Raw genomic sequence first — 141,625 nt, 5'->3', positions numbered from 1 at the left:
GAATCTCCTGCCTCTAAAGAGAAGAGTTAGGTATCTCTTTTTTTTCCCAGTTTTCAGCTCATTCAATCACTACCTCAGCTCTCCAGGGACACCTAATAATTCCCCTCATAGTGGACAGTAGATATTTATTACTGTATATGAATATAATATGAATCAGATGTAGGATAGGCAGTTTATTCCTACATACAAAAGAAATGCTAAACATACAAGCATTGACAGAATGACTTCCATGGCAGTAATTTAATTCATTAATGATTCCAATCTGCTTGTTGTTAATCAGTCCTATCAGACTCTTTGTGACCCCATCTGGGGATTTCCTAGCTCGTATAGGTACCATACTTACATAGATACTAGAGTGGTTTGACATTTCCTTCTCTAGGTCATGAGAAAACTGAGGCAAATGTAGTTAAGTGACTTGCCCAGGATCATACAGCTAGTAAGTGTCTGAGGCTGGATTTGAATTCAGGTCTTCCTGACTCCATGCTCAGTGCTCAATCCACTGTTCCACTTAGCTGCTAGTGAACCTTAAACCTTATCAGAAAATAAAGCAGTTTGTGTGCGTATCTTTTGATCTAGCAATACCACTACTCGGTCTGTATCCCAAAGAGACCATAAAAATGGAAAAAGGACCTACATGTACAAGAATATTTATAGCAGCTTTTTTTGTGGTGGCAAAGAATTGGAAACTGAGGGGCTATCCATCAATTGGGGAATGACTGAACAAATTGTGGTTATATTCATATATGTAATGGAATACTATTGTGCTATAAGAAATGAGCAGACAGATTTCAGAAAAGCCTGAAAAGACTTATAAGAACTGATGCTGAATGAAATGAGCAGAACCAGGAGAACATTGTACACAGTAATAGCCACATTACTGGATGATCAACTCTGATAGCTCTTCTTATCAATATAGTGATCTAAGAACATTCTCTAAAAGACTCATGATGGAAAATGCTATCCACATCCAGACAAAGAGCTATGGAGTCTGAATGCAGATCAAAACACACTGTTTTCTCTTTTTCCCTTTTGTTCTGATTCTTATTCCACATGACTCGTGGAAATAGTTGTGTATATATGTGTGTGTGTGCGCGTGTGTGTGTATGTGTGAGTTTGCAGGGCAGCTGATTAGACATTTTGTATTTCACCTTGACTCTGCACTGTCCAAACAATACCAGTACATGTCTTCTGGTCAAGTGATCAGATTTGGACCAATCTTCTTACCAGTTACTGTCCCCTTTAAGAGTGCTAGTCATTGTCATTCAGAGAAGATAATATTGAGCTACTTGTGTGAGTGGGGGAAGGGGCTCCTTGACAATCAGACAATATTAGCTTTTCGTTCCATTTTCAGTGATCTGGGACCAGTACAAACAGGAAGAAGACTGTGGCAATGGCCAGAAGCCAGCAGGTTTTGAAAACCTCATTACCTTGGAAGATGGAAAAGAAAGCACTTTTCTTTCTTCTTTTTTAAATTCTCTCCCAACCCTGTTTCCCCCCTGATTTATCTTGATAAAGTCCAGTCTCAGTGTCATATCTAGAGATACACCCTGTCCCCTTCTCCTTTCTATGACCTGCAGGTCAGGGGAAGTTTCAAATGATGACTGTTGGCTGGATGGTCCAGGTGGGAGCCCTTCATCTATTTCTTTTCTACTTTCCTCTATGTCCAGTAAACTGTGTAGTCACAAGAAACCATAGCACTGGTCTTATGAATGACCTGGGGCGGGGGAGGGGGGGAGGAGGCGTTGTCCAAACGGAGAGAGGAAAAGTCAGATGTGGAATATGATAGATTTTCCTTTAAAAATAGGAAATCTTTCCTCAGTCTTGTCACCCTGGAGCTGGAGTCAGGAAGACCTGAGTTCAAATCTAATCTCAGACGCTTACTAGCTGTATTATGCAACCTCCCTCAGCTTCAATTTCTTCTTTGTAAATTGGAAACCATTTCTAAAATGATCATAATAACACCTACTTCACAGGATCAAACACAATTATATGTGTATGTGCATAAACTGAATATATATGCATATATTTCCACATTGTATATGCTTATACTATTGTGCATATTGTGAGAGCATTGTGTATACACAATAATGTGTGCTGTGCATATATGTATACACAATATGCGTTGCGCCTATATGTATACATTATACATGTATATATTATTGTGCATGAATGTGTGTATATACATGAATAGATAAGAGTTTTGCAAACCTTAAAGCATTAATATTAGCTAATAACCCTTCGCGTGTCATCAGCATAGAGTTTAGTAGCAGATGGTGTGGTCTTACATGTAGAGACCGAGCGCCCCTGGTGGCCTGCGGGAATACTGCGGTTTCGTTTGTTTTTTGTTTTTAAAGGAAGGCTTGTGGTATGGCTGTACTACCACCTGGTGGATATTTCAGATATTGCAATTCCTCTTTGGATAAGTAATACAGTGAGTGCCATACTATAGCCTTTCTATAAATTCTGATACTAGAGAAATTCTAATAACAGCTAACTTCATGTAACACTAATTCTATGCCAGGCACTCTGCTGAGTATTTTACAATTGTTTGATCCTCACAACAATTCTGGGAAGCAGGTGCTGTTATTATCCCCATTTTACAGGTGAGGAAACTGAGGCAGGCTGAGGTAAAGTGACTGGCCTGGGGTCATACTGCCCAGGATAACTGTCTGAGGCAAGATTTGAACTTGGGTTTCCCTGACTCCAGGTCCCCTGCACCTCCTCGTTGCCTCATGGACGTTTTCTGATAAAGGTAACAAAGTATTCCAGGAAAATTTAAAAATGGAGAAAATGTTTTTAGTTGTCTCAGGGAAGGCTTCTTGGAGGAGGTGAACAGCTGAGCTGTGCCTTGAAGGAAGGATTTGGGAGTGTATCGTGTGACTTTTCTGTGACCATGAGAAAGACAGAATGTATATGTCACCTTTGGGGTTCCAGAGCCCTTCTGCACTCAAAAATTCTGAGCAGCAGCAGGACCGAGCTACAACTTCAGAATACTAACAACTCGGCACATTTCTCCCTTCTGGCTGACAGGCAATGGACTAGAGAATGCAACTAGCATATGTAGACCTGGCCAATAGGTGTCACTTGTTCCTGTCTGTTGGTCAGAAGGGAGGGTTTTTATTTTCCATTTCTCAGGGGGAGAGGTGGAGGAAATAGGGAAGGAGAGATAGCAGTACTGACAGAAAGGAAGAAAAGAGTAGCAATGAATAGTTTTTTTTTTTTTAAATACGCAGAAGAGAGCCAAAATAAGTTTAGAAAGGAACATAGACAAGCAGAGTCATGTGGTTATTCCCTTGTTAAATTTGAATTAATTAAAAAAAAACCCCAACAAATAATGAGATATACATAGTGGAAAAAAATCTATGCATAACACTTTATAGTTTTTTCTTTGTATGATGAAATATTATTGTTTGCTGTTTTTTAAGTTTGTAATAAAAGTAAAAACTTCTTTTAAAAAAGCACTATGTAATTTAAAAAACAAAACAAAACATTTGAATGAAGGCCTGGGACCAGTGTCACAATCGCTATAAAAGTGGGACTTGAACTCAACTCCTGGGACTAAAGAGCCAGTGCTTTTCTCTGGCCATGACATCTGTCATACTGTCTCTTTCAGACAGAGGAAATCAAGGAAAGCTTCTTGAGAGAGGTGACATTTCGGTGACATAAAGGATGTCATATGTACAAAAGTATTTATAGCAGCTTTTTTTGTAGTGGCAAAGAAATGGAAACTGAGGGAATGGCTGAACAAGTTGTGGTGTATGATTGTGATGGAATATTACTGTGCTGTAAGAAATGATGAAGAAAACGTCTTCAAGGAAACCTGGGAAGCCTTGTATGAGCTGATGCAAAGTGAAGTGAGAAGAACCTTGTACACGGTAAAAGCAACATTGAAACAATTTGTCTGCGAATGACTTAGCTATTCTGACTAATACAATGATCCCAGACAGTTCCAAAGGACTCATGATGAAGGATGCTAGCCGCTTCCTGGTCAACTCTGAGTGCAGACTGAAGAATATTTTTAAAATTTTATTTTCCTTCCTTCCTTCCTTCCTTCCTTCCTTCCTTCCTTCCTTCCTTCCTTCCTTCCTTCCTTCCTTCCTTCCTTCCTTCCTTCCTATTTTTCTTTCAAAACATGGCTAATGTGAAAGTGGCACTCTAGCCACTGCACCACCCAGCTGCTCCCAATAGGTGAGTACACCTGGTCTTTTGTTTATTTTTTAAAGTTTTGCTTACCACCTATATGATTTTGGACAAATCATTTGCCTTAACCTTAACCCTCCCAGGGCCTCAGTTTCCTCATCTGTAAAATGAGAAGATTGGATAAGATGGGCTCTGAGATATCCTCCAACTAAACACATGTGTATCAAGGATGACTTATATAGGACTGTCTATAGATGTGGCTGGATCAACATCTATATCCACATTTGTAAGATCAGTCCTAGATAAAGATAAGACTTGTGTGAGATGGGAGAAGTAGAAATGTCCCAAAGATGCAGGGACTCCAAAGAGTTTGCCCTGGTTACCCTGGCCGGATAAAGGCTTCACATGATGGCATAACTAAAACTTTCTTGGGTCATTTTAAAGTTTAACAAAGCTTGTCTCTCGCAATTGCCCAATGAGACTCATCACATTGACAAAAAAGACAAAAAGAAAAATGACATTTACTGGAGAGGTTGCAGGAAAACAGGCACCTCAGTGCAGAGTCAGTGGAGCTATGGATTGGTCTAGTCATTCTGGAAAGCATGCCCTCCAAAAAGATCAAACAAAGTAGAGAAAAGACCAGAGCTGAATAGAAAAGTTGACTTTCAAACACAAGAATCAAGAGAAACATGAAAAGGTAAACAAGAAAGAGAAACCATAAGAGACTTATTGAAGTTGAACTGTTTACATTCCTACATGGAAAGATGATATTTGTAACTCATGAGACCTTTTTCAATATTAGGGTAGTTAGAGGGATACATACATATATATATACACACACACACATATATGTATGTATAGACAGAGGGACAGGGTAAGCTGAATATGAAGGGAGAATACCTAAAAAATAAAATTTACTATAGAGTGGTGTTGGGGGTGTAAGCTCAGTTCTATGTGGACAGTCTCGGGCAGGTAAAGGTGAGGACTTCTAAACCTTAGAGTTCTCATGAGGCCCCCCAGGGAACAGCTGAGAATTGAGGTGTGAGACCCGGGCTATCTCGTGCATTTCCGCCTCTTCCCCGTGGGAAACTTGCTGGGGAGAGCAAGATTAATCCATAGTCTGAGCACACCTATTGTTGTCTAAGGGCTGAGAACAGGCACAGTATTCAGGTGCAAACTATGCGGCAGGAGAGCTTAAGTAGGGTCAGGAAAGCCTGAAGGCATTCTTAGCGCTGAGGGGCCCTTAGAGGACAGAAGGCCCCTCTTCCCTCTCCCCTCTTCCCTCTTCCCTCTACCCTCTCCCACTCCCACTTCCATTCTCTTACTGTAAGATCTTTGCCTCCTTGGGAAGAGGATTCCTCTCTCCTAAGGAAGAATTCACCCTGCACATGTAACCAAGACCCTGAATAAAGCCTAACCCTTGTTTGACTCTGGAAAGTCTCTTCTTTCATACGTTTATCCGGTTTGGCCAGCCGAAGACCTGAGACAGGTAAGGAAAGACTCGGGTAGCCCTTAGGCCTCTAGGCCTGACAGAGTGGAATGTACTACGAGTAAGAGAAAGGGAGAGTAGAATGTAGCAATTCATTTCACATAAAAGAGGCAAGAAAGAGCTTTCACAATGGAGGGAAAGAAGGGGGAGATGAAAGGGAATAAGTGAGCCTTAATCTCATGGGAACATGAAACCCATTCTTGACTATGCCCAGAAGTACCTGACACAGCCCACCCTGGTCCCAAAAGTGTTTGTTAGTATCAGTACTCTTAACATAGGTATCCTCTGGCTTCCCTAGCACACAGATGACAGTCAGGGACTCTGGCACCACCTCAAGATCCTTGGAATGTTATCCAGGGAAGAAGACAGAACAAAACTCAATTGGACATGGAAATCTATTTTACCCTGCAGGAAGGTAGGGGGAGAGGGATAGGAGAGGGAAGATAATAGAAGGGACAGCAAATTGGGGAAAGAGATAATCAGAAGCAAACACTATTGTGGGAGGACAGGTCAAGGGAGAGAATGGAATAAATGGAGGGCAGGATAGGACAAAGGGAAGTTAGTTTTTTGCAACATAAAAGTGTTTTGCGCGGTTACACATGTATAACCTATATTGAATTGCTTGTTTTCTCAATGAGGGTGAGTGAGGAGGGAGAAAGGGAGAGAATATGAAACTCAAAGCTTTAATGATGAATGTTCAAAATTGTTTTTGCAAGCAACTGGAAAATAAGATGTACAAGCAATGGGCTATAGAAATCTATTTTGTCCTACAGGAAAATAGAGGGAAGGGTAATGAAAGAAAGGGGGGGTGTGTGATAGAAGGAGGAGGGGAGGAAGGGGTGGATAGAGTGCATGCTGTTCTGGGGTGGGGGGTGGGAAGAGATGGGGAGAAAATTTTCAGTTCAAATTCTTGTGGAAGTGAATGTTGAAAACTGAAAAATAAATTATATGAGAAATTGTATTAAAAAACAAATTAAAAAAAGTAGACCCACATGTACACAAATATCTATAAGCTGCTCTTTTTGCAGTGGCAAAGAATTGGAAGGTAAGGGGTGTCAAACTGCTGGAGAATGACCTATGAATGTAATGGAATATCAGAGTGCTGTAAGAAATGGAAAAACTGACAGTGTATGGATAAAGTGGGCTCACAACCAGATTCTGACATTTGTTAGTTGGTTAACTTCTGGGATGGCACCTAATCTCCCTGGGACTTAGTTCTCTCAGCTTAAAAACAGAGGGTCTGATTTCCCTGATCCTCTACATTCTATGAAAACTAGAAAAGACACTGGAGGTCACATTCTCCTCTCTAGAGGGCCTTGCTTTCCCTCCTGCTCATCCAGAAATTCTGATTTTTACAAGCCAGAGAGAGACTGAGCCCTGGGTGAATTGGGCAGAAGCCGAGAATCTGAATTGGAAGGGGCCTTAAAAAGACCTTTCAGACACACCCTTCCAGCCTACTTGGAGCAGGACGTTTGTGGCTGAAGGACCTTGGGACAGGTTCTTGGCCAGAGGCGTGGGCAGCTGGCACGAATAAAGAGATTCTGGAGATGCTGAGTCTGACCGGGTAAGACTTCCCTCTCCTTCTCCCTTCTGCTCCCATCATTTTGCGGGGAAGGGAGAAGGGATGAGACAGAAACCGAGGGAACCCCGCTGCCTCCTGCGTGATACTGGACGGAATCCGAGGGTTTATATCTGCTAGGAGCTCTGGGAGAATAACTTAGAATCTCAAAACCAGGATGAGCCCGGAGATCACTTTGTTCTACCTCCCTCCATCTCAGAGGAGAATTCCACATTTCCAGGAATGGGAGGAGGAAGGAACTCCAAACACACTCGGCGGTCCCGCCGCGGCAGAGGAGGGAGGCAGAAAGGACAGGCTAGGAAAGGTTTGGCATCACCCGCCCTCCAGGAGCCTACACCAGGCCCGCGTCAGGGCAGGAATGTCACCTCCGGGGGCTTTGTGTGTACCGGGAGGTGGGGGTCTGTTGCGCACTCATGCCAGTGGCCCCTTCCTCCCGGGAGTTGGTCCAGGCCCGGACTAGGGAGCTAAGCCCCCGCCCCGCCCCCCCTTTCCAGGATAGGAGAGATGGCCCCGGGGACTGGGAACCATACAGACAGACGCCCGGTTCTCTGTGACTGTGGCAGAAGCCCCTAGCTCCTGTGGCCGCGACTGCCTCCTGCTTTCTCTGATTCTGCTCCACCTTTTACTTGTGTTCCCGGTCTCAGCCAGCTCCAAACTGGAGGAGGGTTCGGCCCCGACCACTCTCACCACGTCTGGATTCGGCCCTCGGGCCCCACGCCCTGTCTTGGGATTCGGGCGACTGGCCCAAGCCCAAATACCCGCTCGCCGGCTGCTTTTCCTTGACTACTTCTAAAATCCTTCAGAACTGCCTCTGAAGGCCAGAGCTGAAGCCAGAGCACTGGAGGTGATCCCACCTATGCACGGAGCGGGTCGAGGCGCTAGTGACGCAAGCTGAAACAGAAATTGCCCAGGAACCGGGTCTGGGAGCACGATGCGTGCAGTCCTGAGCCAGTGGACAGCGCCAACTCGTCCTCTTGAGTATCGGGGGCCCACCTTCTGTTCTCGGTGGGTCCTCCGCACCTTGTGACGCTGCTCTTGACCCCCAGGCACTGTTTGCTGCTCTGCCCAGGACACCCATATCAAGCTGCTTAGGTTGGCATTACTGGTGGGTACTCTATCCTGACCGCGCGGGTAGTAGCCTGAGGCTGTAGCGGTGTACCTGACGCCTTGAAGGCCGGTTTCAAAAAGCTAGGCTGGGGTGCCCCCACCCTGCGGCCAAGGCCCTAGACGCGTGATCTCCCAGGACCCGATCCTCCATTTCTGGTAACCTCCAAGGCCAACGGCCCGTTTAACTTGGTTAAAACCCCCAGGATCTCAGCTCCACGGTCCTGACATCGCAGACCCTGAGCTTGGACAGAGCAGCAGGCTCTCCACCTTTCTACGAACCAGTTCACTGCTGGTTCTCACATTCCAGGGTCACCTAGCGTGACTGGGATGGGACAAGGTGTTCTTGGCCTGGCCAGTTCTCATGCCCTGGCTCACACCAGAGGAACATAAGAGGATGCTGGGACACATGCCCTTCTTCCTGGCCAGACCTGATCCCAAAGAAGTGAGGTAGTGGGGGCAGGGCAGCCCCTCACCCCGGGAAAGGGCCTTACTTGACACTTATGGCTTCTGTCAACCTTGGGGGTTGGACTCCAGCTCCCATTGTATCCCAATTCTCCCCACTACCCACCCATAAGGGAAGTTCTGTCCCTCCCCCTTTTCTCTCTAGAAGCTCCACCACATGAGCATCCAATAAGGGTCAGGGGTCAGTCCCTGCCCTGGGCAGGCCCGACTGAATGCTCCAGGCATTGTCCCTTAGGGAACTGAAACTTCTGTGGGTGCAAAAGTGGCCTGGCTCTGGAGAAGGGTGAATGGGGGCCACTGACCTCTTGCTGGGCCAGACTTGAGCACCACTAGATTTTCGGTCTCTCCCCAGAACTCACCCTGTCCAGAAACCTTTTCAAATATAATGTACCCCTCCTTCAAACCCCTATCTCAGTGTAATCCTATCCTGCATCACTCTGAGGCTTCTCTCCCTAACCCTAAAGTGGACCTTCACCTGCCTCACCCTTTTACTCTAGGAACTGCTGGCCTCAATATGAAGCCAGAGCTGGGTTCAAATCCTGTCTCAGCTTCTTACCGTGTGACCCTGGCCTAGTCATTCTCTGAGGCTCAGTTTGGACTTGGGAGAGGTTGGGAGGGCTTCACATACCTCAGATGCTAGATCTGGGTGGGCTATTATTATGGGCCTTAATAAACTGGGGGCTCCTCAAACTGTCATGGGAGACCCATATCAGATAGAGGGGCAAACCTGTCCTGCCTTGGTGCCAGGCCTTGGACCACTGGTGAGTGGATGCAGGCAAGGTTTGCTCAGCCCTATGCAAGGCAAGATCACCCTCGCACACACCCACCAGCCAACCAAGTAGCAGCTCCAGCTTTGGGGTGAGAGCACCCCACACACGATGGACTCACACCCTCTCTCTGCTCCCACCATTCACTGGAGCTTTCTTAGCTGTAAAAGGAGGGCCTTGGACTAAAACTCTCTACCTTTAAATCTATGTTCAAGGTCAGAGTAGGGCCCAGGATTGGAACCCTGGTTCTCTGCTTGCTTGCTCCAGCTCCTGAGGAAGGCCTCCTAGAGGCTGTTGCCCTGGCCTAAAGCCCACTGGCAAATAGACCCAGAGCTGGGGAAACAGAAACCAAGAGACAAAGCTGGAAAGGGGAGTGTTCTAGTAATGCCTTCTCTCTGCCCAAGGGAAGGGAGGGGATGAAACTGCTCTGGTCAGGAGAGGTGGATAGGACTACCCACTCCCTCAGGACAGCCTGGGTGCTTAGGGAGGACCTTGTCTCAGCAGGACTCCCCTCCTTTCCCTCCTAGGCCCAGTCCTTTGGAACAGGGATATGGTAAGGGACTGGGGGGGATGTTACTTCCTCTTGGTCTCCCATGACTGGGAAGTCTCAGGACTGCATCTGGGAGGGGAGGGGGACCATGCTCTGTCCCTAAATATATGTGAAAAATCTAGGAGTCTTGCTCCCCAGCCTCTGCTCCCAGAATCTCAGAGTGGGAAGGGGCTTCAGAAGTCATTTAGATCCTCGAGAAATAGTTTCTCCTGGATAAGACACTCCCAAAGTGTGGCCATCTTCTTTTTGGGTGGAAAATGTTCATCTGGGGAGGAGAACTCACTACCACGTGAGTGAGACAGCCCACTCCACTCCATTTTTGAACAGTTCTAATTGTTATCCATGATCCCAGGGGCCCAGCTCAGAGGATATTTTTCAATAGACACAGGAAATAGAAAATGTAAAAGGTCAGATATTCGGTTTTCAGGCACTTGGATTGAGATACAACAGAGGGAAGGCTGGAAGGCCCTGGGCTGGATGGTGCCCTTGCTGCTTCACCTTCCGAAGGGAGGCTCCCCAGTGTCGCTGGGCTTGTCCTTGGCTTCCCAGGATAGCCCCGAGCAGTCTCTCAGAGGATGGCCCCACGCTGCTTTCCAACCTCCACAAAAGCCCTCACGCAGTGGTCAATGTCTTCTTCGCTGTGAACAGCCGAGATCTGAACTCGGATCCTGGCTTTTCCTTGGGGCACCACAGGGTAGCTGAAGCCGATGACGTAGATCCCTGGTAGGAATCCTTGAATATCAAAGCTTTGAACTGCTCTTCTTAAGCACCCCCAATTTACAGACTAGGGACACTGAGGCCCAGAGAGGAAAGGACTTCCTGAAGGTCTCCCAGAGGCCACATCCTGTGCTGAGGCCCCTCCCCAACTTGCACAGGACCAAAGGAAGCAAAGGGAGGCGATACAGGTTATATTGACTGGGCCAGAAAAGCCAGTCCTCTGGTTCTGAAAGGGAGGAGGGGGGAGGGAGGAGGGAGAGGAGGGCAAAGGGAAGAGGGAGAGGGCTTTTGGTTTCCTCTGCAACACTTTTTCCCTGGTCCTAAGACAACAGGCTGCACGGTCTTACTCATATTCTCTCTTTAGATATAATCTCTGTAGCCTAATTTACACACGGGGAAACTGAAGTCTGTGTTGGGTATAGAGGAAGAGAGACCTGGGGTCAACAAGCTCCTGGAGTTACCTCTCTTCAGCATGTCCTCAGCCATGACGGATGCCAGTCGGGCATCTCCCAGCATCACAGGACAGATGGGATGTTCCCTGCCGGAGATGGTGAAGCCAGCAGCCTCCATCTTGCTACGAAATCTGCACAAAGGAGGGAGAAAAGCTGGGCTTGGTCCCTGAACCCAGACCTCAGAAACTCAGGAGGGGAAGGGTTGGGCATAGGGTCAAACCTGCTGGAAAAGTTACTTTGGCTCAGGCTGCAGGAGAGACAACGAAGTAGGAAAAAATTGAGGAAGCACATAAATGGCTCTTGCCAAGTTTAAAGATGGTTTATAACTGGCAGAGATGTCTAATGTGTTGGAAGATAGAGAAAGAAGGATGATAATAATGGAATGAATTTCATCAGATGGAAGGAAGTTAATAAAGGCTAAGGTAAAAGTCTAAAATTGGGTTTGAAAAGCCCAAACTGCAAGGACAAAGAGAGGGGAGCTGGGACCACCCAACAGGTCCTGTAAAAAAGGTCTGGGGGTCTTAGTGGACTGTGTACAATGGGACATGGCATCCAATGAGCTGATGCCATTTTGAGACAACAGATCTCCAGTGCTCTTGACCTTGGTCAAACTACCTTTGAGGTGTGGGATCCGTTTTGGAGGCTACATTTTGGGAAGGACATTGACCAATGTGAGGGATCCAGAGGAGGTGGCCAGGGCAGGTGAAGGGTATGGAGGGTTCAATCCTAGAAATATCACTCAAAGGAGCTGGGTTTATTTGATCTGGTGGACCTGAGTGTGTGCAGGGCTGTCTTGTGCAGGAGGTTTGGGTTTGGTCTCCTCAGTGCAGACAACAGAACCAGTAGCAGTGGTGGGGAGGGAGATGCAGAGAGAAGAGAAGCCAACATTTGGGAGAGCTGACCCAAAGTGGAGCAGGCAGCCTTGGGGGAGAGGGAGCGGGGAGCAATCACTTCTTGTTGAGCCTTCTCCAGAGAGTGGGGGAGAGGGTTTTAGGGTCCCTTCCACTCCAGAACCTGAGTGTGGAGACAAAACAACATGGCAAGAGCAAGAAATGACCAAGGTGTGGAGAGACAACAGGGAAGACCTACACACAGAGAACCAAATGGATCCAGAGAGTGCGGAGCATCCCTCAGAGTTGCCTGGGGAGTATAGGCAGGACAGGATGGAGTCGAGATGCTGGGAGAGGGGACTTGGGCCAGGACTCCCTCCCTGCCCCATGCCGGGCCTCACTGTTGGGTCTTGGCAGCCATGGTTTGGGCGATGGCACTGCTCTCCATGAGAAGGTCCAAGGCCTTGGAGGCACACCCCACTACAGCAGGGGGAAGGCTGTTGGAGAAGAGGTAGGGTCGTGCCCGCTGCCGGAGAAGAGAGATGAGATCTCGAGGCCCTGTTGTGTAGCCCCCTAGGAGAAGATGGCAGATATCATCCCAAGTGTTCCTCAATGCCCACTGTGTCCCCCCAAGCTGAGATCACCCAAGCCATACACCATCGACCTCCCCACCTGAGAGACTTCGGAGGTGAGGTGAACAAGGAGCCAGTTCTACTGGTTCTATTTAGGCTCTGAGGGCAGATTATGACCAATACAGGTGGGACCAACAGGGAGGCCTATTTCAGCTTCACAGAAGAAAGGGAGACTGACTGTATCTGGAAGGAGTGAGTTTCCCATCATGGGCAAGCTTCAAGAAGATGCTGGATGATCACTCATCACTCAATATACTTAAATCCCCAGCCTTGAACACAGTAGGCATTTAATAATGCATGTGTTTTGATTGATGTACAGAGAATTCTGGTTAAAGTATCCTCGGAGCTCCTCCTCAACTCTAGACCATTCATTCTGGGGAGGAGAGAAGCCCCTCTTCTACCCTCAGAGCAAGGATCCTGGGCAGTAGCCAGGGGAGGGGGCAGGGGAAAAGTCGATCCAGACAACCTGAAGCACCCCCCAAGGCTTTTCCCAGGGTGGAGTTGATGATGGTGACTTGATCCATTACTCCCAGCAGCTCATCAGTGCCCCTGCAAGGGAATGGTGCCCACTCATTACCTGCCCTGGGGTATAGGACCCCTCCCTTCACCTCCATAACCTGCTTCTTCCTGAGTAAGCTGGGTTTGATTGGTGGGGGGCAGGGAGGCCTTCTAGATGAATCCTTCCTACCAAACCCCTTCACATGCCACCTTCCCACTCCCCATCCACCAGTCCTCTGTCCCCAGCCCACTTATCTGAGCCTCTGGTGATGGGGATACTCTGACCATTGTATCCTCTCAGCTACCTGAGAAGTACACACATTCCTCCTACTACCATTACTACCACTTCTGCCCCCTGCAGATCCCTCCAGGCCCCCAGGGAACCTCCAGGCAGCCCAAGAAAGATACACCAAAGTAGAGATTGAAGGGGACTCTGGTCTCCAACCTAGATCTGCTACTAATAAGCTGTGTGCTCTCTGGGAAGTCGATTAACCTATCTGGGCCCGAGTTTGCACTAAAGTCCCATAACTTTGGGAATTCTTTGGGTCTGTGCTCTTCTAGCTGCCCCTCTTCCTGGGATGAGTGAGTGCCCCAGAGGCACCAAGCATGCCAGGCTTGGACCTGCAACCAGGGGCTGAGGGAGCCAGGCCAGTGAGCTGAGGGGTGAGGGGAGGAATAACTAAATCCTCTGGAGGTTTCCTCTGTGACAGAAAACCACAGGAAGGTACAGGAAGACCAGGTGATCTGAGGAGAAAGCCTCAAACTGATGGTCCTTAACTTATGCTAGCCTGTCCAGGCCTGCTCTCTGCCTCAGTTTCCCCCTTAGAAGGTTGGACTAAACCTAACACCCCACTGGGGCTGTGAGAAAGAGGAGGTCAGACTTTATGGTCAAAATCCTGGGCCTGGGCTGAGACTGTGGGGGATGGATCATTGCTTCTTACCGGCCGGTTGGTCCAAGGAAGCCGGTGGCATGACATTCATCTATAAAGACCACAGCTTTGTACTTCTGAGCCAGTTGGCAGATCTCCCGAAGAGGAGCAATGTCACCATCCATGGAGAAGGCCCCATCTGTGGCCACTAGCCTCAGCCGATGCTTCTGCAGGGGAACAAGGGCAGGGGCAGGCTTGGGAAGCGCCCACACTTCTGTTCCCAATACCCCTTGGGAACCAGGGCACAAATCTCGAGGGTCAGGGCTGGGGATCACGGAGCAAAGGGAGCTGACATGTATGTGCACAAGAGGAGGGAGGCTGGTGAGGCACCAAGAGCCAGGAGCAACAGGACAACAGACCCAGGCAGCACTGAATCCCAAATAGGTGAAAACCCAGGGAAGGCCTCCAGCAAACTGGGAGGGATTCTCCATGGGGGACACACAGGGTCCCATGAACCAGGAAGGAGAAGAGTGCAAGGTGGGCTGCCACCTGCTTGTGGAGGGATTCTGGGGACCCCCATCCATGGGAGCACCACATCCCTGGCATTTCAGCTACAGGACTAAGTGGTTGGGGGTATACTCTGCCCTGGGAGGTGCAAGTCAGGAAGTCTTGTTTCTGAGAAGCTGTGTGGTAAAAACTGGGCAAAGTTTGGACTGAAGAGTCAGAAGACATCTGGGTTCAAATCCTGGCTTGAGAACTAGCTGTCTGACCGGCCCTCCTTCCTCTCCTTCATGTTTTCCTTCTTTCTCTCCTTTCCTCCCTCTCTGCTCTCCTCTCTTTCTTTTCTTTCTTTCCCTCTCCCTATTCCTTCTTTTCTTCTTTTCATTTGCTTCCTCCCTCTCCCTTTTCATTCCTTCTTTTCCCTTCTTCTATCCTTTTTTTCTCTTCTCTCCATTCCTTCCTTTTTCCCTTCTTTCCTCCTTCCATCTACCCTTTCCTTCCTTCCTTTTCCTTTCTTCTATCCTTTTTCCCTTTCCTTTTTTCCCTCCCTCTCCTTTTTTTCATTCTTTTCTCCTTCGTTTTACCTTCTTCCTTTCCTTTTTTCCTCCCTCCCTCTATAAATTGAGACTAACAAGACATGTGCTACCTTATCTCATGAGGCTGTTGTGAGAGAAGGGCTTTTTGAGTCTGAAGCCCTGACAGTTGAGCTGGGAGGAAATGAGTGTCAGCATCCAGTTACCTGGGCCTCCAGAAGCTTGGCTTCCAGATCCCGCATGTCCATGTGGCGATAGCGGTACTTGTTGGCCTTACAGAGACGGATGCCATCGATGATGGAGGCGTGGTTGAGCTCATCGGACAGCACTGCGTCTTCCGGGGTCAGCAAGGCCTGTGGGGAGCAAAGACCTCCAAAATGGGCTGCTGCCCACCCTGCCTGGCCCCGGGCTGCTCCAACAAGTCTGCATCATCTTAGCCTGGCTGGGGTCCCATCCCCCACCACCTTGCCTGACGGTGTGAGCTGGACCAGGCTGGGGTCCTTGTGGCCCCTTCTCAAAACCCTGGCTTTTGTGAAAGCTATATCCCCAGTGGTTCACTGAATCTTAGAGGAAGCTTGGACTCCTCTTTTTTCTCACCTCCTCCCCTTCCTGGAGGCTAAGGTTTTTTTAGTGATGTCTCCATGGTCACACAACTACCAACTTTCAGAAGCGGATTTGACCCTGAGGCCAGGAGGGGCTCACCATGACCCCAGACTGTCTCTCTCATCATTTTAGAGACTGGCCTAGTTTGTATGTTTACATTTGGACATTTTTCTCTTATTTTTACTGATGTCTTTTGCTTTTTCTCCACTGTCACTGGGGAACCGAGGTCTCTGTCACAGGTCTCCATCTCTGTATAATTTAACATTTTTAATCTCATTTGATTGACAATTTTCATATCACATTTAGGAGTGAAGGAAATTAGCATTTATTAAATACCTTCCAGATACCAGACACTGTACTGAGAGTTTGATCCTCACCACCCTGGGAGTAGGCAGCTGCTATTATGATCCCCATTTTACAGATGAGGAAACTGAGGCTGGCAGGTTAAGTGACTTTTAGAAGATTTCTCTCTCCTTTTCTCCACTCTCATTTTACAGAGGAGGAAACTAAAGCATACAGAGGTTAAATGACTTTGAACACAGGTCTTCATATTCCAGGACCAGTGTTCTCTCTCCTGTACCAATCAGTTTCTTTTCATTCAGCATCCTTACCTCAGTGTCCACAGTCCATTTCTTGGCATTCTAAGATGTTCTAGGTATGTGCCTGGAATCTGACTTTGTTGAGGAACGGACCAAAGGCCTTGGGAGTCTCCAACAAGGCCTGCCCAAGGATTCCAGACTCTCCTCACCTTGTGCCCTTGGTACCAGGCAGGTCTCAGCCACTGAGGGCCCTGGGGCCAGCCAGGTCAAAGTTCACTTACCTCAAACAGTCCAGCGTTGGCATCAAAGCAGCTTGGATATAGGATGGCATCTTCCCTCTGGTGGAAGCGGGCGATCTTCTCCTCTAGGGCTTTGTGGATGGCCTGCATGGGAGAGGCAGAGAGACACCAGATAAGACATGGGGGTCAGGGAGGCTGGGGGAGGAGCCTCAGCCAACTGTCAACCAGTCTCTGCCAAGGCCCAGGCCCCAGTCTGCCCAGGTTCAGCAGAACCAACAGAGGGTCTAGAACATAAGTTCCTTGAGGGTAGGGACTGGTCCATTTTTGTTTCTGCACACTGCAAAACCCAGTACAGTGCTGGCATGCAGGAGGTGCTTTCTAGAGGCTTGTCTTCAGCTCCCTCCCTCCCTCAGGATGCCCTGTGCTCTCCTGTAAGAGAATGACATTTGATCATCTTCACACACAAGGGTCACAGACTTCCTATTCCTAGAGGAGCTGAGGGGGAGGGAAGGAACAGATTTTGAAATTGAGGGTTGGAGTCACAGAGCTAGAGAGTGAAGGCACCTAGAGCTTGCCCAAGAGTTATCTAACCTCTTCCATAAAGTCACAGAATGGTGGAGCTAGTATGGCCTTCTTACACGCAGTGTCAGAGCTGGAAGGGAGCTTAGAACAGGAAATGTCAGAGTGAGGAGGGAGCTTAGAACAAGGAATGTCAGATTTGTAAGGGAACTTAGAACAGGGAATGTTAAAGCTGGGAGGGAGCTTAAAACAGGAAATGTCAGGGTTGGGAGGGAGCTTAGAACAGGGAATGACAGAGTAGGGAGGGAACTTAGAGCAGGGAATGACTGAGCTGGGAAGGATCCGAGAGGGAATGTCCGATCTGCTGTTTGGGTGAGTAGGAAACCTTTGAACATAAAATACCAAAACTAAGAGGAACTTTAAGACTTCAAAGGTTAAAACAGAGAGGAAAACTCATAGTTGAAACCCTTAATTTATTCACTCATTTACTTCTTCAACAAACATTTATTAAAGGCTATTACAGTAACTATACTGATGATATAGTTACTGGGGATACAAAAATGGATATGAGCTGGGCCTGTGCTCAGAGAGGACACTGTCCAACAGGCATCAGAATAAGCTCCCACATAACCAAACATGTGAGAAATTAGGATAAAAGAAAGGCTCACGACAAGAACTGAGAGACATTCAAACATGGGAAGATTCTACGGATAAATAAACTGAGGCTCCCAGATGCAAACTATTTCTCAGGATCACTGAGCAAGCCAGCATCCTTTCCTCCAGAAAGACCAAAGATTGTGCTTGGCTCAAAGTGCCATTGAGAAGCAGTAGGAAGTGGCCCAGGAGGTGGGGGGAGTGAGGGGATGTTTTGGGGGGGTGCCCCCATAGCTGCTCACTAGGGCCTGTGGGGGAGGGGCGCTGGGTCTGAAGTTGATAGAAAATTGTGTATATAATGATAGAAATTGTTAAAACCAAATGTAATAGGGACTATCACTCCCTTAAATGATCCCTGTAATGTTAGAATTTCAGTACTGTTCTTATATTTCTACTTTTCAGATATTACTCTTGATTAGGTTGAGCTGAACCACATCCTAGACACACCTCCATCCAGGGATTTTGCTTTGGTGGGGGAGCCCAGCTGGATCTCACCTTCTCATGTCCTTGCCTCCTTGCCTTGGGATTGATGGCATGAAGGGCAAAGCAGCCAGGCCGAGGTGACTTTCCTTGCCTGGATTATCAAGGGCCACTGGGCTCTCATGACCTGCCCTAGCTACCTCCTCCCCTTGTCTTCCTAAAGGTGTAAGCTTTTTCACAAATCTTGGAGTTGGGAAATCCAGTGGCTAGCCCCTAGGGAGGCAGGTTTGCTACCAGTTTTCTTAGTTAAAGATGCTTTAAACTTATGGCTTTGATTTATTTCAGGACTTGACAGAGGCAAAGGACCTGAATTCGGTTCCTGCCTCTGGGATTTGTTTGATCTTGGTCAAGAACTAGACTAGATCAGGCAAACTCTGTTATTTCTTCCAGGTTAAAAAATCTAGGCTCTTGTACCCTCAAGGCCAGCTTTGGTGGGAAAGAAGATATCGATCCATTGATACAGATATAGAGATTTTTTATTTTTACAATGGTACAGAGGGCGCTTTAGTAAATGTTCCTCACCCTTCTCCTTTGGCAAATAATGGCAGTTTGTATTTCTAGAGTCCTTTCTCCACAAGAATTCCAGGAAACAGGTTACACCCATATTCTTATTTACAGATAAGGAAACTGAGCCCCAGGCTCTGAGATGGATGGGATTGGTCTCAGGTATCTACTCCTCCCAAATTTTACTCCAAGCTTCTCTCAGAGTCCTAGCCACCTCAGAAGTCCATCTAGTCAACATCTTCATTTTACAGGTGAGGAAACTGAGGCCCAGAGGGAGAAAGAGCAACATTGAATTCTTGAATTATAGCCCCTCAGAGAGCATCTTGTCCATCCATCACTCATATTATAGATGGGGAAAACTGAGGCTAAGGTCACATAGGATGTAGGTCACAAAATCAGGACTTGAACTCAACTTCTGGGAATCCCAATCCTGTGTTCCATCCATGTGAGTGCTCTGCCCCTTCCCCCTCTACTGGGAAGTCTAAACTCTGGTCTGGGAATCAGGTTTTAAAAACTGTTCTAATGGGTTTCCTTCATAAACATTTACATGGATGACTTGAGAAGCAAGCTACTGGCACACATCCAAGGGGACCCTGATCCAGAGGCAAGACTGAGGGCCCCTGCCCTGTGCCTTTTAATTCTGTAACTGAGAGAAGAGCCTCCCCAAATCTGCTCACCCCAACGAGGTCATGTGGGTCTGTGGAAAGAGGCCAGACACCTAGGTCCTTGTCTAAAAACGACTCAGTTTCCCTCATCCATGAAATGAGAAGCAAAGAGAGGAAGAAAGGAATATTTATGCTAGGCACTTTACAAATATCGTCTCACTTGGACAACAACCCTGTAAAGGAGGTGCAGCTATGAGCCCCATTATACAGATGGGGAAACTGAGGCAGGCAGAGATTAAGTGACTTGTCCAGGATCATACTGCCCAGAGCAGCTGGCCACCCCCAGGCTTTTGCTTCACAGAATCTCTCTCTTCCTTCAAGACCCAGCTGTTTTCTGCAGGATCCCCCTAATGCTGGTACCTCCCCTTTCCAAGTTGCCTTGCATTCAACTTCTTTGAATTTATTCTGTATCCAGTGGCCGTATCCAGTTTTCTCCCTCATTAGAGTATAAGCTGCTTGTCTGCAGGGATTGTTTGTCTTTATATCCCCAGCACTCAGCATGGCACACAGTAGGTACTTAAGAAAACTAGCTGCTTGATTTCTCATCTATCTGTTATTACCAGCTCAGTAAGGCAAATAGGAGACAAAGAGGGATTTTTATCCTCATTTTACAGATGAGGAAATGGTCTGAAAGGTTAAATGATTTGTCAGATTTGTCTTACTGCCAATCAGCAGCAGAGGCAGAACAAGAAGCCAGGTGTCCAGTCTCCCAGGCCTGGGCCTGCTCCTCTGCTCCACGATGGAGTTGCCCAGAGCCAGCTAGGCAGGCCATTGGGCTGGAGGAGGCAGCAGCTGGGGTTCCAGCTTGGCAGTCTCCCACTAACTTGGTGGCCTCCCCCCGGGGCATAGGTCTTCCTCATACCTGTGTCCCACAGATGAATCGGACAGAGCTGAGGCCTGCTCCAAACTGCTCCAGGGCTTTCAAGCCAGCTTGGATCACTTCTGGGTGGCTAGAAAGACCCAGGTAGTTGTTGGCACAGAAATTAAGGATCCCTGTGGTAAAGGGGGAAGAGAATTATAGGGTTCAGATTTGGGAGGTCCTCAGCAGTTACTCAGAACAACCCTCTTACTTAACAGATGAAGAAACTGAGGCCTAGTGGGGGAAAATGACTTTCCCGAGGTCTACTAGGTTCAAAGTATGAGTTGGATTCATCCTCATATCTCCTGATCTTAAATTAAGGGCTATGGGGCATATAACTACATATAACTATATACCCTAAAGACATCTGTGTAGTGCAGTGGACAGAACATTAGACTTAGAATCTGGAAGACCTGAGTTGAAATCCGACCTCATTCACCTACTAGTTGGGCAAGTCATTAAACTCTTTCAGCCTCAGTTACCTATCTGTAAAGTGGAAATAGTAATAGCACTTACTTCTGAGGATTGTTATGAGACTCAAAGGAGACTTGGCAAACTTGAAAGCTCTGTATAACAGTGTTACTATTATTGGATAACACCCAGAGAATCCTAGCCTCTCATGAAGTCAACAGTAGGGAGGTCAGAGGCCCTTCAGCCTAGGTCTCAGTTTCCTAATCTGCAAAATGAGATCCCTCTTAGCTCTGGTGACATGGTTACAATATGTATATGTGTGTGTGTGTGTGTGTGTGTGTGTGTGTGTGTGTGTGTGTGTGTGTGAGAGAGAGAGAGAGAGAGACAGACAGACAGACAGACAGACAGAAAGAGAAGAGAGGGAGGGACAGAGAGAGAAAGAGAGAGGGAGAGAGGAGAGAAGGGGAAGAGAGAAAAACAGACAGAGAGAAATAAAGAGGGATAGGGAGAAGAAGAGAAGGGAAGGACAGAGAGAGAAAAAGAGAGGGAGAGAGAGAAGGAAAGAGCGGAAACAAAGAAAGAAAGAGAGTGAGAGAAGAGAAGGGGGAGAAAGAGATAGAAAGAAGGGGGTGGGAGAAGAGGGGACAGGGAACTGGCTGGAGCAGCCAGGAAGGGATTAAGAAAAGGGCAGCCAAAGTCAACAGTGGTTTCCGAGGCCCCAGGCCCTGGGGCAAGACCATGCTCGAGGTGCAGATAACCCAGCCCAGGATGGACATGGAGTCACACCTCACTTGCTGGGGCTGCTACTGGTCAGGTGTCCTGGCTCATTTCTTGCTAACCAAGTCTAGCTCAGAAACTGGGGCCACTAACCCAGATGGAAGGATCCCTGTAGGCAGCATGTGACTCAGAAAACCCCACATTTACATAATCTCTGTTCTATTCCCTAACTACATTTTACAATTGTATTCCAAGTTTTTAAATTTATTTGTTTTCAGTTTTCAATATTCATTTCCATAAGTCTCAAATTTTCTCCCCCTCCTTCCCTCCTCCCTCCAATACGACACATTCCTATCAAACACATTTTCACATTAGTCATGTTGCATAGAAGAATTAAGGGAGAAACCACGAGAAAAACCAAACCAAACATAACAAAACAGAAAACAGTCCGCTTCATTCTGCTTCCTTTCTCCAGATGTGGATGGCAATTTGCCTATTCTGGAAATGCCTAACTACATTATAATCTGCTTCAGGAGACTCCGAAGGTGGCTGGTGTTTGGCATCTCCACTCTTGATTTTTTTCATCCACCAACACTTTTCTCTGTTGAGATTTAGGGGTACTGGGATCCCAAAATAACATGCAAGTCCTGTCTTAATGAATTCAACCCAAGCCTTCTTTCAGTCAAAGACAAGGTTTATTAGAACATGGTCCAAGGTGCGTGTGATTCTAAAAATCCGCCATATTGGCCAGACTCTTAAGGAATGGAAACGTTTTTCATGGAGGCAAGATGGATTTTTTATACAGAAACCTGTAGGAACAGAGAAGGGGTCTAGATGGAATTAAGGAAGTGGTGGTCCAGATGGGGCCAGGTGCAGACAATGAAAGGGCAGTTAATTAACTGGGAAGGGTGAGCACCAGGGCCATAGGTCATGTGGGAAAGTCCAGGGGCTTTTTCTTTTTTAGGTTCCAGATCCCATTCCCACCCCCCAATAGACAAATGAGAAGGAACTAGTGATGAGGCTCAGGGTGCACCCAAAAATGTTGGGGCACAAGATTGCCCCCAAAAAATTCTCTTGTCTCCAATCAAGTAAAGGCATTTATTGCAGGTGACATACAATACAACACACCAAGCAGGCATCTTAAGGGAGATGCAGCTCAAAGGGGACCCCAGCTTAAGTTAGGTCCCCCAAGGGAGAAGGGGATGCCCCCAAGGAGGGGGGGAATGCCCCCTAGCCAGGAGAGGCTTACACTCTTGTAGCTTGTAGGGGTTCTTAGGGTAAAATCCTGCTGTGAGCAGGGAGATAGGTAACCAGTGACACGCAGGCAAAGGGGGAAGGGAGACAGGTAGTCAAGGAAAGTAATTTCAGACTTTCAGGCATTATCTATTCCATTGTCCACTGGTTAGTTTCTGTATTTCTTTGACCAGCCTACTAGAATCTCAGCAGCATTAGAGATAATGGGAATCTCATCATCTCCTCCCTCAAGAAGTAGATGCCTAAATTCATTTGGGAAAAAGGGTAAGGATCATGAATTCCTCATCACTAGACTAACCTCCCGGTTTTACAGATAGTGAACCTTAGGCTCACAGAGTGGAAATGGCTTTTCCAAGGTCAAGAAGGGGTTCTGTCAATACTATGAATGGAGTTTGTTCTACCCACCTGAAGGACACCAGTCCTTCACATGACACAGGAAATGTGCCTTCTCTGCTTCTAGACCCCTCCTTCCCCATTCCTAAATGTTCTCTCTCTTCATTCTTCTCTCCCTTTCTTCAGATTGTTTGCATCTTTCATGGCCCAGAGCTGCCTCTTCCAAGAAGCCCTCCTTAAGAACTCCAGCTCACACCATGTCTCTCCCATAGAGAGCTGACACCTGATGTTTAAGGCATATTTAAAGGTTTTCATTTTGGGGGGGGGGCGGAGAAAAGGCATTGCTAAATTCTCTGCATACTTCATTCTGGACACAGCATAAAAACAAGTTGAGGATATAAGGAAAAATCCGAGGCCTCTGTCTGCCCTAGAGGTGCTTCTATTCAAATAAATGTACTCAGTGGATACAAGAACACAAGCCCTGATATTTCTGCTGCTGCACCATGGTGGTGGTGATTCAGCCAAACAGACACTCATTAGGCACCACTTATAAGCAGAGGTAAAATACCAGTGCAGCTTTCAGGAGGCATTGATCTGCACTGGAGAATAGAGGGGATTCTGGTGGATGGCTGGGGAACTAGAGGAGGCTAAGACACTGGGTTCCTGAGATCCTATGATTCTGTGTTGGGGCTCTCTGAGCACTGGCTTTGGAGTTAGGAGCCCTATGGTTGAATCTCAGCTGTTCACTTGCTTCCTATATGATGAGGGGCTGTTTACACAGCAGGGATAAAATGCCAATCACATTTTAATAAGGGAGGGCTCCTGAGACCCCAGGCAACTTCCTTACATCTCTCTGTGGCCTGCTTTTATCAGTTTTTACCACCTAGCAGACGAGACTATTTTTCTCTAGGGGTTACTGAATATATTTTTATTTTTAAAAAATTCCCTGTCTTAGCCTTGAGGTTTTGAGGGGTCCATTGCTCCAGCTTGGGGAAGGCAGGAATGATTATAACAGGAGGAAGCTGTGATAAATGCCCTAAGTCATGGAAATGGAAATAGAGGAGAAATCATGGGAATGAGAGAACTCCTGGAAAGTTAGAGAATGAGGGAAGGTTTCTTGGAAGTGGTATTGGAGGGCAAGATTTCAGATGGTGGCCCTGGGAAGGTAGACAGATGAAGGCAAGGGAATGGAACAGATGTTGTGGGCCAAGATACAAGTGGAACTGGGAAGGCTTGATTTCAACCCAAGTCACTGGTTAACTCCTACATTCCCACATCAGCCTGTACTCTAGGGAGCAACAGAGTTGAGATGCAGGCCTGGGGCAGTTTGGGTTAACTTTGTCCCTGGAGTGATGGATCTGGGGCCCAGCTGGGGGACCCTCAGGGCAAGAGGAATAAAAAAGTGGTTCTCTCAATACTGAACCCCAGAGTGGGGAAATGGAGGCTCCCAAAGGAATCTTCTACCTGACTGCTTTGCACACGCATAAACTTTTTCTGAAATTCTTTTATCTACACTTGCAGGTGCTTCTATCTGGGACTATAGCAATGGAGAAGGAAATAGATTGCTCTTTTGGAAACTAAGATTCTGAATGACCCAAAGCATCAGAAGTAGGTCAGCAAAACAAGGTGGGAAGTAGGAAGGAATGAGATAGAACTGGGAGCTCAGAATAGGCAAATAGGTTCACAGAGTTTAGGGGTGGAAGGGATGTTAAGAGACTGGTCCCAACCCTTGAAAAAAGAGTCTAGCCGGTCTAGCCTGCTTTCTCGAAAAGGCTAGTGGGAAACTGCAGGAACACAGGATCTCAGAGATAGGTCTCCCACGCTCTCATTTTACAGATGAAGATACAGAAGCAGGAGACATGTACCTAAAGTCAGGCAGGCAGAAAGCAGTGGAGGATCTAAGCCCAAATCAATGCTCTGACTTACATACCTCTCAGAAAGAATCTCCTCGTCATCTTACCACCCCCTGTGCCAGCCTTTCACCCAAAACGTGAAGCTCAGAGGTGTGTACTCCATTTGAACGCTATATTCCATTAGCTGGTTTGGGAGTAAGGAACTTCAAAGGAAGAAAGAGAAGGCTGCAGTTTCTGAGGCCTCAGGCTGCTAGATGAAGACTGAGAGCCATCCTAAGATCGAGACTTCCTACTTTAGAGACCCACTCGAAAGTGAAATCCATTGTCTATAGCTATTGTGAAACTGGAAACCACTGTAGGTTCCCAATTAGTCCATTTCTTTCCAAGCTCGTTCTCATCTTTCTAGCCTTGACTCACACAGGGCTTTTGAGAATCTAGTTCAGGCTCTGTGCCATGTTTTGTGATTTGTTACAAACTCATTATCCACTTTCTCCTTCTGGCTGGGTGAGCTGTAAAATGCTCTTACATTACTTCTATTTCTAATAATCCTCACTCCTTCTCCGGTTGGTAAAATGAATGTATTTCTCATTGTACTAGGTGATGTTAATGTCCCTTTTATTTAATCAGTTCCCTTCCAATCAGATGAACCTTTCTGTAGCCAGGTCCTGTCAGGAGGTACCTCTTAGAGGTGTGTGCTTAGGTCTTGCTATCACTTCCAATTTTCTGAACCCTCCCATTCTTTTATCTGACCACGAGCTTTTCTCATTCCAACATTGCCGCTCTCGGTCCAGTGTTCTCCAATTTCCTTAGTTTATCAGCCATTCTTGTATATCTCTGTGTAAGAAGGGAGATAATGGGTTCTCTATTCCTGTCCTGAGAATTTCCAATCATCTACACTAATAACTTTCTTTCCATGTTTCACCTGCTACATTCCATAGTATCTATTTGGCTCTGTGGATAGATGGTGGAGTAAGATTTCAGAAAGCTCGAAATGCTTAACTGGCAGCAGGAGGCCACAGAAGGCTTTGTGAGGAGGAAAGTGATATAATCAGGACAGCGAACTATGAAGCTGACCCGTGTGAGCTTCACGGGTGGAGGGAGAGCCAGGAGGCAGGAAGAAGGCATGGCAGTGGAGGAGGCTTCTCTCACGAGATTCCCGTCTGCCCCCCACCCCCACCTCCTTCTTCCAGCCAGGTATCACAAATTCAGACCTGGCCTTCAATGGGGTTCCTGCACCTGGCCTCTGCGGAAGCTGCCTCCTCGCCTTCAGCGGGGACAGGCTTTCCACTCCGCCCGTGAAATCAGATTAATGCACAGGAGAGGCCTCCCTGAGGGAGAGTGATCACAAAGAGGCAGCTGGGGGCGGTGTGTGGATGGGGACATGCCTATGAGTCTCCTTTCACTCCTAATCCTCTGGTACTTCCAGGAGTCTAGCTTAACTGCCCGCAATTTTCTTGGGAGGAAAGGGGATAGTGTTGGGTCATCCCCAAAAAAGCCTATCCTGGAACATCAGCCTAAGCTAGGCTACCGTGCAAATTCTCCAGTTGGCGGGTCCGAAGTGTTCTCCTTCAGGGCTGGGGTAGGGGCAGGGGCAGGGGCAGGGACAGGAGCATCCCTCCCAGCCTCCCCCTCCCTTTCCCTCTCCGTCCAGCTGGTCCTACCTCCCGGGCTGCCCTCCACATTAATGTGGGGCCCCTGCTTTGAGGTGATGATTCTCTCGCTTTTCCACGTGCCCGCCCCACGGATGGCGTCTAGCTGGCTCTCCAGGATGCGGGTGAGTTGAGCCAGGGCCGAATGTGCCCGGTGGCCTCCCCCTCCCGGAGCCACAGGGCGGGCCCAGACTAGGGACGAGCTCAGCAGGCGGCGGCACCACATCGCTGTTAGTTACACCTGAAATGGACAGAGGCTGGAGCGTGTTCACGCTGGACTGGGGGCTGCCCTCACCAAAGCTGCATCTAAAGGCTCCTGTGTCGCGAGGCAAGGGCCCCCGCGCAGCCAATGGGGAAGCCTAGAGCCATGCTGGGCGGTCTGCAAGCAAGGTTCATTTAAAGGGGCGGAGAAGGGCGGTGGGGATCGGCTCAGCGAGTCCAGCCCATTCCCTCAGGGAGTCCAGCCCATTCCTTTCTTTCCCCCCGACCTCCCCACCTGTGTCCCCTCTCTTCCCGTACCCTGGCACTGCCACCTTTTCCAATGTCGCATGCAGCTGAAAATCTTCCCTCCTTTAAGGCCCATTTTAGAGATGAGGAGCCTGTAACGTGCCCAGATCGCGCAGGTAGCAACAGGAAACATTTATTGAGAACCTACTCAGTGCCAATCAGCCAATCACCGAACTTTTATTGAGAGATTGAGAAAGGAGCCCGAGTTTCGGAGTCAGGAAGGCATGGGTTCAAATCTCACCTCTGACACTTACTGGCGTGTAACTCTAGGCAAAGCACTTAACCCCTTAGTGTCCCAAGCCAACTTTCTAAGGATACAAATCGTTCAGAAGGTGCTTTGATAAAGAGAGTTACCTCACCTGAGAGTTCCATAAAAGAATGAAATCATGGATCCAGGTCCGGTCCCTACCCCTTAGGTTGGGGGCCATGCGCTTAAGAGAGAGAAACCTTTCCGTCAAAGAACTTAGTGGGGAGGAGGGGGTCGGGGGCGCAAACAAGAGATGCAAGTAAATAAATGCGAAGACTAGAAACTGGCCCTCAGATGTCAATCGACAGTCAATAAAAATTTGTTTAGCACCTACTGAGAGGCAGGTGCGGTGGTAGGCGCTGGGGATACAGTGAAAGAAAATAGTCTGCCCCCAAGGAGACCACAGTCTAAGACATACCGGCCTCAGACACCTACTAGCTTTATTACCTAGGCAAGTCACTTAACCTCATTGGCCTCAGTTTCCTCATCTGTAAAATGACAATAGTACCTTCCTTCCATGGTTGTGGTGAGGATCAAAGGAAGTAATATATAGTAAGAGCTATAAAAAGCATTAGATATTGTTTTTAAAATGGAGAGAGAAGCAGGACAAACCAAACAGGCTGCAGGCATGATGATGATGATGGTGATGGTGGTGGTGGTGGTGGTGGTGGTGGTGGTGGTGGTGGTGGTGGTGGTGGTGTGCCTGTGTGTCCCCGCGCGCTCGCTTGGGCAACAGAAGATACTGAGGACTCCCCAGGTTGGAGCTGGGGGTGTAGACAAAAGACTGCCAGATTTGGAGTCTGAAGGCCTGGGCCTCAGCCAAGGCTGGGTTTACTTAGGAGCTATCATCTTGTGCCTCTGTGGGCTTGGTCCCTCACCTGTATGATGCAAAGGTTGGGTCTAGGCTACAGACTCTAGATGGCCTCTTAGGGTCCAGAACTATTCTAAATCTCTGCAGCCGAGGGAATAATTGGGGCCGGCTTGCTTAAGAAGGTGGGATTTGCGTTGGACCTAGGAGGATGGGGAGGGCCTCAATAGAAGGGGGGGAGCGGAGAATTTGTATTCACCTCCCAATCCAGCACATTGTGCCCACTTTACCACCCACTGGAGCAGAAGGGTCCTCACCCCTCACCCCACCTCCAGCCTGCCCCCAGAAGGGGGATGGATCCTCGAAAAGAGGAAGCGGGGGCAGGGACTTTCTCCAGGACCGACGAGGGAAGCCCTTGTGGAGAGAACCGGCATCCAAGGGTAGTTCCCTCGGCCCAAGTCGCATCTGGCTCCTCCCTACCTCGGGATGGCAGCAGGAATGGGCAAGAAGCAACTAGGGCCCTCGCCCCCGCATTCAGGCGGGGCGCCCTTTACTTACAAGACCCCGAGTGCTTGCCCTTCACACTTGGGAGGACTTTTTAGTCCTCACCCCACCCCCAGCCCTCATTCCTATTCCCCTTTACTTACCGGATGCTCAGCCCCTCCCCATCCTGGCCACGCAGCCCCTGCCTGCGAAGCTTCCACACCTTGCCATTCCGCTCCCCCACCGCCTTCTCTCCCAGACCTTTTGGGGCCTTCTCCCCTTTCCTAGACCGTATAGCGTTCTCCCTTCAAGGTTCCCCCCCTCCCATATTTCCCAAACCTACCAAGGATGGCGGCGGAGGTGGGAGAGGAAAAGGCCTCAGACAGCTTCATAAAGGCATTAGTTTGGGGGTGGGTTTTTTTTTGTCCTTTTTCAATTTTATTTCAAACTCTAAAATTACAAAGACAGCAATAATCACACTCAAAATAAAATACAAAGCAAACGAAAGATGGGCGCAGGCATCACTCCTGCCAGCTTTTCCTCGGGTACTTAGAAGCAAACATACATACTAATTGCCCCACAGTGGGGACAGCACCGAGCAAACTTAAGCAACGACTAGCTACATATCCAGCTCTGTAAAAACTACGTGAGCAAATTCAAAATTGACTGCATGATGTCTTTCTCCGCTCCTTTCCCCCCCTCCCCACCCACTCCCTCCCAGTTTCCCACTCCTAATCTACGACTACAGCTACCAAAAAAAAAAAAAAAAAGAGTCCTAAGAGATTGGGCTTTTCTATGGTAGACACGTGGCTCATTAGACAAAAGCCGGGGTTCAGAAAGGCGACCCCAGAGGAGGAGAGCTAGGCCGGAGGACACGGGTTAGAGGGAGAGCCTGTCTGAACCCACTCTTGCAGAAAAATCGCCATTTCTGCGCTATTCAGCAAAGTCAGGGCTCAGGGTGGGCCGCCCCCCACCCCCCACCCCTACTCCTGGGCCAACCAGCCTGCTCTTCAGATCAAGGGAAGAAGAAAAACGCAAGGAAATTAATTTTTTTTTAAATCAACCAACCTCTAGGAATAAACAAAGCTATCAACAATGATGCAGACACACACAAGCACAAATCTTAAAACGATAAAATCAGGCACTTTTGTCAGACTCTTTCCCCCTTGCCTCTTTCAGGCAAGGTTTCCCACCCCGGACTAAGACCCTCCCAGAAGTTAGGAGACAATACGCCCTTTCCCATCCACAAAGGAACACTCTCCCCCAAAAGATGGCTAATAGTTGCACGCAGCTTCTTACTCTCCCTGCCGTTCCATTAAGCTGCTTTCTTGCTCCGATTGGGGAATTAAATGACGACTAACAGCCGAAGCCCCAATCGAGAGCTCGGAGAATCTTTCAGGTTGCCTCTACATCCAGCCGAGTGGTTTGGGAAGGTACTCTATCTAAGAGGAGTGTCCTTTTCTGCCATAAACCTCCATGTCCCTGCGAGCTTTGTCCTCCTTAGAGGGGCCCCAGACCCTGCCTTTTGGAGACCTGTCCAATGGCTGTGACTAGAGAGAAAACATACATAAGTGACGTTCCTTTCTTCTGGGTGGGATGCGCAGTCTCCTTCCCTGTCCCCCCCCAACCCTCCCCCCAAATCCCCACACCCCGCAAAAAGTACTTTATACAAAATATCCCCCCCAACTTAAAATCCATTACATCAGAAAGATCTTAAAAAAACAAGTTAACAAAATAAGACTGAAGGACGGTCTCATGATGACGGAGATTGGCTGTTGGGACTGTTCTCGGTTGATTGGTTAAGAATACATGAATTATTTAACAATTTCCGAGGAATAAAAGTTCTGTCTCTTAGAAAGTTGCAATACAAAGGGGATCAAGGTTAAGGGCTGGGGCTAGGCCGGGGAAAAGGAGAAAACTATTTACAGAGGAAGCGCCAGAAAGTGTCCAGAAGGGTTCGACGTTCATTTCTTCTTGGCGGACTTCTTGGCACTGGACTTGGCTTTGGGCTTCGACGGCTTGGCTTTTTTGGGCTTCGACGCCTTCACCGGCTTCGCCTTGACAGTTTTTGGCTTCTTGGCTTTCTTCGGCGTAGTTGCTGCTTTCTTCTTCACTTTCTTGGCCGCAGATTTGGGCTTCTTGGCCGGAGCCTTGGCGGTTGCAGCCTTCTTGGGCTTGGACGCCCTCCTGGGGGTCGCCGTCGCCTTCTTGACTTCCTTCTTAGCCTTCTTGACCGCCGGCTTCTTGGGCTCGTCACCCTTGGCTAACCGGAAGGAGCCCGAGGCACCCACCCCTTTGGTCTGCTTGAGGACCCCATTGGTGACCAGCCTTTTGATGGACAACTTGATCTGCGAGTCCGCATTCTCTCCCACTTTGTAGTGATTCTTAATGTACTTCTGGATGGACTGGCGGGAGGAACCGGCCCGGTTCTTCTCTGCCTGGATGGCCGCCACGATCATGTCCGAGTACTTTGGGTGGTCCGTGGACTTCTTGGAGGCCTTCGCCTTCTTGGGCTTGGAAGCCGGGGCCGAGTTCTCCGTCATGCTGAGGGCTTGCTTAAGCTCTCCTCCCTCGTTACCCTTGGGGAGACAAGTCCTCCCTTGGATGGAGAAACACGCCCCGCTTGGGGAACACGGCGGGGGGCGCCCAGGAGAGGGGCACCAGGCGTGGCCCCAAAGCGCTGGCTCTGCCGCCTTTTTGGGGGACTCAGCTCTCAGACAGGGTTGGGATGCCAGGCAGGCCTCGGAGCTCTCCGCCTTTCGCTGGCTTCTGAAGGGGAGCTGGATCGGAGGGGCTCTGGCGTCCCCCCCCCGCGCTGGAGCTGCTTCCCCGGAAGGCGCGGGGGTCCCGGGGGCACCGGGCTGCAGCCTGAGCCCGGCCCCCCTGGCTGCGTGCCACGGCGGGTCGGGGCGGCCGGCTCGGCCCGTGGTGCGCCCGACTCGGCTCGGGCTTGGGCGGCCGCTGTCTCCTGGCTCCGCTCGCTGCGCTGTTCTCAGCCGCTCCCCAGCTCGGCGTCTGGCTCTCTCAGGCGGCCGCCGGCGCATCCGGGTATTTAGCGGCAACGGGCGGACCGCGGTGAGGACTGGGCTGCTGGCTGCCTGCTCCCGGCCGGGAATGGCGCCGCGCCGCCGCCATCTGTGTTTCTTCCGCTGCCCAAACCGGCCCTTTCCCCGCGGCCCCGGCCGCCTCGCGCCCCGCCGGCGGCCTGCGCCGCTGCCCGGCTCCCGGGGCTCCCCAGCAGCGCCGCCCTGGGCCCTCGGCGCCGTCCCCCGCGCCCGCGGGCCGCCCCAAACGGCGCCGGGTGCAGCCTCGCCGCCGCCACATTTCTCTTTTGCAGGCCCCGGGGTCGGTGGCGCGGGGGGGCTGGGGCTCGGGGCCGCCCCCCACTCCTAGGGCCGGGCCTGGGCCAGCGGCGGAACCCGGTCCCCGCGCGGGGTTGGCCCCCTCTGCGCGCCCGTGCGCCCGGGAAGCGACCCCAACTAACACACAGAGCCCCGCGTGCTGCGGCACCCGGCGTGGCCCGGCGGGCCGGGGGCGGGGGAGGGGGCTCTGCCCGGGGCGGGGGCCAGGGGCCCGAGACCCTCCGTGACGGCGGGCCCGGGGACCCCAGCGGGTTCCCCTCGCCCAGGCTCGAGGGGGCTCCGGGGCTGCCCCCTTCCCTCCATGTCCATCCACAGACAGCTCCACGTTTCCCCCCCTCATCTGGAAAGCGTCCCCAGAGCTCTGCGTAGGTGGATGGGAGACCCTCACCTCTCAATCTACCTGTCTACCCTCTTCGGGGGTCCCCACCAACCTCCCAAGTTCGGAGTCAAAGGGTCTCTCAGACTGGCCCCTTTCCCCCACACCCAGCCACCAGCAGCCCCAAGTTTTTTCCCTAGTTCTAGAAAGTGCCCCTTGATGACTGCCTAAGGGAATCCCCTCCCTCTTTGGACCCCTTCATCTCATCCCCTTGGAGTCCCCGGTGACTGTTCTTCCCAGAGAACCTCCTAACTCCCCCAGTTCAGTCCAGAAGGGGCTTTGAATTTCCCCTTTCCCCCTCACACTCAATCACCTACAGCACCATGTGTATCCTTCTATGCCCCCACTTGGAAAATGCCTTTCAACTCCTGCGTTGAGGGGATCATCTCCCCTGTAGACCCCAGTATGACCAGTCCCCTGGTGACCCCCACATGATTCCCTGGACACCAGCTAGTTAAGGGGGCTCTCTGGCTGTCCCCTCCCCCACAGATTCATCCAGCAGTATCATTTCGATTTCCTCCCATCACTTCCCAGCTAGACCTGTGAAGTGCCCCTACCACAGCGGGCTGAAGCACCCCCCCCTCCCGCCCCCCGCCCCATCACTAGGTGGCCACGGGTCCCAGAGACTCCTGAGTCGCTAGGACTAGAACCTGACTTTCTTGGCTTTTGAGGGGACTTCACTTTTCCCTTCCTACTCTCACGCTGAAAACAATCCACCATCAATCCCTGTTTCAGACACCTTAAAAGCCCCGCCCCCATCTGAGAAGTGGTCTTGGATCCTTGGCTTAGGGGTTCGGGGGGGGCTGTTCTATATAGATCCGAGTACGTTAGGAGCAGGGACCTCTGAGGGGGAGGAATGTCCAGGGCCCCTACAATCAATCTGCATTCTCTTTTCCCTTAGCATCCTTCAAGTAAAGCCAGACTGCCAGAGACAATTGGGGAGGGGTGTTATAGATTCCCATCGTGTCCGTACCCCGAACCCTCGCAAAGGTAAGTGTCTCAGCCAGGGAGTTTAGTGGGGTAGGATATCTGCCGACACTCATACCCTCCATCATCCTGATCCTAGGGTCAGCGCCTCCCCCCCCCTCCCCCAGCCAACACTCCAAGGGAGAATAAATATAATATTTATCATAGGGAGATGGGGAGGGGGTGCAGGCAGGAATGCTGCATCTTTGTCTCCACTCCCGAAGCAGCCTCTGACCTTGCCCCTGCCCTTAGCATCCTGACCATAAAGTCAGTGTCCAGCCGGAGGGCATGGAGGGCGGTGGACACATCCCCACACCTTGAACCTGGGGCCGGCCAGCCTTTAGGCTTCCAGCCAGTCCTAATAGAATAATCCTGTCTTGTCAGGAAGTTTGTGAGGATTGGGGGAGGGGGACCCTAAGAACGGCTCCCCAAAAAACAACAGCCCTATCCAGATGGTTCGGAGCCAGTACGGATTGAACTAGGTGTCTCCATCAGCTCCCTCCCTATACAAAACCGCCCTTGAGATGTCCAATAGGCGGTTAGTTTCCTTCCTTAAGGATTTTTTTTTTTTTGGCTGGGGGGATTGGACAGTGAAAGTACTCCGTGTCCAGGAGTCCGAGCTTCCCAGGTCTGGAAAAGAGAGGGCTACTGCAGGGGCCTTGGGGGGTGGGGACTCAGGAAAGGAGGGGGTCTCGAATCCGCTCTGAGAAGCTGCGAAACTTTCATTACCCAGACAGTGAGTGCATGCATGGAACGGGAGAGACAGTCCTATCGCCATCTTGCTGGGAGGATTTTCCAAAATGTATATCCTTTTTTGTCCCCCCCCTGCCCGGCCAAGCCGGGAATGGGAAGGAGCCTCTTGGGAAGAGAGCGGGGCAGCTGCTGGGACCCCAGGCTCTACGGGAATGGCCGGAGCACAACCTCTAGTGCGGCTAAACCTTGGGGTTTGCGGATGCCCACCTCCCAGATCCTTGGGTGCCCACGCACCAGAAATGCCCTACCCTCCCTCTCCTCCGGACTTAGCTCCTTCTCGGCTTTTTCTACTTCCTCTCCCTGCACCCCCCACCCCACCCTACTTATCTTTTAACCCCCTTAATCGAGAAGTCAGGAACTTCTCAGAGAGATAAACTGTAAGAGATCTTTTAATAAGAGGCTGTAAATCATTAACGTGTGTCCTTGGGCGCTTGGGGGCTGTTGACCCATACTGCTTCGTCCATCCGGGCCGAGAAGTGGGGGGAAGGGGAACCTTTGGATGGGGGGGAGGGATGGCTTTGAACCCCGAGAGCAAAGTGCTCCCATAGGTCTTTTAACTAGGTTAGGGAATTTTGGGTCCCAGCTGCCCCAGGATTTTCAAAGGAACCACGCCCCAAAACCTCTCCGGTGGAGGAAAGTTACTGGGGTTGTCACCCCCTCTCCCGCCCCTGCCTCGAAGCCAAAGCGATTAATTCATCTCCACCGTGATTGCTAGGGGGGGGGGGGCGGGGCGGGTTTAGGGAGGACGTGAGAAACTCGGGACTCGGAGTTCCAAAACTTTTCGGCTTTATCTGTGAGACACAGAGCTGGGGTGGGGGGGTGCGGTACTAAAGGGGATGGGGGAGGGGCGAGGGGAAGGGCGACTAGCAGAGAAGGGGTAAGGAGGGAAAGGCGAGGAGGTGGGCCCCGCCAAGTGTTGTTTTTATTTTTTTCCTTTGCATATTAGCCTAAAATAAACTGATTTCGCTAAAGTGCAATATGCTTCTGTACTTATTTTCATTTAAATTTCAATTTGATTGGCTGAGCAAGCGTTGTCAGATTCCAGCCACATTAGTAGCTCCAGATCCGATCCAATCTCCCAGCCTTTGTACAGGCTGGTCCCCATCCCTGGGATGCCTTCCCTTCTCAGTTGCTAGCTCTCTTCAGGTGGAACTCAGCCTCTTTTTCAGGCTTAGCTCAGATAGCACCTTAAATATAAGGCCTTTTCTGGGCTCTTCCAATTACAACCTTACCTGATAGAATTTTGTTTTTATTTCTTTTTTATTTTGTTCTTGTTCCAGGGCTCATCTTTTCATCACCTCTCCTAATTGGTTCATTCCCCACCCTTCAATTCTTCCTCCACACAACTGGTAAAATGATTTTTTGCGGTGAGGGGGGGCTCTCAACTCAATAAGCTTCCCTGCGCTATCTAGCTGCCCTAACACCCAGCTGGCACAGGAGAGGTTTACTGATTGATTACTTGATTATTTATATATCTGTCATTTCTCCCCCACAGATGTATTTCTTCATACATACCCTTGAAGGTAAAGACTATTTTTAAATTTTTGTCTTTGAGCTCAGAGCCCAGCACAGTAGGTGCTTAGTAACAAAGTGGATAGGATGCTGGGTCTGTGGTTAGGAAGACCTGAGTTCAAATCCCGATTCAGACATTTACTCCCTGGGTGACCGTGGGCAAATCACTTCACCTTGTTTTGCCTCAGTTTCCTCATCTGTAAAATGAGTTGGAGTAGGAAATGACAAACCTCTCCAGTATCTATGCCAAGAAAACTCCAGATGGGGTCGGAAAGGCAGACTGGACTGAACAATGGGCACTGAATAAGTGTTTATTAAATAAACAAATGAACACTTAACTGTTTGTAGATCACAGTACTGGACCCAGGGAAGAGGAGAGGAGAGGACGGAGGGTGTAGCCATACTGGCTCATTCTTCTGCCAACTAAATTTCAGCTCTTTCCCCTACCCCCAACTCCACCAAAATAAAACAAGTTCTTTGAGTTGGAGTGAACACCTTGGAGTCAAGAGTAATAGAAAAATTGTGTAATTATAAAAACAACAACTAAGAAAAAGAAAGAGAGGAAGAGGAGGACCTTGGGCAAGTCTCTTCTTTTCTGGGTCTCAGTTTCCTCATACAGAGAATGAGAAGACTGGACTAAATTAGGGATTCTTAACTTTTTGTGTCATGGACCCCTTGTGCAGTCTAGTGAAACCTTTGGACCCCACTCAGAATCATATCTTTAAATGCATAAAATGCACAATATTTCAAAGGAAGTCAATTCTATAGAAATAGTTATCAAAATATAAAAAATTCAAAAAGTTTACAGACTCCAGGTTAAGAACTCTCAGACTAAATAAACTAAAAGGTCCTTATCAGCTTTAAAATCCTAAGATCTTATGACCCATATTTGATTCCAAGCTCAGCCACTAATTCAATTGACCCAGAGTCAATTACTTCTGGTCTTTGGGTCTCAGTTTACTTATTTGTAAAATGAAGAGGTTGAGCTGCATGATTTTTCAGGCCCTTTGCAGCCATGTCTTGAAGTGGTTTGGTGATGTTTCTGTTGTCCTTCAGGGAATAATAATCATAGAGTGGTTTAAGGCTGCAAAGTGCTTACAAATACAATCTGCAAAAATGCCCTCCACCTCCCAAGAGAGAACTGATGAACTGAGTGCAAATTGAAGTAGAACTTTCTTTTTTTTTGGATTTTTTCCTCCTTTTTTTCTTTCTTTCCTTTTTTCTTTGGTGATATGGCTAATATGGAAATGTTTTACATGATTTCACATGTATAACCAACATTTTGCTTGCCTTCTCAGTGTGTGGAGGAGTCTGGGGAGGGGGAAGAATTTAGAACTCAAAGAAAACAATAATAAAATTATTAAATTTTGTTGAAAACAAATATTATTTCATTTGATCTAAAAACCATCTCAGGAGGGAGGTGCTATTATGTCCCCCTCCTATGGACAAGAAAACCGATGTTGAGATGTTAGGTGACTTACCCAGGGTGACACAGCTAGCAAGCTATGTGAGGCATATTCAGGTCTTCCTGAATTTAAGTCCAGCACTCTATCCACCGAGCCACATAGCTACTTACTTCTCATAGTGAACAATCAATATTTATTAAGCATCCACTCTGCCAAATGCCATGCAGTTGTTTGGTCGTGTCCAACTCTTTGTGTCCCCATTTGGTTTTCTCTTGGCAAAGATATTAGAGTGGTTTGTCATTTCTTCTCCAGCTCATTTTACAGATGAGAAACTGAGGCAGACAGGGTTAAGTGGCTTACTCAGGGCCACACAGCTCAATAGTGTGAGGCTGGATTTGAACTCATGAAGATGAGTCTTTCTGACTCTGGGCTTGGTATACTCTCTATTGTGCCACCTAGAGGCACTGAGGATATGAAAAGACAAAAGTCCCTACACTCAAGAGGGTCTGATCTTGGGGAAAGAGCAAAGAAACAGCTACATACAAACAAGTTAAGTACAGGATAAATGGGAAGTAATTACCAGAAGGAAGGCAATGAAATGAAGAGGGCCTGGGGAAGGTTTCCTGTAGAAGATGGAATTTTAGTCGGGACTTAGAGGAATCCAGGGAGGTCAGTAGCTGGACTAGACAAGGGAGAACATTCTAGACCTGGGGAGGGCAGAGAGAATGTCCAGAGGTGAGAGCTGGAGGGTCTTGTTGAGGGACTGGCCACAGGATCTTGGTGTCAGGGGTGATTATTTTCATTATTTATTTGGTTGGACAGAGTGGGAGTGAATCCCAAGGACTGGCCTTTCCTAGTTAGTTCCTGCTTACCTTCCCTGCTTCCTACCCCTATCCACCCACAATGAGAGGGCCTGCTCAACTTCACCTGGGATTCCTAACACTTCACATGGAGCCTTGAGGTAGCAAGTTGATCATTCTCAATAATAGAAATGTTCTTCTCCCACTGGCCTGTAGCCCCTCTAAGCCATGGTTCTGAGAAGATTTGTTGTTGCAGACAACACCAAGTCTGAAGACTACAGGAACAAAAGGCCCTTTTTAAAGATTCAGAGTCCTTTAAAATGCTCCAGGATAGACCAGCTACTACTCATACTACTCGTGAGATATGTAGTATTCATGGTACTGAGCCAAAGTCAGGGCTCTGGCCCCCACATATTTCTTCTCAGACTGGGAGGAGCTGGGGGCCACAGGGCAGACTAATTAATACTCCATGTAGAAACTTGGCCATTAAGGATTAATAAGGGTTTCAGGTGTCAAGGAGACTATCCCAGCTCAGAGCTGATGAGGAAAATGCTTTATTAGGGGGCATGCTCCTTAAGAGAGGGAGGAGGAGGTGAATTGTGCCAAGGCTGGCAGGCATAATAGCTGGCACTTCTATAATTCACTTGTTCACTTGATTCTTACAACAAGCTGTGAGGTAGCAACTGTAGACATTATTAGCCTTATGTGACAGGTGAAGAAACTGAGTCCCACAGAAGCTAAGTCATTTGTTCATGGTTGGATAGATAGTAAATGTGAGAGGTGGGATTTGAACCTGGGTCTCTGCAACTCCAAAATTCAGGGTTCTTTCCTCTTGATCTGTCCTAGACTATTACTTCTAGCTCTTTTATCCCCCAAAGAATTAGGTCCTTCCCTATCATTGCCCTAGAGAAATGGGAGACTTCCTGTGTCTTCAAGCTTATCAAGGAAGCAGATGTCAAGTTTTCTTTCTCTCTGACCAGCAATTGAAATAACATAGTACACTTGTAAACCAGAAAACTAGTGGGATGGGATGGGATGTGTGTACCAGATAGGGAGCAGAGGATCTTAGGTAAAATTTGGGCTTTGCTAATTGCTAGCTGACCTTGAACAAATAAATTGCCCATTCTGGGCTTTGAATTAGATTTTTAACTAATGGGGATTTTTAACTCAAAGTCTGTATACTTAAAAAATATATATATATTTTGATAATTCTAATTGGCTTCCTTCAGAATTGTATATATTTTACTTTATATCCTTAAAAACTTTATTCTGAGAAGGGGTCCACAGGCTTCCAAAGACTTCTAGTCACCCATGACACAAAATAGGTTAACAGCTCCTAGGTTAGATGATTCAAAGGTCTTTCCCAGTTCTAAATCCTACAATTTTTACTTTCCACCAGTTCATTCAGATTTTTCCATTCATTATGACTTAACATCAGAATAATGTTCCATTATTTTCAGGTTTTTGTTGTTAGTCATGTCTGACTCATTGTGACCCCACCGGGGATTTTCTTGGCAAAGACACTGAAATGGTTTGCCATTTCCTTCTCCAGCTCATTTTACAGATGAGGAAACAGAGGCAAGCAGGGCTAAATGACTTACTCAGGGTCACACAGCTAGTGAGTGTCTGAGGTCAGATTTGAACCCAGGTCTTCCTGACTATAGGTCTAGTCCTTTATCCACACAGTCACATAGTTGCCCCTTCATTCAGGTAGCCACGTCTCAGTCAATGGACAATACTTTTTTTAAAAAATTAATTTTATTTATTTTCAGTGTTCTACAATCACTATCATATAACTTAGATTTCCTCCTCTCCCTCCTCCCTTCCTTCCCGAGACGGCATACAGTTTTACATAGGTTCTATACATACATTCCTATTAAATACATTTTCACTATAGTCATGCTGTATAGAAGAATTAAAATGAATGGGAGAAATCATATAACAAACCAAAATGTAACGCACACACACAAAAATGATCTGCTACATTCGGCAATTGAATTCCATAGTTCTTTCTCTGGATGTGGAAGGCATTTTGCTTAAAAAATTTTTTTAAGTCCTTGCATTGTAATGAAATTTCAAATCTACCAGAAAAAACTCTCACATACTGTGGTTGTTTTTGTGCACAAAGTTCTCCTGGTTCTGCTCCTTAATGGACAATAATTTTGTTTCTAGTTCTTTACCATAGACTTTTGATTTCCCCTCCCAACCTGAAATGCATTTTTTCTTCTATATCCATCTTTGAATATCATACTCACCCTTCAATGCCTGGCCCAAAGGTCTACACTTCCATGGAGCATTCACTGATTCTCTAAACCAGAAGGGCTCTCTCTTTCTCCTTTGACCCCATCAGAGCCATTTCTTTGGACTCCTCTAAGGCAGGATGCACATTCTTTCATGTAAAGATTACTTAACAGAGATGTGAGATCTGGTTTGGTTTGATTCAATGAAAAAGCATTTATTAAGTACTTCCTGAGTGCCACTGCTATGAGCATCTTCCTTCCTTCCTTCCTTCCTTCCTTCCTTCCTTCCTTCCTTCCTTCCTTCCTTCCTTCCTTCCTTCCTTCCTTCCTCCCTCCCTCCTTCCTTCTTCCTTCCTTCCTTCTTCCTTTCTTCCTTCCTTCCTTCTTCCTTTCTTCCTTCTTTCCTTCCTTTCTTTCTTTCTTCACACCATCTTTGCTGTCACCCTTAACCTTGGGGTTATCCCTGACTCCTCACTTCCACTCTCCCACATACATAGTTTATTACCAAATCTTCCTTCACATCTCTTGTATATATTCTCTTCTTTTTACTGACATGGCCACCAGACATTCACACCCTCTCTCCTGGACTATCGCAATAGCCTTCTTGTTTGTCTCCCTGACTCAAGTCTTCCCTCACTCCCATCCATCCTCTGAACGACTGCCTAAGTGATCTCCCCAAAACATAGGTCTGACTGCATCAAATTATAGTGGCTCCTGGGGCAGCTAAGTGGTGCCATGCACAGAGCACCAGTCCCGGAGCCAGGAAGACTTATCTTGAGTTCCAGTCTGACCTCAGACACCTATTAGCAGTGTGACCCTGGGCAAACCACACAGTTTCCTCATCTGTCAAATGAGCTGGAGAAGGAAATGGTAAACTACTCCAGTATCTTTGAAGAGTTGGATACAACTGAAATGACTGAACAGTGGCTCTCAGTTGCTTTCAGGATCAAATATAAAATCCTCTATCTGGCATTTGAAGTCCTTCAAAACCTGGTCCTTTCCTACCTTTTGTCTTTGTACATGCCATTCTCCTCATAGCACTCTGGTATCCCTCCGACACTGGCTTCATTGCTTTTCCTCTCATGTGGCTCTCCATCCCTACCTTGGGAATTTGCACTGGCTTTTCCCTCCTACTTGAAATATTCTCCCTTCTCATCCTTGACTTGTAGTTTCCCTGACTTCCTTCAAGACTCAGCTCAAATCCTTCCATCTTTCCTGGTCCCCACCCCACTCTAGGGCTTTCCTTCTGGAATTTTCTCCCACATGTCGTATACACGTCTGGTAAATACAATTTGTATGTTGTCTCCTCCATTAGAATAGAAGCTTGCTGAGGGCCCAGCTAGGACCATGTTTTTGCCCTTCTTTGTATCCCTAGCACTTACCACAGTGCCTGGGGCATCGGGAGCCAAGAATCAATGCTTGCTGCCTGTCAGACAGAATAGTAGTAGTAGTAGTAGTAGTAGTAGTAGTAGTAGTAGTAGTAGTAGTAGTAGTAGTAGTAGTAAATACTAGTCATTAATTAGAAAAAGAGACGCCCAAGCAAACTTTGTCCCAGAAAACAGCTAAGGCTCCTTTTGTTTCCTCTCCATCATATCCCATGACAATACTTATATTTCTGTTGCTTCCATCAGCCTTTACATAGCTCCTTTTCTCCTTCAATTTCCTTTCATTTCAAAAGAGCTGAGTTGAATTTGCAATTGTATTATCAACTCCACTCAACATGAGGTCCTTGTTACCAGGGAATGCCACTTAGCTAGATGCATGTGTATGTACAGGTAAGGTAATATTTTACATGCCGATAGCATTTGTCAGCTTTTAAAAAGGGGGCAGAAGAGGATGAGAATAGACCCCATAATGGCTGGAACCAGTCTCTTCAAAACTATCATAAATCTCAGCTTACAAAGTGTTTTCTATGCTATGAATTTGGCAGAGTGATGAATGGGAGGGTGGGAACTAGACTTTTGATTTCATTGGCGTAGGGAACACCCCATTTGGTATTGAGAGCTGCCTGGAGCACTAGATGTTAAATGAGTTGTCCAAGTGTATCAGAGGTGAAACTTGAACCCAGGTCTTACTTACTATGAGTTTCTCTTATTTCATTCACTACCCCAGGCTTATTGTGAGAAGGCCACCATCACTATTATCTCCATTAAAATAGCAATTGTTTCTGTTCTGACGAGAAATTCTGAGAGACTTCTCCACTCAGAGTGGAGTTGGAAGTTAATCTTTTGTCTCAATTCTTACCCAGACTTTAATCACTGAATGGGTGTTGCCTCGGTCTCCCATTGCATCCAGGGCCATTGCCAGTCCAGTGGTCTTGATCTATGTCTTGTCACTGGAATCCAATGACTCTGGAGAAGGGAGTGCGGCTGATGACTACCTCTAAGTCCAATTCATTTGCTGCAAGTCAAGACATCCCCCTCCTGATGTCATAGGTCCTCTTCGAGAAGGAAGGTGAACAACTACTACAAATAATAACAAACAGCAATTTTATAGGTGAAAAGACAGCAACAAATCTGAGATTCCTACCCTAATCTTACAACTGCAAGTCTATCAAAACTTTTGTATTTTTCTCTCCGAGTCATTCCTTCCCCCATTCTAGTAAATGCGTAAAACATAGCTGTCAACATATTTTCAATTCTAATTGACATACATTTATTAGTCTCCTAGTATATGCTGGGTATTGTGTCCAATGTTGTGGAAGAACCAAATCCTGAGAAGATGGAGTTCTTGTCCTTAAGGGTTTGGTATAGGAATAACTCCATTCCATTCCATTCAACACACCTTTTAAAAATATTCAATACATGCAAGGCATTTCACCAAAACAATAACAAATAATTTCTGCCCTCTAGAAGTTTACAATCTTTTGGGATATACTCTGTGTAAACAAGTAAATATAAGGTCATTTGAGGGAGGAAAGGTAGCCCAGTGGATCCTAGAAAGAAGATAAGGATTCCAAGGAGTAGAGATAAGAGATGGAATTCTGAGTTATAGGAAAAACAATAAGGCCAGTTTGGCAGGAATGTACAATTTCTGAAAAGACATAACTTCAAATCAATCTGGAAAGGAGACTTGACTGTGAAAGCCATTAAATACCAAGCTGAGGGGCTTGCATTTTATCCTGGAGGTAATTGGGAGCCATTAAAGATTCTTGAACAAAGGAGATGCATATATAGAAAACTAGAGTACCTAATAATATATGATTGGTGCATTAGAAAGGGGAATTTGTTGTTCAGTCATGTCCAACTCTTTCTTGGTAAAGATTCTGGAGTTGTGTGCTATTTTCTCCTTTAGCTCATTTTACAGATGAGGAAACTGAAGCAAACAGGGTTAACTTAAGTGACTTGTCTGGGGTCACACAGCTAGTAAATGACTAAGGCTGGATTTGAACTCAGGAAGATGAGTCCATTCGCTTTGTTTCCTAACAATGTGTTCATTCGAAGTGGGAAGAGGAAGACTGTCACTCCCTAGGGGAAGGAACCAGAAAAGTCTTCTTGGAAGGACTATTTGAAACTCTATAAAGGATCAGTTTGAATTCAACTTGCAAGGGAGGGAGTATTTTACAGAAAAGGAAGAAGAAAAAGGCAAACATGTCTGAATCTACCAACCTTTATTTCTCAATGTTTCCTTTCTCCCTTCCCTCCGAAAGACACTTCCCTTAGTACAAAGCATATGAAGGAGGTAGAAGTTCAGATTAACCAACACTAGAAAAGGCTGACATTAGCTGTAGGGGTTCATACCTTTACTTTCTCACCTCTGCAAAGAAAAAAAGGGAAATGCCTTCTAATACCTCTTCTTTGGGACTGAGAACAAGCATTTATTAAGTGATTACTGCATGCCAGGTACAATGCAAGATTCCAGGAATACAAAGACATTGACAAAACAGTCCTGGCTCTCAAGAAGCTTATGTTGGGAAAAACAACATGTATACATGCAAGTGTACACAATACAAAATGTATTCAAGGACACCACAAAGTCTTCTCTTGGTGGAGAGACAGACTAGCATCTGGGGGTGGGGAGGTCATGAAAGTCCTCATGTAAGAAGGAGCTTTTGAGCTGAGCTGGGAAAGATTCTAAGAGATGGGGGGTAAGGAGCAAGTGGATTGCAGGTGTGGGGGGTGGACAGCTTAAGGGAAGACACCAAGACAAGAGATGAAGGATTTAGAATGGGAAACAGTAATCAGACCAGTTTGTCTGGATTGTAGAACACACAAAAAGGAGAACCGTGATTAATTTGAAAAGGCTGAGTCCTAGAGGCAATAGGGAAGCCACAGCAGTTTATTGAGGAGGGGAGTGACACAGTTTCTAATCTGCATTTAAGGAAAATTATTTTGATGGCATTGTGGAGGATGGACAGTAGTGGGGAGGGACTCCTCCAGGAAAGGGGGCAGAGGGAGAGCTGAAAGAGCTGGGATTTGAATCCAGGTCCTCTTATAACAAGCACACTTTCTGCTGTTTCACAATAACAAAGAGGGAAGCAGCCAGTAGGGTGTCATTTTGCATAGAGTTCAGGGGAAATGAAACATTCTATGTGCTATATTTTAACATTATGTGGTCAAGATCCCTCTCAGCACAAATATTCCATGTTCTAAGGGTTCTTCTCCCATCTTTGACATCCCATGTGTCCAGATCCCTCCTAGGTTTTATAGTCCATGTTCTTAGGTCCTTCCTAGTTTTGAGATCATATATTCTCAGATTCTTCTGAGCTCTAAACTTCTAGTGCTCAAAGGCTCGTGCAAGCTCTGGCATTCCATTTTTGAAAGTTCTCATTAATTTTTGAATGAACAGGTCTTTGCTTTCTCTCTCTTCCTCCTGCCCCCAATTGGGGAAGAAAAAATGACAACAACCTTATGATAAATATAACCAGTCAAATAAAACAAATCCCCACATTGTCCACGTCCAAAAACTCCTGTTTCATCTGTACCTTGAGTCTATCACCTCTCATCAGTAGCTTGCTTCATCCATCAGTCTGATGGAAATGTGCTTGACAATGGCATTGATCAGAGTTCTGAAGACTTTCAAAGTGGTTTGTCTTTACCTTGTTGTTATTTTTATAAATGGTTTTTCTGTTTCTACCTATTCCATTTTCATGTGAGTATTACCAAGTTTCTTGAAAACTGTCTCTTTCATCATTTCTTAAAACTCAACTGCATTGCATTACATCGATATACCAGAATTTGTCCAGATGATTCCCCAACTCTCTTTGTTTCTACTTCTTTGCTGCTATAAAGAGAGCTGCTACAGGTATTTTTGTCTATTTTATCTTACATGTTCTAAGGTTCCTCCAGTCTCTGATATCCTACGTTCTAAAGTCCTTCCCTGTTCCAGTGGTATAGGTTCTAAGCCCTTCCAACTCTGAGATTCCATATTATTTTAAGAGCCCTCTAATATCTGAGTTTCTATGTTCTTTGCAGTCTTCCTCACTTCCACCTTTAGAATGAAATTCAAGCACCATTTTGCCAGTGAAAGCTTTCCTGTTCCCCCCAAATGCTAGTGCCCTCCTCCTAGACCACCTTGTGCTTAACTATATTTATTATATATGCATATATTGATTTTCTACTTATGCCATATCAATTTTTATGGCCTTGGCATCCGTCCCAACAGAATATGAACTCATTGCAAGTAGGGGCTGTTTCATTCTTTGTATAGGGCCACCATCTTGCATGATGCCTGGCACAGGAAAGAGCCTAATAAAGGCTTGGTGATTGTTGACGACTGTTCTCACATCCCTCCAAGTTTTGGCAGTTTATCTAAAATTTTGTTAGTCTGTCAACAAAAGAAGAAAAAGTGGCTGTACAATTTGTCTTTTTCACTATTGGGGAAGTGGAATGGCAGCTGCTTTGCCTCCTTAATTGCTCATCATCATCATCATCCTCATCATCATCCTTAGGATTCTATAGCCCTATAAAATTTGCAAAGTGCTTTACATATGCTATCAGTTCACTTAATCTTCATAACCTTGGGAGGTAGGTGCTATTATCACCCCCATTTTGCAGATTTACATTTTACAAACTGAAGCAAACAAATTAAGCAACTTGTCCTGAGTCACATAAGATTTAAACTCAGGTCTAGCCCTCCATCCCCTGGGTCAAGTTCTAAGCTTCTCTTCAGGGTCTCTTTTGTGCTTAGTTCAGGGAAGTGTCAGGTAAAACTGAGAGTTAGGGTGTCTGGTTATTTTCCTTTTTTCAGAAGAGCCAGTCTAACCACCCCCCTTCCCAATCTCCCTCCAGCAGCTAGTCTCCTACGTTCAAAACACTAGTTCTTTTTCCAAACAGTCCTCTAGGACATGGGGTCCCCCTGTGTCAGTGCTACCCTATCAGCCAAGGCCATCAGCCCCTGCTGGGTTTGAACAAGGAGATAAGAAGAGGCCCCAGGGTGGTCAGGGGAGAGGAGTCACAATGAGGAGGCATTCCAGGAAAAGACCCCAGAGAACCCACAGTCCTGACCCTTTCAACTTTTAGAAAACAAAACACTTTCACCTTCCAAACAACCCTACCTGCTCCAGGAAGCCTTCTTCTGCTGACCTGACAGGATGTGGAAGATGACTTTCCTTCTTCTACATGGTGGGATCTCCGAGAATACTGGATAGGGAGGATAAGGGAGATGGAAGACTCCAGGTGGCCTCTGAGTTAGAAATCTGCATGTCTACAAGAACAGAGAGAATCTTAGGAAAAAGAAAAGTAACAGAAACTTCCCCAAATGTACTCGAGGCCAAATCTAAGAAAGAAGGAAACAACAAAACCCCATGTCCCATGTGTCTATTTACAAATGGACAAGGCATGGGTAACAAGCAAGATGAACTAGGGATCTGATGCAAGGAAGCCCATTTGATACCATGGGTCTCTTTGAGACTCAGTGAGGTTGGACCCATGTTTAGGTTAGGACTCTCTACAAAAGGAAAAGCACCAGTTAAAGGGGTAGAATAACACTACACACACACACACACACACACACACACACACACACACACATTTGTCTTTCAATACATCTTTCTATCCTCACCTCCATTCACTTATCGATCCATCCATCCACATTTTCATCCATCTGTCATCTGTGCACATATCCATGTACCCATCTATCTATCCATCCTCACATACATCCGCTTATCCATCCACTCACATATTCATCCATCTACCCATCCATCCATCCATCCATCCATCCATCCATCCATCCATCCATCCATCTACCCCCCACACCCATCCATCCATCCATCCATCCATCCATCTACCCCCCACACATCCATCCATCCATCCATCTACCCCCCACACATCCATCCATCCATCCATCTACCCCCCACACATCCATCCATCCATCCATCTACCCCCCACACATCCATCCATCCATCCATCCAACCATCCATCCATCCATCCATCCATCCATCCATCCATCCATCTATTCTCATATCCATCCATTTATCCATCCATCCATGTGTGTATATATTTATATTTTTATTAGCATCTGTTGTTTTTATATTAGCTTCATTTCTAAATATATTCCTTTTCCTTCTCCTTAAAAAGTAAACCTTGTAGCAAAAGAATAAGAAGGAAAGGAAAAAAAAACACCTCAATTCAGCAAAACTAACCAATACAGCAACTGAATCTGGTGGTATACAGACTGTCCCAAAAGTCTTAGTGCAGTTTTAAGCCATTAAAACCGAATAGGTTCCGTACCTCCAATCCTCCACTTCTGCAAGGAACTGGGGAGAGGTACATCTCCTTTTTTTCTTCTTTAGGACTAGGTTTTGTCGTTATAATTATACAACATTTAGTTGTGTGTTGGTTTGGTTCCTTCCATCTATATCATTGAAATCACTGTACAAATTATTTTCCTGGTTGTGCTGACTTTACTTCATGAGTTCATCTTAGTTCTCCTCCCTTTCTAGCATCTGTAATTTGTAATGGCACAGTCATATTCTATCACATTCCTTTCCTATGATTTCTTTAGCTCTGCTTCAATTGGAGGGCACTTATTTTCTTTCCAGTTATTTGAACAGTATTGTATATTAAGAACTTATATGTGGGAATTTTGGGTCCCAAAGTGGGTGGTGTGTAGTAGGCAGGGAGCCTTGTGACGATCAATAAAGGAAAAAGCAAAAGTGATATTGTCCTTGCAGTGTACAATAGGTCAATCTGAACAGAAAGAGTAAGCAGATAAGGAATTCAGGAAAAAAGATCACAAACCTAGAACTTATAGTGGTGATGGAAGACTTCAATTACCTGAATATCTACAAGAATTCTCTCTGCTCAAAGCAGAGAAAAGGATCCTGTGGCTTTTAAAAATGATTTCATCATTTAAAAAAATGGAGGAACACTATAAATGGGATTTATTTTGGTCTTGATTGTCACCCATAATAAGGAGCTGATTTTTTGGGGGGAAATGGTGGGAAAGAGGGGGTACAGTAACACCTGAATCTTAGAACTGATGACTGAGGGAAGAAAGGCCACGCATAGTCCCATACACTTCTTGTATTCGGGAGAAATTGTCTTTCAAAGAAATGTTAGAGAAGCCTTATTTGGCTTCTGTCTTTTTGACTAAGAAGAACAGAACGGTCTTTGAACTGGAAACACAGAATAGAAATTGCTAATAAGGACTTGATATGAGAGCTAGCTTGCGGGTTTCTAGCTACCTTTCAGTTTTCCGTGTCATGGACCCCTTAGCTAGTCAAATGGAGTCTAGGGTGTCCTTAGAATCATGATTTTAAAGGCATCAATTAAAATCCATAAGAGGATTGCCAAGGGAATCAATGACATTGATTAATACAATAATCAAACTATTAAAAAAAAAACTCATCCAGTTTCCAGGTTAAGAAACCCTGGCCTACATGAGCTCTATTTTCAGAAAGCAAAAGGGCTGGCTAATGGAAGTCAATGAAGACTCAGCCAGAAAAGGTACGTCAGCACTGGAGAGCACCAGATGTCAACCTGGTTTCCAAACAAGAGAGTCTTCAAGCCATCAGCCAGTGAATTTGACTTTGACTCTTTGTGCAGAGGAATTGGGCACCCCCTGTGGGAAGGCTGACTTTTGTTGGTGCAGCCTGGTAGAGTAAGTTTTCCTTAATGTTGATTTAACTATCCCCAACTCGGGCCACAAAGAAAGACAAGGAGGGTGAGAGGACAGGTGCCTGGCTGGAATCCTGCCTCCAAGTCCCTCAGCCAAGTTGCTCAGTCTAGTAATTAAAATGAAAAATCATTATTATATAATATTTAATGGATTTATCACAATTAGGGAATATTCTCATTTCCTGTTATGATTCTTATCTCCTTTAATTCCCAATCATCTTACAGCTCAAAAAGAAAATATGCCCGCACTAGAGATGAAAAATCATTTATTGGCGATTCAGTGAAATTAGAATTTAGAAGATATGATATTATAACTTCTGAGTTACCTTCCCACCTCTGGGGAAGTCTAATGCTCCACCTTATTTCATAATTATGCTTTTTTCCCCAAGGAACAATGACTCCCAGAGGCCATTTTCAGAGGAGAGTTGTCATGCTTTCCCATCTCCCTAACTCTGGCAGACATATCTGTCCCTCTTTCAGGGGCCCCTCCTAACTCTGACATTCTATGTTTGAAAGCCCTTCCAGCCCTGACATTCCCTGTTCTAAGGTTCCTTCTAGCTCTGACATTTCATGACCTAAGGCCCCTCCCAGCTCCAACATTCCATGATCTAAGGTCCCTCCCAGCCCTAACATTCCCTGTTCTAAGGGCCTTCTCTGTTCTGAGCTTTTCCTTTTCCTTGTTCTAAAGCAGTGGTCTCCAAAGTGGGGACTGAGACTTGAGGCTGATCAATAATCAGAAGGCTAGAAGAGAGGCCTCATCCCACTCTACCGTTTTGTCCCTAGGAAAACTATATCTAACCTTAATTCCCAGCACTGTACCACAACCTCCCTCCCTCTGTGGCACAAAATCCAACCTCCCATTCCCCTTCTGAGTCCAGTGAAGGCCCCTGAATTAATGGTTACTCATAGCAACCACTAGTGCCACTGGGAAAATTTGGCTCAATCCCCTGCCAATCCAGATCACCTCTTGAGTCAGAGCTCTGTGTCTGCTTTTCCACCCCCTTTGTTTGGGGTGGAACAGAGTGAGTCACTCTGGAGGAGCAAGCTTGGATGGGTTGAGATGTGGATCAGGATATCATTACATTATCTTTTGCCCAAACCCACAGCTTTTCCCAACTTTCCTGCGACTGTTGAGGGAACTTCAACCCCATTCTTCTGGCCTTCCCAGGTTGGCAACATTGGTGTCACCCTTGACTCCCCACTCTCCCTCTTCCTTACCCATAGATCCTTGGTCAGTTATTGACCTCCAAAAGATCTCTCTAATCCTCTCTCCTTCACTAATTGCCAGGTCCTTGTCATCTCTCTCTCACCTGGACGGTGGCATCCTCCTCAGTTACCTTGCCCTCCTGCCACAACAATCCATTCCCCACATTGCTGTAGAGTGACTTTCCTAAAGCATAAGTCTGACGAGATCCCTTCCCGACTTAATAAACTTCCCTGCTCCCTAGTGCTTCAAGGATTACATATTATTTCATCTTTACCTCATTGCCTTTTAATTTCCATTTGTGTAAGTTTTATGATATACAAAATTATCTGAGTGATATTCTAAGGCCCCTCCCAGCTCTGACATTCTCTGTGCTAAGAGTTTTTTCAGCTCTGCCATCCCATGATCTAAGGGCATCCTCACAGCTCACTCTTCCTATGCAGCTTCATTCCAATCCCAAACTCTCCTTTTGGGTCATTGGCATTACAAACCTCAGGCAAGGTCTAAAGGGAGTCTTTTTCTGGATCATATGGGGATTTCCCTACAACCCTGAAATTAAAGTCTATGAATGTAAATTCATCCCTGTTCCTGTTATCCCACGGACTCTGCCCACATGAGGCCTTTGGTCCTCCTAATGCCAATTATTGCTGGCCCTGTGGGTGCTCAGGAAATTCCGGTTCGATGAATAAAGGACCAGGAGGCCAGAGGGGCTGGTTGAGCAGGGGCTGGCTGGTGGTCAGACTGGTTTTTCCAAGCTTCTTTGTAATACCGGAGTTACTGAATCCTAGAACATCAGAGCCAGGAGCCACCTTTGTCAAAACTCGAATTTTACAGATGGGGGCCAGAGAGGGGAAGGGAAGTATCTATAGTGATTGAAGGCCAGGCCTGGGACATGAACCTGTAAGACAGGACTCTTAAGCCTGGGCTCTGGGAAGTGGGTGTGTGCAAAAGAATCCGTGCTAAGGCAACTGGAGGTACAGGATGTACTTGGACATCAGGTGTGGAGCCTCCTTCCTTTCAGACTGCTCAGAAACGTCTTCTGCCGGGGCCTTTCCCTGCCTCTCCCACTACCCCTCCCCTAGCTTCTAGGGTCTTCTCTAGGGTTTTCCATCTCCTGGTAGACATCTCAAACACACGCATTTATTTATTTAAGTGCAATTAAATAAACTGAAGAGAACATCCTCACTAAAATGTAGACTGCTTGAGGACAAGAATTGTTTTTGAATTAAAAAAAAAAATTGAACATAACAGACAAGTGAGCATCTCCATATACAAAGTACAATAAATCTTTGTTATGGATAGCTCATTTTCCCCTTTAAGTACATTTCAAAACTGTCCTACTTGTGTGTGTTTCTAACCTTCCTTCTATTATCTTTTGAGCAATAAAAATGCTTGAATGACACTCTCTTCTTCCTTCCTCTCCCCTCTCTTTTCTCTCTCCCTCCTCTCTCTCTCTCTCTCTCTCTCTCTCTCTTCTCTTTCTCTCTCCCCCCCCCCCCAATCTCTCAACCCTATGGCTAATCCTTCTCTCTCTCTCCATCTACCTCCTCCCATTAGGAAAAAAAAAGGAAAATCTCTTGTAACAAATTAGCATAGTTGAGCCAAACAAAATCTGACTTTGGTTTGGCTGTATCTAGAAATGCGGGTCTGATTTTGCTGCTCTGGTCCATCTTGTCTCTGTCCAGAGGGTGGGCAGCAGGCTTCATCTTTGGAGTAAGGTTGATCATTGCATTGCCCAGGGTTGTTAAATCTTTCAAAGTTATTTGTCTTTATAATATTGTTGTATAAATAGTTCTCCTGGTTCTGTTTATTTTCTTCTGTACCACTTTATACAAATCTTCCCAGTTTTCTCTGAAATCACTTAGAAATACTAAAAATTTATTTTTCAATTATCAAATTTTTTTTTCTCCCTCCTACATCCCTCCACCAACTGGAAAAAAAAGGAAGGAAGGAAAAACTGATGAAGTGAGGGATGGAGGAAGAAACTGAGGAAGAGAGGAAGGGAGGAAAGAAAGAAAAAAGGAAGGAACTGGGGAAGGGAGGGAGGAAAGGAAAGTGAGAGGGAGGAAGGGAGGAAAGTAAGATGGAGCGAGGGAGGGAGGAAGAACCACAAAACTCCATAACTCAAATAAAACATTTCCACATTGATCCTAAACAAAAATTCATTTCTTACTCTGCATGTTATTAGTCCATGATCTCTCTGCTATGAAGTAGTGAGTATTTTTCTTTGTCAGTCCTGTGAAATCATGGTTAATCATTTAGTTAATCAGAGTTCTTAAGTCTTTCAAAATTGCTTATTTTTTATATTGATTTTATGGTATTAATTGCTCTGTTCTGCTCACTTCACTTTTAATCAGTTAGTACAAATCTTCCCAGGTTTCTCAGAAATCATCCTTTTTGTCATTCCTTTATAGTCCAGTAGAATTTAGATACTATCACATTGATATGCCACAATGTGTCCAGTCATTTCCCAATTGCTTTCCAGTTTCCACTCCCTTGTTTTCCAGTTTTTGCTGCCACAAAAAAAGCCACTATAGATAAAGCTGTACATACAGGACCTTTTCTTCTTTCTCTGATCTCTTTGGGGTACAGGTTTAGCACTGATATACCTGGATCAAAGAGTGTGCACTGTTTAGAAACTTTCTGTGCATAATTCAAAATTCCTTTCCAGAATGATTGGACCTATTCAGAACTCCATATACTATGTGTCAGACCATACCTGTTTTCCTTCCTTCTTGCCTCCTTCCCTTAGCTCCTCCAAAACTTGTCATTTTCAATTTTTGTCATCTTTCATGGATGTGAGACAGAACCTCAGAATTCCTTTAATTTACTTTTCTCTTATTAGTGATTCGGAGCACTTTTAAAATATAGCTATAGATAGCCTCGGTTTCTTCCCGTTAGAATTTCCTGTTCCTATCCTTAGATTATTTATGAATTAGGAATGGCTCTTATTTTTTATTATACATTTGAATCAGTTCTTTATGTATCTTGGAAGTGAGATCTTTATCAGAGGAACTTGTTGCAAAGATTTTTTCCCCTAAACAAATTATTTCCCTTCTAAGCATAGTTGAATTGTCGATAAACATTTATGAAGTGCCTAAACTTGTCAGGTACTAGGCTAAACACTACCTTACATACAAAATTAAGCAAAAGGCAGAGTCCCTTCCCTCAAGGGGTTCACTAACAGGGGAGACAATGAGCAAAAAAGTATGTAGAAATAAGGCACATACAGGAAAAATAGGAAATATTGGCAGAGGGAAGACTCTAGAATTAAGAGGGGTTGGGAGACACTTCCTGAAGAAGATGGAATTTAAATTTGAACTTGAACGAAGCCAGAGAAGCCAATAGGTGGAAATGAGAGAAGAGAGTGAGAAGAGAGAGCCTTCCAGGTATGGGGAACAGCTAGAGAAAATGCCTACAGCTGAGAGAGAGAGTGTATTGGATTTGTTTGTGCAAAAGCTTTTTAAATTGTAGTAATCAAAACCCTTCATTTAGGATCTTTTAATCCCTGGTTGGTCCTGAACCTATTTAGAGATCAGAGAGAAGGACTTCTTTCCTTGTTTCTTTAATTTATTTATGATATGACCCTTTTTATTTAGGTCTGCCTTCATTTGGGGCTTATTGTCATCTAAGTTGTGAGTGTTTGGGTTGAAACAATTTCTCCCACATACTGTCCAATTCTCCTAGCAGTTTTAAAAACAATCAAATAGGGATTCTTTATCCCAGTAGCTCTGGGTTCTTTGAATTTATCAAACGCTGGGTTACAAGGTTTGTTTGCTTCTGCTGATTGTATATCTGATCTGTTCCAATGATTGCCAGATCCACTTTTGAAATCAATGCCAAATTCTTTTGAATGCTAATGCTTTGTAGTACAGTTTGAGATTCTGGTACTCAAATCAGCCCTACTTCCACCTCGCTTTTCCCTCTATTTTCCTTGAAATTCTTGACTGTTTGTTCTTCCAGATGAATTTTGTCATTATTTTTTCTAATTTTATAAAGTGATCCTTTGGTAGTTCGATGGATATGGCATGGAATAATACATTGATTTAAGTAGTGTTGTCATTTTTTCTTACACTGACTCAGCCTACCCATGAGCAGTTAATATTTCTCTAATTATTTAGGTCTGTCAACAGTAGCTTGTAGTTGTATTTATATGTTTATTCTATGCATTTTGTAGTTGTTTTAAATGAGATTTCTTTTTATATCTATCCTTGCTGTGTTTTATTGGGATTATATAAAAATGCTGATGATTTGTGTGGTTTTATTTCATATCTTGCAATTTTGCTAAAGTTATCAATTGTTTCAGTTAATTTTTTTGTTGACTCTCTAGGTAAACCACTGAATCATCTCCACAAAGGGATAATTTCGCTTCTTTTGTTGCCAGTGCTCAGTCTTTCAGTCTCTTTTTCTTTTCTTAATGTGTACACCTGGGCATGGATATGTGATGACACAAATTACAGGCAGAGAGGGGGAAACACAGTGCTTAGAACACTGGACTTGAAGCCAAGACCACAGTTCAAATCCAGCCTCTCACACCCTTACAGCTGTGTGACCCTGGGCAAGTCACTTTCTTTGCCTTAGTTTCTTCATGTGTAAAATGGAGGAGTTGGATTATATAGTCTCTGTAGTGTCTTCCAGTTCATCTATGATTCTATAATTCATGCTCCTGATATGGCCACAAGTACATAGTAGTCCACAGAGAGGTCAGTTAAGAAGTATGTATTCAGTCTAGTAGATTTAGTACTTCATTGCAATGCAAGGACTTAAAAAATTCCCAGTGGTCTCTTAAGGCAAAATGCCTTCCACATCCAGAGAAAGAACTATGGAATTTGATCTCAGAATGAAGTAAATCATTTTCTTTTGTATTATGTTTTGGTTTGTTTTGTGATTTCTCCCATTCATTTTAATTCTTCTGTGCATCGTGACCAAGGCGAAAATATATTTAGTAGGAATGTATGTGTAGAACCTCTACAAAAATGTACGCCATCTCAGGGAGAGAGTGGAGGGGTAGGGGGGAGGGAGGGAAAAAAATCTAAGATATATGGAAGTGATTGTAGAACACTGAAAACAAATAAAATAAAAAAATAAAAAAGTATTTATTCAAGTCCCTACTATGTGTCAAACACTGGAGGAAGGAAGACAAAAATAAATAATTCTTGTCTTCACATTCTATCAGACGAATAAAGACACTGCCACACACACACACACAGATACACACACGCAAAAACACAGACACACACGTGCACACACACAGACACGCACACACCGACGCACACATACGCGCACACACACACACATACACACAGACATACACATGCACGCACACACACAGACACACACAGACACACACACGAACACTTCACAAAGCAGACAGGAAGGAGATTTCAGAAGACACGTGTCCTTCCTCTGTGCCCATTGGCTTCCTGGAGTTGGATTACTTTTGCCCAGTGCTGCCATGAGTGGACTCAGGTCTTAGAAGTCCCTGAAAGTGTCTGAGTCTGTGGTTGAACCTGTCTTGGCTTCAGGTCTGGTGTTCTAACCACTATGATTCCCTGTCACGCCTGTGTTCAGTGGGTCCATATTGTTTTCAAAAATCAAACTAGGCATGGTAAGCCCCGAGGCGGCACCTGTAGCAGTTATTAGTCATTGAGAGGTGTTTGTGAAATGCTTGGCTGTCCTAGTCATTATGCTTCCCCTCCCTCTTATTATTCTGCCTCCACCTCCCCAGTACCTGGGATAACACACACACACACACACACACACACACACACACACACACACACACACACACACACACACACACACACACACACACACACACCCTTCCTTCCTCCCTTTGTGTGTCCTATGGGAGGAAACTAGGACCCAGCCCCTCAGCTTTAGGTAGGGTCTGGGTTGAAACTCCAGTAAGCCCCAGAACCATAATCAAGCTCTTTCTTTGTCTCTTTTGAGCTTGAGGACCCTTGGGGCAAGTTACCTGCCCTCTCTGAGCCTGTCCAGCCCTCCCCCCACCCATCCTGGCTGAGAAACTTGAGATTGTTGATTTAAAACAGAAGAAAGATCTGAGATGAGAGGTCTGGTCCTTCATTTTACAGATGAGGAAACTGAGGTCTAGAGAGGAGAGAATTTGCTGGAGAAGAGGACAGATTGGAGACTTGTGGAGATAATGCTAGCAAGTTTTGGCAGCTGATTAAATATGTAAGGAATGGAAAAAAGCAAAAGATGACTCAGAAGTTGTGAGTCTGGGTGACTGGGAGGGTAGAAGAGCTTTCCAAAGTGGACACCCATGGATTGATGCAGAGGGTGACTCCTGCTTGTCTTTGCACTGGACACACCTCCCCACCATGTGGTCCCAGAGTGGAAAGAATATGGTGAGGGTGGGGTTCTGAATTTGCTTGTGTGGAAATCATTTTATTTTATTCGGGGGTGGAAGAAATCTTCATTTTACCCAAGAGAAATCTGCAGAACAGAGAGATGAGTAGTTGGCTCTTAGTAAACATCTGATATAGGGTTTGAACCTAGGTTTGCCTGAATGCCAGGGCGGGGCTCTGTCCATTATACCATGATCAATCAGTCAATAAACGTATGCTTGGCCCTGTATATAAAGACAGTCCCTGTCCTCAAAGAGCAGCACACACAATGGCTAAATGCCCACCCTGAGTTAGGTCCTGGTGTCCTGGCAGATAGTTGGAAGGTATGTAAAATGGGTCTGGATCTGTGCAGACATAGCCGGATGAAGTGGGTTTACTTAGCATTTCTCAGAGCTAAAAGGTCACAGACACATATATAGGATCCTACATTTAGAGTTGAAAGGTATATTCAAAGCTGTAGAGTTCAACTCCCTCATTTTACAGCTGAGGAAACTGAGGCACAGAGAAGTTACAAGACTTTTCTGGAATCATACAGCTGGAATCACAAGTGGAATTTGAACCCAGGTCTTCCTGACTCCAAATCAGAGGCCATTTCATCTATATCATGAGGCTTCCTTTCCTAGTCCAACTTGGAAGTCATCTGAAAATTCCTTGTCTAACAGTCAGCATACCCTCATCAACGTCCTGAAAAGTAGATTCAGACCTCCACCTGAAGACCTCCAGTGAAGGGGTGTCTACCACCTTGTAACTAGGGGCTACAATGTATCTATAGCACAGTGCTTGGAGGAGAGAAGACTTGAGTTTCAATGCTGCCTCAAATGTTTTCTAGCTGCGTTATTCTTGGCAAATCTCTTCACTTGTCCCAGGTTCTGATTTTTTCGGTTGTAAAATGAGGGAGTTAGACTTAATAGTCCTTTCCAGCTCTAGATCCATGATTCTATAATATAAGAAAGCTCCCTGTTCCCCTTGGGTTGAGCTCAGATTGTTAGGAAAGTTTGCTTAAAATGAGACTAAATTATACTCCTGACTCCCCTCCATTGCTCCTACCTTTGTCCTATGGGATCAAATAAAGCAAGTCTAGTCTGTCTTCCCAAATACTTAAAGAATCTATCATTTCCCCTAAGTTTTCTCTTCAGCACTCCAAACACTTTGGTTCCTTCAACATGTTCTTGTATGGACCCTCACCATTCTGGTCCTCAACTTTGGGAAGTGTTCCAGTTTATCCTTCCTAAAAGATGTGCCCTACCAATGCAGACAAAAGCTGAACTATCATATCTTTCATTCCAAACATAGGGTCTTAGAATTCAATTTAATATCTCACCAGATTTTTGACTGCCACATCACACTGTTCACAAACATTGAGCTTATGGTCCACTAAGATACCCAGATCTTTTTCATATGAACTGCTCCCTGGCTACCACCCATCCATCCTGTAATGGAGGATTTAAAAAAAAAACCTATGTACAGAGGACTTTTCATTTACTCCTATCAAGTTTTAATTATTTTGATTGAATCCCTTGTTGGAAACCTGTAGGAAACTTTTTGGATATTGACTATCAACCAAGGTTCACTATTCCCCTTAGCTTGATGTCATCTCCAGATCTGATGTTTATGCCATCTATGCCTTCATAAAAGTGTCTGACAGCAGTTATAGGCCAAGGAAAAACACCAAGAATGCTCTGCTAGACATCACCCTCCATTTTGATATCAACCCATCAATGGCTGCTCTTTTGGGTTCCACTATTTGACCTGTTCTGAATACACTTAATAATATGGAATCCAACAGACATCATTCCAGCTCATCCACAAGGATGACAGAAGAGATGTTGTCAAATGTGCTGCTGAAATCCAGCCATACTACATTTGGCTGATTCTCCTGATCAACCAGTCTCATAACCCTATCAAGAAAGGAGATGAAGTTAGTCTGGCATGACTTTTCCTGGATGATACCCTATGGATCTTAGTGATTGCCACTTCCCTCTTCTGCAGGTCCATAGACCATCCCTTTAATAATGTCTTAGAATTTTGCCTGAAATCAAAGTCAAAGTCACTGGTCTACAAGGTTTGAAAATTCCATCCTCTTCCTGCTTTTTCAAAGATCACAAATAGTGGCTCAGCAATCATATCTGTCCTCCTCTCAGGACAATGAAGTACTGTTTCCACTTAGCTCACTAAACACTGTCATACTTTTATGTTTCCTGTTTCCCTCACTTCATCTATTTCCTCCTAATTTGTTGGTCTGTAGCACACCTCAGCAAGGTGGAGATGACCTGACCATCTCTGGGATTTAACTCCATGTTAAAGATTTTTTGGTATTCTCTTTCCTCATTTGTACACTGTTCTCATCAGCAGAGAAAAGAGAAACAAAGTGAACTCTGAGTAGTTCTACTTTCCCTGTGCCTGGGATGCTGTCCTTAACTTTTTAGATTCCTTAGCTTTTTTCAAGGCTCAGCAAAGATGCCATCTCCTTCCCTGAAACCTTTCCTAATCTCCTTAGCTGTTAATTTCTCGACACTCTTAATTTATTTTTATTGACTTATACATGTATGTATTATTTATCTCAATGTATGCTCCTTGAGGGCAGAGACTGTTTTTTTTTTTCCTGGTTTTGTATTCCCCAGTGCCTTGTACAGAGCCCTCAGCACAAGAACAGGTACTTAATAATTGTTCATCAATCTATGCCCACATTCTCTCTGAGGGTGGGGGCTCCTGACACCATTCTTAAAGGGTCATGACTCTCATATTCATCCTCAATTACCTGCCTTAGCTATCTATCTCTGACATTCTGGGCTTGTCTTTTAGAGATCAGATACCCTAGGTATCCATATTTCTCTTTAGAGACATTCTCCTCATCAGAATCATTTGAATTTGTGTCAATGATTTCATCTTGAGAGTTTTTCACCCTTCTTCTACTGACTCATTCTGCAAAGTCTTTTGCCATGGGAGCCAACCTATTCCTTGTCTGAACTCATTGAAATTTGTTCTCCCTACATATAACTTTTAGGTCAGATTTTGCCTGGCTTTCCTCTCCTTATTTATCACTAGCTTCTAAGATGGACCAGTCATGTCTTATGGAGGTTCTGGTCAATTTTCTTTCAGTGATAACTTCTTTGTTGGCTAGAATCAGATCTAGAATAGTTTTCTTTGGTGTTAACCAATTTTTTAGGATCCTAGATCTATGAGTGGGAGGGCCCTCAGAGGCTACCCTGGTCAACCCCCTCTTTTGACAGAGGAAGAAACTAAGGGTCAGAGAATTCATAGATTCATAACTCTAGAGTTGGCCAACAAATCCAACCTCCTTGTTAGATAAAGAAACTGAGGATGTTAGAGGTTAAATGATACGCCCACACTATTGGTAAGTGCCAAGGGCTAGGTTTGAACCCAGGTCCTCTGCCTCCAGAGTCAAGTCTCTTTCTCCTGTTCCATGAATGAAATGGCCATTGAAGCTCTAATGAGCTGCCAGCATTAAGTGGAGAGGTCCCAGCGGCAGTTCATCTGTCAGTATTCTATGATGTCTTTGTGCCAGGTCTGTGATCTGTTTCTCTCCCTTCATCTATTTCTTCCCTCTGGCCCAGTGGTCTGTAGCACAGGCCAGTGACAATTTTGCTTCTGATTCTTTTTCACTCAATCTTCCTCTCCATGTTTTTCATTCGGTGTCACCCCTTCTCATATTTCCTCCTAAGAGTATATCTCTCCAAGATACATCATTCCACTGCCTTAACTGATCTGTTGCTTCTGAATAAGGTGCACTTCTGCATTGTGCCAAGTCTTAATGATGGTGACGAAGCTAATCACATCAAGAATTTTACATTCGAAAGGCCCTTAGAAGGCCTTTGACAAATGATCCTTAATTCTCATAATACCCATCAGAAGTGAACCTTATTTAACTCACCTGGGAAACAGGCAAGGGACAGAGTGACTTGATCCTTTTTAGCAAAAATACAGCTGGACCTCAACCTAGGACCATCTTGAACCTCAGGAAACTTCTCCGGAGGGTGGATCCCTGGTAGCCCCAAGCAAAAAGAGTAAGCTTCCTCCAGCTTCCAGATGGGGCCCCCTCATTATTGTCATTACAAAACACTAGGACCTTAATTACTCACCTTAAGGAGGATAATCAAGGTGGGGCCCTGATCCAGGGTCTTTTACATGCTTGGCTCAAAACTTTGGACCAACATTCATTAATCTCTGTACCCTCCCTGGGTGGAGGGCCTGGCTTGGCGCTACAAATTTATAGGAAAGATGAGGGGGCAGAGGATGAGTCAGTGGCAGGGTGAGGCAGAGCATCTGGCCCCTGAGAGCCCGAGGCCTGGACAGAGGTCAGAATCAAGTCATTTCACCCTTTTGAGTCTCAGTTTCTCTGTCTATAAAATGGGGTAATAATCTCACCTACTTCAGAATAAACCCTCCAGGGCTGTATATGTGGGAGCTATCATTAAGGCAGTTGTTATCTAATGTGGGAGCTGAGGACTTCAGGGAACAGCTGTTACAGAGAAGCGAACAGGGTCAGAGAGGTGAAATCACTTATCAGAGATCACCTAGGTAATACGGACTCGAATCCAGGATGGCCGACTCCAGGTCTATACAAATGTACCTGAGTTGCCTCATTTGGTTCTCACGACAATCCTTGAAGTAGGTGCTGTTATTACTCCATTTTAGAGATGAGGAAACTGAGGCTGAGAGAGGTTAATGGATATGCCCAAGGTCCCACAGCTAGATTTGTAATCGGGTCTTCCTCTCACAGGCCCAGAGCACTTTAAGGCTCAGGATTGATTCTTTCCAGATAAGTAGCCTCTCTCCCGCAGCCACCAAAGCTCCCTGACTCCTCAGGCCAGGTCCCTAGCCAGGGAAAGGAAGAAAGGAGACAGTTATCTGGAGGATGCACAATTGTTTGTAAACAATTCACTTGTCCAGATTAAAGGAATTGGATGATAGAGACAAGTGGCTTCCCCACCCCTGGCGTCTTCAGGGCAGAACGAATTAGGGCTGAGAAAATGTCTTTGGGGCTTCCTAGCCAGGGGCCCCGGAAGGATCTCTGGGATGCTTGGGGACGTTTGGGGACTTGGATGGGGAAAAAATAAACCAGTGATATCCTTCTTGGCATTAACTTCTGGTTTCTTTTGTTATCCAGTGTATTTTATGTTATGTATCTCGGGCTTCACCAGATGCAAAAAAGATTGAGAACCCCTGACCTGGCCCAATATTCTCACTTTAAAGATGGGAAAACTAAGTTTCATCCCCATTGCCTAACACAGTAGGGGTTTAATAAATATTTAATGAGGTATTGCACGTCTCATCCAATCCTTTCCCATCTTCTGGTTCCCTGTATAACCTTGGTGACCCAGCTCTCTGGGCTTGTTTCTTAGCTATAAATGAAGGGTTGGGATCTGAGGTCCCTTTGAGTTATGTAAATATGGCCTTAGGACTAGATGGTCCCTCATCTACGAACTTGAGACTTTGCTCATATCACCCTTTGTGATCACCCCAACGGGGGAATGGCTCCTCTGACATCTGTCCTGCTCAAAGGGATCTCTCCTTCCTTTGAGTACTTTTCTGATGAATGGATGGTACAATGTGCATCATAGTTCTCCACAGCCCAGCTTATTAGATTGTAAACCGCATTGTGGGCAGTACTGGAGGGTTATTCTTCTTGCTCACCCTCTCAATGTCTTGTACGTAGGAGACACCCAAACATTTATTGGGTCAATTGGTGGAAAACTAGAGTCTTGAGTGGGAATCTGCTGGAGAGGTGGGGAACTACGGGGGCAGAGTCTGGTAGATACTGTTGTCTGAGCCAGCAGACATCAGTTTTGGCTGAACTGCTGCACTCACGGGGGAAGTCTAGACCTGAAATTATGATATAAGAATAAAACAAAACCAAAATCCCTAGATTCATCAAAGAAACTCAAAAAGTAAATTTTCTACAAAGCCGAACGATAGCTTGTGTGATCCATAACCTCCCTGGAGGAAATCCATTACTTAGATCCCATTTCCAACACTAACTAGCTGTATAATTCTGGATCTGTTTTCTCATCTGTCGAATGGGCTTCTAAGGTCCCAAATCTCTGATCCTGTTATCAGAGTGCAGAGGGGCAGAAAGGCCCCTTGCCCCTGTCCCCCAATGTCCACTTCCCTCTCCCAGGGACCAAGGATCCAGAGCTAACTAGGATGTTTTATTAAGTTAAAAGTTTTGCTGTGCAGAGGGAGCCCCCTGCCTTCACTATTTGGCTCCCGTGGTCCGGCTTAGGACTTCAGGGTGGCAGGTGCCACGTTCCTCCCTCCCTCCGTCCATCTGTATATCCATCCATCCACAGGCCATTGGTAGCAGGGGCAGCCAGCCTCAGCTTGGGGGAGGGCCCACAGCCAGCAGCAGTGAAGGACTGGTGGGGGGCAGAATGGGGGAAGGGATGGAAAAGCTGACTTCATTTCCAGACTGAGCCCCATGGGCTACCTGACCCCCAGGACCCCCTGAGGCTGGGGGGTATCAGGGCAGGAGAGTGCCCACTCAGTCCTAGGCATTCTTAAAAAAAAAAAACCAAAAAAGGGCATAAAGTGTGTTTTCTTTGGGGTGGGGGAGGAAAAAAATCTATATAAAAATCTTTCACATATAAAATCCTGAAGAAGGTGCAAGTTAAGACCCAGTGTGAAGGGCGCGCTCAGATCTGCAGAGTGTGTGTGTGTGTGTGTGTGTGTGTGTGTGTGTGTGTGTTCTGTATGTATGTATGAGCGCTGCCCATGAAGGCGTGGGGAGAAAGCTCAGCTTCTGGTCTCCTCAGGAGTGGTGAGTCCATGTGTACCCCCTGCTGGACAAATCCAACTGGGGAACCTAGAAGACAAGAGGTGGGATTTTATTAGAAGGGATATTAATGCCCAAATAGGCACCTTGAGCACCAGGGACACTAGCCTACCCCCTTCATTGAACAAAGGAAGCCAAAGCTCAGAGAGGGTAAGCAGCTTCCCTAAGGCCACACAGCAGACACAGGGCTCAGTCTGGGGTCTTGTTTCTTCTCGTTCTCAATTCTTTCCTCATCTATTAATAAACAGGTATGATAATCACTGCCCTACACTGGTTTGGAGGAATGACAACTTGAACAACCCTTGCGGATCATCCAATCCAGCTCATTTTACATTTTACAGAAAAGGAAACTGAGGTCCAGAAAGGCAGTGACTTGCCCAGGGCCATAAAGCAGCACATTAATCAATTAAATCAGTAAACATTTACTAAGTGCCTACAACGTGCCAGGCACTGTTCTAAGGGCTGGGGATGAGACAAAAGACAGTCCCTGCCCCTAGAGGCAGCTTGTCATCATCAGGATTGCCATTCCTCACACCCAGTAATCTCTGAACCTTTGTCGAGGCTGTCCCTCACACCTAGTTCACTCTCTCTCTCCGGCTCGGCCTCTCAGAATCCCTGAGCCTCCTTCAGGACTCGGCTCCAATCCCATGTTCCGGAGGATTTTCCCAGTTCCTCCAGCTGCTAGACCCTTCTCCACCAAGATTACCTTTCATCTACTCTGTCTTACAGGAGTCATCTTTCTCTCCTGCCAGGCTATAAGCCCACTGAAGGTAGGGAGCTGCTTGTCCTGAAGCAGCCAGGTGGTGAAGTGGGTAGAGCAGCCTGGAACCCATCCGAAGCTCCCTGCCCAGCCCCCCAGCTCACCTCTAGTTGTCCAGATTGTTCCGCATCGACTCCTTTTCCCGAAGGGCGGCCATGGCCAGACGGAGGTGTTCCTTCAGCTGTTCAATCTCCCGCTCTGACCTCGACTTGATGTGGTTCAGCTCTACGTAGACGTCCTGGTACTTCCCTGAGGCAAAGCGCTTATCCTGCCAGAGAGGGGAAGGAGAGTGGAAAGCTCCTGAGGGTTCATTTCTATCTTCCCATAGACCAGGTGTTGAAGCACGAGGGCAGAGGCCAAGCATGGGGTCAATGGGATGGACATGTCTCAAGGATAAGGGCTGTGAGAGTCCTCAGGTTTGTGGGGAGGATGAGGTTGGCAATGATGCCAGACTTGGCGCTGTCCGAGGCAAGTTCTAACTCCTCCACCCGGGATTCAAAGCCTTCTGCACTCTTGACACCAGTCAACCATCTTAGCTCCTCTCTGGGTAGAATACCCCATTCTCACCTTGTTCTTCCTAGTCCCACAGACAGGAAGGGCTCCTCCTCCCACTTCCCTGGCTGAATTGCCATCCATTCTTTAAAGGGCAACTTGAATGCCACCTCCCCCAGGCAGCCTCCCGAATTCCTCTAGTCAGGGGTGACTTTCCCCTTTGGAGTTCATGTTAACACTTTGGTTGTCCCTCTCTAATATACTGAGCATTTAAGATTAAGTAACATAGCTGTTCATGTGTCAGGACAGCAGGTACTATGGTGTCTCAGTGATCTTTAAGAGCATAAAGGAGGCCTGAGAACAAAATGCTGGAAGACTATTGATCTACCACAGGGGAGACTGGTCTAATGTACTGGGCACATGGAGCATCTCCTGCTCAGGATCAGGTGGATCCGGATGACCTCAGGCATGTCTTTCAGCTTTGAGATCCTGGAGCCTTGCAGTCTGTGACTTCCCTGCAGTCCCACTCTGACCCTTGCCCCTGAAGATGTTTTAGGACAGGACAGATGGCTAGGACTCCCTCCACACCTCTGTCGCTAGCTGAGGGCTGCTTTCTTTCCTCCACTACAGGCCTGACCCTTGGGAGATGCTGAAAGTGCCCCTACGGCTGCCAGGCCAGGCTGGAATCTGGCCTGAAGGTGCCAAAGGCAGAGGGTTCCAGCTGCTCTCCCAGACCCTACCGACAGATCCAGAAACTTGATTATCTGCGGTCATTTCCAAAGCACACATTGTAGGGAGGGAGTCAGGGGGATTGGTGGCTCAGTCTGAGAGCAGGTCAACTCCTACACCCTCCAAGGGTGTGGTTAGGGCTCACCTTGCTCTGGCATTCTATGAAACACCCAAATACAACACACTCTTACACTCATAGACACACACAAACACACACATACACACACTCCATACCCAGCAGCACGCTCTACCCCACCCATATCCATACTTAGTGACCTCCCACAACATGAACACAGAGCACCCCACACCCACAACATACAACAAACACCCTCTCACACCCACACAAATGCAGGGTATTCACAGGCGTGTTTGGGAGGAAAGGGTGTCTCACCCAGACATTCCAAGGATGTGTTTGCCAGGGTGTCCTGTGTGCTAGGCAAGGGTGTTGGGGGTGGGGGAGCAAGATGGGGAGGTGGAGCAAAGAATTCAAGGCCTGTCCCCACTGTCCAGCAGTCTCCTCTCTCCAAGGCTGCCCAGCCAGGCAGGCTTGCCCCTGCCCCAGAGCCCACTCAGGTCCCTGCCTCAGAGCCCACTCAGGCCCGTATATCAGAGCCCACTCCAGCTCCTGCCAGTGGCCCCACCTTCTGTATCATCTGCAGCTCATTCCGGAGACACTGAACTTCCTTCTTCAGGTACTGCAGCTCATTCTCCTTTACCCGGAGTAGCATCTGAGGAGAGAGGGCAGCGCTAACCATGTGGGCCTGGGAGCTTGGGTGATGCCCCTCAGTCTAGATTAGAAACCGAGGTTCCAGGGCAAAGGGGTCTGTCAGAGATCACATGTAGAAGTGGGATTCAAACCCAGTGCTCTCCTGTTCCCCATGATGCCTATCTTACACATGTTGACCTCCACCTGAGAGGGTGAGCATTCCCACCTCAGTCTTCCTGAAAGCTTACCCACATCAATGCATGACCCGGAAAAATTCTCTACACCACCACAGGAAAGGTCACTTCCCCACCACCTCCCCTCTCTCTGACTCACAGGACCCTGAGATTTAGAGCTGAGAGGAGGCTCAGAGGCTATCTGGCCCAACCCCCATCCGATTTTATAGATTAGGAAACTGAGGCTCAGAGAGGGGACTCTACCTCCCTCCTCCCCTGTATTTATTTCTCTCTTTACACACATATCCCTTAGCTTGAAGGCTATTTCTTCCAGCAGACTCTGAGCTTCATGTACATCAGTTCAGTATCTCAAGCCCAGCTCCTCTGACCCCAAGCCAGGGCTCAAGGCCAGGGCTATTTCCTATGGCATCCACTCAAGGGTGAGGTCCTGTTCTGTCAGAGTATTCCAAGTGATTGAGGACCTAATCATATTCTCTCTGTCTCTCTCTTTCTCCCCCATTCCCTCCCTTCCCCCTCTTTCTTTCCCTTTCTCTTCTTTCTCTCTCCTCTGTCTCTCCACTATCCTCCCTTCTCCTGCTCTCTCTCTCTCTCTCTCCTTGTTATCTGTTTTACATTTATAAATTGGCAAAGTCAGATACTGCCTCAGATACTAACTAGTGGGTGACCCGGAACGAATGTTTTTGCCTCTACCTGCCTCAGTTTCCTACAGTGAAAATGGAGATAATAAGAATACCTCCCTTCTAGGGCTGTTGTGAGGACCAAATGAGATAATATTTGCAAGTAGTTTGCAAATCTGGAATCAATGCATAAATGCTCTCATTGAGGATGATGATGAGGACTAGCTTGCCCCCAGGGCCCCTTCCAACTCCAGATGGAGGATCCTGTGGCCTCCTCGGGTCTCAGTTTCCTCCTCTGTAACTCTGGAGCTGGGCTCCTAGGGGCTAGATCAATGGAGGTTGGTCTGTTTCCCAAGGTGTCCATGTAAGCCCTTTGGAGGCTGAGGAACAATTCCCCAGCCGTTGAGACAAAGGCCTGTTCCAGGCGATTTTCGGAGTAGGCATGGTTTTATTTTGTGTCTTTGGGCCTCTAGCGTCTAGCTCAGTGCCTCACACGATTAACCTTGCAGCCCCAGAGCTCTCACTCCAGGATTTCCTGCTTCTTTTCCTCCTCCTGTGCCTAGCACAGGACTAGGAACATGGTTGTTCTTGAATCCCCCTTTCCTGACTATGTGTGAGCCTGGGCAAGGCACTTCTGCTAAAAATAGGAGTAATAATAGTACTTAATGCACCTCAGGTCCTCAGTGTTCACAGGTCTAGAGAAGGAAGAGACCTCAGAGGCCAAACCGGGGCCCTGAAAGGTAAAGGTGCCCAGGGCCACAAAGGTAAACTGAGGCAGGATTTCAATCCCATTTAAATGCCAGTGGTTATTATTATCTTAATATTTACTACTAATAATTATGATGAGCACATATTGATTGGATTTCTTAATCAATTTCAGGCAACCCTGATAGGACACTATCCAGATTCACAGAGGAAGAAAGTGAACACATCTGGGAGGTTTCAGTAGGGAAGTATGTGATTAAAGATGGAAGAGTCCTTGGCATTTATCTAGTCAAACCCCATCTTTTACAGATGAGCAAACTGAAGCCTAGGAGGTGAAATTACTTGGCCAAGGTTACACTGATATACAGTAGGTGTTTAATAAATGCTTATTGAACAAAAGTGTTGTGATTGCCTATTCTCTCAGACCAGCCTGGGAGCCTGGGCTCTTTCCCCTCATTGAAGCCACTGGGGGGTAGGGATGGGGGTGGAAGTGAGATCTCTCACCTCCAGTTCACAGGAGCTCCTCTCATTGTTGTGTCCTAGGCCCTCGCTTGAGGCCTGGGAGGCGATGAAACTTCTCAGTCGGCCGATCTCCTCTGACAGGCGTGAGTGAAGCTCCTGGCAAGCAAAGGTCAGAGTGTTTGAGTCTGGAGGGACCAACCCTTCATTTAACAGCAGGAGAAACCAAGGCACAGGGTCATACAGGTAGTAAGTGATAGAGGCAGGTCTGGTCTTTCCTCTGGACTGTGGGGACACAGAGGCTGCAGTGGCCGAGGACAGGAAAGGATGCCCATGACAAGCTTTCATCTTGACCCCAGACACTGGGCAGGGATCTTGCGGGGCTCAGCCCCATCTCCCCATTGTCTGGGGGATTTTCCCACAAGAGGACAGGACTTCTGGAGACCTGGTGTGGGAATGGGTTCTGTGCTGGGACACCCTTCTGCGTGCTGGCTCCCCCCCTGCCCTGGGACTCCTCCTACCTGGTTCTGCCGAAGGAGCCCCCTGCCTTCCTGCTGGCAATGCCGCAAGACATGTTCCCGTTCCTCTGCCTGGCGGGTCAGGTCCCCGATCTCTAAGCACTTTTGGGAGTATTGCTCAGAGAGAACCTGCAACTCTCGCTTCAGAGAATCCACGTCGGACCTGGTGTCCAGTGAGAAAGGGCCAAGAGCAGAGTGCATGAGTCACCTCCCACCTCTGGCCAGCCCAGCCCTCCATCCTCCCCCAGGCAGGGAGAGCTCAGAGACCAAGGAGGAAGGGAAGTGGTTCATGACCCATATGACCCCTCAATGGGGAGGTGGCCAGGCAGGACAACTGAGGGTCACTCCTTCCCCTTGGCCTGGCTTCCATGGAGTCCAAGGCATTCACAGAAGGCCCCTCAGCCTCTGCAGAGCCACAAGCCAAGGGTGAATGTCAAGGAAGAAAAATAAAACAGAACCAGGGACTGAGAAACTGAGGCTCTAACCACATCTAACCCTCATGGGGGGGCAAGTTGTTGCCCTGTCGAGCCTCTGCTTCCTCATTTGTAAAATAAGAGTTACATTAGCCCAGGTCCCTCCGAGCGCTGACATCCCCTTTTCTAAGCTCCCGGCTCTGACATCGCATGTTCTATGGTCCCTCCCAGCTCTGACATTCCCTGTTCTAAGGCCCCTCCCAGCTCTAACATTCTATGAATCTGTGTATCCATGTTGGGTCCTGGCACCTACTGATGAAGTGAGCTATTGCAGCTATTTGCCATTGTAAATACTGAGATGTAAGTAAATTTGGGGACTATGACGATCAGGAGGTTAAAGCCCACAGAATTCTGAGGGTAAGGGAGAAGGCTGGAATGGTGAGTCCATGAAGATAGGGAAGGGGATGACTAGTACCGACTTAGTGTGAGGTTTTCTATTGGTTCAATAAAGCTAATGGCTAAATTTCAGTGTACCTATATTTCAGAAATCAGGAAATCCTACAAATCAAGGCTGAATTTAGTGGTGGATTGTCTAGACTTAAGAAAAGGATGGGGGAAAATTTGAATCACGCAGATTGTACTCAGAAGTGTGTCTTCTGCCTAATTCTTCCCCTCAGAGAGCCGGATGTTAAATATTCACCAACATACCCCTGCTTAGCTGACTCAGAAATGGCAGCCAGTTGGGCTGCTGATGGAAGCCACCACCCAATGGAAGTCAGTTGGGCCGCCTGATGGACCCCACTTGGGTATGCTCATTCTCTTACTGGTGCTGTTTCCGGAGGCTCTCTGGACCTTGCTGAAGACTCCGTGTCTTTCCCAGTTCCTTGTTTAACTCTTCCTTAAAGGCTTTCTTCATGGCTTCTATGGCTGTTGGAGAAGGGTGAGGGGTGGGGTGGGGGTGGGGGGTGGTGGTGGTGGTAAAGGAGCAGCTGTTAAGACCACATAAGCCCCAAGTTCGTCTTCCTTTGAGAATGTGTCAAACAAATGTTAAAAATTGTTATTATGTGTAATTGGGGGAAAATAAAGTACTAAACAAATATTTTTTAAAAAAAATAATTATTAAGAAAAAAGGGCACATCAAACCATTCAGAGAAAGGCTTTTTGGTCACAAACTTTTTGGGTCCTAGTTTCTTCAAATGGAAAAACAAGAAGGTTGGACTGTGTGATCCCTTCCACAGATCTAAATCTGTGATCCTGACCTTCTTTGAGCCTCAGTTTCCTCTACAGTGATATGAAAGGGCTGGACTAGATGGCCTCTGAGATCCTTTCCCCTATAGATGCATGAGCCTGTGATTTCTATAGATCTCAGTTTCCCCCTCTGGAAAATGGGGGAGCTGGTCTCCATGATGGTTCGTGTTCCTTCTAGCTCAATGAGCAGGGGGGCAAGACAGGGGATGTGAAGTACCCTTGGCTTGGCCTCTCATTGCCTCATCTTAAGCAAAGCCACTTAACCTCTCTGCCTCAGTTTCCAGGGTCTTAGACCAGATGATCTCTCTGAGGTCCCCTCCCACTCTGAGAGTCTATGGATAAGAATTCCCTTCAGTCCCCAAGCTTTCACTAGGTTTTCCATCCAGGGCTTGGAAGGCTGAGGAGGAGTCTTACCAGAGGCTGTGGCTGCTGTCTCCTCTGCTAAAAGCCACTCCTTCTCCTGTTGTAGCCGCTCTAATTCCCGTTGGTGATGCCGCTGCAGCTCCTCCATCACCTGTTGGTGGGATGACTCCATCTCTGCTAGGCTCCGCTCACATGCCTCCTGCAGGAGCCAGAACAGAAGAGTCACTGAGGGGCAGGGAGGAGAGAGCTCTTCTTAGCTGGATCTGGTAAATGGCCCTTTGGGTTTACTAGAAACAGGAAGATTAGAATTCTGAGAGGTGGAGGTGAGGAGGGCCTACATTTTTCTATAATACATAACTGCAACAAATGCTGAATTTATATGGTTTATTATTTATATACAGTTTACAATTTATATAAACTGTTATTTTATAAACAATTCTTGTTCACAATTTAGAAATAGATAAAAATTATTCTTAATAAAAACAATGTGAAATCTTGATTTTTACATCTTTCTACATAGTTCACGTTTTATAAAATACTTTTTATATCTGTCATGTCCACTTAGAAACATGTGGAACAGTCTGTGCAAAGGGACAAGATATGAGATGATTATGCTCAAGGTACAACTGGAGGACAGATTGGAAAGGGGTATGAAAGTGGAAGCTGGGAGTTCAATTAGCAGTCTACTGCAATAGTATAGGCAAGAGATGATGAAATCAGAGTGGTTCTGGTGATAGTGTAGAGGGGATGGATATTACAGATGCTATGAAGGCAGAATGAATAAGATTTGAGAATGCATAGAATGGAGTGAGTGTGGGAGAGGAAATGTCTTTCATAGAATGACTCCTGGGTGCCTAGAAAGATGGTGTTCTCAAGAGGAACAAGGAAGTATGGAGGAACAGCAGTTTGTAGTGGTATCAGGGAAGGAGCTCCATCTTGGACACATTAAATTAGAGATGCCTATATTTTAACAATGATCAACTGTGAAAGACTTAGCTCCTTTAATGAATACAATGATCCAAAATAATTCCAAATGACTCAGGATGGAAAATGCTATCTAAATCCAGAGAGAGAACTGATGAACTCTGAGTGCAGATTGAAGCATATTTTTTCACTTTCCCTATTTTTCTTGCTTTCTTTTTTTGAGCAACACAGCTAATACAGAATATTCTGCATGACTTCACACGCATAATTGATATTACATTGCTTGCCTTCTCAGTGGGTGGAGGAAGGATAGAATTTGGAACTCAAGATTTAAAAAAAAATTAATGTTAAAAATAAATAAATAATATTCACTCTCCTTCTCCTAAAAGAATTAGAGATGCCCATAGGACATCCAGGAAGAGATATATAAATTTTGATTACATGAAATTGAGGAGTCTTTTTTTCAAGCACAAAATCAAAGGAGCTAGAATGAGAGGATCTTTGCATCAAATATCACTGACAAAGATTTATTATCCAAGATACATAATAAAATGATACAAGCATATAAGAAGAGTAATTCTCCAATAGGGAAGGGGTCAAAGGACATGAACTAACACTTTCCAAAGAAGCAACAACAACCATATGAAAGAATGTTCCAAATTATGGATCCTGAAAGAAGCACACGTTTAAAGAACCTCTGGTGGTTCAAGGAAATTGGGCGAGTCTGACAACAAAAGAAAATGACAAATATTGGAAGGACTTTGAGAAAACAGGTCCATTGATGAAACTATAAAGGGGGCCCTACCATCTCGGAAAGTGATTTTGAATTACACTAAGAAAGTGACTTATAATCATATTCTTTGAGCCATAGAGTCCATTGCTAGACACTTATCCCAAGGAGGGCAAAGACAGAAACAGAGGTCCCATTTACATCAAAAAATTCATAGCAGCACTTTTTGTGATGGTGGAGTACTAGCAACAGAATAACTGGTGTATGCCGTTTATGGCTCAACTAATTGTGATACATGAATGTCATGGAATATTATTGCACCACAAGAAACAATGAAAAGAGATTTCAGAAAGGCAGAGAAAAATTTCTATGAACTGATACAGAATAAATCAGGAAAATAATGACTACAATAACGTACAACTTACATTACGATAATGTAAATGCAAGGAATGCAAAACCAAACTGAAGGTTGTTTAGCTATTATAATGACCAAACTTGGATCTGCAAAAGAATTGGGAAAACAACAATGAATAGAGCCCTGTGCTGGGAATCAGAAGACTCATCTTCCTGAGTTCAAATTTGGTCTAAGACACTTACTAGCTGTATGACTTTGAGCAAGTCACTTCACCCTGTTTGTCTCAGTTTCCTCATCTGTAAAATAAGCTCGAGAAGGAAATGGCAAACCACTGCAGCATCTCTGCCAAGAAAACCTCAGATGGGTTCACAAAGTTGGACATGACCGAAACAACCAAACAACATGTAGTGGTTGGTCTTACTGAACTTTTTTTTCTTCCTTAAAAAAATTTGTTTCAAGAGATGGGTCACCAGATAGAAGAGGGGAATATACTCAGAAATGAGGTTGATATAAACCAAAAAAATATCAGTTTAAAAATGATCATAAGCAAGCAGTGGTAGCAGAGACTATGTAACCAAGAATGAATATGAAAGGGCCAAGTCCTATCAGGATGGCATCAGGAGCCCAGGCTGACCTACAGCTTCCACAGATGCCAAAAACAGCCCCAAACCAAAAGGGCCTTGGTTAAGTTATGTTGGAGGCAAGAGGCCAACTGAAGACCACCAGCAGTGGAAAACGGACAGAAAATGACCCCCCACCCCCGTCCTACACTCTCAACTTCCTTCTCTAAGGTGAGTGATCCTGAGGCCAGAAAGGACTGAATGAAAAGGGGGTTAATGAGGGAATTCAACCCAAGATAAGCAGGAGGCAGTAAGAGGACACCTGACCGCCTTCCACCAGGGTGAGTCACCTGGTCCCAGTGAACTACATCCCAGGGCATGGAAAGAACAAGCGGATATGACTGCCAAGCTGCTATCCAGAATCTCCGAGAACCAGAGAAAGACTGCGGCATTGGAGGAAGGCAGACACCATCGGGTAAGAAGAAGAGGGTGGATGCTAAAGTGACACATGCTGGAGGCTTGACCTCTCTTTCTGGCAAAATACTCTAGGAAGGATTAACACCGTTCGATATGATTAAGAGTAAAAAGCAACATGGCATAGTCGATGGTGCTGGTCTCTAAGCTGTGGGATCTGGGTTCAACTCCTGGCTGTGTGCCCTGGGTAGCTAAGATTGTGAGCTCCAGAGATGTGCCAACCTGCATCGGTAGAGGGAGCTTCCCAGCAGCAGTTATATCCCAGGTCTAGCCCCCATCCTTCAGTATTATTAATTTTAATTAGACTGATGGCTTGGGATGCAAGGAACACCATAAATCAGAATGAGTTGATTAAGAAAGAGTGATGCCAGACAAACTTAATTTCCATCTTTGTTGTGATCACTATGCCATAGCCTGAAGAGTTTTCTTGATTTTCAATGAAGCTGGTGACAAAATCTCTCTCTTGTGGACAAGATGGAAGGATTACAGTTGGATGATTGTAAAGTTTCATGGGTTTGGGATTGATTTGACTTGCTGAGCTCAGGGTGGTGGTCAACCCAGAGCAGGGATTCTGGGAACTTGTTTCTAAAAATATTCTAGGGGCAGCTAGCACCAGCCCTGGAGTCAGGAGGACCTCAGTTCAAATCTGGCCTCAGACACTTGACACTAGAGTTGTGTGACCCTGGACATGTCACTTAACTTGAATTGCCTCAAAAAAAAAAGAAAAAGAATAAATGTACTTAAATTGATTTTAAAAATCCATAAAAATATTCTGCTATTTCAATATAATTTCATTTTAAATCCTATGTATTTTATTTTCTGAATTTAAAAGCCACTGTTCTGACAAGGGATCCATAGATCTCACCAGACTGCAAAAAAGAGAGAGGTCTTTAATCTTGTGTTGCAGTGAAAGGTGTTCAGTATTTGTACTGAAGATTAAATGGGCATTAACTAAGCACTTGCTGTGTGCAAGATTAGATGGGCATTAATTAAGCCCTTGCTGTGTGCTAAACATCAGAGAAACAAAACTAAAACAGAGTCTGATGACTTGGATGAAGGCACAGGAAGGAATACTGGATAATCTGATAATTATCAAATCTGTGGAAGAGTCAGAGATGAAAAGGATGAATAAAGCTGGACGGTGGAAGGATTCAAAAAGGTTATCTTGGCCAGACCCTTGAGTTAAATCTAATAAGATGACGACGATGATGGATCATTTCATTTGTTCCTCACATCAGCCCTGTGAGGGTGATACTATTATTATCTCCATTTTACAGATGCAGAAACTGAGGCTGAGGGATAAAAGAGATGTCATATGTTTAAGTGAAAAGTCCTACATTTGGGTTAAAATGAGTACATGAGTCATAGGAGTGGGTTATGTGTGTTTCATAAATGCTTATTAAATGATGGATTAGAATATAGCTAGAAATTAGTGCCTGAGAAAAAGACCCATAGGTCTTAGGGGACTGTATCCTCAATGAGTCAACAGCAGGGAAGGGAAGAGGAAATAAATATTTATTAAGCACCTACTATGTGCCTGGTCCACTATGCTAATATCTATAAAAGACATTAGCTCATTTGTCCAGTGGGATGATTGCCAAAGAAACCCCAAGGCCATCTTGTACTGACATGCAAAGGGTCCATGATTTTGTTAGCATGGGGGTCTTCTCCACTGCTCCAACTGTAATCTGTTACCAGGCAGACAGATAGGTCCTGGGATTTGTTGGAGACACAGGGGGCATTCGACTGAAGGGTGATGGTCCTTCCCAGACTCACTAGGGTGCTCTACCCTGGCCAGATCACAGCTGGGTGCCATATTTAGGATGGCCAATGACAAGAGAGTAACTGCCCAAGAAAGGCACCAGGGCTAGTGAGGGGATGGGAGACTAGGTCTCACAAGGAACAGTGGGAGGAGCTGGGCGTATTTAGCCTGGAGGGGAGAAATGATCTATATGTAATAGATTCAGAGTTTCATATACAATCCTCCTGTTCTGTTCTCTGTGCAAGGAAATGTTCAATAAAGAAAATCGGGGAAGGAGAAGAGAAGACTTGGGTGAGGGGAAGCATGATAGCAGTCACAGGAAAGAGGAATGAATTTTGCTGTGCTTGGCCTCAGAGGGCAGAAGAGGAGTTTGGGTAAAAGGTACAAGGAGGTATTTCGGTTCTATGAAAGAAAACACTTTCCGGCAAGATGTGTCCCAGAGCAGAGCCAGCTGCCTCAGAAGAGCAGCAGGGACCCCATCAGTGGACGTCTTCCATTTGAAGTCAGATAAGGTCTCGTCCATGAGGCCTGTTGAGTGCACACCGGGCTGGCCAGCTACTGAAGCCCCTTCCAAAGCTGACATTATGTGGCCAACGCCCCTGAGCACCCATTTCACCATGGCTAGGTTGCACCCCATTGAGTTCAATCACTTGGCAAAAGGCAAGTTCTCAAGCTTTCCCCCAATTCTGCGCCTGCTAATGGTCCCTGCCCCCCCTGCCCATCCCGCAGCCTCTAAACCCTAGCGGTTTCTGATTCTTCTTTTCTTTTACCAAACCTTATCCCTCACCCAGTTGGGCTTTCTAGTCCATCCCTGCTGGTACTGCGCTTGCATAGCATCTGGCCACCCCAAACCTAGGTTGTAGCCACAGCCTCCTAACTGTCCTCCCTGACTCGTCTGTTTTTCCCACTTATTCCAATTCAGTTCAATTCAACTCAACTCAGCAAGCATTTATTATAAGGGCCTGCTCCATGCTAGGCTCCGAGTTATCCCTGAGGATACAGAAGCAGAAACAAACAGCCCTTACCCTCAATGGGGCTTCCATTCTACTGGAGAAAAACAGATACAAAATAGGCAGGCACAATGTATTAAGGGAATACAAAGTAACCAAGCAGGAGGACAGCGCTCTGATAACTGGAGGTGGAGGGATCAAGACACCTCTGAGCTGAGCTTTGAAGGAAGCTAGGGATCCTGGGAGGCAGTAAAGGAGTGAGGGAATTCCAGGCCATTTGTACAAAGGCACTGAGGTGGGATATGGGACTTGGAATACGTAGGAATTGCAAGAAGGCCAATTGGATGAAATGTCTGGAAAAGTAGGTGGGAATCACACTCTAGAAGGTAAAGGTTTCTGAATCACAGCATGACACCAGATCTGTATTTTAGGTAAATCAATTTGGGCATTCAAAAGAGAACCATTTTGTTACTGCCCTTGTGAAATTTAATGAACATTTTACAAAGAAGCTGCAGGTAACAGAAATTCATTGTTTCATATTTTAAAAGCAGAAAATCAATTGAACAGCTGGGTGGAAGATGAAGTAGAGGATTCAGGGAGACCAGTTAAGGAAGGAAGCAATAGTGATAATGGTCCAGGGGAAAAGGAATAAGGGCTCAAACTAGGGTGAAGGAAAAGGGGGGATGGACTGGAGGGAGTGCTAAGGCTTGGTAGCTGTTTGGACATAAAGTGGGGAGGGGAAGTGTGAAGGACTGGGAAGGATCAAGAATGGAAATTTGGGTGACTAGGAAGATGGTGGTGACTCTACAGGAAGAGGAAAATTAGAAGGAGGGCTGCCCATTTAATCTCCCTGCTCTGATAACATCACTCTTCTGTCCTAGGGAGCCATCAAGGCCACTCACTTCACAGGATCAGATTTAGAGATGAGGGAACTCTGAGGTTAGCTAGAAAGTTAGCAGTATCGGGTAATTATAGAGTATCAGACTTGGGAGTCAGGAAGGCCTAAATTCAAATCATCTGAGGTGTTAACCTGTCTTAGCCTGTTTTTTTTCATCTGTAAAATGGGGCAATTGGATTCAGTCTAGCTATCTAAATCTATGATCTTATCATTCTAGTTCAAGTTCCAAACTTCATGTTAGAGATGAGGAAATTGAGGCTCAAACCTCATTTTAAAGAGGCTCAAACCTCATTTTACAGGTGAGGAAACTGAGGCTTAAAGACTGGGACAGTGGGTTAGTATTTGTATTCCCAGTGTAGTGGAGTCAGGAGACTAGGGTTCGAATCCCATGCCTTCCTACATGTGGGGACATGGGTGAATCACTTCATCTCAGTTGTATTCATCTGAAAGACAGAGATGATAAGCCCTGAACTAGCTACCTTACAGAGCTGTTTCGAGGATCAAATGGGCAGCGTTTTAAAAGTACTTTGAGAACCATGGAATGCTATGCTATGATCAGCTTTTGTGGTCATTTTATTTCAGAATCTTGTAGTAAAGGTTGCTTTTTAAATATCTGGTGACTGTCCCATTTGCTGTGAGTTGGGACGCTGTTCAGCCCAAATGCCAGAAGGACCCCGCCCCAGCCCTGTCACTACGTGCATGGGGAAACGCCTACTCTCTCTGGAGCGGGCCAGAAAAAGAGGAGCTTGGGAGAAAGGCGGCCCTCTCTACTCATCCACGCCCTGGCCAAGTCCCGTAGCCCTTTACCTGGGAGATATAGCCCCGGGGGATGTGGCCATCATCGTGAGGTTTGGGTGTGTCCTGGGAACCTTCCCCTCGGAGGCGACAGGACTCCAGCTGAGCCCGCAAGGACTGGACCTGTATGGAGAGCAGGGTGGTCAGGGCTGGGGGTCTTTGAGGAGAGAAGCAAGCTCCCTGGCAGAAGGGCCCTGGTCATTCACCAGCAAGGGCCTCCCAGACTGTCCAGCCGCTCTCGGAAGGCCAGGAGACTCAAGCCTCCCTTGGACCCAAATTGGCAGGCGCCAGAACGCCCCATACCTCCTTCTCCAGGGCCTCTGTCACGTCTCCCGAAGGCCCCTTCTGCTCCCCTTTGCTCTGCATGAGCAGAGCCGTAAGGGGCACCCGCTTGTTCTCTCTCAAAGGCAGCTTCTCTAATTCCAGCCATTTCTTTTCAATCTCGTCACTCAGCCGGCTCTGCTGGTCCTCAGTGAGGGGGCCCCCGAGGACCTTGCGGGGCCCCTCGCCCGCTGAGAGCTCGCCAGCCCGGCTGTCGGTGGCCTCGAACCATTTGCGCCGCTCTTCAGAGCGCTGGGCCAGGTCTCTCTCTAGCTCATCCTGCTTGGCCCCTCGCTCAGAGCCGCGGACGCTGCCCACACGGCGCTGCGGAGAGCCCTGGGTTAGCGGGGAGAGCTCCACATAATCGAAGGACTGGCGCTGCCCGTCCGCCTTCCGGTTGGTTCCCCGGCTGATGACATCCGAAGCCGGACGCTGCTCCTCGGACTTCAAGGAACCCTTCTGGGAACTGTAACCGTGGATGGTGTTCTCCTTGTTGCTGTCTGAGAGTCTGGGAAATAAACACAACCCCGACGTGGTCAGGTGGCACAGAGAGGCTTGGGAAAATTATTATGAAACGGGACTACTTTCGGTTCCCTGAACTTGGCAATCCATTTCCTGCCCCATACCTTTGCACAGGCTGTATCCCTGTGCCTGGAATGCATTCCTTCCCCATCTCTGACTCGTAGCAATTTCAACTTCATTCAAGGCTCAGCTCAGGGGCTGCCTCTTCCAGGAAGCCTTTCCTGATTCCCCTCAGCATCAATGCTGCCTTCTGCTCAGATTCTATTTATTTGTATAAACCCTCTCCCAGGACAATGGCAACTCCCTGAGGGTAGGGGCTGTTTTCCTGTTTTGTCTTTGCATGTCCAGCATTTAACAGAGCCTTCCTGACAGCAGGAACTTAATAAATGTGCCCTGGATTGAATTTTCTCTCAAATTTGTGATATTCTTCACAGGTAGAAATATATAATCTGAGAGGAAGCAAAGAATGGTAGTGGTCAGAGTGCTGGATTTTGAGAGTTGGAATGGCCCCGGTTCGAATCCCACTCTGCAACCTACAGGCTTTGGGACCCCAGGCAAATTCCTTTCTCTCTCTGAGACTCAGTTTCCACCATGTAAAACGAAGGGGAGTATAATATATGATCTCTAAGCTCCCTTATAGCTTTGTATCCTAGGGAAATGTCGAGATAAGTAACAAGGTGAATGCCATAGGTGGAAAGCTGGCTTTGGAGTCAGCAAGTCTGCGGTTCAAACCCTGATTGCTGTGGACTCTGAGCAAATCATTTCATCTGTCAGTTTTCTCATCTGTAAAATGGGGCTTTAGGAACTCAAAACTTTAAAAATTATTTCAACATATAATTGGGGGAAAATAATATTTTTTAAATAAATAAAATATATAAAATAAGAAAATATATTTTAAAATGGGGCTCATAATCAAAACAGCCTCATGAGGTTACAGAGAGACTCAGAGGAGGCAGCGTGGTTAGAACACTTTGCAAACTTTAAGGTATTTTATGCTGTTCTGTTTTTCATGACCCCATTGGGGTTTTTGTTGGGGTTGGAAGCTCAATTCCGTGTGGACAGTCTCGGGCGGGTAAAGGTGGGAACTTCTAAATCTTAGCGCTCTCACGAGACCCCCCCAGGAAACGGCTGGGAATCGAGGTGAACCGAGCTATCTCGTGTATTTCCGCCTCTTCCCGTGAGAAACGTGATGGGAGAGAGATCTCCCCGCCCTCAAGATTGTCCCGGATCTGGGCACACTATTGTTATCTAACAGCACGGTATTTAGATGCAAACTATGCGACTGGAGAGTTAAGTAGGATCAGGGAAGCCTGAAAGCTCTCTTAGCACGTGAAGAGCCAAAGAGGACACAAGGCTCCGCTTTTCCTCTTCTCCTTCTCTCCCCTCCCCCTCTCTCCCCGCTTGTACTTCTACTTCCAATCTCTTATTGTAAGATCTTTGCCTCCTTGGGAGATTCTTCTATCCCTCCTAAGGAAGAATCCCCTGCACTTGTAACTAGACCCTGAAATAAAGCTCAACCCTTGTTCGACTCTGGAACGTCCTTTCTCTCATACGAGCATCCGGTTTGGCCAACCGAAGACCTCGGGAGGTGAGGTAAGAAGACTCGGGTAGCCCACAGGCCTCTAGGCCTGGCAGGTTTTCTTGGCAGAGATACTGGAGTGGTTTGTCATCTCCTTCTCCAGCTCATTTTAGAGATGAGGAAACTGATGCCAACAGGGAGAAGTGAATTGCCTAGGGTCACACAGTTATTAAGTGTCTGGGGTCCGATTTGCACTCAGGTCTTCCTGACTCCAGGCCTGGCACTCTTGGCACTATGGCGCCACCTATCCACCCTTAGGTGCTATATAGATGTCAGTTATTAATTTTTTGGTGATCAGTGAAAGAGGCAGAAAGCAGCATGATGGGATACAACCAGTCCTGCCTCTGATATAGCCTGGCTGGGTGACCCTGGCCGACTCATTTCCCCTGCTGGTTTCCTGTACTGATAACATCACAAGGTCAATCCTTGTCCCACTGAAATGAGGAGAATGAATCCTCCACTCTCCAGCTCCCAGGGAAGCTGTGGGGAAGGACTGCCATTGCCTTGGGAGCCTCCGGGAACAAACAGGGGTTTCTTTGCTTAGACCACAAGCCTGTTTTTGGAAGGTGGAACCCCCCCCCCCAGCCTCCCTGATGCCCGCCCACCTGCTCACATACTTGGTGACATCCGGGGCATTAGCTGGCCGTACAGTCTTCCTTAGAGCCTCAATCCAGTTCCTCCGGATGCCTGAAGTCATGGCCGACAATGTAAAGACAGCGTCCTTTGTCTGTAAGGAGACCCCAAGGAGCAGGTCAGCCCAACCCCGGCTGTACTCCCCCTGCTTGATAGATGACAGCTCCCCAAGATGTCTCCTCAGGGCTGCTGAGTGAGCTCTGGACTGGGAGGAGAGAGTACATCAAGGGCTTCTACTTTGTGGATTCAATACCAGGCAAGCAATGGGCAGTCAGTCAGTCAAGAAACATTTGTCAGGTGCTTCCTAGGGCACCTAGGTGGTAGAGTGGATAGAGCACTAGGCCTGGAATCAGGAAACCCTGAGTTCAAATCCAGCCTCAGACACTTACTAGCTGTGTGACCCTGGGTGAATCACTTCACTCTGTTCACCTCAGTTTCCTCATCTGTAAAATGTCAAATGAACAATTCCAGTATCTCTGCCAAGAAAACCCCAAATGAGGTCACAAAGAGTCAGACATGACTGGAATGGTTGAATAATAACAAACCTACATGCCAGGCACCATCCTAAGCCCCGAGAATACAATCTAATCTCAGGTAGGACAAAAAAGTTCAGTCACAAATGTTACTTTGTGTTACAGATGAGGAAATGAGGTCAGGGGAAGGGATTTATGGGACGTCATGCAGCTAGGAAGTGGCAGCATGGAATTTGAACCTGGGTCTGCTGCCTCCAAATCCAGCCCTCCTCCCACCATCCAGTTCTAAAACCCCATCCATGCCCTCCCCTCCCCTGCCTGATATTTCCAACTATCTGCCTCTGGTCTAACAGTCTGGAACATGTGCATACGCTTTCCCCTTGCAAATAACCCTTAGAAACCCTCCTGAGGTCTGGAGCTCATGGAGAGAGGGGAGAGGAAGCAAACACTGAAATCAGGCATCTGGTTACATGAGGCGACAGAAGAAGGGGGGAAGGGGAGATGGAGGAGGGGAGAGCCTGGAATCTCTTACAGACCTGTTAGTGTCTGGAAACCAGCAGGGTGAATGAAAGATCAGGGAGCTTGTAATCAGTGATGTTTCAAAAGTAATCATGGAGAGAGCCTGGGAGCCTAAAGGAGGATCTGGGGTTCCCTAAGATCATGAGGACTAAGGTGGCCTTCTCACATTTACCTCCTCAACCAGCGAGCTCTCTGTCGTCAGAGGTATTCAAGCAGAGACTCGTTGCCCCTATTACCCCACTCTTCCAAGATGTTGTAGAAGACATTCCAGTCCCAGAGGGTTACAGATTTAAAGCAGGCACCTCAGTGATCATCTAACTCCTTCACTTTACAGGAGAGGAAACTGAGGTCCAGGATGGCTAAGGTACTTGTACAAGGACCAAATAATCACAGATTTAGAGGTAGAAGGGACTTTATAGGTCATCTGGTCTAATTTTACAGAGGGGAAAACTGAGGCCCTGAAGAGTTAAGGGACTTGCCCAAAGGACACACAAGGTGCAAACATCAGAGGTGAGATTTGAACCCAGGCCCTGGGCCTCCAAAGGCATTTTCCCTGGGGCATAGGGTGTCTCTGATTTAAGGTCCCCTCCCACACTCACGTGGATTTGGAAACCATAGTTGCGTTGGACAGCGAATTCTGTCACATCCGTACAGGAGCGTAAGTCGATCTCCCCGTCCAGTTCATCGGCCTGACATAGGACACAGCACATCATGTGGTCAGAATGCTGCCGGCCCAGCCTGGCCCCATTGTGCCTCTCCTGTCTTCTTCCTTCCTCTACTCAATTCTATAAACACATGACTCAGGCCCTGTTTGGCCAGAGCCCTGGGCTGGGGATGTAGACAATCTGTCTGCCCCCTCCTAAGAAAAGCTGGGAAGGTCAAACCTGCCTGGCCATTCTCTTTTTATTTTTGTCTTTTCTCTCCTCCTTTAAATGTTTTTGTATCTTTTAAGTATATCCAATATCTTATATTTTAAATATTAATTTCCCAACAAATTTCTCCTCCCTCCCTCCCTTCTAGAGAGCCATTCCTTATAACAAAGAATGAAGAAGTTGGGGAAACTGAGCAAAACTAAGGGTCATCAATCTGTCATTACATTCAGTGCCCCCCCCAGGCCCCCACCTCAGCAAAAAGGGGAGGGGGCTAACTGCATTTTTCCTGTTTTCTCAGTGAAAGTTCCCAGAAGACCCCAACCCAAGTGGGAAGGACCCACCAGGAGATACTTCCTGCCCAGCCTCACCCCCAAACATTACCTCTTCAGCATTGGAGTCCCGGTAATATTTGAGGCTGGAGTCAGTCAGCACAAACCAATGTTTCTTCCACTGTAGGGGAGGAAGGGAGAGGCTGGGGGTTAGCAATGGCTGGATCTACCTAATGGCTGGGTGGGAGGACATGGCCGCCAGGAAGTCTGCATGTGGCTGGGACTGGAGAGTGTGGGGAGGAGGAGAAAGAGGAGGAGTTGATCTGCCCAGGCTCTGAAATCAGGGGAAGCTGGTGGGAATCTCTAGTAAATTAAGGGCCACTATGAATGAATGAATGAATGAATGAATGAAAAAGCATTTATCTAGAACTTCCTAAGTACCTCCCATTATGCTGGGTGCTAAGCAGACAGTGGTTTAAGGCCTGGAATCCCATTTCTCAATCCTCAGAGATTGATGCTTTCAAAGATCCTTAGCCAAGAAGGAAAAAAAAAAGGGATGGGTTTTAGAGTCAGGAGATCTGGGTTTGAATCCCTGAATATGGACATGGAGCAGAGCTGGTCTACAGGGGTCAGAGAGTAGGGTCACAGGATCATAGATTGAGAAGTCATCTAGTTTAACTTCCTCAATTTACAGCAGAGGAAACTGAGGTGCAGAGAGATCAAAGAATCATACATGTAGAGCACAGGGGTCCTCAGAATCCATCTAGGCCTTTTTTGCATTTTGGATCTCACCTCTGGCAGGCAGTCCAGTGACGCCTGGGGGGCCCATCTCAGAATAATGTTTTAAAATGCATAAAATAAAAATATATAAGATTATAAAAGAAACCAATTTTTAAAAAACATATAGTTATCAAAGTGTATTTTTTTTTAAGACATAGGTTCACAGACCCCACGTTAAGAAATCCTGATTGGGTATAATCCTTCATTTTGTAGATGAAGAAACCGACGCATGGGGAGGCTGACTTGCCCCCAAATCATAGAGACCTGACTGAGAGTGTTAGGGGAATCTCATAGGGTGCTTAGGGGAGTGGGGGATGGTTGGATGCTGAGAGCAGCCTTCTCAGGGGCCCAAACAAGTTCACCGGGATGAGGAGGACCCCAGAGGATGGGAAAATGCTGGTGTAGAAATCACCGTGAAACCCTGCATGCAGGGTTAGAAAATGTCCACTTGTAAGAGCTCAGAGAAATTCTCTTGTTGGGTGCTTTGGGAAGCCCCAGAGTCAGAGCTGCACCAGAAGATTGTTTGGGCTCCTTGGAAGATCCCAGATTTCTTGGCTAATGCTGTCTTTCTTTTTTTTGCTAGACAACTAGGGTTAAGTGACTTGCCCAGGGTCACACAACTAGTAAGTGTCATGTCTAAGGCTGTATTTAAACTCAGGTCCTCCCAACTCCAGGGCCCATGCTTGGTACCGTCTTTATCAGGTCCTTTTCAAGAAAGACAAACATCCCGTTCTTACTAAGAGGATGAACACCATTGGATCTGGATCTTGCTAGCAAATCTCTGTCACTTAGTAGCTGTGTGAGCCTGGTCAAGTCCCCTGATTTCTCTCCACCTACCTCAATTTTCTCTCAGTAAAAGGTGGGGTTGAATTAGATCAGGAGATCATTCTTAATGTGGTTTTGGGTCCAGGACCATTCTGGGCAGTCAGTCTGGTGAAATCTATTTTTTCAAAGCCACATTTTTTTGAATGAATATAAAATACCTAGAATTACAGAAGAATCTAATCATATGAAAATAACGTGATTAAAGTATCTTTTGAAATGCCAAGTTCATGAACTAGGTAGTCTTTCAAATGTATTTTTATATGTATAAAATACTTAAATGTATGTATTTTTTATATGTATAATATATGATCCTAAGGATTTCCAAATCTTTTGCAGGGGGACTGGTATGGAAGAAAGTTGGATTAGGGCTCCGGAGGTCTGGGTTCAAATCCTGATGTGATAGTTGCATGATATCTTCAGGGTCTCGGTTTCTCCACCTTGGACAAGTCCCTCATCATCCCTGAGCCCCAGCTTTCTCCTCTATGAAATGAGGGGTTAGATGGCACAACTTCTGAGGTTTCTCTCCCTTTCAGCTTTGGCTCTAGGACGTTCTTCTAGCCTCAATTTCTTCACTGTAAAATGGGACCTGGGGTCTTTCCCTTCCAGCTCTCAATCTTGAAGTCTCTGATCTAGTTAGCAGCATGCACAGAAACCACCAGCAAACCTCCAGAGGGCACTGGAGGCACACGGAAGTGGGTCTCCTGCCCAGGAGGATGGAGCCTAGCTAAAGAATGAACCACATCAGCCCAGCCCTGGCCAGCTTTGTCTCAGGAGTTAGAAGAGGGGAAGCCAAGAATGTCTGAGCTGAAGGCAGAGGAACGGGGCTCAGTCACTCATTCCCAGGCCCCGACTGGGACCGTGTAGATTAAGTCCAGGGCTAGAGATGTGGAGCCAGGGCTGAGGGATCCTTCAGCATGGAACTAGAAAGGGCCTTACCTAGACCACTCTCCAGTTTTACAGATAAGGCCAGAGAGGCCCAGAGGGAGGGCCTGGCCCGAGATAAGGAAGAGATTATGGGATAGGGAAAGGAGCCTTGGACCACTACCTTCAGGACAAGAGACCAGAGGTGCAGGTCCTGCCTGGACTCTTTCTACCTGAGTGACCCTGGGCAAGTCATTTTACTTCCGAGCCTCAGTTTCCCAATATGTCAAACAGAGAGAGAATTAAGATACTAACACAACAATACTGACAGTGCTTTAAGTTTACAAAGCACTTTATAAATATCATCTCATTGATCTTCACAATAACCCTGGGAAGTAGGTGCTATTATTATCCTAGTTTACAGATGGGAAAACTGAGGCAGACCAAGGTTAATCGCAGGATCACACAGCAAGTGTATGAGGTTGGGTTTAAGCTCAGGTCTTTGTGACACCAGGTCCTGCCCTCTATCCAGTGTACCATCTAGCTACCAACATCAAAGGAAGTATCACATGGAAAATGTGCCCAATTCTTCTCTTGACCCCTCTCCTCTAAGCAGCTAAGCTTTTCCTTTTCTGAAGTCCTATCCACTCAAGGGCCTCCATCATGCACCGGGTCACTTAATTACACTTGGCAGTCTAATTATTCCAGGTGTATGGGTCTTATCTCTTCAAAAAGAGGAAGTCCCTCAAGGACAAAAACCTAGGCTCCTACTAACAACATTCCTTCTCCTTCCCCACATCTCCATATAAAAACACTCAGCTTCCCAGGGTGGTGCCTGTGTAAGGAGAGAAGGTAGATTTGACAGTAATTGGATCTGAGTGACTAGCACCAGTGAGGAGTGAAGCGTGACACCCAGGCGGAGAGCTTGGCTGACTGGGAGGACAGGGAGGTCCTCTTCAGTATCAGGGACCTGAAGAACAGGGGATATCCTGTGTGATGTATCCAAAGGCAGTGTGGGTCACGTGAGCCTGGAGCTCAGGATGGATCTAGGCTAGATCCATTGATCTGGGAATCATTGAACCATGGGAGCCCTAAGTTAGAGACCAGAGAGAAAAGAGTGCTTGGAATAGACCCTTGGGGGACACTTAGTGTGTGTGAGGGTGAGGATCCAGCAAGGGAACTGAGGTTTGGTCAAACAGGGGTGAGGAGAACCGGAAGAGAGACAGACAGACAGACAGACAGACACACACACATACACACACACACAGAAAGAGAGACAGAGACAGAGAGAGACAGAGAGGTTTCAGTTGAATGATGAGGTCAGAAGATTTTACAGAGGTTTAGAAACAAATGAGGGAAGAGCAGCTAGGTGGTGTAGTGAATGGAGCACCAGCCCCGGAGTCAGGAGGACCTGAGTTCAAATCCAGTCTCAGACACTAAACTAGTTTGTGTGACCCTGGACAAGTCACTTAACCCCAACTGCCTCAAAAAAAAAAGTGAGAGGACAGGAGATGGAGAAACCAATTATAAGTGGAATTTTTTTTTTTTGCTCTTAATCATTTTTTAATTTAGTATTTTCCCCCAATTATATATAAAAACGATTTTTTTCTTTTTATTGTGCTTTCATCTTCATTATTGTATTTTGGTAATTTGATTTTTCCTCCCTTCTTTCTTTAAAAAAGCATTTTAGCTAAATTTTATTCTTAATTTATTTTTTTAAATTTAATTTATTTGATTTCAGTTTTTAACAATCACTTCCATAAATTTTAAATTTTCTCTCCCTCCCCAAGACAGCATGCAATCTCATGGGTTCCATCCATACATAAAAACAATTTTCAACATTTATTTTAAAAATTGAGTTGTAGATGGAATTATTAAGGAGGTTAGATGAGAAAAGAAGAGAAATATAGGCCATTGGCTAGCAAGGATAGTCAGATCAAGTGAAGGTTTTATCAGGCTGGGGGAAACGTGGGTATATTTTTAGGCAACAGGGAGGGAGCTAGTGGCCAGGGAGAGATTGAAGAGACAATGGGGATGATAGTGGAGGGGATGGGAAAGGATGGGATCAAGGGCACATGTGGAGGGGTTGATCTCAGGAGGAGAGAGATCACATCTTCAGGGGAGAGTAGGGTGAAGGAGGAGCTCATAAGGAAAGATGTTGGAAAGTTTTTGAGGAAATGATGGGACTAGCCTCCATGTTTTGAATATAGGAAGAGGCAAAGTCCTCCATTTTGGATCCCAAGGCCCTGCCCAGCTCTTCCATGTTCTGTTTTCTCTGACTCCTCCCTGCTTTGAAGTTCCTGGCTCCTGAGTGAACAAACAATTATTCCTACAAAGGAAACAGCTGGTACTAAGGTGTGTCATGTAAATGTGTGTGGGTGTTTGTGCACACACCTACATTTGGTTGAATGAGTCCTGGTATCTGATGGTTCGACCTAGCTCCACTGAAATACTTAAAGACCCTGACCAAGCTTTGGGGGAGATGGGTGTTTAAGACTGAATGCAGCAGGTGATGAGACTGGAAGAAACAGGTCAAATGGGTTGGAAATTAGGCCGATTTTACCTACTCTAGTCCTAGACCTTGGGGATCATGGGGCCTAAGACCCCTTTTATTTTTTTGGAGGCAATCAGGGTTAAAGCGACTTGCCTAGGGTTACCCAGCTAGTGTCTGAGGCTGGATTTGAACTCCACAGCTGTGCTCTATCCATTGTACTACCTATCTACCCCTAACTCCCCTCTTTACAGATGAGAGAACCGAGACTCAGAGAATGAAGGAACCCAGACATAAACAGTAAATAGCCAAGGTCAGAGTTGAACCCAAGTCCTTCAGGTAACAATCTAGGTTTGTTTTCACTTTGGCTCCCTCCTCCCCAGGCAATAGCTTGGAGTCCTCAAGGCCTTAGGCCAGGGCAGCACCTGGCGGTACTGAAAGCCTTCCAGGGCACAGGGCCAAACCCAACATGCCAGCAAGGGGAAACAGGGTCAGGACAGAACTATGGGGGAAGGGTTCCATTGGCATGGGGAAGATAAATCAACTGGGGAACAGCTGGGAAGGAGTCATGGTGCAGGCATCCTTCTGTCCCTGGCCAAGGGGCAAGCAACAGAACCACTGAGACAGGAAGTCAGCTCCCAGTATAGCCTGTCTAACTTGGGGATGGAGGAAGCCTAGGGTCAGGGTCCTAGAGCTGGGAGGGGCAAGAGGTCACCCCTTCATTTCACAGCTGGGGAAACTGAGGCCTGGAAAAGAACTAGAGCTGAGACGAGCCTCAGGCATCACCTAGTTGGACTTTCTCATTTTGCCAGTTGGGAAAGCTGAGACCCGAAGGAAATGACTAGCCAAAGTCAAAGTCAAGGCCAAAGGAGCTTAGATCTTGAGTTGGAAGGTTCCTCAGAAGTCATGGATTCCCCTGATTTTACAGAGGAAGAAGACTGAAATCTAGCTTAGGTGACTCACCCAAGGTCACACAACCAGGATGCATCAGAGGTAAGATTTGAATTCAGATTTTTCTGAGGGATGAAGAAGGGGAGAAAATAACCTAAAATAACACTGTGTGTAGAGTCTCTTTCCTGCCTTAGAAAGCTCAGGGCTCTGTCTCCCCAAGCTGAGATGGTTTGCTTTTTCTAAAGGGGAAAACCCAGGGCATAGTACAGAAGGGGAAGTGGCTCATTCAGTGAGTATAACCCAAGTCTCCTGACTGAGTGGAGGCGACAGAGAATTGGGGTTCCTATCTACCATCTGGTGTGACCTGTGGCATTTAGGAACCTCCCCTCCATGGGCCTCATTTTCCCTATCTATAAGATTGAGGTGATTAGAGTAGTGGTGCCATGAGCCCTCTCCGTCTAGGATTTTACGTTAACAGGTCAGGTTTTTACATTAACAGGTCAGTCATGTGCTCTCTTCAGGAATGGAGAATGTTACTAAGGCTAGGGGATGATAAGTCAGAGATGGAAGAGGTGGCGACAGAAGGCAGAGAGAGGAAGTGCAGTCCAGGCAGTGTTTACTAGCTGGGCAAAGGTCTGGAGGGTTTATCCCCAACGGTCATGGAGGATGAGACAACCCACTAAGCCCTGGTCTATCTCTGAAGCCCGGTATCCTCTGGCTCCATGGGTCATTCCCCCTACCCCTGCAAGCGTGCTCAGCTCATCCCTCAGACCCTGTGCAAGAATTCTCTGGTGGAGGTGGGCTTTGCTCAGGAACAGGGAATGGCTCCCACCCAGAGATAGCTAAGACCATTTCTGGAAGCCTTGAGTTGGGTCTGGCTGGCCGCCAGAGCCTTTGAAATGTAATGGATCCCTTAAACCTGAGCTGCTGTCATCCCAGGCTCACAGAGCCGCTTGCTCCTGCCTTTCATCGAGGTGAGCCAAGGCCAGGGGAGGAAGCAGCTCCCCAAGGGGGAGAGCTGGCTGGGACCCCAAAGAGCATGTCCAAGTGCTCTTCACCAGGGCCCTGCGAGCTTGTTGGGGTAGTATCAGGAGCACTGGATTTCACTACAATTGGTTTTCTTTGCAATCTTGTGTATTCTTGACTAGGTGTTCTAAAACATGATTCTAAACAGGGGCCTCCTAGTCAAAACAGAACCCCCCCAATATAATCTAGTTCAACCTTATTTTACAGTGGAGGAAACTGAGGCCCACTGGGAGGAAGGACCTTGCCCAAGAACCTCACACGGGCAAAGAGAAGAATTGAGAATTTATCCTGGGTCTCCTGACCCAAATTCCATTAAACCAAATGACAGGAAACTAAGCTGATTGCCCAGGGAAGCCAGGGAGGGGCCAGAGTGGCTACTGGTGTTTATCTCGTGAACATTTCCATCATTCTACCCCAACCTTGTTCCAAGTGTCTGGAGGCCTGCGGGTCCAGTCCAGAAAGCCTTCTGGGCTTTGGCTGCCTGGAACCTGCTCCTCCCATCTGGAACGTTTCTTTACAGTTTATATGAAGAATAATCACGATAACATTTATGTAGTTTAAAGCACCGTACACATGTGATCTCATCTAGAACCTTAGAGCTAGAGGTAGTAGGGACCTGAGAAGCCAGCTAGTCCAATCCCTTCATTTTACAGAAATGAGGAAACTGAGGTACAGAAAGCTGGGAAGGACCCGAGAGGCCATCTAATCCAAACCTCTCAAATGTATAGAAATAGAGAAACTGAGGCACAGAGAGCTGGAAGGGACCTCAGATTCCATCTAGTCCAACTCCTCATTTTTACAGATGGGGAGATTACAGTCCAAGGAAGTCAAATGACCTGACCCAGGTCACAAAATCCTAGATTTTAAACTGGAGGAGACCCAAGAGTCCAACCCCAACATTTTCTGGAAGCCAGGTGAAGTGACTTGTCCAAAGTCACAGAGAGGTGGGCACTCTGACTCTAGAATCAATGCTCTTTCCCCTGATATAAGAAGATGACGGAAGGTGGTGATCATCTGGCTTTGAGGCAGGGGTCGGTGGGGTGGGGTGAAGAATGGGGCATGGTGAGTGCACAGGAGACTCAGCCCTGAAAGCCACATAAAGCTACCCTCTGCATGAGGCTTCTCTTACCTCTCCCGGTTCATCCAGAATGGACATCCATCCCTTTTTAAAGTTGAGGAGGTCGGGCTGCAGAGAAGGAGACAGGAGAGAGGTGTCAGTAGGGGCATAAAATGCCTAGCGTGCCACTTCAAGATAGAGAGGGGGTGATGGAAGCAGAGCACAGAAAAACACACATTTTGGGGCTGGAGTAATGTGGAAATCTGTTCTGCTCAGTTCTGTGTCTGTAACAGAGTTGGGTTTTTGCGGGGTGGGGGGAGGGAGGGAGGTATGAAAGAGGGAAAATAAAACTCTTGTTCATTTGAAATAAAATGAAAAAACAAAATTCCCTGGGCCTGGGAAGGAGGGGGAGCCAGGGGGCCATACCAGCTATCACAACTCCCATTCACCCACAACCCTAGCCCTGGCCCCGAAAGGCTCCCCTTGCCCATGATACAGAGACCCTGGGGGAAACAGCAAAGCCACAGCTGTTTTCTTGTTCTGCGCTGATGTGGGCATAGCCTTGCTTGAGACCCCAAGGCTATCCCACCCTGTGAAGGGAAGCCATGCCTGATCTCTGAAGGAAGAGAAGGAACCCCATCATGCTACCCTGTATTTCAGGGATGCAGACATGCACCTCAGCCTCCCTCTTTATTCCCATTCCCTTGGTCAAACAGAAAGGTAGAGTAAGATTGGAATTCCCTTGACAGGGCTAGGAGGGAACCAGCTTGAGAATCATCTAATGCAACCCATTTTATAGAACAAGAGAATGACACTCCAGAGTTGAAATCACTTGCCCCAGAACACACAGGTAATGAGCAGCTGAGTAGGAATTTGAACTCTAGTCCCTTCCCTCCAAATCCACCTGTCCCCAACCCTTCCCACCGATGGGCTCACCTGGTACGGTGGGATGATAGGGATTCTTCCCTGCTTCTCTCTATACAGACATCCCTCACCTCAAAGAGGTCTGCCTCTCCTGAGTTTCTGATCTATTGCTAGGAGAATGCTGGACATCCATTGGGAAGTGGAAGAGGGTCAGGGGAAGAGCACAGGTGAACTTGACCCCCTCCCACAGCCCCAGAGTTGGGGGCCAGGGAAAAGACAAAGGCAGCTGGTGTTTGAGAACCATACCTGGCTGCTGTTGCCGGGGCTCTGCCCTGCTTGATGGCTGGGGGTTCCTGCCTGCCACATCTTCTGACAGAGTGGGGAGGGCCACGAGGGACCTCAGCGGCTCAGTGGGGGCTCTGTGCTCCCCAGAGAAGGGTATGTTGGGCTTAGCATCCTGCCCCACATGACCCCAGTGCCTTCTCACTCAGTCCAAGGACACTCTGCAGGTGGGTCCCAGTTGCTGAGCTCTCCCCACAGAGCCGGGGCAGGGTGGCCGGCAGGGCCCTCCCTCTCAGATACACTGGTGGCCCATTGGCTGCTGCAGAAGAAGAGCCCAGGGATGCAGGGAGGCGGGTGCCAGGTCTGGGGAAGGGCGGACCACCTGTTGCCATGGCCCTGAGCCTAGCCTATCAGGGCCTCGAGTCGTCCGCCTGGGCCAAGGTGTCCAATTGCACGCAGGCTGGCTGGCCAGACCTCCGAGGCAGCTGGAAACCTGAGCTGCCTGACCTGGTCTCCTACTCCTGCCTCTTTCCCAGAGGCCACCACTCTGCCTCAGGCAGAGGAAGTGATCAACAGGAGGCATCTGGTCACATCCCAGTGCCCCCAACTCCTTCATCCAGGGCTTCCTCCCAACATGGCCCTGGAAGACTAGGAGACTTGCCCTTCTTAAAGCTTGGAAGACAGAAGCCATTCCTGGGGTCATCACTGCAGAGACAGAAGACACTACACAAGCAAACTAGGCCAATCCCCTCTTTTTACAGAGAAGGAAACTGAGAGTCATACAGCCACAGTCAAACCCAGACTCCAAATCCAATGCTCTTCCCTTACATCATGCCAATGTTTCTGGGGAAGCCAAGGAATTCCATCCTTGACAGCCTTCTGTGCATTTCTCCTGAGTCTCCCCAAAGGAATCCACAAGGGCAGGCCTCCTTGACCCTCAGAGATCTGGGCCCCTGCACTCTCACTGAGAAGACCATGGCCCCCAAACCCACCCCTACACCCACCTGAGAACCAACCTCTTTTGCTAAAAACTTTTGTTTTTTTTCAATGCCAGAGGGAGGAAGTGAGAGTGATGGAGAATAGATTTTTATGAATTGAAAAAAATTAGCTAGCTAGCTACTTTGGTTACAAAGGTCTTGCTTTGTTTTCAGTAGGGAGAAGGAGCAAGTAGGAGAAAGAGAGAATAGATTTTTATGAGTTGAAAAAAATAAATTAGGGAGCTAGCCTCATCTCATTCTTTTGGAGCTGAAATGGAACACTTTCATTTTACAGTTGAGGAAACTGAGGCATAGAGAGATGTCCCAAGTAATGCCAGAGAAGAGATTTGAACCTTAGGCCATCTGATTCCCAATCAAGTGTGTCCAGATGGGGCACACAGAAGTACTTGAGTTTGTGGGATGGGTGGACTCATTTGACCCATACCTACTGGTCCTTCCATAGCCAGGACATGGCAATGATGTGGCTCAGGCAAGGCATCTCTCTGCTCTGACCTTTCATATAAACAGAACATCACATTTGTTACAAAGGTTTTGTTTCCTTTTTCCCAATTGGGCAGACCCAAGGAAAACAAAATAGACTTTTGTCGATTGAAAAAATTATAACTTAATTTTTTAAAAAAGTATCAGAGCTAGAAGGGGCCACAGGGGCCACCTAGTAGTCCCTTCCCCAAAGCACAACAACTCATTCATTCATTCATTCATTCAGACAGGCATATGTTAATGTCAGGCACTGAGGGACGTAAAGACAGAAAGCAAACCTGTCCATGCCTTCAAGAGGCTGATATACTCCCTGCCAGTGCTCAGTCACTGTTAGAATGTCTACGCCCTAGGCAACTGGGCTCTTCTGGCATCTAAATAATACATTGGTCATTGCAGGATTTCTCATTTCATCCTGGTGGATACTTGGTCATTGAATGAAGATGGATGCCCTTCTGTGCCTTGAGAGTCCATTTAATGAGTTACCGTGGCCCAAAGAAATGATTACCCCATGGTCCACCTCTGCAAATCAGTTCCGGGAGGACAGATTCAAATGCTCTCCAGCCCTAGACCAGAAAGAAGCCCAGAGCACACGGCTACAAATGAGGCACGGCTGGTGATAGCCGGAGGTAAATGACTGGGAACGTAAATAAATAGATGGGAATAAATGAATGAAAATATAAGTAAATTAAATAAAATAAACAGGCATCTATCAAAACGTCAGAGGGCTCCACTTTGCATCCTCTCAGAGCTAACAACCCGGGCAAACATCGAGCATGCCCGCCCCCGGATCCGGCTCAGCTTCCCTGCCCTCTCTCTGGGCCCCCGTTCTTCTTTCCCCCAGGAAGCCGATCATCCTGGACAGCCAGCCTGAATTCAAATACTCGACCTTCTCTGCCTCCACCCTTTCTCACCCCAGTCATCCCAACGCAGGCTAGCAGATTTTGTAGGAAGCAATCCCTTGTCTTCATTCATTCATTTATTTATTTCTGGCTGGTGCTGACCCTCGGGGCCTGCCCCTCCCTGCTCTCAACAGGAGAGAGGGCCCAGTGCTAGTCACCACTCAGCAGAAGTGGGAAAAGCATGAAATCTGCTGACTGATGCGGATACCCGAGAATGCTTGCCTGGCCTGGTCCCTCCCATCTAATGAGAAAGACCTGAGTTACCTCCTTGGGCCATCTTTTCCTGCTGGGGTGCTGAACTCCTGTCTGTCCCCCTCCCCATCCCCACAAGGATTTTGAGAGATAAGGGTCCCCTTTAAAGATCAAATGAGACAATGGAAGCTCAGAGGAGGGGGAGTGAGCAACCAGTCCAGTCACACAACCATCAAGTGATAAACCTGGAAATCTTGCTGTTTCCCTGATAGCAAACCATGTTCCAGGCTGCTTGTGAGAGTATTAATAAAAAGGGGAAATGTGACCCACCACACCAGGGCCAGAACATACCACAAGTCACTCCTGCTTTCTCAGCTGTGGTGGAGTGTGGGCGTCTGGCATCCCAGGGCAAAAAAGGGCCCAGAAAGTTCATCTCATCCATCCCCCTGCCTTCAGGCACAGCCGCACTTAAATTGTCTAGGAGCAGTGGATATCCATGCTATTTTTAATAACCACTGTCAGAAGAGACAATGCTGCCCCTCTTAGTGACCTGTTAGCTCTCAGAAGATCACACACTTAGTGCCCAAAGACACTTGGAAAGACATGTAGCCTACTCCTCTCATTTTACAAACCAGGAAACTGAGGCCCAGAGAGGCAACCCAACCTGCTTGGAGTCACACAGACAGTAAATACCAGAACCTGGATTTGAATCCAGGTCTCTCCAAATGCGCCAAACCCTTTGATAGATCATGCTGTCTCTCAAGTCTCTCATGGTGCAGACTCCAGACTTTCATTCTGTTCTGCCTTCAGTAAAAATGGAGAAAACAGCCAACTTCTTCCCTTCCCACATTCTCTGCCTCCTTGACTGGTTTCAAACCCCTCAGTTTTTCCAAGTCACTGGGATGTTCACACAGTTTTTCTTCTGCCTTTCCCTTCCCACCAGGGAGAAGATGCCCAAGGTGGACCTGACAACAGACCCCAGGATAGGTGGGGGAAGGGGAGGCCCTCCAGCTCTGGCCTCCCCAGAAAAGCCAAATCCAGTTTCATTAGCCTCCTCAGGACCATGTGTCCCTCAGCAGACTCCTATTTCGTTACCTTCCCCTCAGCTGGCCACATGGTCAGAGCAGACTGAGCAACTCAGAGACAGGGAGCTGAGGAGCAGGATCCCAGAGATAAAGGAGCCCTCAGAAGTTGGCCTCATCTCTGAGATGCAGAGGTGATGGGATTTGTCACACAAGGAATGATAAAAGAATCAGAACTCTCTCACTACCCATCCTGCCTCTCAAGCTTAGGGAAGAGAGAAAATCTTGTCAGAAATTGGGATCCTAGGCAAGGGAAGAAGAAAGAGGAGAGAAATCAAGCAGAAGATAATTGGATTCAGCCCAGGAAGGAAACCTAGCCTCCATCCAGGGCCCCTCCCCCCACCCTTCACTTTACAGATGAAGAAACTGAGACAGAGAGAAGGGGAATGTCAAGTTCACCCAGGTAATAAGGGCAGAACCAGGGTTTAGATCCAGGGTCTCCACCCCCTCTATGCTGCCAGGATTTCTAGCCTCAAGCCTTCACTTTAACAGAGGAGCAGAGATTTGGAGTGGCAGGGACTTTGGAGGTATCTTCTCTAACCCCTTCATCTTGTAGTTGGGGATTCTTGGGCTCAGGGAGAAGAGACTTGCTCAAGATCAACTTCCCAGGCCATCCAATTATCCGCCTATGCTCCGACCACTGAACCAGGCAGATTCCTGAGCTGGCAAGGGCTACGCCTGCCAAGGATGGGGGCAGACTATTCTGATACGATATATCTAATCGCTGTACCTCTAAAATGACATCTCACAGCCTCCTAAAGAATAATAGGTGACATTTAAGAGTTTAGGATGTGACCAGCACTGTGCTAAGTGCTTTCCAAGTATCTCATCTAAGCCTCATGTCAACCCTGTGAGGCAGAAGCTATTAAGATCCCCATTTTACAAATGAGGGAACTGAGACAAACAGAGGTGAAGTGAGTTGCCCAGGGTCACACACCTAGTAAGTGATTAAAGCTAGCTTTGAACTCTGGTCTTTCTGGTGCTACCGGAGGGCACTGACTAGTGAAACTCTGCTACAGACGGCCAGCCAGAGCTAATGACAAACAAGAGAGGAAAGGGGCATCACCTTAGGATCCCATTCTCCACCTGTCCCTTTCCCTGCCAAACCTTGGGATTCTCGACTCACAGGGCCTCCATCATCCCTCCACAGTCCTACTCTGTTAAATGGCCAGGGAAGGGGCGTCTCCATGCCTACAGGAAGGCCCTGGAGGCTGCAGGATGTGAGGAGGCCAGGAGGAAACAGAGGCCCACAGCCCAGGGTCATCACCACCCCTCCCGGTGGGGCAGTCCAGTTTGGCTACTGCTTCCAGCAAGGCCTCCCTGAGCCCCAGCAAGGCCCCTGGCAGTCGCCTGACAAAAGGGAAAGACTCTAGCCCCTTCTCTGGGTCCTGAAAGTGTGTGTGCAGGGGGAAATTGGGGAGAAAAGGAACTCAGACCCCCTCACACTCCCTACAACTCCCTCCACTCTCTCCCTTCCCAGGGTCACCCTCTGCGGTGCTCCGGAGGAAGGAAGCCGGGGTGGGGGTGACAGCTGGAACACTTGTCATTTTGGGGCGGCGGAGCCTCGAGCGGCTTCCAACAACACGGCTACCCCGGGGGATCACTACCTCCTCCCCCCTCCCCAGCCGGCCTCCCCCTTCCTGCAGGAGCCGCCGCATCCAGGGGACAGGCAATGAACCCAGATATCTTCTCTGTCCAAGACTCGGGATACCCCCATTTCCCCGCTGACCACCACGCAGCTCTCAGCTCCAGGTGTTCAGCTCACCTGCCCCCTTCCACAGAAACGCAGCCTTGGGTTTGGAGTCAGAGGCCCTGGGTTCAAGTTCCCAGAAAGCTCACATCCCTTCCCTAGCCTCAGTTTCCCAGTCTGTTAAACGAGGAGGCGAGACTAGCTCCAAGTCCTCACCCTGCCGCGGTGGGGGGATGTCCCGAGGCTCTGCGGGGGACGAGATTCTGGGGAGAGGCCGGCTTTGGGAGACCACGCCCAGCACCCGTGCACTAAGTTCCAGTCAGGCTGGGCCCATTTCTCTGGCCAGGGGTCAGTACAGCCTGACAGCCCGCGGGATGGGGCGCGCCTGCACAGGGCTGCGCCGAGCCTCGCGCCCAGGCTCGGGGGCAGATCGGGAGCCGCGGGGGGCCTCCCACAGGGCATCTTGCCCCTGTCCCCCTTCTTGCCCAAGCCAGATGGCGCACGCTCGGTCCCGGTTCTGGGCCGCCCCCTTCGGGGGCCCTGCGAGGCAGGCTAGGGCGGCCGATCCGGCCCGCTCCCGAGGCTGGAGATCTCCAGGAAGTGGGGGGCCGAGGGGGGCCCGCGTGGGGCCGGGGAGAGGGGGAAGGGGGCTCACCGTCATCATGCAGCCGGGCGGCCCCCGGGGCCCCAGGCAGGGCAGCCCGGCCTGGGCCGAAGAAGAGCCGGGGGTCGTAGGGGGAGATCGCGGGCTCGCTGGCTCCTGAGCCCCAGTCAGTTGCCCGGGGTCAGCATCCCCTCCCGCCCGCTTCCCTTGGGCTCTGCCTTTCCAGGGCTCGGCCGCAGCCTCCGCCAGCCGCCCAGAAAACTTTTTTTCTTTTCTTTTCTCCTTTTTTTTTTTTTTTTTTTCAAACTTCCTGGGAGGATCCCGCCGGACCAATGGGCCGGGGCGGTCCGAGCAGGCAGCGGCCAGGGCGGGCGAAGCGGCCAATGGGAGCCCGCGGGTAGGGGGAGCCCGCGGGGGAGGAGGGAGAAGGGGCCTGGGGCGGGGGAGGGGGCAGCTGGCCAATGGGAAAACAGGGAGGCGTGGCGTTGGGGGGCGGAGGGCCGGAGACCAGCTGGGGCGGGGGCGGGGCCACGGGCTGAGTAAGGCCGGAAGGCTGCCGCAGGTGACTCCCCTCCCGGGGACTGCCCGGGGCCCCGAAAGCCGAGGGAGGGTCTGAGCGGTGCGTGAGCTTGCGCGTCGTGGGAGAGCGAGAACTGATCCCAAACACGCCCCCCCTGCCCTCCACCCGTGCTCTACTTGTACCCTACCTGCTGGGCTTTGGGCGACCTGCTTTACCTCCCGGGCCTCAGTTTCCCCTTCTGCAGAATGGCCTCTAGGGACGCTCCCAGCTCTAAACTCTTAAGATTTTAAGCGCTTTTCTGCAGGGTCCTGGGTAAGCATCCCTCCCCATCTCCCTGGGGAGCCTGAGAATAAGTTTAAAGAATTTGCCTCTGCGCTCAGTGGGAGTAAATAAATGGCTGGGCGTGAGTTTAAATCTAGGTGCTGAGGGTTATTAAGGGGCCTCTTGGAAAAGCAGATGGAAAAGGGACTCAGTAAGGACTCTGACCCAGGAAAACTTGAGTTCAAATTCAACCTCCGATAAGCTCTGGCTGTGTGACCCTGGGGCAGCTAGGTGGTGAAGCAGATAAATCTCTGCTCCTGGAGTCAGGAAGATCTAAGTTCAAATCCAGCCTCAGACATTTACTAGCAGTGTGACCCTGGGCAAGTCACTTAACCCCAGTTTGCCTCAGTTCCTCATCTGTAAACTTGGGAAAAGCTGGAGAAGGAAGAGGCAAACCACTCCAGGATCTTTGCCAAGAAAACCCTATGGACACTGTCCATGGACTCCAGAAGAGTTGGGCTCCAGTGAACATCCATGCAACTCTAAGACTGTAGGTTCAGAAACAGGCTGACTGATTTAGTAGAGGAAACTTTCTCAGCCCCATAAAAATGACACCCAGATCTAGCACCATCCCTTATGAACACAGCCCCCCTTCCATCCCAATATTCCCACCCAGAGTCTTTCTTGCATTTTGTAAATGCTTAATAAATGTTTTTTTTTATTTGAATTTAACTAAAACTTAGTGTCTTCCCTCCCTCTTAGCCTCAAGTACTTTTGGCTTGGAGTGGGAGACTGATTCCCCTCCAAAAGAAGTCAACTTGATAAAGAGACTCCTAGAATCATCTAATCTCCAATTTAGAAAGGTCCTCAGGTCTAACCCCTCTCTGAAGAAGGAATCCTCTCCGCTGAAACCCTGGCAGATTGTCACCCAGTCTTGGCTAGAATACCTTGGGTCATGGGGACCTTAGCACCTAAAAAGCCTTTCATTTAGGGCTATCTCTACTGTCAAAGGCGCTCCTCAAATACTATGAAAATCTGCCTCTGATTCTTACAACCATTGGTACTGTTCAGCTCTCTATAAAGTGAATACTGCTTCCACCAGATAGCTTTCAATATTTGAAATAATATTCTCTTCTCCGGGCTAAATAGCCTCAGATCTTTCAACTATTCTCCACGCACTATGGTTTCTAGACTCTTCACCATCTTGATCATCTTCCTCTGGACTGCTTGACAACATCTCTCCAAAATTTTGATCCAAACTGACCACAATACTCCAGGTGAGGACTCCAAGACACAGGACAGAAAATTCAACTGAAAAGGCACTGACTGGCTTCAGAGTCAGTACCTGAAATCCACTAACTGGATTTCTGGGCAAGATGATTAACTTCTCTGAGCCTCAGTTTCCCCAAGTATAAAATGATGGTATTGGATTACATGGCCTTTAAGGCTCCTTCTACTTCTAAATATCTATGGTCTTATTACCTTTCTCATTCTAAATATGATGTCTATTTTAAATAGATTCTGAGTTCTTAGCTCTGACCCATGGCTTTAAATGTTTGTACACAAACTGGGGAGGAACTAGAGATTCTAATGCAAGGAGGCAGATTTGAGTGCATGACTAAACTATGGCTCTATAGAAGGAATGGAATAATTAAAGAGAGAATAATGTAGCACTTGGTAAACTAAAGGAATATAATCAGATGAGGAAATTCAGGAATTAGAGAGAGTAAACACGACAGACTACCTTTGGATGAAGAACAGAGTGATAAAATGAAAGTGACATTGTCATGAGAATATACTACAAACCACCTGGGCAGAAGGAAGAAATAGATGAAGAGTTTAGAAAAAAACAAAGGATTACAAGCCAAGCAAAAAAGGAGTGACGTAGACTTAACTGGGGACCTCAAGTATTGAAGTAGAGCTCTCTCCCTGGTAAAAATCAGTCTAGCTAATACATTCTTGCCTTGCCTTAATTATAATTTTAACCTTCAAAAGGTATGGGATGTAATAAGGGGAAATTGAAATGTGGGCTTGACTCTGAGCCACAAGGAAGAGCTAAATGATAAAATAAAAACAATGGGAAACCTAGGGAGGAGTGACCACTCCCATTACAGAATCTGTAATGAAAGAAAGGGAGTTGAGTATAGTCTGGCAGACACCCCAGATTTTGGATGGCTGAATTCAAGGAAAGGGCATGTAGATGGGTAGGTCAAGCTAATATAATAAAAATGACAATTCTGCCTACATTAATTTACTTATCTAGTGCCATACCAATCAGACTACCCAAAATTTATTTTATAGAGCTAGAAAAAAGAATAAAATTCATCTGAAGGAACAAAAGGTCAAGAATATCAAGGAAATTAGTGAAAAGAAATGCAAGGGAAGGTGGTCTAGCTGTACCATATGTAAAATCGTAGTATAAAGCAACAATCATCAAAACTATTTGGTACTGGCTAAGAAACAGAGTGGTGGATGAATGGAATAGGTTAGGTATATAAGACACAGTGGTCAAAGATTATAGTAATCTATTGTTTGAAAAACTCAAAGACTATCTTCTGGGATGAGAATTCACTAACTGACAAAAACTGATGGGAAAATTGGAAAATGGTTCAGTAGAAACCAGACCAACATCTTACACCATATAAGGTCAAAATGGGTACCTGATTTAGACATAAAGGGTGACACCATAAGCAAATTAAGAGAACAAGGAATAGTTAACCTGTCAGATCTATGGAGAAGGGAAGAATTTATGACCAAATGGATAAAGAATGTTATGAAATGCAAAATGGATAATTTTGATTACATTAAATGAAAAAGTTATTGCCCAAAGCCAACAATGCAACCTAGATTAGAAGGGAATCAGAAAGCTAGAAAATAATATTTATAGCCAGTGTCTCTGATAAAGGCCTCGTTTCTTTTTTTAAAATTATTTGTTTTCAGTGTTCGACAATTATGTCCATATAACTTAATTTTTTCCCCTCCCTCCCTCCTCCCTCCCTGAGATGGCATACAATTTTGTATAGGTTCTACACATACATTCCTATTAAATACATGTTCACCTTAGTCATGTTGCATAGAATTAAAAAGAATGGGAGAAATTATAAAACAAGCCAAAACATAATACAAAAGAAAATGATCTGCTACATTCTGCAATTGAATTCCACAGTTCTTTCTCTGGACGTGGAAGGCATTTTGCCTTAAGAGACCATTGGGAATTTTTTTAAGTCCTTGCATTGCAATGAAGTACTAAGTCTACCAGAAAAAATCCTCACACACTGGGGTTGTTACTGTGTACAAAGTTGTCCTGGTTCTGCTCCTTTCACTCAGCATCAGTTCATAGAAGTCTTTCCAGGTCTCTCTGAAGTCTTCCTGTTCATTATTTCTTATAGCACAGTAGTATTCCATTACATTCATATACCACAATTTATTCAGTCATTCACCAATTGATGGGCATCCCCTTGATTTCCAGATTTTGGCCATCACAAAGAGAGCTGCTATAAATATTTTTGTACATGTGGGACCCTTTCCCATTTTTATGATCTCTTGGGGATACAGTCCTAGAAGCTGAGTCAAAGGCTATGCACATTTTTGTAGCCCTTTAGGCATAGTTGCAGATTGCTCTCCAAAATGGTTGGATCAGCTCACAGCTCCACCAACAATGAATTAGTGTTCCAACTCTCCCACATCTTCTCCAACATTTATCATCATCCTGTTTTGCCATGTTAGCCAATCTGATAGGTGTGCTGTGGTATCTCAGAGTTGTTTTGATTTGAATCTCTAATCAATAGTGATTTAGAGCATTTTTTGTATGACTATAGATAGCTTTAATTTCTTCTTCTGAAAACTGCCTGTTCATATCCTGTGATCATTTATCAGCTGTATTCTTGTACATTTGATGCAGTTCTCTATATATTTTAGAAAAGATAAAGTCCTCATTTCTAAATTATATAAAGAATTGAGTTAAATTTATAAGAATACAAGTCATTCCCCAACTGATAGATGGTCAAAGGATATGAACAGCAGTTTTCAGATGAAATTAAAGCTATCTAGAGTCATGAAAAATGCTCCAAATCACTACTGACTAGAGAAACACACATTAAAAAAATTCCAAGGTACTACCTCAAACCTATCAGATAGGCTGATATGACAAAAAAGGAAAATTATAAAGGTTGGGAAAGAAGTGGGAAAATTGGAAGACTAATGCATTGTTGGTGGAGTTGTAAACTGAGAACAATTTGGAACTATGCCCAAAGGGCTATAAAACTGTGCATATCCTTTGATCCAGCAATCCCACTACTAGGTATGCATCCCAAAGAGATCATAAAAAAGGGAAAAGGAGCTACATGTACAAAAATATGTATAGCAGTTCTTTTTATGGTGGCCAAGAATTGGAAACTGAGGGAATACCTATCAATTGGGAAATGGCTAAACAAGTTGTAGTACATGAATGCCATGGATTACTATTGTTCTATAACAAATGATGAACAGGCAGATTTCAGGAAAACCTGGAAAGACTTACATGAACTGATACTGAGAGAAGTGAGCAGAACCGGAACATTGTACACGGTAATCGCAACATTGTGCAGTGAAAAACTTTGATAGATTTGGCTCTTCTCAGCAAAGCAATGATCTAAGACCATTCCAAAAAACTCATGATGGAAAATGCTACATCCAGAGAAGAAACTGTGGAGTCTTAATGCAGATGGAAGCAGACTATTTTCTCTCTCTCTTTGTTGTTGTTGTTTTTTTCTTTCTTGTGGCTTTTCCTTTTTGTCCTGGTCCTTCTTTTACAATGTGACTAATGTGCAAATATGTTTAATACGTTTGTACATGTATAGCCTATATCAGATTGCTCGTTGCCCTGGGAAGAGGGGAGGGAGGGAGAAAAAATTGAACTCAAAATCTTATAAAAGTGAATATTGAAAGCTATCTTTACATGTAACTGGAAAAATAAAATATAAAGCTGGAAAAAAATTAAAACAAAAAAAACAAAAGGCATGTAGAATTTCAAACTTTTAAGGAGAAATTATCCTAAGAAGTATGGAAAGCTCTCAAGAATGAGATTCTAAATACACAAAGAAAAATTATTCTGGTAAGGAAGAAGAGGTAGATCTATCCAAAGAGGCAGATGTGAATGCACAGGGAACTCTCTGGTTAACTTATATGTAAAAAGACACATCTAGAAAATGTAAGCAAGGGAGGGTAATGGAGAGTGAATAGAAAGATGTGGCATGGATCTGTAGTAACAGCAGCAGTGCTAAAGTTAAAGCTTGGAAGGACCTGAACTTGGCCAGAGAATCTAATGGTGACCATACATTGGGGTGGGGGTGGAAAAGAATGATCAAAGAAGAAGAAGAAGTAGGACTGGTGTTCAAGGTAGGTGGATGATGGAGAGAAGATACAATTCCTTGCGTTCTGTTGTGCTCCTGGTTTAGGAGCATAAATTTGGAAGGTACTTCAGGGGTCATCTAGTCCAACACTCTTATTTCATAAATGAGAAACTGAGGCCCAGAAAAGTGACATGATTTGCCCAAGCACAAACCACAAGTCAGAATTCGAACCCAAGTCCCATGACTCAAAAGCCAGTGCTTTCCACTGCATCCTGATACTTCGCTAGAAAGAGATGATGAAAAATAGCCAAGAGGGAGTTGAAACCCAAGATAAGTAGGAAGACAGTAAGAGGCCAAGCTGTCATGGATGCATTAGTTTCTTGGTCCAGATGAACTCCGTCCCAGTGCTGGGAGTGGCCAGGGAGCCTGGAGAAGCAGGCAAGACCTCCCCTCCTAATAACTAGCAGAAAACAGAGGGGCCCTTTTCATGTCCAGTCATTTTCAGTTCCTGTTATTGTGCTAGGGATCTTAAATCTTGTTAAAGCAAAATTTGTTATTTTTTTTTTAAAGATAAAAGCTCACAGAGAAGAACAGGGGGACCACAAAACTGCAGGACAAATGTCCTCATTTTCAAAAAGGGGGAAGAATGGAGGTGGTATAGGTTAATGAACTTGACCTTGATTTCCCCAGAATTCTGGGACATGTTATTAAAAGGATGGTTTTAAACCAGAGACCATGTTATTAAGGTCTGTGAACACCTAGAAGAGGTGATTGTTGTAGGTCTGGTTTAGCGTGGCTCCATCAACAGAAAGTCATGCCAGATCAACCTCATTTACTTTTAATCACAGAGATACTAACCTAATAGGACAAAAGAATGGGGCAGGCACCGAGCACCACTTGTTAGAATCTCTCCTGCCATCCTCGTGGGCAAGATAAACAGGCGTGGGTGAGGAGAGAGCACAGTTTGGCAGATTCAGAGCCGGTTCAATGGCCGGACCCAAAGTATGGTCATTAGTGTTGGATGACTTGAAGGAATCTCCACTGGAATGTCTGAGGGATCTAGCCTCAGCTCTGTTGTTGTTCAGTCATGTCCAACTCTTTGTAATCCCATCTGAGGTCTTCTTGGCAAGGATCCTGGAGTGGTTTGCCATTTTCTTCTTCAGGTCATTTTAGAGATGAAGAAACTGAGGCAAACAGGGTAAAGTGACTCACCCAAGATCATACAGTTAGTAAGTGCCTGAGACTGGATTTGAACTCAGGAAGATGAGTTTTCCTGAGTCCAGGCTTTCCTCAAACCTGTACTGTTTAGCATTTATAGCTATGATTGGGCATGTTCATCAGATCTGCAGGTAATACAGAGATGGGAGAGAGAGAGGCAGACACAATAGAAGGGTCAAGATACTGAAGCGAGGCTAGCGAAATGTAAGAGAAATGTCAAAGTCTTCAAGTGAGTTCAGGAAAATCAGTCATATGATAGCAGGACTGCACATGGACTGTGTCTATGAAAAAGATCTGAGGGTCTGAGCGGACTACCAGTTCCATGTGAGGAAGATAGGAAAAAGCAAAAGAATGAGTGCATTTTGGGCTGCACTGAGAGGTGAGGCATCCCTGAATAAGGAGGTGGCAATCCAGCCTCACAGGGCCCTGGGATGACGATATCTGGCTTGTTAGTAGGTGCCACTGCAAAGTAGCTGGGTAGTGCCCTGGAGAGAGTACTAGATCTGGAGACAGGAGGACCTGAGTCTGAATTCTGTCTCAAACACTTCCTAACTCTGTGACCCCAGGCATGTGAGTTAAACTCCCTCTGAGATCTGGGGACTCCTTCCTGCCTGGTCTGGAGCTCAGTCAGCCAGTGAGGGAGAGAGATAAGGGGACAAGGCTGAAGCCAGATTCTTCAGCCCCTCAAGACTCACTCTGCTTGGGCGGCACCATGGTGTGGAACTGGGAGGTCACAGGGTCAGGAGCCTAAAATGTCAAGGCCCCTTAGATGCCATCTAGTCCAATTCTCTTATTTTACAGAAAAGGAAACTGAGGCCCAGGGAGGGGGAGTGCCCTGTCTGGTGCTGCACTCAGTGAAAGTGAGGTTTGGGGCCAGTCTGAGCATGCAGTTACATGTTGTTATCTGGGGCATCTCCTCAGGATACCAGGCCTTATCCTGGAAGGCATTTATAGAAGAATGAGATTTATGAGGTATCTGAAAGAAGGAGAGGGAGGGATGGCAAGGGAGTGGGGGGGGGGGCAAGGCTCTGAGTCCTGTGTGCCCTGACCACAAGCCCCCTCCCCCCATATGATGGCAAGAGAGGGGCACATACATGTATGGGACTGACTATGAGATCAGAGATTTAGAGGTGAAAGGAGCTTTGGGGAGTGTCAGGGCTGGGAGAGGCCTTAGAACAGGGGATGTCAGGGCTGGAAGGGCCTTACTTAAGAGTGCAGCTTCTTCATTTGAGAGGTGAGAAAGCTAAAGCCCCTGGGTTCCCAGGGCTGGGCAGCTCTCTGCTTTCAGAAAGTTATGAGATACATAGAGATGTACAGCTGACTTTCTCTCCCACCTGAGAGTGTAAGAGACATGTAAATACAATGAAAAAACTAGGGCATTAGAGTTAATGGATCAGGGTTCGAATCATGCCTGCTGTTTGGTGGTCATTGAGGTTCCTTTCAGTTACTGAGGGGGAAGATTCTTGGATCTCCAAGGGCCTTCCAGCCAACAGCTAAGCTAACATCCTTTGGATGGGGGAACATCCTCCCTGGCATCCTGGATGTGTTGGATGTGTTCTTGCCTTGGCACCAGGAGGAGGGGAGCTGGGAGCTAGAGCTCAGGGTTTTGGCCTAGACTTGGAAAGTTCTTTCTCCCTTGAGGTGGTTCCCCCATCAGCTTTCTTGGGAGTCACCCCTAGGGCGTGTGACCATTAGCAGATGGATTCCTGTCCTGCCAGGCCTGTGGAATAGGTTTCTCCTATGCCCAACCTGGACCCTCTGCAAAGTCCCACTGCAGACTCACTGTGAACTTGGTCAAGCCTCTTCCCTCCCTGGGCCTCAGTTTCCTCTTCTGTAAAATGAGGGGATTGGATAAGAGGACCTTTAGAGATCTTTCAGCTCTGGTACCATGATCCTCCCTGTGCCTCAGTTTCCTCCTTTGTAAAATTAGGGGGTTGAACTCCAAAATCCCTTCTAGCTCTAAACCTGGGATCCTATCATCTCCCATTTCACAGATGTGGAAATAAAGGCCCACAAAGGAGGAGGTGAGATTGCCCAAGTTCATTCAGCTAATAAATACTTGAGCTGGGATTGGAAAGTAGGTCTTTTCAATCTTAGCTCAGGATTATTTCCTCCTAGGTCATGAAAAAGACTCTAAACATTGTGGTCTGGAAGTCTGAACTCCCTGTGGGCCTCAGTTTCCTCATCTATAAATGGGGAGGAGATGAATGCCATCACCTCTCCATTCCTTTCTAGCACTTGCATTTTTTGATGCTGAGAAGACGCCTGCCCTGTTTACCCTGTTAGCCAACTTGTTTGGCCACATTCCCAGAGAGAGTTGTAAAGACAGCTACTGCCTCTGAAACCCCAGGACCTGGATTCAAATCCCACCTCAGATGGTTACAACCATCCTATGGGACCTTGGCTTTCCTGGGCCTCTCTCCTCATCTGCCAAATGAGGGGCTTCCAGATGGAGACTTGCCTCTTCCTCTTCTTTATCTTCCACTGACCATCCTCCATCAATCCCAACTGCCCCCATCCCAACTGTTTCCTAGGTCAGGGGTGGGGAACCTGTGTTCCCTCCAGGCTGCAGGTTCATGAAGTTTGGATTCAGCCAAAGGACTGCACTTGAGGACCTTGAGCACCACATGGGACCTCTAGGCTTCAGGTTCCCCACACCTGTGTAGGTGATTAGAAACTCCTCTCTCCTAAGGTTTGTATGTCTAATTCTTCCCAGTAATATATCTGCCCATTAAGGGCCTTTAACACCTTATTCAGAGAGGCTGGGGAGGGGTAGGGGTGGGAGGCTTTAAATCCAGTGTAGAAAGGACAGAGAGTTCTGTCATCACCCGATATATAACTGCCCAGGCCTGGCCCAACAAGAGACAAACATCTGCTCCAGGCCTAGCCTGCCCACAGAAGTGGATTGATTTCATTTTCCCCCTCCTTGTTTTAATGAGAAAAAGAAAAAAAACTCCACAAGACTGGCCTGTCCCTCCTCCCTCAAGGACACTCCAAACCATCCATCTTGAGTGTTTACAGCCTTCCCTGAGCAGGAAGGATTACGTAAGGCCAGATGTTTATGCAATTGGCCCTGGCCCAGGCTGGAGTGGGCCCCCTCCCCACCCCCATCCCATCAGCTGCCTTTCCTCTGTGTCTTTTCTGCCCACCCCCCATCTAGACCCCCTCAGCTTGGCCTTCCTTGGCTGGAGAGATCAGCGGGTTTGGGGGGTCACACTCAAGCCTCCTTCACTCCCTTCTCCTCCCTCTATACCCCTACCTGGGAGGGGAATAAACTGGACTTTTTTCTGGCTCTAGGGAAAGACTTGGAATTGACCATGGCAGAATCTCAGAATTAGAAATACACTATAGGTTCACAGATATTGATTCAGCCCAGACTCTTCATGCTATAGAATAGGAAAATGAGGCCCAGGGAGGGAGGTAAAGTCACACATAGGTAGTAAACCGAGGCAGGATTTGAATCCAGTTCTTCTGACTATGCCCTGATTTACCTAATGCAGGAGCATTAGATCTGGGGCTGATAGGGGCCTTGAAAACCACCTCCCCAAAGCTCTCACTTTATGGATGAGGAAATGGAGCCTCTGAGAATTTCGGTGATTCCCTGCCACGTCACACAGGTAGTAAATCGCCAATTTGGGATTGGAATCTGGGGCCTCTGACTCTAGTTCTGGGTGCCTGGCATCCAGTCTGGCCTGTGGCTGAATGAAATCTTCCTGTCAAGGCCCTCAGAGGCCCTCAGGACATAGAAGGGGCCCAGAAACACCCTCTGCCAGCTCAAGCTCTGATGTCCAGGGTCACAGCACCCAGCCCCAACCTCTTCCATCCCCTCCCAGCCTTCCCAGGCCTACCCTTCGCCACTTGAGAACCCCCAGGGAAATCAGGAACGGATTGAAGAGTGTGGGCTGGTCTCCGGGCATTCGCCATGAAGTCACCAGTCGGCCCTTGGGGGGGCTCACGGCCTTTCCCTTGGCTTGGATGTTGTCTGCCTGTCAAACAGGGTCAAGTTGGTCCAGGGCTATTTCTCTGTTGGTCCCCACTGTGAGGCAGGGGCAAGGCAGGTCCTCAACCAAAACTGGGGATCAAGGGAAGTTTCCTTTTGAGTCCTTCCCCTGGCCCATGGCGGCTCTCCCAAACACCCAGGATCCTCGGGGGCTTCCTCTCAGGGTCCACTCAACCCAATGAAAATCTATTCTGAGACAGACCCTGATGAAGCCATTTATACTATGGTAGAAAGGCCTGAGGAGTGGAGTGCAAAGAGAGAACTGGCCTTGAATCCAGGAAGACTGGATTTAGGGGCTGACTCTGCCACATACTGGCTGAGTTACCCTGGGCCAATCCCTTAGTCTCTCAGTCCTTCAGCTTCTAAATCTCTAAATTAAAGAGAGGAGCAATCTGCAATGGTAGAGGGAGTTCCCTCACTTGGGAGTTTTCTTTAATCCATGAAATCCCAACTGTAGTCCATATCTTTATTAATGGTGGAGACCATAGAAGGGCTAAGGCTTAACCGAGCCAAATCACTGAATCTGAAACTGAGGCAGTGGGACTTCAGGCCTCAGCAGTTCGGTAGGAAATACTGGGGAGTGGGGCAGGGAAATGATTTCATGATTTTATGAAGCTACAGGTCTGTAGGGCAGTCAGGCTGGATTTGGGAGAGGAATAGAGGGACCTTGTGGTGTGGCAGCCCCTGCAGCTCAGTGGTTAGAGACAGCTCTGGGCTTGTAATCAGGAAGTCCCGAATTCAATCAATAAACATTTATTAAGCACCTCCTATGTGCCAGGCGCTGTAGTAATCACAGCACTAGAACGATCTTCTACTAATAGTCTTAGGTGGGCTAGAAGTAGGAGTTCCCAAGTTGGCGAAGTCACAAGTCTTTCCCTGTCCTCTGTCTGTCTCTGTCTTTTTCTGTCTCTCTGTCTCTGTCTCTCTTAAAGACTCGGGCTCCCCATTTCACCCCAGCTGGAGTTGCAGAGGCTACTCCAGGCCACCGTCCTTCTCTCATTGGCGCAGATGCCTGGGCCATGTCCCCCCTCCTTAGTCAGCCTGGTCTCCTCGCACTGCCCTGGATGGTCGGTGCCAGTTGTAGGCAGACTCCCAGCCACCTGAGCCTGCTGAGGTTCAGAACTCCCCAGCTTGGGGGAGCTGGCCTCAGTCTCCCAGAGTGGCTGCAGGGGCTTCAGGTATGTGCCACCGTGACTTCTCTTCTCGTAATTTGCTTGCCTCCCAGGATGTGAGGGGGAGAGAGAGCCCTTTGTGAACATTTAGGTGCTATCATAATGATAATAAGTTACATTATATATTGATTTAAGCTCTGTAAAGTGCTTTATAAATGTTACCTAATTTCAGTCTCACAACAACCCTGGGAGGAAGGAGCTATTATTATTCCCATTTTACAATTGAGGAAACTGAGGCAAAGGGAGATTTGTATAAGTGACTTGCCAGGGTCACACAGCCAGTCAGTGTCAGAGGCCCCATTGGAACTCAGGCCTTCCTGACTGCAGGTCCAGTGTTCTCCCCACTCTGGCTTGCAGTGCAGGGAAGGAGGAGATGATTCTCTTGTCCTTCCTAGGAAGGAAGGAGAAGGCTCCCTTGCTTCCTCTGAGGCTGTTCTCCCTCCAGGTCCGCCTCTCCCCAGCTCATCTTCAATCCCACAGAGCCTAATTCTGCTGGATGGGAGCTGAGATCTCACTGGCTTTTGCACTGGGGCCTAGCAAAAGGTAGGCCCCAGGAAGTGTGGAGCAATAACCACAAAGGACAGAAGAGGATGTCAGGGAGTGCAGGGTAGTGTGTGGGAGAGAGAAGCAAAGAAAGGGGGGAGGGAAATGTTAAAATGAAGACCATCACCACTGGGGCTGAGGAGGTGGGAGGGGGGCCTCAGAACAGCGGATGTCAGGACTGGGAGGGAGCTTAGAATAGGGGATGTCAGGGCTGGGAGGGAGCTTAGAACAGGGGATGTCAGGGCTGGGAGGGCCCTTAGAGACCACCTAGCTCAAGACAGTCACTTTAGAGGAGTGGGGAAATGAATGGTTGCTCCCAAGGTCCCACCCAACTAGTTCTGGGGCCACAATGGGGCCTGTCCCCTTCCTAGTCCAGTCCTGCTCTGTCCTCACTATGCAGGTGGTCCCAGCAGGAAGATGGGGGTGTACTTTTTCCCTTCTGAAGTTTATCATCTCCAAGCCCTGGTGAGCTCAGGTAACCCAAGAGACTCTATGAGACTATGCCTCATTAGGGCAGAGAATGGGCTCTTGCCTAAGATTTGTAACTGCTATCTCCCCAGCCTAAGTTCCGCACACCCTTAAACGTGGTTCCCAAGAACCGGAGGTGCCCAGACCTCCAACTAGAAGGAACCTTAAAGAGCTGTCTGGTCCAAGCCCCTCATTTGATGGAGGAGGAAATTGAGGCATGGAAAGAGGAGTGAGCTGCCCAACGTCACACCAGGAGTAAGTAGCTGATCTGGGACTGGAAAGCAGGTCCATTATTTGATCCCCAAACCTAGTGTCCTGTCCACAAGAGTTCCCTGCCTCTTTGTAGGATTTGGTGACATCATGGCCCTGGTGGGGCTGACCTCCCCACCCCTATTCAGCCAGACCAGGGGCTCTTAACCTTTTGGGCGAACCCATATCTCTCTTCTGTGCCCCTCCCCCAACTGGGGCCCCAACTACCGTGGCAGCTTTCTCCTGGTCGGTCATTAAGCACGTGTCTTGGTCCTTGGCTGCTTCTGGATGTTCAGGCTCAGGTAGGGTGCCGCCATCTGACTCCGGCTGTATGAGGAGAGAGAACCAGTCTCAGGCCAGGGATTTCATCCTATTCCCCTCAGCCCTGCTGGGCCAGGGCAGAAGCCACTATGGTCAATAGGCCTTGATGGCTGCTCCATTGATGATGCATACCTTTTCTCTTGAGTTTTTGGTCTGTGCCTTCAAAACTCAGTTTCCCTATCTGTTGAATGAGGGGGTTGCATTAGATGACCTTTTGCTCTAACTCACGAACCTGTTTTTTAACCTCCTTGGTTTTCTCATCAGTAAAATGGGCCTAAGACATAATCTCCCTCCCTCTCTTCTCTACTCTCTTTTTCTCTCTCTCTCTCTCACTGTATGTCTTTCGGTCTCTCTGTCTCTCCCTCTTCTTCTCATATTTCTCTCTCTGTCTCTCTGTCTTTCTCTGTCTCTCTCTGTCTCTCACACATACATGCCCATCTGTACAATCTGACCAATCTATCTCAGGCCCCACTAGATTGGAGGTAAGAAAACTCTTCCTACCCAGGGCAGTTGTGGAATGGACTGCCTTGGGAGGTAGTGAGCTTACCATCACTGGAGGCTTGAGCAGAAACCTACAAAGTGTTTGCTAGGAATGCCTTAGAGAGTATTCCTTTATTTCCCTAGGCTCTCTTGCCTGACACACTAACAAAATCTCAAGGCAGCCATATTTCAAAGAATCAAAGATGATGCTGGAGGGAGTGAAGGGACAGTTTCCTTTGGGTCTTTGTCTTCAGTATCTTGCACACAGCAAGCTCAATAAATGTTTCGTGGGAAAATGATTCCTGTGTAATTATCATGACCAACCTTGACCCTGAAGGATGAGATAATGCAGCCTTCTTTGTCAAGGTGGGAGCCCATAGGTGGGAGCACTGGATAGATCATCAGATTGGGTTGTGTTGGTGTGTCATGGTGTGTTGTCAGTGCCGCTGGGTTTTGTATTTTTTATTCCAAGGGATGGCTCTAGGTCGGGGGAGATGGAGGGATCAATTTGAAAACAAAGGGGAAGGAGCAAACATTTATTAGGTGCACTCTATGTGCCAGAGGCTGCGTTGAACACCTCACAAATATTATCTCATTGGATCCTCACAACAACCCTGTGAGGTAGGTACTGTTCTTATCCCCATTTTACAGTTGAGGAAACTGAGGCAAACGAGGTAAATGTCTTGCCCAGGGTCAGACAGCTAGTAAGTAAGCTGGTAGTCTGAGGCTGGTCCGCTGCGCCACCTAGCGGCCTGTAAATTAAGTTGATGTAGAAAAAAACCTATCTGTTATAAATTTAAAAAATTTAAAAACACATTTTTTTGCTGAATTGAAGAAAATCAAAGTGTCACAGGTATGTTAATTGGGTCCCAGGCAGGGGAGGAGGATGGTGTGTTGTAATCATAAGCCTATAGTGCCCAGAGAGGGAAACTGAGGCACAGGATGGGCCACCCAATTACATGATTACTCCTATAGCCATGACCTAGGAGTTCTAGAAGAACCCTTGGGTGGGAGACAGGTTCATAGGAAGGGTCTGGCACAGAGTTCCTACTCTAATGTTCTCTGCCTTACCTCCTCAGATGGGTGGGGGCCCACGTTGTTTGCTATCTTGTCCTCTTCCTCCTGCAGACCAGCTCCCTCCGAGGTATTGGGACAGCTCTCCAATTTTGTCTTTGGCCACTGCGCTGAGCCAATTGGCTGTCCCAGGTCAGCCCCATTTTCTTCTACCGAAGGAATTGGACTCAGTAGGCGCTCCCCAAGACTGTACCCATTCATTTCTGCTTGCTTGTCATGGATGACCAGGCCTGCGGGCTCTGAGGTGCTCTGCCACTCCCGCTCCGGGGCCTCCTCAGTGCGCTTGGGGGACCTGGCCTCCCCATTCTCCAGCCAGGATCCCTCTGTAAACATGGGCTCCCCCCTGGCTCCCCAGCCGATCTCTCTGCACGAGTCTGGGCTTCTAGGTAGGAGCAGCTCCCTTAGGCTTCCCCAGTCAGTTCCCACAGGTCTCTCCGGGACACGAGGATGCGGGAGCTCTCCAAGGTCCCTCCAGTCCATGTCCAGGGGTCTCTCAGGCCTCCGAGGGAGGGCTGACTCCCCCAGGCTCCCCCAGTCTATCTCATCCACTCTCTCCAGACTCTGAGAATGGGGGAGCTCTCCTAGGCTTCCCCAGGATACCTTGGCAGGCCTCTCTGGAACAGGGGGCGGGCTGAGCTCCCTCAGGCCACAGTCCCACTCAGACCTCCCAGGTCCATCCCAGTCCAGCAGTTGCCCGCTCTGGCGGAGCCTTTCTAGCCGCCTACAGCATACTTGCTCTGCTAGTGCCCGCCAGCAGCCTACAATCTCTTTGGTGGGGCCTCTCCACTCACTGTCCGGATACATGTCCAGAGCCCTGGTGCAGGAATGCCCCTCCTGGCCTCTGAAGTCCCTCTCCATCCCTCTGTCTGAATAGGCCTGGCCCTGGCAGCCACAGCCCCTCTCCAGATGTCTCTTGGGAGACCTGGGGTGGGAGGTTTCCTCTGGCGGCCCCCACTCCCCCTCCATTGACTTTCCTAAGTGCCTAAGACCCACAGACTGCCTCTGCCCTAGTCGATCATTCTCAGAGGGGATGTCTAGGCTCTTGGAGTGAACAAGCTGCCCCCTGGCTCTGCATTCCCTCTCTGGGAGTTTGACCAGATTCTTGGGGGGTGCGGAGCCTCCCTTGCTCCGTCGGTCTCCCTCGGGGCGTCTCTCTGAACTCTTGGTGTGAGAAGGCTCCGCTCGGCCCCTTCGGGCCTGTTCTGAAGGCTGGGGGGGCTTCTTGGTCACCTGAGGATGGGGCGAAAGCGCAGGTGAGACGTAGGTACCACAGACAAAGACCAATGGCCCTTCTCCAGGCTGAGGGCTCAGAGAGTGGCATCTTGGCAAGTATAGGATGCAAGGAAGCCACCACTCAGCCAGGTTACACATACTGGCCCAAACCCTGCCCGGGAGCGACTGGTTAAGTTAAGAGAGGGGTTCTTCATCTGAGCTCCATAACCTTGTTAAAAAATTATTTTTTATAACTTCATTTCAACATAACTGGTTTCCTTTGCAATCTTATATATTTTTATTTTATGCACTTAAAAACATGATTCTACGAAGGGGTCTCTAGGCTTCACCAGACTGCCCAAGGGGTCTAAAACAGAAAAAGCTTAAGCTTTGTATGTAGCCCTAGAAGGTGTAGGACACAGGTTCTCAAAAGATCTGGGTTCAAGTCCTAACTTTTGCCATTTAAAAGTCATGTGACCTTGGACAGAGGGATGGGATCAGACCTCGAGGTCAGAGAGACCCAGGCTCAAATTTTACCTCACCTACTTACTAGTTGGGTGATCCTAAACAAGTACTTCACCCATTTGCTCCTCAGTATCCTCATCTATAAAATGGGTACAATAATATCTGTAGTGAGAGACACATGACAGGAAGGTCTGGGAATACAAGCTCCTTTTCAAGTGAGAATTATTTCATTCTTTGCACTTCTATCTCCAACACTTGGGACAGTGTCTGGGACTTATCAGGAGCTTAATAAATGCTTGTTGATGGATGGATTGGTTTGATTAGTTCAAGTTGAGCCTCTGGCTCGTACTGGCTGTGTGACTCTGGGTAAGTCACTTACTCTCTCCAAGCCCCAGACAACTTTAAGAATATAAACCACAGAAAAAGGTGCTGAACAGCACTCAGGAGTTCCCTATGGAGATAATCCTGATGGACAAAGACCTACAGTGCCTGACTCACAGGGTTGTTTTGGGGCTCAAGTGAGAGAGGGCTTTGCAGATTTCAACTATAAGGTCAGGTACGAAGTCAGTTATCATCATCACCATCATCATCACCACCACCACCACCACCACCATCGTCATCTTATTTTTCAATTGAGTTCAGACAGAAGTGGTCCTGGGATAAGCGATTCTCTGTGATGTTTAATGTGATTATTAGACTTAGGGATTGGACTTGTGGTGTCAGTGTTATAGGGAACTCTCAGGGGAAGAAACCCTTTCTCCCAGTACAGATATGTATCCCTTTTTGCAACTTAGAATCTTAGGGAGTTACCTGGGAGCACTGAGGAGTCAAGTGAATTATCTGGTGTGACATCATCAGGATGTGTCGGGAGCCAGGTGATCCAGGCTTCTAGGCTGGCTCTGTCATCTATCTTGCTACGTGAATTTTCATTATTAGCTCATTCTTTTTCAATGAGGTTCACATAGGAATTATGCTGGGACAAGTTGCTGCCCAGCTAGTATTTTTTTTTATGCCTAATATTATGTGGACAAATGCCCCAGGAAAAAAAGGCTGTCATGGAATGTCAGGTCATCCTCTGCAGGCTCACAGAAAGCTCATTCAGGAGTACACCTACTCCAGAGAGGATGACAAGGAAAACACGCACTGCCTCCTCCTCCAATACGCTTCTGTTTTCTTCTGCTAGGTCTCTGTGCTTTGAAAACTTTTCATTCCATGGAGTTTGGAGAGTAAGAGTCTTTAGCAGGGTGACAACTATTAAAAACGCTGTCTCAATATTTTTGTGGATCAATGGTAGATCTGAGCGAATGTGCAACTGAGCAGCCATGGTGTTGGTAGGTCCCATACTGTTTCTTTGTTGACTTCTCATGGTAGTTTGAAGCCTGTATTTGTAGTGCGGTGATTTGTCACTTGGCAAGCTTCTGGTGTATCATTCTAGCCTCTAGGTCATCTTCTTAGATACTTGGTGGGAGCTAACTTTCATTTAATTTTAATTTAGGATAATGAGAGGGACTGAACCTGCGATTTTAGTTGTATGGGGATCAATCCAGTGAGGAAACTCAATCTATCCATACAGAAGAACTCCATCTTCTAATACTAATACAGAGAAGATAGGCCCCCTCTCTGGAACTTTGGTTCTAGAATAATGATTCTCAAATTTTGGGGCCTCAGGACCCTTTTGCACTCTTAAAATTAGGGAAGACCTCCCCCCCCCCAAACAGCTTTTATTTATATGGACTACTGATATTTACCATATTAGAAATGGAAACATCTTATTATTATGATGATAATCATTTTGTCCTTGGGATCCCCAAAAGGGTCTGATGGACCCCCAAGGGTCCCTGAACCATGCTTTTGAAAACCAGCCCAAAGAGATTAAGTGACTCTACCAAGATTCCACAACTGGCATATAGCAGAGGCGAGATCTGAACTCTTGTCTTCCTTACTCCAAGGTTAGCTTTTATATCCACTACCCAACCCTGACTAAATTACATTTTATCAAGGTTGGAGTTCTGTAGGGTTTGATCTGAGGGCCACTGGGATGTTTCCACTGAATGCCTAAAGTGGTGTCATTGGTGATCAGAGCTCATGGCTCTAGATTTGGGAGCAAATCTCTTGATGAGTTTTCTATCTTTCCTCATATTCCCCTCATTGTGAGAGACCCTCTGGCTCGGAGAGTGAGAGTGTGAAAATCTATGGCACACAATCATCACCGGCCAGAGAAGGCTGGGAGATAAAGATCATTATGGTAGCCATAAAAGGCTGCCCCCTACCTAAAGAGACTTAGTGGTCAGAACCATCTAGCTCTGGTTACTGATGGAGAGGGAGGGAAATCACCAGGAGCCCTATCCCCAGCCCAGCTGTGTCACGTCTCAAGCTCTGGCCACACTATAAATCATGCCCACGTGAAGAGGTCATATGTAGGTATCCCAGAGAGCATTCTCTCTCTCCTCTTATCTCCAATACAATCACTGGAAATGTCTCCAAATCACCCCTTTCCCCTGCATACCTCATCCTCAGGAGAACAGTGCGGATCCTGGTTGCCTTGGTGACACTGTGGCTTATGAGGGGCAGATACAGAAGGAAAAAGGGAGAGTCAGCCAAGAGCTCACCTCTCTGCCAAGGGCTGGGCTGGACTGTCGGCGCTGTAGCTGTCCAGATGCTCGTCCACTACCTCTCTGGGACCTCCCAGCTTCCAGGGCCTGGTATGTCTCCAGGGCTTCGGACTTCCTGTAAACCAAGGGGAGTCACAATCTCTGAGGTCCCTCAGGGGCCATCTTCCAACACTGTCCCTCCCTTCTTTCCCTCCTCTCTACCCTACTCTTCGTCACTCCTTACTTCTCAGTGACCTTAATCCAGCTTACATGAGTGGACCGTCAGGAACTCTCTAGGTTCTAATCCCAGAACTGTGTGGTCAGAGCCAAACCGAACCCTCTTTCTGGGCCCCTCTTTCTTCAAGTGTAAAATGAAGGCACTGGGCTGGATGAGGTTCCGTTCATCTGGGATCCTATTTCCTCTCTCTAATCTCTGTTTTCTCAACTTCAAAGGGGATCTCAAGAGCTGGGATCATAAGATAGCTCTGAGCCTCAGTTTCCTCCTCTGTAAAATGAGGTCCTTCCCTAAATCTAGGCTCCTCTAATCCTTCTATTGTTAGGAGGTTTTTCCTCACATCAAGCCAGAATCCACTTGTCTGCAGCTCCCTCACCCACTGTCCCAAGCTCTGCCCTCCAGGGCCAAGTAGGATGCTTGCCTGAAAGTCCTTTCAACCCTGGAAGACAGTCTGTCTCTCCCTCAGTGTCAATCCATCCCTCCTTTTTTCTGACCAGTTCTTATGGTATATGGCCCTGAGGCCCTTCTCCAAGCTTCTACTTGTGACTGAGCTCCAATTTACCGAGGTCCCCTTTAAAATGTGGTGCTCAAATAGGACTCAATGCTCATTCTGTGATCTGAGCAGGGGGTGGGGGGCTACTCTCTGAAGGTGGTACAGTCTTTGGGCTGCCTTGTTGTACTAGTGACTTATAGGCATCCGGTCCTGGGCTCAAACATTTTCTAGCTGTGTGACCCTGGGCAAGTCACTTAACCTCTGTCTGCCTTAGTTTCTTCAACTTTGAAATAGGGATAATGATAATAAACCCTTCTTCCCAAGGCTGTTGTGAGAATCAAGTGAGATAAGATTTGTAACATGCTCAGTACAGTGTCTGGCATGTGGGAGGTGAAATATAAATGGGGGCTACTGCTATTATCACATTGACCCCAACTGCCACGCACTAAACCACAATATCTCTCAACTTATCTCCCTCACGCTTGTTGATTTGCTTTTTAGAGACAATCAGGGTTACATGACTTGCCTAGGGTCACACAACTGGTAAGTGTTTGAACCTGGATTTGAACTCAGGTCCTTCTGACTCCAGGGCTGGTGCTGTATCCACTGCACCACCTTGCTGGCCTTTTCTTGTTGATTTTTGGAACCTAAGAGGAGCATTTTGTATTTATCTCTATCAGATTTCAGCCCCATAGCTTCAGAAGGATGAAGTTTTCTGGTACCCCAAGCTCAGATACAGGGCGGCCCACTGGCTCCATTCTCCACCCAGACTGTGGGCTGCAGCTGTTATGTTCTACTCTACAGAGGCATCCACCCTCAAAGGTCAAGTGAGTCATGGGGTTGTTTGCCTCTATTATGGGGAAGCAGAGAGAGGGCAGATAGATGGTGAGGACCCTGCCCTCCCAAGGGCTCACCTGCGCTCGTACCCAAAGATTCGCTCCACCTCGGTTCGCCCAGGGCTGCGGGTGTGGTCACTGGCACTGCCATTCTGCTTTCCCATGGCCTCTTTCTGGTTCAGCCTCTTGGGTGGGGGGAGATCAGCCAACACTGTGTACTCCTCTCGTTCCATATTACGTCTGCCCTCCCCATTGCCAGACCCCTTGGAAGCAGAGGGCCCTGACTGGGGAGAGGAATGCCTAGCAACTCCTGGGGAGTCCCAATGGCGGGGTGGGGAGGAGGCACGAGGGGCATCTCGGTGACCAATGCACACGTGGAGGGTTGGTTGTAGGGGATTGTGTAGGGAGTCCATGGAGGGAGTGAGGCTCTCAGAGCTGGCACCTGGAGGGTTCTGGTTGAGGAGAGAAGGGTCATTGTAGGCCTGGCGTGGGGGGGAAGTAAAAAGCGGGGCATCTCGGTGCCCGATACACACAGGAGGTGGCATCTGGGGAGGGTCATGCTGGGAATCCATAGAGAGAGCCAGGCTCTCAGAGATGGCCACAGGGGGATCCTGGTAAAGGAAGGAAGGGTCATGTTGAACATGGCGTGGGGGAGAGGAGAAGGGAGGGGCATCCCGGTGCCCAATGCATACGGGAGGTGGCACGTGGGGGGGATCATGCACAGAGCTTGTGGAGGGAGCCAGGCTCTCAGAGCTAGCTCCAAGGGGCTCTTGATAAAGGAGGGAAGGCTCTTGCTGGGACTGGCGTGGGGGAGATGAGGCCCGGGGGGCATCCCTGTGCCCAATGCACACGGAGGGTGGCATCTGAGGAGGGTCATGTTGAGGAGATTGGCTCTCTGCAGTGTCTGAGGTATTTGGAAGGAAAGGAAAGGGATCATGTTGGGAGTGGCGAGGAGGTGAAGAGGCTCGAGGGGCATCCCGGTGGCCAATGCAGACAGCTGGAGGGATATAGGGGGGTTCATGATGGGGGGATAGGCTCTCATCATCATGGGGTTCAGGAAAGAATGAGAATGGGTCATGCTGAGAGAATCGGGGGGGTGAAGATGCCCGTGGTGCATCTCGGTGTCCAATGCACACAACTGAGGGGGGGTTAGGTGAATCAAGAGAGGTAGAACGCGAGAGGGAAGAGGCCTGGGAAGTAGTACGTGTGGAAGAGAGAGGTGGGGTGGAGCTCCGAGGGCCACTGTGGCAACTGGAACCTCGAGTTGGGGAATCACGTTGGCTGGTTTTCAAGGAAAGTTGAGATGAGCGTGTAGGAGAGGAGGTTCGGGAACTATCCCCTTGGACTGGCCGGAGAGGAAAGGAGGCCCAGGGGACCTCACTCTGTTTAGGGCGGGCTGGAGAAGAAGCCCGAGGTCCATCACTTTGCACTGGACGGAGGGGGAAGGAGGCCCAAGGAATGTCCCGGTTGGTGCGATGGGGAGAGGAGGTCCGGGGGTTGCTCCGTTGGCTGGAACGTGTGGGAGAGGAGGACCCAGGGTTGTCTCTTTGAATAGAAGAAGACCGAGGATTATCCTTTGGGGTAGTCCGGGCAGGGCAGGAGACCCGGGGATTGTCTCGTTGGGTAGAACAGGTTCTAGGGTTGTCCCGATGACTGGAAGAGGCCTGAAGATTGTCCCGTTGGATGGATTGGGCAGAAGAGGAGGTGCCGGGGTTGTCTCGTTGAGTAGAAGAAACTCGAAGATTATCCCGTTGGCTAGAAGAGGCCCTAGGATTTTCTTTTGGGGTGGACCAAGCAGGAGAGGAAGCCTGGAGGTTACCTCGTTGGGTGGAAGAAGATCTAGTGTTGTCCCTTTGGGTAGAAGACTGTTGGATGGTGTCCCTTTGGGTAGATGATCGATGTGGAGAAGATGTCTGGGCAGTGTCCCGTTGGGTGGATCGATGGGGAGATGAGGACCTGGTGGTGTCCTGTTGAGTGGATCGATGTAGAGAAGATGTCCAGGCAGTGTCCCGTTGGGTAGATCGATGGGGAGATGAAGATCTGGTAGTGTCCCTTTGTGTGGATCGATGGGGAGAAGAGCACCTGGTGGTATCCCTTTGGGTAGATCGATGGGGAGAGGAAGATCTGGTAGTATCCTGTTGGGTAGATCGATGAGGAGATGAGGACCTGGTAGTGTCCCGTTGAGTGGATCCATGGGGAGATGAGGACCTGGTAGTGTCCCGTTGAGTGGATCCATGGGGAGATGAGGACCTGGTAGTGTCCCTTTGTGTGGATCGATGGGGAGATGAAAACCTGGTAGTGTCCCTTTGCATGGATCGATGGGGAGATGAAGATCTGGTAGTGTCCCTTTGTGTGGATCGATGGGGAGATGAAGACCTGGTAGTGTCCCTTTGTGTGGATCGATGGGGAGATGAAGACCTGGTAGTGTCCCTTTGTGTGGATCGATGGGGAGATGAAGACCTGGTAGTGTCCCTTTGTGTGGATCGATGGGGAGATGAAGACCTGGTAGTATCCCTTTGGGTAGATTGATGGGGAGATGAAGACCTGGTAGTGTCCCTTTGGGTAGATCGATGGGGAGATGAAGACCTGGTAGTGTCCCTTTGTGTGGATCGATGGGGAGATGAGGCCCTGGTAGTGTCCTGTTGGGTGGATTGCTGGAGAGATGAGGCCTGGGGTATGTCATGGTATGTGGTTTTTTCAGGGTTCCGTGATATACTCCTAAGTCCACTTTGTAGACTTTGGGAGACCTGGGCTGAATCCAACTTGTTCTTTTCCAAGGAGAAGTAACCTCTCTCACCACGAGACTTAGATCGGCTCTCCCTAGAACTCTGGTTCCCATGACTAGGATCTGGAAAGAGAAGAGAAGGGCCACTGGAAGACCAAAGGTACAACAAGGTGAGGTGCTGGGCTGCATCACTGATGGGCTAACACCTTTTACCCTGGTGTGTTTTCAGTGAAGAGCCCCACTCTTCATGATGGAGCCACTGGAGACTTTGAGATGATATCTGGGGAGGTCAGAGAATGGGACATGGTTCTTCTCTGTTAGCAGGACAGGGTGACCTGAGCTCACCACCTTCATGTATTATCCGTGTCTATAAACAGGCTCTTATATCAAGATCATAGGATCTAGAGGAGAAAAGGACCTTTGAATAGAGAATGTCAGAGATGGAAGGACCTTTGGACAGAGATTGTACTGACATTCTCTATTCTAAGGATCCTGCTACCTCCAACCTTCCCTGTTCTAGAGCCTTTCCAGCTCTGACATCCCCTGTTCTGAGGCCCCTCCCAGCTCTGACCTTCTCTGTCCTAAGGCTCCTCCCAGCTCTGACATTTTCTGTCTGTGGTTTTATATGAACCAATGACTCCCCCCCAAACCCCGTAGAATCCAAAGACATAGTGATCACTTGTCACGGATGATGTAATGAAATTCCTGCTCAGTCTGATCTTGTAAGCTTCTGACGTCTGTCTCAGATCTAAGATTCTGTGCCCCTGACTTCCCAGATTTCTCTTCTTGATCTAGAACCACTTACCTGAGCTGGAATTCTATAACTCTCCCCTTTCCAGAAAGGCATTCCAGCATCTCCCCCTCCCCAGAAGGACCCCCTGATCCTGAGACAAAGAGAACTTACCTTCCCTCCTTGGTCCCAGAGTATCACCTGTGGCTGATGGCCTGGAAACTGAGGATGGAGCTCTATGGGGACTGTCAGCCTGTGCACGCTCCTGATGCCTGGCAAACATCATGATGAGCCCGTCAGAGCACCAGGGCTTATCAGTCCAGTTGACAGCATCCAAGTCCTGAGTGGGCACAAAGGGTAAGGGGCTAGGGGGACTTGGTTCAAAGGCCCTGATTCTGGGTTCTTATGGGGTCAGGGAACAGTGCCTGGGGGCTTGGGGCTCCTGGAGTGTTAAGAAGGGATGAGAAAATATGGTTCCCTCTCAGAACAGTTTAGCACAGTGGATAGAACACTGGACTTGGAATCAGGAAGACAGAGGTTCAAATCCCATCTCTGTTATTTAACTGTGTGACCCTGGACAAGTGGTTTAACCTCAGTTCCCTCATCTGTAAAATGAAAGGATTGTACTTAAAAGCTTTTAAGGATTCCATGATCATTCAAAGAGGTTGGGACATGTGTGGAGATTCAAGTGATGTTTTGGTTGGTTTTGCTGAAGTGCTTTTAAATTCTTTTTAACAAGGCATGACTTGGTAGGTAGTAGATGCAGGAGGGGGTATATTTGTAAATAAAGATGATGTAAAAACAAGAAATACTAACATAAATTAAAAATCTAAAAAAAATTAAATAAAAAATAAACCTGGTTACAAACAAGAATGAAATTAACAAGTGATGATAACTAACAAGTAAAGCCGGAAAGAAATGAATTCCTAGTCTTCTTTTCTAAGTAATTAATCATTTTATTAATTGTTACTAGTGAATAATTAATAAAAGAATGTTTTTTTTCATAAACCAAAGATGAATCATGGAAACCTCTCACTGCTTATATGTCAGGAAAAAAAAGACAAGAGACAAGAGGAGCCACAAGGAGGCCAACCTTAGGCCGCCCCTGAAGACAACGTCATGCTGTGTGAAGGAGCTCAGACTCAAGTCAGAGGACCTGGATCCAAGTTCAATCCAACTCCTTTTGTGACCTTTTGTGACCTCTGGGCCTTAGTTTCCCCATTTGTAAAATGAAGGGGTTGTATTAGAGGTCCCATTCTGAGGCTTCTGAGGTCCCATTCTGTTCAAGATGGATGATCTGGGTACTTAGAAGTACTTAGAGAAGTACCTTCCGTGATTTCCCAGAAGCCCACAGGGCAAAGTGGTGCCAAGAGTTTCAGATCCCTGCTGCTCTTGCCCCCAACTCCATTCCCTTCTACCAGCAGAAGTGTGAGCAGAAGGTCTTGTCTGTGAGAGAGGGAAAGCCCCTCATTTGAAAAGCAGGGTTCAAAGTCAAAGGGAACCAGGCAGACTTGCCCATAGAATGAACTTGTCTGGAGGCAGGGGAACCGGTCAGGTTAGCCCCATTGGCTCTGGGATTCAACCAAGAGCTGGAGCATCTTTCAAAGCTTGCCTACATTTCTCATCTTCTACCTTCACCAAACCCCATGAAGTGGTGGTGCAAATCCTTTTATGCCCAGATCCTGTGATTTCACCAGGATAGAGGACTCCTGGGTGAGGAAATTCCCTTTCCCAATGCAGATCAGCACCTCCCCCACCTTGGGAACTTCAGTTACCTCTGGGCCCTGAGAGGTTACTGCTCACCGTCCCACAGCCTGTGGGTGTCATTGAAGGGATCTGAGTCTGCATCTTCCTAACTCCAAGTCCCCCAGCCTCCCCTTTGTCCACTCTACCACGATGCTTTTCAGCCATTCCCATTTTACAGATGAGGAAAGAGACTCAGAGAGGTTAAGTGATTTGCCCATGGTCACACAGCTGACAGAGTTCTGGTTTCACCTCGGTCCCCTGACTCCAAGCCCAGAGCTCTGTTCACCAGGTCAGGCTGGACCTGAGGGATCTGATGGGATAGACACAGGAGCTAGCCCCCATGCACCCCCAGTTACTCCCTGTCCCCCTTTCTCACCTCAGTGTCTGGGGTGCTGGTATCATCAGGACAGTGGGTGCCTGGGCTGCGGTCAGGGCTGATGCTGGCAGTGGCTCTGCTGGCCTGGCTAAACTCTGAGGAGTTTCTCAGCTGTGGGCTGGTCAGGCTCTCCAGGTAGGGCACCCCACCACCGATCTCTTGGCCCCCAGGCTGGGCTGCAGAGCTGTCTGCTGAGGGACAATCCACTGGAACTGAGAGACTAGAAAAGACACATACAACAGCTATTGCAAAGACATGAAAGGCATTGTGGTATAAGGTATAGGGCAATGGACTTGGTGTTGGAAAACCTGAGTTCAAATCCCATCTGAGACATTTAATATCAGTGTGACTGAGCAAATCACTTAATTTCTCTGACCCTCAGTTTTCTCATCTGTAAAATGACTCAATGGTTCCATTCCAGTGTTAAATCAGATCCTGTGACCCTTCCTCTTGTCAAAAACAGATGGTGAATTGGGAGAAACGGATAGGGACCAGGAGAAACAGAAATCTTTGTGTTACACAGATACTTAACCCCTGTCTCTGAACCTTGCTTTCCTCATCCCCATAAAATGGGGGTGATAATGATAATGTTTGCATCACTGGGGAACTCAGATGAGAGACAATAGCAATAAAGGCCCTTTGCTGGACAACAAACCCAGGGAGCTGGGAGCACCCTCCTTACTGCCCCATCTGACAGATGAGGAAACTGAAGCTCCAGATCTGTGCCCTTGGCCAAGGAGCTAGTAAAGGTCACAGCCGGGATCTGAATGGGGTTTCCAGGCTTGACAACCAGCATTCTGTCTCTTCTTCAGTGCGGGCAGGTGGGACTATTTAAAATATAATAGTGAAACTTGAAAGGGTTGTTGAACCTTTTCCCCCGCTCTTCTTCCTTCTTTAAAAAAACAAAAAAACAAACTTCATTCTAGGGAATGGTTGTCTGGAGAGGGGAGGCGGAAATCAAGGCTATGCAAACGCAAAAGATAACAATTAAACTATTTAAAAAACTTCATCATCAGCTAATTTTCTACCCCAAACAGCTGTTGGTTTTTTGGATTAAGTGACTTGCTCAGGATTACACAGTTAGTGAGTTTCTGAGGCTAAATTTGAACTTAGATCCTCCCAACTCCACAGTCAGTGCTCTATCCACTGTGCCACCTAGCTGCCCCTATTAAAAAAATACAGTTAGTAGGGAGCCCCCTAGGGACAGAGAGGTTTGCCTTTAGCACTCCATTACTTTTAAGCCAATCTTTCTGTAAAGCTATAGTTTCCAAAGCACTCTATCTGATCCACTCCTAACAATCACCCTGGAGGGTAGTGGCATTACGTCCATTTTACAGATGAGGAAACTGAGGCTGAGAAACGTGAAAGGAGTTGCCCAGGCTCTCTAAGCTTGTAAGTATCTGAGGCAGGATTTGAACTCAGGTCTTCCTGACTCCAAGTCCCAACTCTCCATCCACTCTGCTACTTAGCTATCTACAAATATTTATATTTCTCCTCCTATATCAGTTGTTTCTGACCCACAGTGGACTTTATCACCCTGATTCATCTGTCTTCTCACTCCTCCTTCATACAGTTCCCCTTCTCCTATTAGTCATTCCCCCAGGGAAACTCCATTTTGGGTAACAGGGCCAAGTCAGCCCCACTTTATTCCCTTCTCAGCTATACTCCCAACTCTGACACCACCATGCCCTGATACGGGCACCTTCACTTCCCTTCTCCTCTTTTCAGTTCCCTTTTCTGTATTGTCTTTCCCTATGAATTATGAGCTCCTTATTAATTATAATAACTGTAATAATTTCCTGTTAATTTGAGTCCCTAAAGGGCAGAGGCATTCTTTTAATTGTATTGGTATTTTTGTGGTTGGCACAGTGCCTGCCACAGAGTAGGCATTGAACAAATTTTATTCCCTGGCTGTTTGCCAATTTCCTCCTTTGCATAAGGAGGGGGTTGGACTGGGGTGACCTCTGAGGTCCCTTTCAGGTCTAAGTCTGGGATTTGATGACTTCATCCATATGTCTATGGATTCGACAAAATGCCTAAGATTAAGAAAAAGTTTCCAACAGATAAGTGGCCAGAGGATAGCAACAGTTTTCCAAAGAAGAACATGAAAAAATGGACCTGGGAAAAGCTAGTCCTAGGGAATGCAACTTCACTTCCAACAAATCCCCCTGAGATGATAAAAGATAGAAACAGTCAACCCTGGAGAGCCCATGGGAAGTCAGAATCCCCGTGTGCTGCTGGTGGAGATGCCCATTGGCCCAGCGTTCTGCACAACCATTGCGAATTGTGTGAGAAAAGTCACCAAACGGCTAATAGGCTCTAACCCAGGGACCTTCCTGCTGGGCACATACACCTGGGAGGTCAGAGATGGATGGCAACATCCCTGATTGAGGCCCCCCAAAAAACCAACTCCCCAAACCTGGTGGATGTCCATCAGTTGGGAACTGCTGAACAAATTGTGTGAATCACAACGGAATGGAATTCAACAACCTCATAAGAAATAACAACTGTGTAAGGAATTCAAAGAGAGACAAAACAGTCAGCAGAATCAATAGAAGGCTATTGTGGGGCTGCAATGATGAGGGAAAGCACTGTTTAACAGCAGCTGATCCTAGACTCAATGCAGTAAATGACCTTGCTCCAGATAAAGGTCAATGATTGCACCCCACTTTTCTTGGGGGGGTGGGGTAGGGAAACTGGATGGGGACTGGCGTCCAGACAGGTATAGGGACTGGGCCCACTGATTTTGCTTTAACTGTCTTTCCCTAGGAAGGATCAGTAGAGATGAGTGTGGTGTTAAAACAATGTGTCATGAAAACCTTAAAAAAAATTTTTTTTTTAGGAGAAGCTTTCCAAGTCTAGGAACGGGAAAAAATATGGGAGGGGTCAACTGAGTGGATGAAGAAGGGAGTATGGAGAAAAAACTCTTCAGTTTGGAGGAAAGATCAGCAGGGGTGTTGCCAGAATTCAGAATGAAAGGAGCAGATGCTAGGGAGACCCAACAAGTAGAGAGTTCAGCCTTAGGGGCTTCTGGGCAGCAGAACAGCCCAAGGGAGGGGCCTTCAAGGGAGGGGGGCAAAGGGAGTAGCTGGGAGAGAGCGTCTGATGCAGGGAAGTCGGGTAAAGAGAACGTAGAAATGTGATATGGGTTGTACGAGACACCTCAGCTGTCTAGAGTTTGCACCTGGAAATGCCCTCACCCTGAGGGAAGGTCTAGTCATGCCATGGACTGGCTGGGTAACAACCATGATAAGGGAGACAGGGAAGTGTGAGAGCAAGAATTTGACTCTGGACTCAAAGAACCCAGGTTTGGAATTCTGCTTTGACCACTGGCTACATAACCTGTGTGACCTTGGGTGGGTCCCTTCCCCTTGCAGGGCCTCACTTTGCTCTTCTGTTAAATGGTCCCTGAGGTCCTTTCTAGCTCCCAGCCTAGGAGCCTCACATAGAGCTCATTATCAGGAGAGATGACCTTGGGCTTCAAAGACCCAATAGAATACCAGGTCCTACCCAGAAGAAAAAGCCCAGCATCATCTTGAGACAAACTTATTGTAGGACCATAGTCTCGAGCTGAAATAGACCCAAGGCCACTAAATCCAATCCCCCTCCCCTCATTTTTCAGATGAGGAACTTGAGGGTAAGAGACTTGGCCTAGTGTCTGATGCAGGATTTGAATCTAGATCCTCTAGGCTCCAAGTTCAGGGCACTTTCCACTCTATTATGTTGTCTGGATGCCTCCAGAGTTTGTTGCCAGAGAATTTTTTTTTTTGGCCACAACTCATGAACATCAGTGGAGGTGGGGAGGGGCAGTGAATCAGGGAAGATCCACTGTGAGGAAATCATGGATCTCTAGGTCTGGGAAGCATTACAGAGTCCACAAAACGTGTGTCCTCATCATGACTGTGAATCTGGACAAATGAAGAGTATTCTCCCCATTGTATAGATAAGGCTTAGAATTAGTAAGGAATTACTAGGATTTGAACCCAGTCTCTGAACCCCAGTATCTCACCACCTTTCCCAAAAAAATGGGCAAGTAGAAAGAAGTAGGGGAGAATCATGGTGTCTTTGATGGCAGGAATCTGACCACAGGGCAGGGCTACCTGTGGGTTTGGATGAGGGCACAGAGAATGGCATCACACATGAGAACGAGTATCTCATAAGAGGACATGGCTAGAGCAGCCAGCTGGGAGAATGGTTCAGGTTAAGGCTTCTTGGGACCAACAGCATCCCCTGCATCCCCCCACAAGGTGACATGAGGGTCTCTGGACCAGGACCTACCTCTCAGGCGTTTGCTCAGAACCAGTGGCCACCACCAACTCACAGCTGGGGGTCAAGATGCAGAGGGTGTCCTTGGGGTGGTGGGGACCTTGCTGCAGATCACAGTAAGGGGTCTTAGTCCCCACAAGTCTCCCTGGCTCCTGAAAGGGGAGAGGACAGGAGAAGGGTGGCTCCTGAGATATGGAGGGGCAGGTCTCCAAATGTGGGGTTTAGCTCCCTCTATGGGGGTAAACGTGAGACAGTGTGTGTGTATATGTACATGAATATATGCAAGAGGGGTTGGGGAAGGGGCAGGGAATCTCTCCTGGTTCCAGAGGTTTCAGAGAATCTCCAGAATGTCTCCAATTTCCAGAAAGAACCTGGCCACCAGATGACAAAATGAAGGCTTGTGGACATTGGTATGCATATGGATGTACACAAAGCTACTTGTATATGCTGGTATGTAAGTGTATATAATGGTATTGAAAGCTGAGAGAGCCCTTAGGGATGACCTGGGGTATGTGTGTGTGTGTGTGTGTGTGTGTGTGTGTGTGTGTGCATGTGTGAAATGAGAAGGTCTCCCTGGATGTGCTCTGTGGTACCTACTGACTCCTGTGCTTACCCAGTGACCTACCTGTGGTGTACCTAGTAACCTATACTGTGTTGTCATTATGAGTGGAGAGATGTGCTTGTGGTAGGGGCAAGAGAAGGCAGAAGGGAGACAAGGAATAAGGACAGGAGGGAGGAAGGAAAAGAAGGTTCATGGGACTTCAGAAAGCCAGAAGGACCTTAGAACAGGGGATGTCAGGGCTAGGGAGAGTTTTAGAACAGGGAATATCAGAACTGAGAGGGGACATAGAATAGGGAATGTTTTTGAATGCCAGAGCTGAGATGGCCTTGGCACAGAAAATGTCAGAGGTGGGAGAGACCTTAGACCAGGGAATGTCAGAGCTGAGAGGGACTTCAAAACAAAAATTTGGTAATGTAGAACATCAAAGCTTAAAGAAACCTCAGAACATAGAATGTTAGAATATAAGATGTCAGAACCAGAAAGGCTCTTAGGATGTGGAGTATCAGAACTCAGGGTGGGGAACCTTAGAATGTTAGAATGCAAGATATCAAGACTAAGCAGGGCTTTAGAACACAGAGTATTAGTACATAGAATATGTACTAATAAAAATAAAATGATAATTAATACATAAGATATGTACTAATAAATCAGAACTGGGAAGGTATCTTAGAACATAAAATAGCAGAGCCAGGAGGGACTTTAGAACACAGAGAGTCAGAGCTCTCCAAAATGTCCAAGGGACTCCAAAATGTCCAGTGTTAGAGCTGGAAGAGACTCAAGAAATTAGGAGAGAGTTGAAAGGGATATTAGGTCACAGAATGTTAGAATGTAAAAAGTGAAAACTGGGAAGGACCCTAAAACAGAAGATAAGGGATCTTAGAACGTAAGACTATGAGTTCCTAGAACACCAAACTGTAAATCCCTCAGTTGAAACTGGGAGGGATCTTAGCATGTAGAATGTCAAAGCATATATTACTAGAGCCAGAAGGGGTCTGAGAACATAGAAGGTTAGAACCCAGACACGTTAAGAGCTAAAAAGATTCTAGTCCAGGGGTTCTTAACCCTTTCACCAAACCATATTTTAAGAGCATTAATTACATAAGATGACAAGGGAAGCCAAGGGTTTTGAAATGCTGCTCCGAGAGCATTTTAGAACAAGTTCAGAGGGTCCAGGCTAAGAATCCCTGCTCTAGTTTAACAGAGAAATGCAAACCAGGACCTAAAGGTGATCCATCACCCCACAAAGGACATCCCCAGCAGTTAGTAGTAGAGGCAATATTACTGAACAGTACTAAGCCAGAAGAGAGAAATGGAAGAAGATGAGAGGAAAGGGGGACTCTGGGATGGGGAGGAGGGGCCGGGACTGGGGGCCTTATGGAAGCAGGAGGATTAGGGCTGAAGAGGGTGTCGGGGTAGCCGGAGGGCCTCCTCCACTCTCCTGTCCAGTCTTCTCCTATCCTCAGGTCCTGGGCAGGGCCATGCCTGAGGCGTGGCCACTCTGGGCTCAGCCAGGGGGAACCATCGTTCATCACCTCTAGTTAGTGTGGCCCCCCAGCTCCCCCAAGCCCTTGAGGAGTGGGGAAGAGCTGGCCTCCCAGGGCTGCCCATCCCCTGGCCCGCCCCTTCTCTGGTTACCTTGGTGGTGAAGATGGGCTGAGGGCTCCGGGCAGGGCTGCTGTCAGCACCTTTGTCCCCCCGGGGGGCGCGATGCTCAGGCCCCCACACCGAGGCCCTGACTCTCAGCCCCAACAGAAGCAGCGGTAACCCTAGAGGGGCTGGCCAGAAGGGAGTGAGGGGCCCTCATTACTCTTTCATAAGCCGGAGCCCGGCCAAGAACAAAGCTGCAAATGAAACCGCCGGAACTTGACACCTGCTGGCTCACCTGAGGGCCCCAGGGAGGAGGGAGAGGGGGCCAGGGATACACACACAATGCAACTACCCATGGGTTCCAAGCCTGGTGCTCAAAGGGCTGGGATCCACTGGCCTCCCTGAGTGCCAAACTGTCCCCTTGGCTCTAATCTTTGGGTGGAGCCACAGGCCCCTCTGCCCCCATTCACCAGGGTCCAGGGAGGAACCAGGTCTCTGGGACCCTCTTTGGGCTCCCCAACCTTGAGCAGAGAATTACCATGCAGGTCTTCCTGGTGTGGGGAGGAGGGGACAAGGGCCTAGGCTTGGGCACAGTCTGTTCTAACCAGAGTCAGATTGGAATCAGAAGAGGTCACTGGGTGGAGGCTGTCCCCAGAGGGCAGAGGGGAGGCTAGCCAGGTGCTCACCCAGTGCTGGCTGACCATGTGGCCTCTGTTTCACCCCACAGCAGTCACTGCCTCTCCTTTCTTCTCCCTTTGCCCTCTCCCCAGTCATGCCCAACCTGACCTTCAGTTCTCTCTCACTGATTTGGCACCCCAGCCTTCTTGTCTCCTCATTTTCCTTCTCTCCCCTCATGTACACAAATCAAATCCCTTCTTCTAGGGCCATGACCTAGTTCCCTGAAAAGAAGCTGGCTTCTTAGACACCTTCACATATCTCTATCCACCCTCCTACCTAGGGAACCAAGGAACTGCCAGTGACAGCCACGGCTACATGGGCATGATCCAGGTAGACTCAGTTTCCCCTCTGTGCTCTGTGCCCAGATCTCCTTTGTCTCTAGTGAGTGGCAGCTTAGCTCAGAGGTTTAGAGTAGGATTTCTCCAGAAGACCTTAGGTCCTATAGTTCCATGGACACTTGTTTCATGTCCCACCTCCAATCAGTTGACTTTTCCTAACCTCAGCTGCCCACTTTCTTTAAGCATGTACCTGGGTCATCCCCTTCTTCCCTGCCCCCCCTCCCCTCAGCTGGAGTGAGCTCTCCTCCACAGCCCAGGTTCTCAGCATGCTGATCAGATGTCACTCCTCTGGGCAGATTTCCTGATTTCCGCTTCTCCCTTCTGGTGAAATTTCCCTAGAGCCTATTGGTGGAATCTTTCCATCCCCCGAATCCCTCTTTACCTTCTATGATGCTTATGTACGTCTGTGCTGGCAAGGCTGAGTCATTTTTAAATCTCAGCATCCCTGGATTGGAGCACAGGGTCTCCCATCCCTGTAGAAGGTGCTTAATAAAAAGTCTGGTGGTTTCAAACAGCTGAGTCCCTAGGGTCCTAGAGATCTGGCCAGGATTCTATAGCAGTTGACAGGGGTCCCAAGGCATCTTATAAGGATGCCATTCCCTGTTCTAAGGCCCCTTCTAACTCTGACACTCCCTGTTATAAGAGCCCCCCAAGCCCTGACATTCTCTGTTCTCAGGCCCTTCCCAGCTCTAACATTCGGTGTTCTAAGCTCCCACCCAGGTCACTGGGATTTCCTAGAACCATCCAAGCATTCTCTTGATGTTTCCCAGGCTTTGAAGAAACTCCTCACCAATTTCTTTCAGCTCAAAATTTCTCTGAAACTATTTTTCCTTGCATTGGATGAATTTCTCTTCTTCAAGGACCATTTGCCTAAAAGTTGGGCATCTGTTCCCAAGTGTGACCACAAACCCCAGCAGAGAGAGCCTTGGGAATTTTCTACACTTGGTGCCCTGCTCCAGGTTCTTTCAAGGTATTTAAAAACAAAAACCATGAAAGTTCCATGACTTGTAAGAGTTTGATGTCTCCTGAGTTGGAACCCAGAGAGTTATGGGGCCAAAGTCACAGTGGCCCAGGCAGTGGCCAGCTGACTTTGGCAGACTCCACGGACCACACCCTTGTCACACATGGTACCAATGAAATGGAGGGGTTTGGGGTCGCTCACTCAGTCATTCACATGTTTTTAGAGCACTGACTGTGTACAGGCTTTGGGCAGAGCCTGGTGATACATAGACAAACCCCCAAACAGGTTCTGCCCTTGAGGTCCTTACATTTGGGGGTGGGGAGTGGAGGGTGGACCACATGACCTCCAAGGTACTTTCTAATTGTTTTTCAAGTTTCTGTGATCACCCAATTTAATGTCTCCAATTTCCACCTCCTCAGATAAGAAAACTCAAATTGGAGGAGGTCACATTGTGCATAGATGATAGGTCCAGGCTGGAATCCAGATCTTCTGACTCAGTAATCTGCCTCCATCCTTCTCACCTGGCTGACTTGATACGGCTGGCTTACCAGGTATGTGCTGGAGTCACAGTGAGCTTCCTGGACCTCAGAACAATTTTGGCAGTGACTCTTTGCAAACACACGGGCCTGAAAGTGTTTACATGGGACATTGTCTGTCACCTCCATCATGGAAAAGATCAGGCCAGGACTGTCCCCCAGGAGGGGACCCCCCTCACTGGTAGTCACCTAGAATGCAAGGGGAAAGAAGACAGATGTCAGATATGTCTGCTCCCAAATGCCTTCCTCCCACTGACCCATGTACACACACAAACACACATACACATACACACACACATACACACACTAAATCTTCCATTGAATTGTCAAGGGTATCATCTTCACCAATGCCAATCATAGCCTCTCCATGATTCAGAATGTGGTTTCATGAATGACTGTTCAAAAAAGAAAAAAATCCTCATTTGGGAGCCAGTTATCTGAGGGTCGGGGCTTCTCATACTTTGCTAGATTGGTCCTTAGACAAGTCAGGCCCCAACTCCCAGCTATTCTAGCTTCAGAGAATCAGCCAGCACTTACACCTGGATGGTAGAGCCTTCAAGAGCCAGGCTTAGCTTTGGGCTTGTGATAAGGAATTGGAGGATGGCTTTGGGGGAGGAGGAAACAGGCCCTAGACACACTCTGTGTGTGATTAGTCCAGACAAAAAGGGGAAGACTTTCCTCCCATCCTTGCACGTGGACAGATTTGTAAGGGTTGTTTAGATCCCAAGTCCCTTTAAAAGTGTGGAAAGGAACTGTTCTCTACAGAATCATAGAATGTTAGAGCTTGAAGAAACTTTGGAACAGAGACCAATGCTGGGGAGACCTTAGGACATGCAAGGTTAGAGCTGGAGGGATCTGAGAACAGGGAATGTCAGGGCTGGAAGGGCCCTTAGAATCAAGAATGTCAGAGCTAGGAGGGACCTTGGAATATGGAATGTCAGAGCTGGGAGAGGCCTTAGAACAGGGGATGTCAGAACTGGGAGGGGGCTTAGAACAGGGCATGTCAGAGCTAGGAGGAATCTTAGGTATTATTTCATAGCCCCCCACAACCCCTTCATTTTACATAGGAGGAAACTGAGGCCAACAGCCTGAGATCACACAGAGAGCTGGAAGTTCCAGAGATGATTTTTCCAAACAGCAGCCCTCCTCCCCATCCTCCTTCCCCTCATCTCTGCACTGTTATTCCAGATCTCTATCAAAGAGAAACAGATCCAGGAGGAAGCTGAGGAAGACTTTAGAGACTTGCTGAGATTATATTCTAGCTCCCAGAAGCAGTAGGCAGCCCCCACTCCCCCACCCCCAGTAGCTAGTCTGAGGCTGCCTCTTACATCCTATGCCAAAGGAGAGGAAAGACAGTAACCTTTATAAGCCCCTTTCCTTTCCAGGAACAAGCTAAGCCAGGCTGAGGCACTCACCTTTGATTGGGAAAAACTCTGTCCCACCGCTGGCTGGGGAGATCCAGAGCAGCGCAGGGTCCCACAAAACCCCTTTAACCCTTACTGGGTAGAACACAGGCAAGACTAACCCCTTAGCCTACAAGGAGGCTTTGGGCCACCCCCCTACTGGCTCTGGCATTTATGGTCAATAACACCAATGATAATTTCTATTTCCATAGCCCTACAAAGGGTGATAAAGCTCTGACCTCATCTAAAGTCTATGAAGTGAGGAGAGCAAGGATTATTGTCACCATTTTAAAGCTATAATAGAGAGAGCATGGTCTTTGGTCTCTTATTACTTTACCTGGGTGGTCTCTGGAAGTCACTTGGTTTTCCTCAACCTCAGTTCTGTTTTCTCCTCTGCCAAATAAAGGAATAGGACTGGATGTTCTCTTCCTTCCCTCCAATATGAGTCTGTGACTTGCCCAGGACGGCTCCGCCAGTAGATACCAGGGGCAGGATTACAGCCCAGGCCTCTCCTGATTCCAGAGGCAGAGTCTTTCTGTACTCCCAGCAAGCCCCTGACGAATTTCAGGGCAAGCTCTTGAGCCTGGAGGCCAAGGACTGGCCCTCCTCCCCCAGGATCCCTGGGGTAGCATCGGGTCAGTGACTGGGAGGGGCCAGGGCTTGTTCTGGGGAGAGCGGGAGGCCAGTCCTCCCTGTGGGCCCTTCCCGCCCCCAGGATCTGGCTTGTCATCTCTCCCCCTCTGCCCTACTGGGCGATCTCCGAGTCTGGAAGGCCATTTCTTCTCCCTCTCTCTGCCCTCCCCACCCGCCCCCACTCCCTGTCCTTTTCACCAAGGGCTACGTGCAGAACTCACTCCCTGTCCTCTCCTCTTCTGAGAGAATGGAGCGCGGCTGCTCGGGTCACCCAAGAGCCGTACCCCCGGCCCAGATTAAAAAAAACCAAAACATTTTTTAAGGGCTTTGCACACACAGAACCCTGGCTGCTAAGCGACCTTTGCAAAGGGCTTGGGATTTGTAATGAATTATTAAAAAGCCACCCAGGAGAAATCCGTTCCGGACACTGGGGGGAGTAAGCATTATTCTAGGTGATGCACTCACTGCTCCCCGTCCCGGCTCCTTCTGCTCCTCACGTACTGCGCTCACTTTGTGCCTGCATCCCTGCGTCCCTCCATCCCTGCGTCCCTCCATCCCTGCATCCCTCCATCGCTGCGTCCCTCCATCCCTGCAACGGGCCCCGGTACCTTGCACTTGTCTGGGAGCGCGCGCCCCGGCTAAGCCGATGGCTCTATCCCTTTTTTCTTTTTCTTTCTTTTTCTTTTTTTACACAATGAATCCAAACGTTCCCCGGGAGGGGAAGGAGATAGGCCACTCCCCGCACCGGTCTTCCATAGGCTTCATCTAGGAGACTTATTTGCATGCAGCCCACCCTATTGGCTTTCTTGTGGGCGGGGGCGGGGCCTAGGCGGGGCCTCTGAAAGCAGCCTCCCGGGCGCCGGGTTGGCAGCTAATTTGGCCCTGGGTCAGTGGGAAAGGCTGGCAGTTTGGGCTGGCTGCCCAGACTGGTTGTCCAGTGGCTGCGATTTGACCCGAGGGGTCCTCCAGCGGAAGGGGTGGGTGGGGTGAAGTGAGGGCGATATCCCTTTGATCTCCCCAGTCCAGGTAATTGTTCTCCCAACCTGCCTTCCCCCTGCCCTGGCTCTCTGCCACTGCTTTTCCTTGACCGAATTGGAAGCAGGGGAAGGTTTGATTCTTGAGTGTGGCTTGGTGTAAAGAGCACCCGAGCAGATTAGGGGAGCACTGTTGAAATTCTGGCTCTGACCCTTACCATCTGTACCTCTCTGGACAACTCCCTTCCCATCTCTGAGCCTCGATTTCCCCTTCTGTAAAATGGAAGAAGTGGGACCAAGTTACATCTAAAGTTAGTATTCCACTGGCAAACAAAACATCCATCAGAGGGTCCTGTAGAGCAGAGAGTGTGGAGATCCCAGCTCTGTCCCTGAGCCCCTCAGGTGTAATAGGAAGGATGGACTTGGGCTGGACCATCTCCCAGGTATCTTCTAGGTCTCCCAGTCACTATTCTAGGCTTTCTCCCTGCTCGAATATTTTATGTAGTAACATTCTCTATTCTAAGGTCCCTCCCAGATCTGATATGCTAGGATTTTCCTCTTTCTAATTCCTGCCCTTTCTTCAAAGCCTAGATCAGTACTCACCTCCAGGAACCTTCCCAGCCCTGTACGTGGCTCATTCAACAACTGATAGGATTTCTAGTACTGATGAGGCTCTGGGTATGGCCCATGACAGACCAGACTGAGTTCAGCTAAGGGCTCATCATAACGTCATTGATCATGAAGTAATGAAAAAATGGTGTGATGGGAAGAGCCTTGAATTGAAATCGCTGAACCTGAATTAAGTCTAGGCTCAGTCCCTTAATACCTGTGTGACCTTAGAAAAAACTTTCCCTTTTTTGGGCCTCTGTTTCCTAATCAGTAAAATGAAGGACTTGGATTTCATGGCCTCTGAGGTCTTTGGGCTCCAGATCCATGATCTTATGCAAGTATGCTGGTCATCTTCCGGGGGTGGGGGGCAGGGGGGGGGGAATTTGCTTCAATGGAGGGAGGAATTGGCAAAATCAGGGACAAAGTACAGAGTCCTTTACTAGATAAAGTAAAGAGGGGAAAAGTCCACTTCAGTCATGGTCCTGTAGGTCTCCCATTCTAGTGGGGACAAGAGCATTGGAGCAGAGACCATGCTATGGGAGGCTGCAAGAGGGGAGAGGTTGTTACTATCTGTGACATTAGCTCCTGGAGGAGCTAGGTGCTTTCTTCTTTTCCTGGCATGGTAATGATCCTGGATATTCAGAGCACCGTTGGGTCTTACTGGGCTGGAGGGGCTGTGAGGTGGAGCCCAGTCAAGGATTGTATATCTACTGTACCAGGACCAACCTCCACATCAGACCGGCCTCTGAGGGGAGGAAATTTTCCAATACAGCAGCTCTTAGAAGCATGTCCTTAGAGAGAGATTCTGACCAATCTGCCTGCATTTGTGGACTGAAGAATTAAAAAGCTGGATAGACATAGGAGGCTAAGTGATTAGTGGGTGCTGTACATGGTGAAGTCAGGAGAAAGAACAGGTGCATCGAGGCTAAGTTTTGGAGGTGTTTGGAGCGTGAGATGCAGAGAGGGTGGGGCATTCAGGTGTGGCAGTCTGGAGCTCAGAAGAGAGGTAAGGATATGGTGCTCTACTTGGTTATATAGTTATTTGTTATAAGAGAGAGGGAGGGAAGGAAGGAGGGAGGAAGGAATAGAAAAAGAAAAAAGAAAGGAAAGGAGGGAAGTAAGAAAGGAAGAAGAAAGAGCAACAATAAAACATTTAAAAAGATACATGGAAGAAAACAATATGTTCAGAGGGAGATCACAAAAAGCAATTTTGTTACTACCTTGATAAATTTAACATACAGTTTCAAGAGACAAACTGGATGATAACGGAAGTTTGTAGGTTCTTTATGATTGTAATAAAAAAAAATTTAAACTTTAAAAAGGAGAGAGAGGTCAGGACCAGAGAGATGTGGAAGGCATGGAGATTGTTGAGGGCATGGAGAGGGGAGGTGGGAGAGAAGAGGACTGAGGAAAGGGCTTTGGGGAGCATCCAACTTATGGAGTTAGAAAAAGGAAGAGAAGCGGTATGGGGGCGTTTAACTCAGAAATACACGGAGAAAGGCAGACAGTAAGCAGAAGAGGATGGTGTTTCTGATGCTGAGGCAGAGGAGAGTATCCAGGGGAAGGGAGTGATCGGCAGATTGCAGAGGGGGTGAGGAGACTGAGGATGCCACAAAGGCCACTGGACTTCAGTCAGCAATAAACATTTCTTAAGTGCCTACTATCTGCTAGGCACTGTGCTAAATAAACATTGATGAAACATAAAAATGACAGCCCCTGCCCTTAAGTTTACAATCGAATGGAGAAAAACAGTGCTAAAAAGGAAGGTGAAAATGGGGAGAGGAGAAAGGAAAGTACCCAGCATGGGTGGGGTGAGGGATGGAGAAGCCTAGAGGAGTGTAGACAAGCAGGAAAGAAGAAGGCAATCGATAAGTGCCCATTGGGAAGTCATCAGAAACCTCGAAGAGAGAAGGTTCAGTCAAATGGTGTGCAGAAGACACATTGCAAAGAGGTGAGAAGAGAAGCACTGGTGAGGAAGCGCCTATAACTTTTTAATTTTATTTTTTAAAGGAAAGCAGGCTGTCAAGGAGAGGAGGGAGATAGAACAGGAGGAAAAGATCATAGAGAAGGGCTAAGTTTGCACATGTTTGAATGGATGGAAGTAAGACCTTTTTTCTAATTGAGAAGACATGGCCATGTTTGTAGTCATGTGGCTATGCATCAGGGAGAAGGGAGAGTTTGAAAGTAAATGAGAAATATGACTTCAGAAGACTGAGGGGAAAGTTGTGTTTCCCTCGGGTCAGCTCTGGATTCAGAATGGGCATACCTCATTTCCTTGTGCACCCCGCTTTGTTTGGCTGCTAAATTCTGTTCCTTGGTTATAGCAGAGAATTCCAGATTTATTTTTTGGGTGTGTGTGTGTGTGTGTGTGTGTGTGTGTGTGTGTGTGTGTGTGTGTGTGTGTTTTGGAGAGGGGAAGTCACTGACAAGTAACAATGATCTTTTAAAAGAGGATTAATGAGCTTAAAGAGAATGCTCTGGAGGAAGATGATACTTAGGGCAAAAACCTGAAGGACGAAGGATGAAAAGGACTCATGGGCACAGGAAAGGAGTGTTCCTGAGGTTAGCAGGCAGGAGCAGAGACCAGATTGGGAACCAAGTTTGAAGGGGGGAAATGGAAGAAGTTGCCCCAGCAAGACCTCAGTATTTTCACGGATACAGGAATCGAGCGTGCTGGAGCTCCCGCTGCTTAGAGCTGCCTCAACTCCAGTGGGGGCATTTGTACCTGGTGCTAATGGTACAAAGCTGGACTTGCTTTATGGTCTTGTTAATAGTTTAGACTTAAGAAAGAGACAGAGAAAATAGTACCGATGTGGATTGAGCTTAAAATGTTTCTTGGGCATATCTCCCCCGCCCCTATTTTTTTTAAAGAACCCATTGTTAAACATTTAACAGCACACCCCAGAAGCCAGACCCTGTATTTAGTTGATTTTCCTTCTAATCCCAGCAACACTCCTTTCCTGTGCCCATGAGTCCTATACCAAAGAGAGCTACCCCCCCCCCCCCCACTCCCAACCCCGGACCTCCATTTACAATGATATTTATAGCAACTCTTTTTGTGGTAGCAAAGAATTGGACATAGAGGGGATGGCTATCAACTGGCAAATGGTTGGATAAGCTGTGGTATATGATTGTAATGGAATACGATTGTGCTATAAGAAATGATGAACAGGAAGACTTCAGAGAGACCTGGGGAGACTTATATGAACTGATGTAAAATGAAGTGAGTAGAACCAGGAGAAGACTGTACACAGTAACAGCAACATTGTATGATGATGAACTGTGAAAGATTTAGCCATTCTCAGCCACACAATAATCTAAGACAATTATAAAAGGTTTATGATGAAAAATGCTATTGTCCATCTCCAGAGAAAGAACTGATGGAGTCTGAATGCAGATCAAAGTATACTTTTAAAAAAAAATTTCTTTTATTTTTTTGGTTTGTGCTCTTTTGCAACATGGCTAATATGGAAATATTTTTGCATGACTGCATATGTATAATCTATATCAAAGTGCTTGTTTTCTTAAGGAGGGGGGTGGGGATGGAAGGGTGGGGGAAAGTTTAGAACTCAAAAATTATAAAATTATATGAATATATAAATTATTATATATAATTAGATAATGTGTAAATATATTATATACATTATGTATTATTACATATAATACATTATATAAAATAATATATAATATATGAAATACATAAAATTATAAAAATTATAAAAATTACAAAAAAATTAATGTTAAAATTGTAACAGAAAAAAGAAAATAAAAACGTTCTTAGAATATTAAAAATAAAAATAAAGAACAAAAAAGGTCCCATTTTAAAGAAGGAGGGGAAATGGAAGAGTAGGAGGCAATTATCAGAGAAAGAGGTGGCTT

General features: G+C 47.2%; 3 protein-coding genes and 1 long non-coding RNA gene across 12 annotated transcripts; 1 reads left to right on the top strand and 3 right to left on the bottom strand.

The window, feature by feature from the left end:
* The first annotated feature begins 6,987 nt into the window (after positions 1-6,987).
* Positions 6,988-16,078, top strand: LOC140534705 (uncharacterized). The gene is made up of 2 exons (XR_011977439.1): positions 6,988-7,193; positions 7,853-16,078. It is a non-coding gene; the product is annotated as an uncharacterized lncRNA (long non-coding RNA).
* GCAT (glycine C-acetyltransferase) lies at positions 10,487-26,845 on the bottom strand. 2 transcript variants are annotated; one of them, XM_072656039.1, is made up of 9 exons: positions 26,418-26,845; positions 20,192-20,322; positions 16,550-16,651; positions 15,333-15,479; positions 14,165-14,319; positions 13,192-13,274; positions 12,495-12,666; positions 11,273-11,394; positions 10,487-10,814 (listed from the first exon to the last, which is right to left on the bottom strand). In XM_072656039.1, the coding sequence occupies exons 1-9, from the start codon at positions 26,629-26,631 to the stop codon at positions 10,663-10,665; spliced, it is 1,278 nt and encodes a 425-aa protein (XP_072512140.1). In that variant the 5' UTR covers positions 26,632-26,845; the 3' UTR covers positions 10,487-10,662. The 2 variants fall into 2 exon arrangements, with proteins under 2 accessions (XP_072512140.1, XP_072512141.1); XM_072656040.1 differs by lacking the exon at positions 26,418-26,845 and adding an exon at positions 24,834-25,022.
* A 2,020-nt stretch (positions 26,846-28,865) lies between these two features.
* On the bottom strand, positions 28,866-31,481 carry H1-0 (H1.0 linker histone). Its single transcript, XM_072656041.1, has one exon. It carries the CDS (start codon positions 30,991-30,993, stop codon positions 30,415-30,417), a length of 579 nt encoding a protein of 192 aa, XP_072512142.1. The 5' UTR covers positions 30,994-31,481; the 3' UTR covers positions 28,866-30,414.
* Positions 31,482-62,656: 31,175 nt separating this feature from the next.
* TRIOBP (TRIO and F-actin binding protein) lies at positions 62,657-136,859 on the bottom strand. Of its 8 annotated transcripts, none has more exons than XM_072656032.1 (24): positions 136,772-136,859; positions 135,868-135,923; positions 134,140-134,316; positions 129,478-129,617; positions 125,200-125,419; positions 123,252-123,417; positions 119,701-122,470; positions 118,077-118,194; positions 113,788-115,020; positions 112,144-112,242; positions 109,332-109,469; positions 91,136-91,192; positions 83,245-83,313; positions 82,591-82,680; positions 80,984-81,093; positions 78,248-78,773; positions 77,957-78,067; positions 70,548-70,695; positions 69,710-69,812; positions 68,476-68,635; positions 68,000-68,113; positions 65,915-66,001; positions 64,157-64,320; positions 62,657-63,322 (listed from the first exon to the last, which is right to left on the bottom strand). In XM_072656032.1, the coding sequence occupies exons 3-23, from the start codon at positions 134,257-134,259 to the stop codon at positions 64,159-64,161; spliced, it is 6,741 nt and encodes a 2,246-aa protein (XP_072512133.1). In that variant the 5' UTR covers positions 134,260-134,316; positions 135,868-135,923; positions 136,772-136,859; the 3' UTR covers positions 62,657-63,322; positions 64,157-64,158. The 8 variants fall into 8 exon arrangements, with proteins under 8 accessions (XP_072512133.1, XP_072512132.1, XP_072512131.1 ...); XM_072656031.1 differs by having other exon boundaries at positions 135,868-136,084; positions 136,772-136,836; XM_072656030.1 differs by lacking the exon at positions 136,772-136,859 and having other exon boundaries at positions 135,868-136,219.
* Positions 136,860-141,625: the final 4,766 nt, after the last annotated feature.

Source organism: Notamacropus eugenii, chromosome 3, assembly GCF_028372415.1.
Source record: "Notamacropus eugenii isolate mMacEug1 chromosome 3, mMacEug1.pri_v2, whole genome shotgun sequence".
Taxonomy (NCBI): Eukaryota; Metazoa; Chordata; class Mammalia; order Diprotodontia; family Macropodidae; genus Notamacropus; species Notamacropus eugenii.
This window is presented reverse-complemented; position numbering and strand designations above follow the sequence as displayed.

Coding starts and splice junctions, on each gene's coding strand:
- GCAT (XM_072656039.1), bottom strand. CDS start 26,631: ATGTGGTGCCGCCGCCTGCTGAGCTCGTCCCTAGTCTGGGCCCGCCCT. Junction 12,667..13,191: donor AGCCTTGGGGGGTGCTTCAG/GTTGTCTGGATC, acceptor ATCTTCTCCTAG/GGGGCTACACAACAGGGCCT. Junction 10,815..11,272: donor TGAGGACATGCTGAAGAGAG/GTAACTCCAGGA, acceptor GATTCCTACCAG/GGATCTACGTCATCGGCTTC.
- TRIOBP (XM_072656032.1), bottom strand. CDS start 134,259: ATGATGGAGGTGACAGACAATGTCCCATGTAAACACTTTCAGGCCCGT. Junction 123,418..125,199: donor CCAGCACCCCAGACACTGAG/GTGAGAAAGGGG, acceptor GTGCCCACTCAG/GACTTGGATGCTGTCAACTG. Junction 109,470..112,143: donor ACCAGGAGAAAGCTGCCACG/GTAGTTGGGGCC, acceptor CCTGTTTGACAG/GCAGACAACATCCAAGCCAA.
- H1-0 (XM_072656041.1), bottom strand. CDS start 30,993: ATGACGGAGAACTCGGCCCCGGCTTCCAAGCCCAAGAAGGCGAAGGCC.